Genomic DNA, 121,896 nt, shown 5'->3' with positions numbered 1-121,896 from the left:
GGAGATTAAACCCTTTGTGTAAGCTCCATGTTTATCACTGAAGGAGCTTACACAGGGGAAATACGTTTTTCCCCACCTTGGCCTCCCTAATGGTTGGCCACTGAGTCCTGAGCCCTGCATCCTGGATGGAAAGGGAGAAGGTTATATTCTCCACCATACCCAAAAATATCAGGTATTTCTCAACATTTCTTCAGGTGAACAGAGCAGCACAGGGGTGCAGCAAAAGTCGAGAGGCTAACAAGAGAATCTGTCACTTTGGCCAAAACTGGGGGAAAAAAAAAATGACATCTTCAAGACGAGATCACAGTAGAGAAAACAAGTCAATACTCATTAATGAAGTCATCTGTCTCTTTGGAGTATGTTTGGACCTGCACCCAACATTTTACCTCAGGTGCCTGAGAGTTCTGGTTAAAACATCCATATGTACATCGCTAAGAGATGGCCCACACAGCTGACCTGAAACACGATAGTATGGGACAATAAAGACCTGAGAAAAGCACAGTTCTGGAATGGCCTACATAAATTCTATAATGTTACAAGATAAACAGGCTGCTCTATGTCAGACGTGATGAGCGCGGCAGAGAATTGGAGAGTGGATAAGAGATCGCGAGTCCCGTAAACAATCCACGCTCCGCTCCCTCTTGTCATTTCAGAGTCAGCTCTATCGGAGCGTCTCCCAAATTATTGCTTTTCTCGGAAGGCATATCACCTTCTCTCGTAATTTCTGAGAAACAAAAGTCTGCAGATGACAAGGTAACTTCACCTGGCCTCAGAGACCCCCTGAACCTCACAAAGTGCTTCTTTCTCCTCCTCAGTCCTCTAAATGTCTCTCCTTCATCACATTCCTTTACAGAAGAGTCCTTGGAAAATGTTTTTATGGTATAATCACATTTGCATTTGGCATTCCACCCGCCAGTTTTGGTCCCACTTATAAAAGGGAAAAGCGATTCTGCAGGTAATGCAAAATATAAATCCAGTCACACCCTCAGCACAGAGCCACCTCCTGTTCACAAGGCCGAAGGAACACATTCTGTGAAATGTTATTTGTGCAAGAGGTCCGCTGGAATCACATGGCTGGGAATGTAACTAGGTCAGAACCCAGGGCAGGTCATGTGACTGCTGAGAGGGCACAGGTGCCAAGTTGCAGTGGCCTCAGTTGACCACTGCCGGTTTCAGTAACACAGAACCGGAAGGGATGACCACCCATCCTGGCAGTAGAGAATCTGAGCCCACACCAGGAGAAAGATCTAAAACTCCACCAGGCAGGAGGGAGAGGCCATCTGCTGAACTAAGCCTCACCTTGGACCCTTCAGTCCTCTCAACACTCTCTGAATTTTGGCCTTTAGGCCTCTTCTCACTTTCAGATTTCCCTGATGTTACCAATGAGACCAAAGGTAGGCCGAGACCAGCAGCTGAGTAAGCTTGAGACAGCAGCGAGCCTTTAGCCAGGTTCAGAGGGGCCCCTGCCAGTGTCAACATGGGATTTGGTAACCCTGCCAGTGCTGAGGCGACCCCGCTACAAGCTAGGGAGCTGAGGTCTAAAGGTCCTGGCGTCAGTGGAATTGGCAGTGTCTGGCCTCCAAAGATAGCCGCCGGGTTGGGAATGATGAGTTGGGTACCACTTGCGTAGCTGCTGTCCCCCACAGTTGGCATTTTGGGTGGCTGGTGGATTTTCAGTAACTGGCGCTGTTGGTGTGAGATGAAGTGACCGTGAGCCTTGATGTGCTTCCGGAGAGAGCTGGGATCTGTGTAGCGTTTCTGGCATCCAGGCATCTTGCAGTAGTAGGGCTTATCCACGTAGTGTGTGCGCGTATGCTTGAAGCGATCACTGGAGTTGGAGTAGCGCTTGTTGCAGCCCTCATAGGGACACACGTAGGGTTTTTCTCCTGCAGATGAGAATAAATTGGACCCATGTATGAATATTGCAAATGTGAGAAAAATAAATTACCAACCTACTTTAAAATCATCCTTTCTCTACTAATTAAATCCCCTGCCAATCACTGTGGCTCCATCCTCAGATCTCTTATTCACTACAAGATTCAGAACTTTGCTGAAAACTTCAGCCAAACAGTATAATACCCATGCAGAAGATGTGCCAAAAGAACTATAATGTAATACACATGGTTATCTGATCCAACAACCCCTGTATAGCTACATAGCAAATTGAGAGTGACAATTTTTTTCAGAGCCTGATATTCTGCAGACTCTGTGTTACTGCCCTGCCTACTTTCTGCTACCTGGAGTACTTACTAGACATGTGCTATTCGCTTTGGTCCGAATACAAATTCGGACAAATTTTTAGTTATTCCCAGATTCGGAAGTATCTGAACCTCCAAATTAATTAGTAATAAATAGTAAGGAATTTAGTTGAAATTCTTTAAAATTAATTTTGTTTATTCATTTTCTAACAAATTACAAATTTTCAGAACGATTAGAATTGGTTGAAAAATGATCGATTCAAATTCTGTGTGAAGAATAGCTGTCCCTAATAACCAGTGACTTACCCACTGACATCTGAAACATAAACAAAACAATTCCAGCAACAAAAAATTGGGGAAAAAAATGGATTCTGGAGGAAACCCTTTCCTGGCCTGCCAGGCTGTGTGCTCAGATAAGGGTCTGGTATGGATTTTGTGGGGGACCCCACGCCATTTTTTTTTTTTGGTGTAGGGTTCCCCTTAAAATCCATACCAGGCCCTTTGGTTGGGGGGGACACCACACTATTTTTTTCTTTATTTTTTTTTTACCTAGCAAGGCCAGCAATTGCAACCGCAAGTCAATTTAAATGTGATCTGAACCCCACTTTAAATGATAAAAAAAAAAAAAGAAATTCCTTTTGATATAGTGCCTACAGCCGGACCGGCTATTTAGAGTAAAAAAAAAAAAACGGCGTGGGGTCCTACCACTGACATCATTGGGGGATTCCGCCCCTTAGCTATTTAAGAAATGTCTGGCAGAAGAGCAGGCAGTCCGCGGGGAACGTTCAATGAGGGTTTCAGGTGCAGCGGATGGCATGAGATGGATCTACATTGGGGGACATTGTTTTTTTTATTTTTTAATAAAGGAATTGAATCAAAAACTTATGTACAGACTTTATTTACTAGTTACATATTTTTGGTGAATGTATAGCGGTATTATGTACCCCATACTCATTCACATGGGTGAGTGGGATCTGGGGGTTTCGATAAACCCCCCCGCCCGCAGACCCCCAAAACCACAGCCCAGGGTTGTGGGAAAGAGGCATCAACATGGGGACAAGGTGCTTTGGGGTGGGGAGGGCAGAGCCCCTCTGCCCCAAAGCTCCCCCCCCCCCCCATGTTGAGGGCATGTGGCCTGGTAAGGCTCAGGAGGAGGTGGGGTGCTCGCTCGTCCCCCCCCCCCCTTTCCTGGCCTGCCAGGCTGCATGCTCATTAAAGGGCCTGGTATGGATTTTCCCCCACGCCGTTTTTTTTTTTTTTTAATTATGGCGTGGGATTCCCCTTAGAATCCATACCAGACTCAAAGGGCCTGGTATGGATTCTGGGAAAGGGTCCATGCTGTTTTTTTTTTTTTTCCGATATGTTCTATTGCCAGCATTATTTTGTTTACATTTCAGCTGTCAGTGGGGAAGCCTGCTGACAGCTGATGAGTCAACGGCTGTTAAGGATGTGATTCTAGCCCCCTGCTTAACAACCAGCTATTCTTAACAGAAAATTAAAATTGGTTAATCATTCTTTGACCAATCCAAATTTGAATTGTACCGAAAATTTGGAATTCGTTAGGAAATGAATAAACAAAATGAAATTTATCAAAAACTAAACGAATTCCGAAATTACACTAACCAAATTCCAAAATGAAACAAAATTAGTAACATAACAAATAAATCCGAAATGAACCTAAACAAATGTTTCTGTTCTGCACGTCTAGTACTTACTAGTTAACAATACATATTTTGAGCATGCTTCCCTCACTTGCAAACCCAACTATCTTATTTATTTAAGGATTGTAGGCTAGCGCTGAGGATTATAATTTTTTCTGATACCACTGTATAGTGGGCTGCTGCTGGTATAAAAGGTGGTGTACCTTTGTAAAATATATAGTGCAAAAGTATACCTGCGCTGCTAACTAAACAAATACATAAATAAATCCCAATAAATATGGTGTATAAATAATCTGTGTAAGGTGCTAGTGCTCAACTATAAACACACATTCCTATATCATAACCACAATCAATATATAAAAAACCATAAAAATACAATAAGTACAAATTTTATCACGTGTAAATAAATATCAAAAAAGTCTTTCAATAAAAGACGTGCTTAGATAGTGACAATCTTTGTGCAAAACATAAGTCCAAAGTGCTGCGTGCTCATAAAAGAAGTGCCGGTGCTTTCTCTACACGAGTAGGTGCTCCCCTCCAGGACCCCTACTCACCAGAAGCCAAATAATACACCGCTTTCAGAATATCCTTAGATAGAACGAGCCTTATTGGACCATCAACTCAATCAGCTTTCCTGTAGGTCATATCATCCAGGTATTGCTCAAAAAAATGGAAAGAGATACTGGCATCGTGAAGCATGTAATCACTTTATTCGATGCACACAATACAAGATACACTTACAATGTGGCAAAGGTTAAAACGCCTAAAAAATCATCCCACGGGTTGCCAATCCAAACGGCTATACTCACTCCCCGTGTCACCGTATGTCGGAAGGTGGATGTAGTTTGGCGACGTACGTACTCGGACGAACAGCTTGACGCGTTTCGCTCCGCACACAGAGCGTTTTGATAACGCTCTGTGTGCGGAGCGAAACGCGTCAAGCTGTTCGTCCGAGTACGTACGTCGCCAAACTACATCCACCTTCCGACATACGGTGACACGGGGAGTGAGTATAGCCGTTTGGATTGGCAACCCGTGGGATGATTTTTTAGGCGTTTTAACCTTTGCCACATTGTAAGTGTATCTTGTATTGTGTGCATCGAATAAAGTGATTACATGCTTCACGATGCCAGTATCTCTTTCCATTTTTTTGAGCAATACCTGGATGATATGACCTACAGGAAAGCTGATTGAGTTGATGGTCCAATAAGGCTCGTTCTATCTAAGGATATTCTGAAAGCGGTGTATTATTTGGCTTCTGGTGAGTAGGGGTCCTGGAGGGGAGCACCTACTCGTGTAGAGAAAGCACCGGCACTTCTTTTATGAGCACGCAGCACTTTGGACTTATGTTTTGCACAAAGATTGTCACTATCTAAGCACGTCTTTTATTGAAAGACTTTTTTGATATTTATTTACACGTGATAAAATTTGTACTTATTGTATTTTTATGGTTTTTTATATATTGATTGTGGTTATGATATAGGAATGTGTGTTTATAGTTGAGCACTAGCACCTTACACAGATTATTTATACACCATATTTATTGGGATTTATTTATGTATTTGTTTAGTTAGCAGCGCAGGTATACTTTTGCACTATATCTTATTTATTTGCCTCGTTTTCCTTTTTACAGAAGTTGTGAAAGCAAAGTATGAAAACTCTTTCAGGAGATTGCAAAGAGTTAAAAATGATAGCCAGAGATGTGTTTTTCTCATCAGTGCCCCCATGTGACAAAGGTAACTTGTTAGGGCTGGAGACTGAGGCTGGACAGACTCGATCAGTCACTGGTCATGGGTGGGTGAAGGCGTGGGCGAGCAGGAAGAAGTCCCTTCCAGTGGTTTGTGCCCAGTTTGTGGATGGTGGCAGTGAGCCCTATTGGAACTTGGACTGCTGCCTTTTAATACGATGGTGGACTTAGAAAGGTACGTTGAGAAAAGAGCGTCCGGTGTCAATTAATATGCAAGTTGAAAGGTGAGTTAGAAGGCATTTATTGAAAAATAGAAACAAGTACATCTATCAAACGCGTTTCGGGGGAACAAGGACTCCCCCTTCTTCAGGTCTTTTTCTGCATACTAAAAGATGGGGAATGTTCCCAATCAGTTGTGTTAATAGCAAAGAATCCGAATGATCACATTCAGAGTGGCTTTGGTTGCAGAGGCAGCAGCCACCGCCACCATCCTCAAACTGGGCACATACCACTGGAAGGGATTTCTTCCTGCTTGCCCAAGCTATCACCCACCCATGACCAGGGACTGATTGAGTCAGTCCAGCATGGTCTCTAGCCCTAACAATTTACCTCCCAACCCTTGGTCAGGGGAACACGGACCCACAGAAGGACAGGTCCTCGCAGTCCAAATAGGGACTATCATCAAAATACAGAAATCTGGAGGGCGAGGCTCTACCAATCTACTGAATAACCTACACATTCAGATGAGTTCCAAAATAGGAGAAAATCATGGAAATGTTTAACCAAGTCGAAAGACTCTCCAGTACCGAGATACAAAGCAATGCTGCTTCTGTAACCAAAGCCACTCTGACAGTGATCATTTGGATTATTTGCTATTAATGCACCCGATTGGGAACATTCCCCATCTTTTAGCATGCAGCAACAGCCCTGGAAAGGAGGGAGTCCTTGTTCCCCCAAAACACATTGGCTCAATTTACTTGTTTCTATTCTCAATAAATGCCTTCAAACTCACTCACTATTAATAGACATCGGGTGCTCCTTTCTCCACCAACCCATGTGAGAAAGATCAGGCCTGGGAACAAGGCACTTGAGACCTACTTTGGGGAAGGTGGGAAGAGGCAAGCCTACTTTTTCCATACCCAGGGGCACAGGTTTTCCAGAAAACTTCAGGTATGTTAGCCAAGGCACGAGATGGCAATTATAAAAGTCAAGACAAACACTTTACCATTTGTCTGTACGGTGGTACTGTGGCCACGATAGTATAGTTGTTAGGTTAATTTTTATACATTCACCAATACTGTACCAAGCATGAAACCCACTCATGGGTCAGACCGATTGGTGTAGGACAGCCATTTCCTACCAGGGTTCCTCCAGAGGTTTCCTGAGCTATAGTTGACTAACCTTCCATTTCATGGTGCCTGCATAGTTCCTGGGTCAATGCCACTTGATAGGGCTAGCTGCATGAACTCAATGATCGTTTCAGCTGTCTGTAAGAGTGACATTCTGACCACCACTGGAAGAAAGAACTTAAATCTAGTTTAATCCAGGAGATGTGGAGCAGACGGACTCTAGAGACCAATTTAATTAATTCACTACTGTAGGGGACATTATTCCCACTGACCACTAAGCAAAGGTTCCCAGAGACCTAAATGTTATTTTAAGGGTTACTCTGGGGTAAAAAGTTTAAGAAAGGCAGGTGTAGAAAGTTCCCACAGAGTTTTAACTGGCCCGGGCACACCTGGGGCTCCACCGCGGCCTTTCCTGGTTCCTTATTACAGAGAGCGTAACTGCATTCTTAGGCCCGCAAGCATCCCACCCTCTCAAATGAGCACACGGCGGTGCATCTTTATCCTGACTTCTCAGCGGAATTGCAAAGGGGTCTCAAGACCTTCACAGATGCCAGAAGACAACTTTGTGAACTGGATATTAAATACTCCATGCTCTACCCAAGTCCCCTGCGGGTCCAACATGGTGGATCGGTGAAGTTTTTCGATTCCACTGATGAGAATGTCACCTGGCTCCTTACCCTACAGTAATCCTTGTGCCCAATTTCCAAATTGTGCCCAAGGCAGTTGTTGCTGTTCCATGGTCCCTCATTATTAAGTTCCAAGGTTGCTGAAGATACAACCCTGTTACAAGGTACAGAGCAGTGCTGATCTCCAAAAATGGTGATACGCAGGCGGACTTCTCTATGGCATGTAGATTGGCTCCCTATGGCATGTAGATTGGCCTTCTATATACTGAGCACGGGTAAGGTTGTCCATCCTGCTCCAGCGTGTTCTTCCTTCAATCTGACATTTACAGTTCGAGTTTGCTACCCCCTTTTGTTCGAAACTTTGTGGGGTCATGCCCCCCTTCGCCTGCTGTCCTAGCTCAGACATAACCTGGATCCCAGAATTCTGTAACTCAGTAGACGATTTTGTTTCCTTTTTTTTTTTATGGTTAGGGTTTTAAACTGCCTTGGGTTTGTTGGGGAATGCTAAGCAGTAGGGAGTTCTTTTTTCAGTTCTTATTAACCATACACCCACTCAGGATCTACAATCTGCTTCTCCTGATCTGCTGCCTCCCTTCCAGTTACTTGTAAGTCCTCAGGTGGGCGCGTGTTGGTCTCCTGTCCTCTACTTCCACATTACTGGAGTTCATCCTGTGTGGCTCCCTCCTGGAGCTTCCTGGTCTGTTACAACAACCATGGACATAAAGTTACTTTCCTGGAATATACATGGCCTGAACGACAAAGTGAAGAGGTCCCTGCTTTTTAAATACCTGCAGTCCTGTAAACCACAAGTCTTATTCTTGCAAGAGACTCATTTAACAGGTAGCAAAATTCTGTCTCTTAGAAGAGCGTGGGTCAAGCAGGGGTTCCATGCCACTTACTCCACTTATGCGAGAGGAGTTGCTATCCTCCTATATAAGTGACCAAGTGTTGCTTGGTGGAGCAAGTCATACTGATCCGGAGGGTAGATACCTCACATTGACTCTGCAATTGTATGCACAAAGATGGGCATTGGTTAATGTTCACATGTACATACATGTCCCCCACAACTTTGATTCCACCATCCTATACATGATATATACCAAAAATTAGCACCTCTCAATGTACAGCATCTAATCCTGGGCGGGGACTTCAATACTTTTCTGGATAATACGCTAGACCAGGGATTCCCAAACTGTGGCCCTCCAGTTGTTCAGGAACTACAATTCCCATCATGCCTAGTCATGTATGTGAATGTCAGAGTTTTACAATGCCTCATGGGATGTGTAGTTCTGCAACAGCTGGAGGGCCGTAGTTTGGGAATCCCTGCGCTAGACACATCAAACCCACTCAGAGCTGACCCTCCGGATCTGGCTGTTTGAGCAGATGTTGACAATTTGCAAGAAATTTGGCAGGGGAAACATCCGGAGGTCAAAATTTATTCTCATGTTTCGAGTACCCATAAATCAGGTTCTCATATCAATTTAATGTTTGGATGCCAACTACTATCGGAAATTTATCAGGATTTTTTCCTCTTTGGCCAAACCTATCTCAGATCTGACCAAGAAGGGCAGCGATTCACACAATTGCACGCCTGCTGTTATCCAAGGTTTCAAGGCCCTCAAGTCTGCTTTCGATTCAGCTCCCATTCTTTCTCATCCCAATCCTGCTTTGCCCTTTGTCCTAGAGGTGGATGCGTCTGAGACAGGAGTAGGCGCCCTCCTGTCTCAGTGTCAGAGACCTTATGGACCCTTACTTCCTTGTGGGTTCTACTCCAAGAAACTGTCTCCAGCTAAATGAAATTACGAGACTGGAGACAGAGAGCTCTTAGCTATTACACAGGCTCTCACAGAGTGGAGACACTTGTGCTCGAAGGTTCTATGGTTCCAGTTCTCATTCTTACCGATCATAAGAATCTGATGTATCTCTCGGAGGCCAAGAGGCTCACACCCCGTCAGGCCAGAAAGGCCTTATTCTTGTCTCGTTTTAACTATGTGATCTCCTATTTGCCCGGCTCCAAGTATGTTAAGGCTGATGCCTTGTCTCGCCAGTACTCTGAGTTGTCCAGGGAGGACTCTGTGCCGACACCGGTCATACCTTCAGATCATATCCTGGCTGCCATCCACACAAACTTAACCTCTCACTTTGGGAAACAGGTCTTGGCTGCCCAACCTGATGCTCCCACAGAGAGACCTGCTGGCAAATGTTTTGTACCTGAGGGGTTGCGCATCAGACTGTTTTGCACATACCACAATTCCAAGACTGCCGGTCATCCTGGTAAGAACTAGATGTCCTGGGCTATTTCCTGTCAGTTCTGGTGGCCATCTCTCCACACTGATGTTGCTGCGTATGTGGCTGCTTGTTTGGTCTGTGTCCAGAACAAATTTCCTCTTCACCTTCCCTTTCCCAATGGGGAGCGTCCCTGGTCTCACCTGGCCATGGATTTTATTAGGGAACTTTCCGCGCCTCGAGGTTACACAGTTATCCTTGTGGTTGTCGACCGGTTCTCCAAAATGTGCCACTGTGTTCTGTTTGAACGGCTGCCTACAAATCAGGACCTTGCCTAGGTGTTTGCCAGGGAGGTCTTCTGTTTACACGGGTTGCCTAAGGGGATTGTCTCAGACTGTGGGAGCCAGTTTGTCTCCTGGTTCTGGCGTGCCTTGCTCCCGTTTGTCTCCTGGTTCTGGCGTGCCAGTTGGGTATTCGACTCTCCTTCTCCTCGGCCTACGATCCGCAGTCCAATGGTGCCATTGAGCGTTCAAACCAAGCTGTGGACCTATTTCTCCGCTGCTATATTTCTGACCATCAGGACAATTAGATTGATCTGCTACCCCGGGCGGAGTTTTCCAGGAACTCTATCAACTCATTCTCCAAAATGTCTCCATTTATGGCCAGTTATGGGTTCCAACCCGCTGTGTTGCCACAGGATGTCCTGGCTGTGGAGGATCATCTTCCTGCCCTCCGTTCCTCTTGGGTGCAGATTCAAGAGTCTTTACGGTCTCTGCACAGTGTCAGAAGCTCCAGGCAGACCGGAGACGTTTATCTGCTCCTTCATACCAGGTCAGGGGGAGGGTGTGGTTGGCAACCCGTAATCTCAACCTCAGGGTGCCCACTCCAAAACTGGCACCCTGTTTTATAGGGCCTTTTGGCATCCTCCGTAAGGTGAACCCGGTTGCCTATGCCCTTGGTCTTCCCCCTGGCATGCGTATCTCCAATGTCTTTCACGTGTCACTTTTGAAGCCACTGGTTTGCAATCACTGTACTTTTTCACTTTCTTGCCCTCGTCCCATTCCTGTGGGCAATCATGAGGAGTATGAGGTTAGCAGCATCTTGGGAGCAGCATCTTGGGTTCTCATTCGTTCCTAAGTCAGGTTTAATACTTTATGCACTTGAAGGGTTATGGTCCCGAGGAGTGCTCCTGGGTTCCCTCTGCTGATGTTCATGCTCCCGCCCTTCTCTGCGCTTTCCATGCTCGCTTTCCTTCAGGAACTGCTTTTTGCTCCGCGGAAGAGGGGCCGTTGAGGGGAGGGTACTGTCATAGTCTTACCTTGCCCTCCTGTTGGCAGCCATCTTGGACATGTGCAGACTGCTGCCTCTTATAAACTCTGATTGCATCATCACTTGCCTGCTGCCTGGGTGTCGCACAGTGATGATGCTGCACACCTGACTACATCTCACCTGATGGGATGCAGTCCCTGCCCTTGCGCTCCAAGGTGCATTTCTACTAGCAGTCTTCTATTCTCCATGTTCCTCCATGTATGACCTGGCTTGGCTGACAACTCTCCTGGCTCTCGACCCCGCATCGGCTGACAACCCGGCATCGGTAGACTACCCGATTCTGGATTTGACCCCCGGCTTGGAGGACCACCCGCTTCTGGACTCGACCCACGGCTTGGATGGCTACCCACTTCTGGACTTGACCCTGGCTTGTTCCTGCTCTCACTTCTTCACTCTTGCTGTGGGTTTATTGTTGTTTGCTCCAATAAACTGCTTTGTTTTACCTGCATCCTTGTGTGGTCTGGTTTCCTGGCACCCTGACAAATACATTTCCTGTATTAAGGCCCTGCACTCCGATTTTGCCTCATAGACCACTCAACTGAAACCGTGTGAGTTGGAGGCCTCAGTGGCTTTTGTATAGGATCCGACTCATTCTCAGGCCTGTCGCAGATTAGGAGGGAGCCCAGGCTCCATTACACCTGTCAAGTAATGTGTCAAGTACCTCCCTATCACTCTTGGACATTGAGGCTGCTATCCAATCCTTCCCCAATCATAAATCCCCAGGGCCAGATGGTCTGCTGGGAGAGTGATACAAAGCCCATATGGCCCTATTGGGCCCTAGGTTACAAAAACGTTTTTCTCATTGTTTGGAGGTTGGACATTTACCAGATTGTATCAGGCACAGATTGTGCTATTGCCCAAGTCTGGCAAAGATTTGATGCAATGTTCTTCCTATAGACCTATCTGAACTTCTGAATTACAACCCAAAGATCCTCACTAAAGTCCTAGCCAACAGGATAATGCACGTGTTACCGTTAATTATCAACATTGACCAAACTGGCTTTATGCCTGGCAAATCCACTGATGTTAAACATCCGCAGGGTTTTCACACATCTCCAGCTTCAGCATAAAGCGACTGCCTTGAGAGCCTTGGTAGCCTTTAATATCGAAAAGTCTTTTGGCACAGTCCGATGGGGTTACTTGATGCAGGTGTTAGAGCTCTTTGGTTTCAGCCCGGTCTTTCGGACGTTGATTAAGATATTATACAAAGTCCCTGTAGCTAGCATTAAGCTGCATGGCAAGTTGTCATCTCCCTTTCCGATTCAGAAGGGGACGAGGAAGGGGTGCCCTCTTTCCCCTGCCTTGTTCGCGCTGGCCATGGAACCATTGGCTGAGGAATTGAAGGCATCCCATAAGGTAGCTGGGATTCATGTGGGCTCCATTGTAGACAAGGTAGCGCTCTATGCAGATGATTAAATTTTAAAAAATAGTCATACTCAATAATTTCCAATATAAGGACATGTGTCTTCGTATCCTCAATAACAGGGAGTGGTATAGGCCTATCTCAAAAGGGGCCATTGATAGGTCCAACTTGGAATTCTACACCATGGTGGACCATGCCTATCTTTACAATATCATAGATAAGCCTACATGGGATTTTTTACGGACAAAATTTCCGGCGGTCCCCACCTTTTACAGCCTACCGAAGGTCCACAAACATTCTTCCAAACCCCCAGGGCGCCCGATAGTGTCCGGATGTGGGAGCATATCAGAGAATCTAAGTAAATTCATAGATTCAAAACTACGTCCTTTTGTACAGAGTCTACCCTCATATGTTAGGGACACGATTCACCTACTCCAGGTTTTGGAGTCGATAGTGATTCCATCGGATGCCCTGTTGGTGGCTATCGATGTGGAAGCACTCTACAGTTCGATACCACACCAACAGGGCATCCAGGTAATCCAAAAAATACTGTCCCAATCTGATAGACATCAAAGTGACCTCAATGGGTTTCTCATACAGGGCCTTAGATTTATACTTACCAACAATATCTTTTCATTTGATGGGTCCCACTACCTCCAGGTGCAGGGGGTGGCGATGGGGACTTCGTGTGCCCCATCGTATGCCAACCTGTACCTGGGGGAGTGGGAACGCCAGTTGTTAACTGAGGATTCATCTACAGGCTGGACCAGGCACGTCCTAACCTGGTACCGCTACATTGATGACATTTTAGTTATTTGGAGCGGCTCGATTGAGGAACTCATGGAGGGGGTTACTCATATGAATAACAACAACTTTAATTTGAAGTTTACTATGAACTATGACTTACACTCAATTAACTTCCTTGATATCACCATTATGAAGGACGGCTTAGGAAATATACAAACTACCCTATACCGCAAGCCCACATCCGCGAACACTATCCTGCATGCGTCCAGTTCACACCCGGCACCACTAGTCAGATCTATACCCTTCAGCCAATACCTCCGTATTCGTAGAATTTGCTCAAATGATACACAATTCAATATCGAGGCAAATAACCTGAGGGCACGCCTACGAAAAAGAGGTTATTCGAAAACTTGCCTCAAAAAAGCGTTTAACAGAGCAAACTCATTTACGCGACAAGAACTGCTGTTTAAAAACAAGAATAAAACCAAATCAGGCATTGTGGATGCGAATTTCCCTCGCATCATAATGCAATATTCAGAACAGCACCAACAGGTATTTAAAGCGATCCAAAAATATTGGCATATGTTGAGTTGTGACCCCAATATCAGCCCACATATTACACAGAGACCGGCTATTACGTATCGTAGAACCAAAGCTTTAAAAGACTATCTTACACGGAGTGAATTTGTTGGCAAATATCGTAAAGACCCATGTAAAAGATTCGGAACGTTTACATGTGGGGGGTGTAATTATTGCCAGTATATTAATAGAGACTCCAACATTTGTCTCCCCAATGGAAGGACATTCAAGGCACACCACTTCGTTAATTGCAAAACGGCAGGGGTGGTGTATTTGCTTTCCTGTCCATGTGGGTCCTACTATGTAGGGAAGACCCAACTGCCCTTCCATAAACGCATCTACCGACACGTATTGAGTATGCAAAAACGAGATCCTGATCTACCACTTGGTAGACACGTACGTGATATGCACATAGGTATCCCCCCTGTTCCAAAGTTTCTCGCTCTAGATAGGGTCCACCCCAGTCCCCGTGGTGGGGACTGGAACAAGACCCTTCTACAGCGGGAAACACGTTGGATCCTGGACTTAAATGCCACCACAGCCCCGGGCCTGAACGACGTGATCAGTTTCAGACCATTTTTGGAGGGTTTCTCCTCAGGCGGCTGGGAACAATGATCACGACTATGTCCCCCTCTAAAGGCTGTGTTCTCACTTCCAGTTAAGATGACTAACCACAAACCCCCTATTACTCAGTTCCATTTCCTTCACCACCCAACTTTTATCATCAAATCTCAAATGGACCGCCCAGGTAGATGGTTCTGGGTGTGGCTAAACGAATAGTATCATATAATTCTATGGGGTTAAAGATTAGGTCTATGATATAGTACTCATGTCCAGGACTCTATATTAAGATAGTTTTATACCATTCAAATACTTAGATCGTACATTTCATCTTGGGTGATATAGACCCACTTGAACTTTTTTGTCATATATTTTACATGCATTATAAACATACTTACATAATATGCCATATTTTTTGTGGACGACCATACATGTTCTGCTTTGACCTTAAGCAGGGTTTTGTACAATTTTATCTACGATGGTCTAATGGACCCTTCTGGCTAGTATATGGTGTGGAAATACGGCCTTATTCATCATCACACAGGCTATGTTTATACGATGTATATTGGTTGTAACATGCAATTGAGAGACCAATACTGTGCCACCGCGATGGACAAGTATATATACATATATATCTTGTCCTTTTTTCCCTCCCCTTTTTTCTTCATTTTTGCTTAGTAGGGGTTAATGGAGTCAAATTTGCTTTTTCCTTTATACAATTCTTCATATTAACTTTTTGTCATATTAGCTCCATATACTTTATTCCTTTCGGGGTTCTTTCTCCCTGCTCACCTATTTTCTTCTTTTTTCTTTCTTATTCTCCTTTTCTTTTTCCTTTTTCCCTTCTCTCCTTTTCATCTCCCCCTGTGGCTTTTCCTATATCCTTCCCTTCTCTTTCTATACTTCCGTTTCTTTGGTCGCTCTTCTTTGCTCACCAGCGTCTCGCTGGCTTTACTTTGGCTGCCCTCGATGGCTGCAGGCTCCCCCGGCGCGGGTAGGGGGCGCTAGCTGTGCTGGCTCCCCACTTACTCCAGCTCTCTTCCTGAGTAGCTGGTTTCCCGCGCTGGTGCCCGTGGAGCGCGGACCCGGCCTCTCCTTCCGGGATGGGCGGGGCCCGCGCTCCCCGGGCGGATGACCGGATTGGCTCTCGGGACTGCTCTCATTGACGTCACACGTCCTTGCTGCGCAGGCGCCGGCGTCATACGATGCCTTTTAAAACAGTCTGGGCTTATGGCTATCCGCAGAGGATGCCAAGCCCACGAACACTCAGGGACAGTAAGCTATATAAACTTCTTTGCTGCATGTCATTTTGCCTGTAACTTTGCCCTTCACTTATACGTTCCTACTATATTTCTGCATGTTGATTATTTGCACGATCTGGTATAAGCTCTCTACCACTACTTACCATGCATTCTCTCATTCACCATATAATCTCTCCCCTGCAATTGCCCAACACACCTTCCTCCCCATATTCTTATCTATCTTATGGGCTATCTTCTCACCACTATATAGGTATATGGCACGCCTTATTTGTATGTGGTTATATATGCACACTGCCGAAAAACCAATTCTAAGACTGTCCACGGCGGTCTGGTCACGTTTTTATGGCACACATCAATGTGGACAGTTTCAGTTTTTCTTCTTTTTTTTTTTTTTTTTTTTTCTTCTCTTATTACCTGTAAGTCATGTTAATATGGCATATAGCACATTATTACGCTGTATACTGTGGATTCACATAGGCATGTATGCGTCCATGCCCCCTGCTGTGTGCATGATATATATACCTATACAAAACTAAATTTAATGCACTTTCTCTGCATCTTTTTCACTTGTTTGCATTACTGTGTGTCTTTCATGGATTCCTCGGCTCTTTGCACGGATCTGGGATTTGATCACATCACAAACCCCTCCCCCCCTCTCTTTCTATTTGCACTTTTTTGCAATTTAATGGGGTTGTAACAGCCTCCATAAACCCCCCCCTTAATGTTTTTCAGACAACTATCACAATTATGTCTACGCCAACATAAGACCTGTACCATAGCCACTTCATTTGACCCTCTGCGGTCACATTTACTTCACATACTAAAGGTAAATGTTTTCATGGTCTTAAAGGGATCAGTGACCAATCTACAGGGAATTATTACCCCTGGTCATTTGAACCCTTGTGTTTTATATTTTTATATTTTTTGCATTAGGTATCACAAATGATTATACTCTCTTTTATGTGAGCGGTCCATGCTGAGCCATTACTGACTGGTCATCGTGGTGCCCTGCTGGTCCCTCCGGGCAGCTACTGCTACTATACTTTCCATACTCTCACGGAGTTCTCTTGCCCTGAACGGGCTCTGGGAAACTTGGGCATCCCTCCACACGGTAGCAATACCGTTTTTATTCGACAGACCGATACAATCCACTGGTTGGACACAAAGGGTAGGTTGATTGATATAGAGCGTATGTTAGAAGACAGAGTACACAACTGTCGGCTTGTAAATATACAATTGTACAAATGTCTGTTCTAAAGCATATCGAAACAATTGTTTTCCTAGATATACTAGGCGAAATACAGCCACATAGATATTTGCTTTACAATATATTAAATCGCTTTACTTTTTTAGATACACTAGGCGCTCTACCTGGAACTCTGGGTGACCCCTGAGGAAGGGCTGATTCCATGCCCGAAACGCGTAGGGTCGGTTCCGGTTCCACGATTGCCCTATGTACCTAGCGTCCCCATCCTGGTTCGGTATTCGGTCTGTCAAATGCATGCAATTTTAATGCCCTGTATGTGCAATTGTGTCTTTTTCTATATATTGTTTTTTATGATTTGTTCTATTTTGTATCAATAAAGATTATTTTATGCAGTATACAGTGCTCAGCGGCATTTATAGTCCCATACCACAAGGGGAACTCTTTTTGTATATGCAGATGATTAAATTTTGTTTCTACGGGGCCCTGGCCCCTCACTTTTGGAAGCACTATGGATCCTGGGCTGCTTTGCGGCCCCTTCAGGGCTTCATACTAATTGGGGTAAATCCCTTGTGTTACCGATTGATCAAGGGGCTAAAAGGTTGGCTGACCCCAATTCTCCTTTGCAATGGGCAACAACTAATAAATATTTAGGGATCAATATTTCTCCCCACACTAAGGATTTTAGACATCTTAATTTGTCCCCAGCTCTTCAGTGATGTAAACAGAGATTTAAAGTCTGGTCACATCCCCCTTTATCCCTTATCGGGAGAATTAATTGAATTAAAATGAAAATCCTTCCAGTTCTATTACACAGCCTTTGGCACACCCCAGAGTGGCTACCGAAATCCTTTTTTAAACAATTAGATTCACTTATAGGCTCCTTCTTATGACAACCTCAACCAGCTAGATTTAGCAGCAAAGTTGTATGCAGACCTTGGATGCAAGGGGGCTTGGCTTACCCAGAATTTCATACCTACTATTTGGCTGTCATGCTTACCCACGCTTATAACTAGCTATCTCTGATGACACAAATGCCTCAGTAGTATTAGAAGCTGCCCATTTAGGATCCTATGAGATGCTCCGTAATCTCCTCTACAGGGGTCTGAGAGTCTCTCACCCGCCCCTTACAGCAGTTATGAGGGCAGTTATTAAGGCCTGGCATGCTGTCATTGCTAAACCCAATAGAGTGAGGGGTAAAAGGTCCCCATCAACTCTGCATTGGTTCAATCCACGCTACCAGAATTTAATTCCTTACCAGATCCTGGTCTTTGGGCTGCTAAAGGAATCAGATACCTTTCACATATTTGTGATGGGAATGCATTATTTACGTTTGATAGGTTGAAAGATAAATTTACACTGCCTAATGCGCTCTTCTTCCGATTCCTGCAACTCTGATACGCCTGTGCAGCGCAATTTGGGTCCTCCTTGTTTAGATTGAAGCAGGACGATAAAGATGTTCTCCACTAGGATGACGCTCTCAAAAAAACACTTTCTGTGATCTACAAGTCACTACTTCCCTCCGTTCATGTGGGACTAGATGCCCTGCATGGTGTTCGAAGGAGCAGGACTTGGACAATGAAGATTGGGAAATCTCTGGGATTTGCAATGTAAAATCTTGCACAGAATTTATTTTACACCACAACGATTACATCGTATATACCCTAATTCCTCTTGTTGCTGTTGGAGATGCTCTAGTGACCCTGCTGGATTTGCCCATATCTTTTGGGAGTGCCCTCAGATTAGTAGCTACTGGCGGACAGTGACCCAGTTTATATCCACCCTAATTACTATACAGGTCACTGTAAAAAATGGTGTTTGCCTCCTGGGGTTAGTTGACTCTCTGGCTGTTAGTCGGGCAATGCATACTCTCTTGGGTCTCCTTTTATTTTATGCCAGGGAGTGCTCAAGTGAAAATCAGATGCAGCCCCTAATCTGCCCTTCTGGAAGGGTTTAATCAATAAGGTTGTACCCCTATACAAAGCTACCTCTTTGTCTCGGGGTTGTCCAAGGAAATTTGAGAAGGTCTGGCACTTGTGGACAGCTTTGGAGTGTATAACAGATGATCAGGAGTCCACAGACTGAATTCATTCCCCCCTGATACGGTTTAGTTTATGATATGAACAAAAGTATTCCTCTGCAGGGACTCACATTATATTTGTTCAGGTAAGATTCTAAACACGAGTTAATATTCTTCCAATACATTATCCTGATGGTTGAGAGGGAACAGCGATCTCCTTATAATTCATAAACCCTTGAAATTATTTTATAAGAGAATGACAGAGCGAGGTGTATGGAAGGTGTGTTGTTTCTTCCCCCCCCCCCCTTTTTTTTTTTGTTGGGTTCTATAATAGGAGGTGTTGTTAGTATTTTTTTTTTTTTTTTTAATGAATTACCCGGGGAATGCCCAAAGGCTATGTTTTGTACCTATGCATCTAAATTTTTCAATAAAAAGAAACTTTTAAAAAGAAAGGCTGGTGTAGGAGGACATGCCATCATGGAAGTGGCCATTCCACTGACAGAGTATGGAATGCCATTACATGCAGGTACCCAGACACAGCTGTCAGCATAGCACTGGCCAAATACAAATCAAAAACCAATAAATCATTTTTTTGTTTTAAAATTATTGTTCAGCAAAACAAAAAATTGATCCATGTTGTTAAAATTGACTGGCTTTTTCTTTTGGGTCTAATTTTTTCAGTTCAACGAAAATGATCATTTACTAACCAGTCCCATTTAGTTTAGTTAAACTGATAGAAGATGGGATTCTTTTATCTGAATAATGATTACATACATTGTGTAAGGCCAGCATAAGACACAGAAAGAATAGTAGGATTCATACCTGTGTGTGAGCGGTTGTGTATCTTCAGGTTCTCCAGCCGGGAGAAGCTCTTATGGCAGGTGGGGCAGCAGTGAGGCCTCTCATTCGTGTGTGTTCTAATATGGATCAGCATCTTGTACCTGCAAATCCATCATAGGGGGTAACTCATTTCATATGCTTCACATAATAGGATCCACATGTACATAGATCTGAACCAATTGTGTCACAATTTATGAAGTGTGCCAGTCTCCAGGTTCTACCAGTTCACCACCTTGCCTAGTTGATGTCAACAACAATAATTACACGTCCTGCATCTAAAGGTACCACGTGGGAGGGACCCACAAGGGTTCGATTCTTCGTTCCTGGTAAAATGACTGAAGCATATCTTTAAAAGAGTGTGTAATGTACGGTGTATCATCAACATGGCGTAGAAGATTAGGACTGTTTACTATAGGTGCCAGTGTGTATTTAGGATTTGCTTAATTCAAGCATTCTGATTGTTGCATTTGGTAATGGGCCTAATTTTCTGCAAGATGGGAGACCTATCACCCTGAAAGAGCACAAGATCACATTGATTGTTTTTGGCCGACTATAGGCCTTCTTTAGTGAATGTGCACTATAACCCCTCTCTGAGAAATGCCCACGTAGTGAATCTGCCTGTCTTTATGAGTCAATATCATTTGAACCCTTGAGAAAGTCACTTGTCGGGTGACGCCCCTTCCGGTCAAGGCCAAGACTGGAAGTTCGGATCTGTTAGCGTCCTTTGCTTGAGTGACCCCGCGGTCCTATACACTTGATGTAATTTTAACTGTAAGTCTAAACATTTTTTTAAATAAACCTGTTCAGTACTACTACACCATGTGGATTTTCATATCTCTTTCATGTGTTTGCCGTTTGAGCGTCACTTACATTTAATCACCAACAGCTACGTTCCTAATGGAGATTACTGATGCAATAGAAGCTAGTTACATTGAATCTTAAGGTAAACGGCCATTGCGCACAGTGGTAGTGCACATGGATAAAACATTGGATCGCAAAAAAAATACCAATGTCACTTTATTTGAAGAATTAACACAGCACTTCACCTTACTCTTGAAAGAACTACTGCTTTCACTTTTGTGTGGTTTGTGCAGCACTGGATTTTGGATGCACTACCCAACAGGGCTGATATAAACTGTTTTTCACATCTATATTGATTTATTATTGTTTTAAATATTTTTTCCCTATGTTTATGGTCATATATAGTCACTTTTTTAGCAACTTAATATTATATAATAATATGCTATTAATAGTTTATATAGCTGTTGATGCACATTTGTTGTTTTAGTACCAGGTTCACACTGGTGCGATACGGGAAACCCTGCAAATTAGTGCTGGCTGTTGCATCGCACCAGAATCGCACAGTGGTTCACACTGAGATCTGCAAATTTCTGGGGGTGTCAATTTAAAGTTATTGACACCCCCAGATTGGTTCGCAGATCACAGTGCGAACTGTAAAATGGTGAAAGAATCGGATCGCATAGGTGTGAACACCCATGCGATCCGATTCCAGTGCGAACCAAAAAAAGGGTCCTGTACCATTTTGGTGCGAATGCATGTGATCTGCACAGCAATGCGGTCGAAGCACATGCGATGTCTGGCATCGCACTAGTGTGAACCGGCACTTATGCTGACTACCACAGGGTCATAAAATACATTGGTTGGATTGGATTTAGCACCACACCATTTATTATTTAACATTTTGTGTATGTGGCGACACTATAGGTGCTGGTAGCATTATCTTTTATTAGATAGTCTACTACCTTGGTGTTTTTAACAATTCATTTTTTTTGTTTTGGCACAAACTGTAATTATCAGACCCAGTGTAGTGCACAATTTATTTACAACTTATATAATTTGAACAGTTTCACCTTATCCTTGAATATTGTCGTTTGGGAATCAATCTAATTAAATATAGGGGGGGGGGGGGGGGGAGTGCGCACTGTTATCATATGTGGACATGATAGAGGTCTTGAGAGGTCCTGAGGAAGCAGGGGTTCCCGCGAAACGCGTTGACCCTTTTTCGCCAATCATATCAGCATTCCAATTGGGATGTTTCTGAGATAGGTTAATCTGTTGACCTCCTGCACACTGAATGTAATGTTTTTATAATATTTATGCAACAACCATGTTCTTAACCTTTGTATACAATAAAGAATGATGTTATTTTATCAACGTATATTTACTATTGGAGGTATAAATAAAGTACCACACTTTTGGCTTTTGCTTTGGTTTACACTTCTGGGATTATACCTCCTCTGATCGAAAAGGTCACCACTTATGTGTTTACTCTTTTCTATAGATCTGAATATGTGTCAATGGACCAATGGGCCATGGTCCACCAAAGTTTACAGGCACGATGGTCAAAAATGAAAATACATCAGTCTGTGATATGGTCTTTAACACACACGCTATGTGACTTTGGGGGCTACAAGGCTAAATATGTATGGCACTTGGTCACCCCTAATGCTCTTTGTTGACACCACATGCTACCAACACTTTGTAATTAGTTATCTATGCTCTCCAGGAGATTAGAGCTTAACTAACCAGACACTCCAGCAACTCAATAGCTGATGAAGACATTATTCCTGATGGAAGAAACCCTTTGTATTTAAGATTCTGTAAACATGTACGTAGCAAACACATCCCCCACCCGTGGTCCTATCGCAGAACTATATCAACCTGTGACAGGTCAAATGAAAAATTATATACAAGTTGGAAAGCACTCAAGTAGCATGAGTCACAGTAGAGGTCTGGCGCTCCACAATTTCAAATGCTATAAGATCACCTGGACTGCATATATGGGCCATGGGAGGGATCTGCTGTCCATGCAGATGATGTGCATTAGGAGTTAGGCAGCAATCCTCAGAGAATGCTCAGGCTCTGTAACACATGTGAGAAGAAAGGAGGGGGGAGGCGCCACTAAGTGCAGTATTATAAAACACTTACAAGATGGTAACCTTTGAAGGAGCCATTAGCTCCGAGCGCATAGCCTGCCTGTTTCCACGGATTGAGTGTCCTGGACTCCCGCCCCGCAACGGTGATGTCACTTCCACCTCCGCGTCTCACGCTGGTCAACGTGGAAGCACCACACAGGACTGCCAGCTTTCCATGTTCAGCGATGTTTGGGGTGATACAGTCCCCAGGACCTCAGTGGACAGCCGGATCACATACCATAGACAAGCCCTTTTGATGTTACCATCTTGTAAATGTTTTTAATCCTTTGAAATAAATCAACTTTTATAATACTGCACTTAGTAGACCCTCCCCCCTCATTTCTTCTCACTCAAGTAGCATGCCCCACCTTCCTCCAATCAGAAATGGTTATGAGATTTAAAACAGCCAATTCAAATATTCAAACATTACTGCCTATGAGTGCAGCATGCAAAAATCTAATTTTGTTTTGTGTTTCAAGAATTCTCTATGCACAGAAATCAAACTTCCAGAAATGAAATTACATTATTCAGGATTAACGCCAATTATTTATAGTGGTCAGAGCCAATCGCATTTTGAATGACAATAGTGCGGTCATGCAACACTGTACTCAAATTAAATTATAATTTTTTTAAGGCCCCGTTCACATACAAGCGACGCTACCTCGGAGCGGTCGCCACGGACTTCATAACATTGAAGTCTATGGCGGTCGCCTCCTGGTCGCCCCAAAGAAGCTCCGGACCCTTTTTCTAAGTCGGAGCGACTTGTGTCGCTCCTATTAGAACGGGTCCGCAGCTTCCCTATGGGAGGCGACCTACGGCGACCTGTGAGGCGACCAGGTCGCCTCACAGGTCGCCTTAGTGTGAATGGGGGCTTAGAGAGATAGTGCTTTCTTTTGGTGGTATTTAATAATTTAATATTAATTTGTAAAATTTTGCAAATAAGTAATTTTTCTACTTCAATGATGTGCGCTGATGAGGCTCTACTCATAAGGTGGCACTGATATGCTGCACTGATTGACATTGATTTGCACTAATGGGGCTGCACTGATGATCAGTGCCCTGCACTGCACTGATGTCCCCTGGCACAGCATAACAGGTTATCAGCTTTCCTTTCCTCACACAGTGACAGCGCTGAAGAAACTATGTCCGCTGAGGAAAGCAGCATTTGTTTACATTTGATGAGCTGTGATTGGATACAGCTAATCACATAGTAAAGGGCTGTTGTGTTTGGTCTTTTACCTAGATCTGTGATCAGCTGTTTCCAAAGTACACAGTGATCACAGAGCGTTCCGGAGGATCTGTGAGGATGTCACTAGATGCCCTCCCAGAACTGGAGGACCAAATTGTAGCCGTCTTTCGGCTATAGCGCGGTCGGCAAGTGGTAAATGGACTTCAATAAGCAGATAACAGACAAATCTTCTCCAAGCAGAAAACCAGAGATATTTAGTATCTGCTCGTTATCTTCTCTGAGACCATTTAAAGTATAACTAAAGGTGAAACCTTTTTTTTTTTTTGGGGGGGGGGGGGGGGGGGGTTTGGGATAGAGTGGAGAGGGATTAAAAAATCTATTAGATTTTTATTGCTGTCTGTTTCCCCTTTTAAGAAATTCTCCCCCCTCCATTTGTCCTGTTTACCACTATCATTGAAAATAAAAGTAAAAGAAAACCCTAATTTTGGGTTGTCCCCAGAAAAGTAACAGGGGTAAATCTTCCAATGGGGACACTAGTTCTGGTGACCTGGGGGGCCCTGATTGCCTTAACCACTTTACCGCTGCTCACTAGAGCTCTACTGCGGCAAAGTGGCTCTTGTAGGTCTGACGACGTAGACCTACGTCGGCAGACACTCCACCTTCTCGGCGGCGCGCGCGCGCCTCCGGAGGCTCGCTCCCGCTGTATTCAGTCACAGCGGGAGTCGGGCCAGGGGAGGAGCAGTGGCATTTCGTCTCACTCCCTGTTTTGGCTATGGGACAGGAAGTGATGGGAAATCTCAATAATGGGACAAAGATGACCAAAAAACTGACAGGGGTTATAACCCTCCCTTACTTTATCCAAAATGAGAAAAAAAAACTTTTGCCTATAATTCTACTTTAAGCACAGTTAAAATTCCTGAGCCCTGATTAAGTGGGATTCGATTTGGCCCCCAATACGTGTTGGCTTTTCTCTCCTATGAACCAATTTTATCAATAAAACTTTGAACTTGTGAATATTTGTTTGACACTCTCATTGAACTTTATATATGTGGATTCTCAACTCTGGGTTTCCCCCCCTGTTTATAAGGGGTGTCCCAATTTTATGGAGTGCTTCCAAGCCTGAGCCAGTATGTCCCAGTCATAATTTGATTGACCCATTGAAGATTTGTATCCAGTGTCTCACTTTCCTTGTGTTAACCTTTTATTTATATCTGTGTCCCTGCTGGGGAGAACCGCCCTCTCTATCTGTGCTGGTGGTCATCCACTCTAGGACAGAAATAGAACAGACATTTGACTGGAGTTCCATTTTAGTTTAACACTTATGCATTTTTTAAGGCTCAATGAAGTCACGTAGACAAAGCTATATCCATAATTACCAAAATGGCTATTCTCGCCTCCGTGCCTGCAGTTTTAAGATATTTTTGGGGCATGTCAGATACAAAAATATGGAAACTATTATCCAAAAATGCATTGGCCCTTAGAGGATTTTAACAAAAGAGTATCTCAGAATACTAAAAGAAAAGTATATAAACCCACATTAAAGCGAGAACTCTCTCTGGCATATGGCAGCTGTGCATTACTATCATCTCATCAGCCATTTTGACATTAATTTCTTGCTCCTAGGGTAATCCAATATGATAATCCCCTCTCACCTGGCATTGAATCCTCTCCCACGACGGGCACAGCCCTCCCAGTGGCAGCAGTATCCGGAATCCTTTTCTGGCTTCACATGAAAATCATTAACATGATCCACCAATTCTTGAAGAAGCTCAAACAGGCGGTTGCACTGCAAGGTCAGAGGTCAAAGGTGAGCCGAGCCGAGCCAAGGAATGCAGCAAGAAGACAAGAGGGGGAGTGTGTAGACAATTAGATAAAACAGAAACAGAGAAAGGAATGTGAGACAGAGAACAGGCAGGTGGACATCTAAGGATGAGGCCTGCAGGGGGTGACCCTTACCTTTGCCCACTGACACACCAGTTGTTTCTGTTCAGTGTATTCAAGGGACAGCCGCTTCTCCTTGGGGGGAGTAAGAAACACCGATGGGGGTAGCTGGAGTCCGGAGCTAAGGGGCAGAAAGAACTGGAAGGGACTGGGAGTTGTGTCTCCTCTGCAGCGCAATGATGGCATGTCCTGAGGGATAGAAGAGAGGTCAGGGATGGTTAGGGACATATGACACTTGAAGCAGAAATAAGAAGCACAGAGCATAGTCCATCATTTCAACATTTCTCCAATTCTTTAGAGACAATTGAGTACTGTCTGTGATACTTTTTTTATTTGCACTAACGTACAATTTTTCAGGACAAGCTTTCGGGGTATGTCCCCTTCATCAAGATCCAAGCAGTACTCAAGTACTGCTTGGATCTTGATGAAGGGGACATACCCCGAAAGCTTGTCCTGAAAAATTGTATGTTAGTGCAAATAAAAAAAGTATCACGGACAGTACTCAATTGTCTCTGTCGCAAGTGCACTAATACGGCTACAATGACCTCCAATTCCTTAGAAATACATTGAGGCACAGAAATGTTTTTTTTTTGTAACATATGCAGTAATCTGAGAATCAGCTGCACTTGTAGACCCAATGGACTGTGACAGCTATGTGATGTAATAAGGGACAGCACCATGTCCTTATGTCCTTGAAGCAGAACCATCAGTCTATGATTGAACAGTCTCTACACGATTTCCTTTAGCGTTACATACTAACATCCAAGTAAGAAGGCCTTCACAATACACACCCCTTTGCAACTGCAAAGTAGATTGTACAATCAGATTGTTACATGCGTGAGTGTATGTCCAATTAAACTCTTTATTTTCAATAAAGTGGGGAGTATTAGAACCCTTGAAAGCTCTCATGTCACTTGGCGGGCCACGTTACATAGTTAGTAAGATTGAAGACACCAGTCCATCTAGTTCTTCCTGTGTAGGTGTGTGTTTATATCAATATAATTTCCCATATCCACATCCACTGACGAAAACTATGACGAAGAATAATTCATTTTTCGTTAACGAATTTTTGAGGCAGGGACGTTTACCCTTGTGAACTTCCAGTTTCCATGGAGCTCTGCCTGATTTAGCTCCCAGGAAGCAAGCGACTCAAGTCCGTAGCATGCTTGGCTTAGATGCACTTGCAGCACTGTATATCCAGCATTACAGGCCTCTGAGTCCTCAGACCTCAGACAACCGTCCAGAGCAGCACTCTGCATTACAGGCCTCCCGACGAGAGTCTCACCCCTGAGGACGACCTTCCAGAGCAGAGAGCACTGTGAGTGTGTACATTACAATTACAGGCCTCCTCTCAGATCACCATCCCAGAGCACTGTGCATTACAAGCCTCCCCTCAGACCACCATCTGGAGCACTGTGCAGTAATACAGGCCTCTCATACCACCATTCAGAGCAATGTGCAGCATCACAGCCATCTGTCAAGAGAACTGTGCAGCATTAAAGCCACCGTCCGTCCAGAGCACTGTGCAGCATTACAGTCACTGTCCATCCAGAGCACTGTGCAGCATTACAGTCACCGTCCATCCAGAGCACTGTGCAGCATTACAGGCCTCCTTAGACCACTGTCCAGAGCACTGTGCAGCATTACAGGCCTCCTCAGACCATCCAGAGCAGCTAAATCTGTGACTGTGAGTTTGTTCAAATCCTAATACCATAAATAATAACATAATATTAGTTTTGTTTACTCCAGGAGTATATAATGGGGTTGGAAATTGTAGAGAAATAATGCATCATAAATTTAACTAAACCCATTTGATTTTAGACGACTATAATTAGTTTTAGTCGACTAAAATGTACTGGAGATAGTCAGCTAAATATGACTAAAACTAAAAGAATTGCAGATGACTAAAATGGGTCTAAAGCTAAATGGCATTTTAGTCAAAAGACTAAAACTAAATCAAAATTTGCTGCCAAAATTAACACTTGGAGGGGGGGGGGGGGGTTTAGGTTGAACCGCTTCTCCTCCAAGTGTAATGAGTGACTGCATGTCTTCTTTACCCCCTGATGGTATTCAGTACCAAAAGCGGTAACCCCGAGCCACACTTGGGATTACCCCAGAATGTTACTCACCTTCCCTGCGATCCCCCGCCGTCCTCCCCGGCGTCCTCACACTCTCTCCCCGCTCTATGCACGGCCAATTGCCGGCACTTGCCTTCCGGTTCCCTTCCCTGCGAGCGTTGCGACGCAGGGGGGTGGAACCGGCGGCAAATTCAAAAGTATAAATACACAAATGACATGATACAAAGCTGTGATCCTTACGGATTACACTGTATCATGCCATTTCACCATAGGATTGCACCTGGTGACTTTTCTAGTGCCCTGCCTGTGCTTTTCCAGTGCTTTGTGCCTGGAAAATTTTGAACGACCATGGAGTCCAAAAAAGGTATGGAAAGTGACGACAGCGACAATTCTGATGTCTCTTTCTGGCACATAGCTTGTGGAATTTGGGAAGCATATCAAATGATTCTTCAGAATTTCCAACGGAGCTATATGCCAGAAAGAGACATCAGAATTGTCCCTTTAAATTGCCGCCGGTTCCAACCCCCCTGCATCGCAACGCTCGCAGGGAAGGGAACCGGAAGACAGGTGCCGGCATCGGCCAAGCACACAGCGGGAGGCTGGCGGGGGAGGACGGCGGGGGATCACAGGGGAAGGTGAGTTTTAAAATGTAAAACAACAGATTTCCATACAAAACAATGTATCGCTTTTAGCACAGAAATCTGGACATAATCTGACCGCCAGGGAGGTTAAGCTCCCTAAAACTTAATAGTTTCCTCCTGGAGTCACTATTGAGGTATTTGTATGAGGGGTCTTCAAAAAGTTTCCACAATTTTATATTTTTGTTGGAAACGGCGAGGGCGGGAGGAGTAGTAATTGGTCATCCAAGGACAATCGAACCTCAGCGCTTACTCCAATATTATAAGGCATTTCTAGCGGTGCTGCTGCTCTTCTTAAGTGGGGAAACTTCAAATCACTACGAAGAAAAAAAAAGAAGGAACATCCCATGCAAGTTTCCAGGACATTAGTGCAGAAGGGCGAGCAGTCTGGCATTGGATTTTCACCACCTGGGTCATAGACAATACAGTAGACCAAAGCTTTTGGGGGACATAGTACATACCTGAAGTGTTGAGGGGCTAGAGAGGGAGTCTGGGAGATTTTTAAAATGGGAACTCGTACTTTGAGACTCCATTTTCATCTGCATGTTTTAGGTGTGGCGCAGTTTATGTACATTGCGTGTTTTACATGCATTTCAGTTAATCTGGGCTATCTGCTTAAACCACATAAAAGATGCAGCAAGCAGCAGTTTTTTCTAATGCATAGCACAAAAATCTTCAGATGTGAACAATGCCACATTTGTTCTGGCCAGTGACTCAGGTGGTATTAATACCAAAGCATTTGTACGATAGACAAAAAAATTTAATTTAAACTAGAGATTTGCAATGGCCTGCATATTTCTCTAATGTCAGGAGTAATTTAAAGTAAATCGTGGAACGTTGGCTTTTGCTAAACAGTTTGAGGAATATGAAAATAAAAAAAAACATCTAGAAATGCCTGGAAAGCCTGTCTTTGCTTCATAAACAGAAAAGGTATACTTATTCCTTGAGCATAAAAATGATAATGGTGGTGTTAAATTACTTTGGATTTTTTAAGGCCATTGAGTGACCATATGTGACAATCCAGCTGTAAAATCTCCTGATTTTAGATATTGTATTGCACAGAAAGCTAAAGACAACCTCACTCATACAAATGCCATGAATTCATAACATTTGGATGTGAGTTAAAAGCAAACAATTAGATTATGATTAACCACAACCAATTCAGCATACTGGAATAAACACAAGCCCAATTTGAAAAAACGTGAAGCCCGTGGATACAACAAATTTCGGTAACTAAGAAGAATTGCATGTTTTATTCCCTTCTTCATGTCGTGTTTCCAAGCTGTTCTCTTTCTCATAAACTAGACCTCTCTGCAGCTTTTGATACTGTTGACCATCCCCTTCTTCTCAAAAAAACTCCACTCTCTTGGCCTTCAAGATTTTGCTCTCTCCTGATTCTCCTCCTACTTATCACAGCGCTCCTTCAGTGTTACCTATAACTCTGTCTTCTACTCTCCGCTTCTTCTTTCTGTAGGGGTCCCCCACGGTTCTGTCCTCGGACCCCTCCTCTTCTCCATCTACACCTCCTCCCTTGGTATGACAGACCCAACGGGGACAGGGGCTTTTGGAGGGGACTGCAGGATATCCTCTTGCCTACTGACTATGGGCCCTGGCATTTGAGGCAACTACAAGCATTCACGAAGGTGTCCTTATATGTAATGCAAGATGACATTACCACATTTAACAGTCAAGAAAGCCATGATGACCCCTGCCAACTTTTTTTTGAAAAATTCTTTTTATTGTTTTATAACAAGAAAAAAATACAGACAGTGACAAACACCAGTCCCTAACATGGCGGGACGGCACAACAACCCTACCCAACCCTCCCCCCCACCCTCCCAACCCTGGCAGCTTACCTATAGAACCGAGTAAAACATAGGGGGGGCCGGGGGCGGCCGGGACAGCAGAACCCGTCCAGACCGCCCCCCTCAGGCCCAGGGGTACAGGACAAAAAAATATATATGACAACTGGATCAGAACACAAAGTTACAGGTCAAAAATAGCAGAGGTTTCCTGACTGAAAGAAAAGAACCAGTGAGAGTGCGGGCCCAAATAAACCATAAGATACAGACACTTCCCATTCACAATTAGCCCGCCGTCTCAGTGGATTCCACCCATGCCTTCCACACCTTCTCGAACTTTCGGAGACAACCACGGGACTCGTAAGTGGCCTTATACAAAGGTAAAACAGCGTTCACCAGCCCCTTCCAGAAGGGTATCGAGGGGGGTGACACTTTTCTCCAGTGTAGTAGGATGGCCTTCTTGGCATAAAACAGTAGTATAATCAACAGCGTCCTATGAGCCACCGAGGGGACCACCTCCTCCACCAGGCCCAGGAGACAGACGCTCTGGGTCAGCGGAACCGGAGTCATAAGCACCCTTCCAAGGCAGGAGACGACCTCCGACCAGTAGCGCTGAACCAGAGCACAGTCCCAAAATACATGTCGGGCATCCGCTGGGGCAGCCGAACATCGCCAACACTCAGCGGACACCGACGGAAAGATCCTGGCCAGGCGGGCAGGCGTATAATACACTCTGTGGAGAAATTTAAATTGGATGAACTTATCTCTAGCCGCCACCAGGTGTTTAAAGGGATCTGTCCACAGGTCATCCCAGTCGTCCCCCTGCAAGTCAGGAATATCTTCCGTCCAGCGCTGCTTGCAGCGCACAATCCCCGGAGGGGTGAGGCGGAACAGTTCCTTGTAGACAGTAGACAGTGTTTTACTAAGGTCAGGGTTAGTCAACATCAATTCCAGGTCCGACGGCACTGGCTCGATCCGGAGATCTGCAAACTGACTCTGGAAAGCGTGCCGCAGTTGCAAGAAACGGAAGAAATAAGTCGTGGGTAAGTCATGTCGGGAACGTAAGGTGTCAAAGGGGACTAGTGCACCCTCGGTGGTAACGTCCCCCAACGTCTTTATACCAACAGCAGCCCATACCCCAGGGTCCGGGAGGTGGTAAAAATGGGGAAGTCTGGGATTCATCCACAAGGGGGTAGAAGGTGAGAAACCAAGGTAACTAGGGCACGCCAGCTTCACCGTCTGGCCCCACGCCTTGATCGTAGCCTTCATGGAGTCGGTCAACGGCAGATCGGTGCTCACCCCTCGAAATAATGCCAGGCGTAAACTCTCATAGGACCCCAGGTGTGCAGCCTCCAGAACCGTAGCCGAATCCTCCGCATCCGCCCTCAACCAACGTCTCGCAAATACCATCTGCCCAGCTAGGTAATATTTATGCCAATCAGGAAGAGCAAGCCCACCACTGGCCTTGGGCTCCTGGAGGGCCCGCAGGCCTATCCTAGGGGGCCCAGGAGACCACAAAAAGGATCCGATGATGCCATCCAACTTGCGAAAAAAGGCTCGAGGGACCCAGGTAGGGGAGTGCCACAAAAAATACAATACCACGGGAAGAAACTTCATCTTCAATAAGGCAATACGCCCAAGCAACGAGAGCGGGAGCCTCCTCCACACCTGTACCAGCTGTTGTAGCCTAGGCACAAGCGGGAGGAGATTCAGGGAGTAATAATCCCCCGGGCACCGCGTGACTTTAACCCCCAGGTACGTGAAGGAGTCCACCCAACATAGGGGAGGATCAGCAGAGGAGACCGCCACCGGCGCCCCAGTAAGGGATAGTACGGAAGATTTCCCCCAATTCACCCGGAGCCCGGAGTAGGAGCCGAAAGTGTCCAGGATGCGTAAAACCGCCCGTAGGGAGGGACCCGAGTCTCTAAGGAAGAGCAGCATATCGTCAGCATACAGAGCCACGCATTCCCTAATGGATCCCACCTGGATGGCATCAAAGGCATTGGAAGTCCTGAGAGCGGTGGCCACCGGTTCAATCGTGAGGGCAAACAAAAAGGGAGAGAGGGGGCAACCCTGTCGGGTACCCCGCCCCACCCCAAAGTACTCAGATTTGGCCAGACCCAGCCGAATGGCCGTACGAGGAGAGGAGTATAGTAGTTTAACCCACAGCCGGAACGTAGGGCCGAAGCCCATCAGCTCCAGCACTTTATGCATGTACGACCAGTCGACCGAGTCAAAAGCCTTTTCAATATCAATAGAGACCACAATCCGCTGCGGATAGTCAGCAGCGGGTAGCTGAAGATGGGTAAAGAGGCGTCCGATATTGGTATCCACCGACTTCCCAGGCATAAAACCCGTCTGGTCCGGGTCAACCAATGTATGGATGACCCCCGCCAGCCGGGACGCCAGAATTTTGGAAAGGACCTTCAGGTCTGCATTTAAAAGGGCTATGGGCCTGTAGGAGGAGCACTCCACAGGGTCCTTACCTGGTTTCAGCAACAACACCATGGTGGCATCGAGCATGGAAGGGGGAAGAGCTTTCTCCTCCAAACAATATTGAAATAGACTACTAAGGCGTGGAGCCAGCTGCTCAGCAAATGATTTATAAAAATCTGCGGGGAACCCATCCGGACCCGGGGCCTTATGCGGAGGAAATGCGGCAATAGCCTTTTCCACCTCCAAAGGGGTAATAGGGGCGTCCAGAAGGGCGCTGTCGTCAGCAGTCAGTGTGGGGAGGTCGAGACCTTGAAGGAGCAAGTCCATGGCAGTGTGGTCGTAGTCAGTGGCAGGGGTATACAAGGTCTCAAAGTACCTCCTGAACTCAGCCAGTATGTCCGCGGGGTCCGTCAAGAGGTCACCCCCCGAGCTCCTGAGAAGCGGAACATTAATCGGGGCCTTTTGATCCGCCACCAGCCTCGCCAAAAGCTTGCCGTTCTTGTCCCCCTGCGCAAACACCGAAGCCCGCACATGTGAGGCCTCGGTGTGGGCGAGGTCAGAGAAGTGAAGAGAGAGAGCGCGCCGCGCCTCCATTAAAGAAATGTAAGTGGAATCAGAGGCCGACTCCGCATGTTCTCTCGCCCGCTCTCTCTCCTCCTCCTGTAGGGACACAATCGTACTGTTATGATCCTTCCTAGCAGACTTAATACCGGCTATACATTCACCCCTGGCCACCGCCTTAAATGCCTCCCACACCATCCCAGGTTCCGCAGAACCCTCGTTGCTCTCCCAATACGTCTGGATAACCTTCTCCAACCGGGAGGTAATCTGCTCATTTTGGAGCCATCCAGAGGACAGCCTCCAGCCCCGCTCTCTAGCCTCCACCTGGAGGTGCACTGTCAAGAGAAGCGGGTTATGATCAGACACCCCCCCGGCCAGATAGTCAGCAGTAGAAAGGAGGGATTGCAGACGAGCGTTCCCAAAAGCCAGGTCAATGCGGGCCGCAGAACGATGCGAGGCGGAAAGATGAGAATAACACCGATCATCAGGATGCTTCCAACGCCAGAGTTCCACCAGGCCCAAAGCAGATGCCCAGGCCAAGAGGTCAAGCGAGGCCGGCCGACTGGAGCTGGAAGTATCCAACCCACTATCCAGAATAGCATTAAAATCCCCCATCAAAAGTACTGGCAATGAAACATGATCAGAAAGTTTGTGCATAAGGTCATACAGTAGTTGCACCCGAAAGGGTGGAGGCACATAGACATTAATCAGAAGCAGTTTGAGAGAATATAAAGTAACGACTAAAGCCACATAGCGTCCCTCCGGGTCGGAGACCACCTGGTGGATGGAGCAAGGAATCGCTTTACTAATCAGGATCGAGACCCCCCGTGCATAGGTGGAATGAGTGGCGTGAAACGCCTTTTGTATCCAGGGTTTTCTAAGTGCCCGGACCAAACTACCATCCAGGTGAGTCTCCTGAAGGAGGAACACGTGTGGTCTATGTTGCTTAAGATATTGAAATACAGCAGCCCGCTTATACTTGCTATTAAGCCCCCTCACATTCCATGAGAGGAATCTATAAACATCAGCCATGGGGGGCATGTAGAAAAGGAAAAATAAAAATAAAAATAAAAACAAAAGGGGGATGAAAAAAACAGTCAGGGATGGCCAGGAAGTCCACAATCCAGTTGTCCGAGTCACATTCAGCGCACCACAGAGACCAACAGGCCCCGAGGATCCATACAGTCAGGAGGAGGTAAAGCTGCCCAGAAAAAAACTGCCCAAATGCCCTTGTACCAGCAACATCAAACAAGCCAGGGAATCCTGGCAAAACCCAGCTGGCACGGGCCTGAAGCCCCAAACTTCCCAACATGAGAGTCAGTGAACGCTGTACAGTGCAAACAAAGTTCGACAGGAACCAAATAAGTGTAGTAGAGACTCCAGCGGAGCCCCCGGGCAGTCAGGAGCACATGAGACCAAAAAAGGGATACAAAACGGGGGGGAAAAAAGAAAAAGGGAAAACCTCGCACAAAGGGACATCAGCACTCCAGGAAGCAGGGGACAGATCCGTGAAGAAGAGCAGCCCGCAGCCGGGAATCAGCGAATACCGTCCATCCACTCCGAGACCTCTTGAGGGGATTCAAAAAATTTCACGGAACCGTTAAATTGAACCCGGAGCCTGCTGGGGTACAGCATGCTATATTTAATTTCCTTATCTCGGAGGCGTTTACGGACTTCCGTGAACGACCGGCGTTTCCTCTGGGTTTCAGCCGAAAAGTCAGGGAAGAGCATGATCCGGGTGTTCTCAAAGTGTAGGTCTTGATGCTTCCGGGCCTCGGCCAGGAGCATGTCCCGATCCCGATAGTTCAGGAATTTGACCAGGAAGGGCCGTGGCGGGGCCCCCGGCGGCCTAGCGCCCAGGGGAACTCGATGGGCTCGCTCCACAACATATGTGGGGGGGAGATCCGTGAGGGCGAGCAGATCCTTAAAGAATTGTTCCGCAAATATGGCCGGTTTAGACCCCTCCACCCCTTCAGGGAGCCCCACCACTCTCACATTATTGCGGCGTTGGCGGTCTTCAGCATCGTCCGCACGGTGCTGCAGGGACTTGACCAGGCCCTGAAGTTCCGCAAGTTGGGCGGCATGGGTGGTCGTGCTGTCCTCCACGTTGGAGATGCGGCCCTCCGCAGTAGCAATGCGGCCCCTCACCTTATCGAGGTCGTGGCGTATCAGGGTGCACTCCGAGGCCAGATGGTCGATCCGCACCATGAGGGAGGCCTTGCAGTCATCGATGGCCGCCAGGATCGGAGCTGTAATGGCCCGCCGATCTGCCTCCTGCTGTGTGACAGAGGACTGGGACGTAGCCGGCTGCACCTGAGGAGAACCGTCCGCCCGCTGCTCCGGCTCCATGGTCCCACTCTCCCTCGATGCGCGCTGCGGTGTGTGCAATGGCGCCAAGATGGCGGAGGCGGAGCTCTGTGCCTGGCCGCGAGCGGAGCGGGTCTGGCGTTGATCCTTCCGGGTCTTACCGGGAGTGCCGGAGGCCGATGTAGGCATCCCCAGGATGGGCAGATGTTCCCCCACCGAACAGGAGCGGTTACAAGCCGGGGAAAACGGCCAGGAAGGATTAATGGCAGGATAGAACCAGGAGCTCCGCCGAGACACGTCCTGTCTTGCTCACATCCGGACACGCCGACCCCTGCCAACTTAAAGCTCAGTGAGAAGATGTATGTGAAATGAAAGCTGGTTAATGATATTTTTACAGCCTTGGGTCTTCTTGAATACTGGTGCTGAACTGTCTGGGTGGGCACTTATCTGAGTTACCTAGGCTTGTTCAGGTGACTACCTGTTAATTAGCTTACTGTTTAATTAGATTACTGTTTAATTAGCTTACTGTTTAATTAGATTACTGTTTAATTAGATTACTGTTTAAGTTTGTTTTGGCTGTTCCTTAGATGTGCTAATGATATTTATGTTTACAGTTTTCATTGTTTAGGATAATGTGATCAAGCTCTTATCTGATTTTGTGTGGTATATATTCAGTGTGAGTTTACAATAAAGTCAGTTCCAGTTTGCACCTAAGCTAGTGTGCCTAGTTCTTGGGTGCAATGCTTAGCTATAATACCTGGTTCCTGGTTCCAGAGTGGCAGAAGCACCCAGGCAGGTCACTCTCTCTAGTCTTACCCTCACTCCTTCAGTCTCCTCTCCCATTACTAACTTACTATCAGTGTCTTGATTATCAGTGCAGTCCCAATAGTTCCCACCGTGCTCCCAATCAGTGCCCATTGGTGCTTCCAATCAGTGCCTCATCATCAGTGTCGCCTATCAATGCCGCCTATCAGTGCTCATCAGTACTTCCTATCAGTGCCACCTATCAGTGCCCATCAGTACTGCTTATCAGTGCCCTTCATTGCCACCTTTCTGTGCCGCCTATCAGTGCTGCCTCATCAGTTCCTCCTCATCAGTGAAGCCTATCAGTGCCCATCATTGTCACCTCATCAGTGACCATCAGTGCAGCCTATCAGTGCCCATCAGTGCAGCCTGATCAGCACACATCAGTGAAGGAAAAAAAATCACCTGTTTGCAAAATGAAAACGTTTTTTCTTTTTTTTTTTTCTTCAAAACATTCAGTCTTTTTTCGTTTATAGCGCAAAAAAAAAAAACCCAGTGGTGATTAAATACTATCAAAAGAAGCTCTGTCTCAAAAAATGATAAAAATTTCATTTGGGTACAGAGTTGCATGGCCGCACAACTTCAAAGTGTGACAGCGCTAAAAGCTGAAAATTGGCCTGGGCAGGAAGGGGGTGAAAGTGCCCAGTAAGTAAGTGGTTAACCGGTTGCCGACTGCGCACAGTATATTTACTGCGGCAGTCAGCCCCGGCCAGGCAGAGTGACGTAGATCTACGTCACTCGCCTGTCACTGCTATTAGAGCCAATAGCGGGCGAGCGCGCGCCCGCCTCGGCTCGTTCAGGGAGGAGTGCGGGCGTGTGACCGGCGGACCCGATGTCCGCCGGTCACTCGCCGATCGTGATAGTGTGGGCACTACAGCCACTTTAATGTCCTATGCCTTTATCAAGCGTTTGTTTGTGAGTACCTTTTTTTATACAATATAGCTTTTTACATTGAGGATAATGCACTAGGCCGGTGCGTCCTCTGTTTATTTCTATGTTCTAAAATACTTGGTCGATCCTGCTTGTTCCTGTGTCCCCCTATGTGAACTGACCACAGTAATCATGGCTGCTGATCCATGATACCGTGGTCAGTTTACGTGCTTCTCTCCCTCTCCCCCTCCTTCCCTGTCTGTCAGCTCAGTCTGTGTAGTGAGAGCCAATCTCCTCCCTGCCCCTCCCCTCTCCTCCTGACACTATTTCCGCTGCAATACATAACCCTATTACTTGTAACCTATCTGTTTTATGAAGATCTAAAGATCTTTTTACTTATAATCCTAAATACCTCCTGGTCGGTTGACATAACAGGGAAATCTCAGCCCCTCCTGCTGCTCTCCTTAGATCGGGGAAGGAGAGCAGAGGGGGATTACGTGACCACAGAGCGGCAGCATTAGAGAGGTATTTAGGATTATAATTTGAAAAAAAACTGACACACAGTACTTTAGATCGTCATAAAACAGAGAGAATACAAGTTATAAGGGTTAGGTGACTTAACAAGCACTTTAAGCCTTCAGAGCCACTTTAAAGCCAAATTAAGCTTTTATTCTTTAACAGATAAATATATTCCAGGTGCATCAAATCAAAGGATCTTTAAGGTCTTACTATCTATTTTCTTCAGAAAGAAGCCACAGCCTGAGTAGAAAAACTTGTGTTCTGCCAGCATGTTGCAGAGTGGGACCCTTGCTCTTTGTGAGGAAGCAGTGATCTCTCTGCAGAGGTCTAACATATCTCCTGCGGAGTCAGAGTCAGAGATTTTTAATCATTATGGAGCATGAGCTTTGCTGATTGCAGAGCTATAGGTGAGATCCAGCAAGGGGCATGTTGAACTTTAAAAAGCAGCCATGTCCTGAGAAGAAAACCCCTTGTCCTCCCACCCCTTGTGACCCAGCAGGGGGCAAGTCACATTTTAGAAACTAGCTGCAGCCTAGGCAGAAAAGCCTTTGTCCTGCCACCATTGGTCAGCAATCTATTTGCAGAGGTTTGACATGCCGCCTTCTGTGTCAAAGCCAGAGCTTTGCAATCACAGAGCATAAGCTTTAGGTTTGACTCAGTAGGTGGCATGTCAGACCTCTGTAAAAAGTCCACTACTTCTTCACAGAGAGCAATGGTCCTTCTCTGCAGCATCCTGGCAGGGGACAGGCTTTTCTACCCCCTGTGACTGCTTTAAAAAGTAAACACATTATAGGACATTAAGCTGATTATTATTATTATTATTGTTATTATTGAGCTGATTTAAGCACCTCCTGCCCGCTGTATAGACAAATTAAAATTAAAAAACTGTTTTTAGATGCCCACCTAACCACCTGTTCCCTGGATCCTGTTCCCTCACAACTACTACGGACACCCTCTTACTCTATCCTATGCTCCTTTACTCACATCTTTAATCTCTCCCTCTCTAGTGGCACCTTCCCCTCCCCTCTAAAACATGCGCAGATCACTCCCATACTTAAAAAGCCCTCACTAGACCCCACCAACCTGAACAACTTAAGACCCATTTCACTGCTCCCATTCACTTCTAAACTTCTAGAACGCTTAGTCTACAACCGTCTCAGCTCCTACCTCAGTGAAAATAACCTTCTTGATCCCTTACAGTCTGGCTTTCGCTCGCAGCACTCTACAGAAACTGCCTTACTAAAACTCGCAAACGATCTACTAACTGCTAAAACCAATGGCCACTACTCCATACTTCTATTACTTGACCTTTCTGCGGCCTTTGATACTGTTGACCACCCGCTCCTTCTTAATAAACTCTGTTCCCTTGGCCTCCAAGATTCTGCTCTAGCTTGGTTCTCCTCCTAACTATCACAGCGCTCCGTCAGTGTTACCCACAACTCTACCTCCTCCTCCCCATTGCCCCTTTCTGTGGGGGTTCCCCAAGGCTCTGTTCTTGGACCCCTCCTCTTCTCTATCTACACCGCCTCCCTTGGTCACTTGATAACCGCCCACGGCTTCCAATACCATCTATACGCCAATGACACTCAAATCTATCTGTCTACTCCTTACCTCACTCCTTCAGTCTCCTCTCACATTGCTAACTTACTTACTGACATATCAACATGGATGTCGCACCACTTCCTCAAACTAAATCTCTCTAAAACTGAGCTGGTAATATTCCCTCCAGCCCGTGCCCCCCTCCATGACTTTTTTATCAAAATTCGTTATGCAACCATCAATACCTCCCCTCATGCCAGGGTACTAGGTGTAATCCTGGACTCTGACCTGTCCTTTCAGCCCCAAATCCAATCATTGTCAAAAGCTTGTAGACTTCAACTCCGCAACATCTCTAAAATTCGCCCCTTTTTAACAACTGAAACCACCAAGCTACTCATTAACTCCCTTGTAATTTCTCTCCTCGACTATTGCAACTCCCTTCTCATAGGCCTACCACTTCATAGGCTATCCCCTCTTCAGTCTATCATGAACGCTGCTGCCAGGCTTATCCACCTTACCAACCGCTCAGCGTCTGCCTCCCCTCTCTGCCAATCCCTACACTGGCTCCCGATTGCCCAGCGAATTAAATTCAAAATACTAAACCACAACATACAAAGCCATTCACAACTCTGCCCTGAGCTACATCACCAATCTTGTCTCCAAATATCACCCAAACCGTCCTCTCCCCTCCTCTCAAGACCTCCTACTCTCAAGCTCCCTTGTCTCCTCCTCTCATGCTCGTCTCCAGGATTTCTCCAGGGCCTCTCCCATCCTCTGGAACGCTCTACCTCAACCTGTAGGGCTATCTCCTACTCTAGCTGCTTTCAGGCGATCCCTGAAAATGTATCTCTTCAGGGAAGCCTATCACACCGCCAACTAATCTGCCATCAGCTCATTCCCTACTCTTACAACCTCTTGTAACACCTGCCCCACCCCATTAGATTGTAGGCAGGGTCCTCTTAATCCTCTTGTATTTTATTGTATTGTAAATGTACTGTCTCCCTCTAATATTGTAAAGCGCTGCGTAAACTGTTGGCGCTATAGAAATCTTTATTAATAATAATAATAATAATAATAATGACAGGGTGCTCTCTTGTTCTGGGACAGCATCATTTGACATTGCCTAGGTCTCATAGCGCTTGCGTGCCACCAGGGGCACACAGTGCGGCAATCGCGGTGTGCTGTATTCCTGGGACACTGCTCGACCCTGATTTCAGTAAAGCGCTGATGATAAGGGTCTTTTACCCATGTGATCAGCTGTGTCCAATCACAGCTGATCACATGTAAACAAGGAAATGCCAGTTATTGGCTCTCCTCGCCTCACACTGACAGAGAGCCGACCAGCTGCCATTACTCACAGGGGAGACCTGTACAGATAATCAGGGCACTAATCATCAGTACAGCCCCAACAGGGCCCAGCAGTGATGCCAATCTGTGCCTGTCAGTGATGCTGATCTGCGCCCATAAGTGATGCCAATCTGTACCCATCAGTGATACCAGTCTGTGCCCATCAGTGATGCAAGTCAATGCTGCCTTTCAGTGCTCTTCAGTGTCTACTCATTAGTGCTCATCAGTGCCGCCCATCATTGCCACCTATCCGTTTGGCCTATTATTGCCCATAAGTGCTGCCTATAAGTATCCATCAATGCCACCTATCAGTGCCCATCAGTGCTGCCTATCAGTGCTGTCTATCAGTGCCCATCAGTGCTGCATATTAGTGCCTACTCATCAGTGCCACTTCATCAGTGCCCTCTCATCAGTGCAGCCTATCAGCGCACATCAGCGAAGGAGAAAAGTTACTTATTTAGAAATTTTTTTGACAGAAACTAAGAAAAACTTTTTTTTTTCGGTCTTTTTTTTAATTTTTGTTAGCAAAAAATAAAAACCCACCAATGATTAAATACCACCAAAAGAAAGCTCTATTTGTGCGAAAACAAATTATAAAAATGTCCTTTGGGTACAGCGTTGCATGACTGCGGAATTGTCATTCAAAGTGTGACAGCGCTGAAAGCTGAAAATTGGCCTTGGCAGGAAGAGGGTAAAAGTACCCGGTATTGAAGCAAATTAACTAGGAGTTCAATTGAGCTTTAATATAACTATATATCTACTGATAGGAGCTTATTATTTGCAATGCTGGGAAAGGTATTTAAGCATAAAATCAAGATTGTGAGTGAGGATCAAGATATTTCTGACATTGTCTATATTTGTATGATGTTTTCTATCAAGGTTTGGGAACTTAACAAAAACGTCAATAACAGCATTAAAAGACAAAAAGTGAGTGAAAAATGAATTGCAAACACTGGAACATTTTTGTTACAGCTAATCAGATTGTAAACCTTGGCTACACACAAATTGGGGCCAGTGTCAACAGGCTTTTGTTTGTGTCAGAGACACTTCTAAACCCCTTACAAGTCAATGAAAATGCAAAAGCAGCTTTGAATCAGGTTGATGCAGCTTAGCAGGAAGTCAAATGCAGGTTAGAAGGAGGTCAACTGCAAGTCCAAAACACCTAAAAATAAACTATGAATGATGTGTCTGAAATGGAGGTCCAATGCAAGCAGAATGCATCTAAAAGGGAGCTGAATTTCCCCATCGACACAAGCCCTAAGCCCATTAACAGAGACCCTTAGGCCTTGTTCACACGCGTGTACTCAAACATATACTTGTGCAATGGCCATGCTTGCCTGCATGTGAATGCACAGGTGCTCCATGCATCCCCATGCAGGCTTTCCTATTCATGTCACTTGGGACACAGTGGCTGCACAGACACAGCCACTGCTTCCAATTTGACATCTGTCACATACAAAATGCACACTATCTGCGTGTGCTGTATGGGAATGCATGGAACACCTGTGCATTCCCTTGCGGGCATACATGACCCTCGTAGGGGCATACACTTAAGTATGCCCATGTGAATGCCACTATACACATTGACTATGCAATGACCCTTAGATGTACTAACAACTATATAGATTGTAATGAGTGTAGCCAGATTAAACACTAAACACAAAAACCTTTAAATCTTATCTTTCAACTATTATGATTAGCAGTATATTATATTAAAATATATACTATATTAAGCTATATTTGCACTATAAACTAGCATTTCTGGATGTGCATCTCGCTTATTGGGGAACAAAGTAATGATTTGCATAGCTCTGCCCATTGTCCTGAAAGGAGGTATAATCCTCTTATACTGTATTTGGGATATGTGATGACATGCAAATCTTTACTGTGCTGCTTACAAATTCAGTTGGAGGCCCTTTTGATTCCTTTAGTCCTTTCTCACTATAACTTGCATGGAATTACTGTCTAATCAGTTATGATTGTAAGATATTTTCATCACAAATCATGGCTGACACCAAAGTAAAGAAATTCAATATAATGAAAATCAAGGAAGATTTGTCTGGGATCTTCCTATTCTACAATGTAGGTCTAGCTTTCTACTAAAAAAACAATTGCACAGTGGGACATAATGGAATCACAAATCATGGCTGACACCATAGTAAAGAAATTCAATATAATGAAAATCAAGGAAGATTTGTCTGGGATCCTCCTTTTCTACAATGTAGGTCTAGCTTTCTACTGAAAAAACAATTGCACAATGGGACATAATGGAAATACAGAAGGTTTCCCTCCTATATGACAGCAATGTTATAGACAACAGATATGAGACTGAGACTCACCAGTGGGATATCCACACCCGTCATCCTCTCTGGGGACAAGGATGCACGGCTGGGGGAGTCCATCTCAGAAGGTGGGGAGAGGCTAAGGTCCACCACTGGAGGAGAAGAAAAAGGGGAGCTGTCCCCATCCCGAAAACGAGGCAGGTACCCTGAGAAAATCAAAGCAGAGAGGTATTAGTGGTGTGTGGCAACGGGGGTTCATGAGAACAAAAGTGGGCCTGCAGGTGAAATACTGTAGATAGCTCCAGGATCAAAAAAGGTCAAAGGGCTCAATTATAACTTTCTGTCTGAGCCAGCAGTGCTGCCAAAGCTGCACTGAAATCACAAGCGGCATTGTCAGCCCTACCTTTGTTCTCTCCTCTTTGAGTAAAGAACACCTCCTCCTCTCCACATCTGTTTTGTAGTGCAGTAGAGGAGGATACAGCATGGCTGACAACACTGCTTTGGATCCCAGAGTAGAAGATGCACTGTGTTGTCAGCTCCCTAGGAAACTAGACATAGTTACATAGTTACATAGTAGGTGAGGTTGAATAAAGACAATAGTCCATCCAGTTCAACCTGTGTAGGTGTGTGTGGCTGTAATCATCTCACATACCCCTGAATGTTCTGATCCTTGAGATGTATGTCTAAGAGTCTTTTGAAAGCCACCATACTTCCTGCAGAAACCACCTCTTGGGGTAGAGAATTCCACAATCTTGTAGCTCTAACAGTAAAGAACCCCCCCACGTTGCTTGAGGTTAAAACGCTTCTCCTCTAATCGCAATGTATGCCCTCGAGTCCTCATGCACTCCCTACGACTGAATAGATTTTTTTCTATGCCGAGATCACCATTGAGATATTTATAAATTGCTATCATGTCCCCTCTCAGGCGTCTCTTCTCCAGGGAGAATAAATCAAGCGATTGCAGACGCTCTTCATAATTAAGGTCCTCCAATCCCCCAATTAGTTTAGTTGCCCTTCTCTGGATCCTCTCCAGCTCCAACACATCCCTCCTGAGGACTGGCGACCAGAACTGGACAGAATACTCTGGACCGGAGTTTTATAAAGTGGAAGGATTATAGTCTTATCTCTGGAATACATCCCTTTCTTTATGCATGCTAATATTCTGCTGGCTTTGGCAGCTGCCGCTTGACATTGCATGCTATTGCCTAGTCTATCATCTACCAAGACTCCCAGATCTTTCTCCATTTTTGATTCCCCCAAGGGTTCCCCCCTAATGTGTATTGTGCTTTTATGTTTTTAGTCCCCAAGTGCAAAACCTTACACTTCTCCACATTAAACCTCATTTGCCATGTTGTAGCCCACTCCGTTATTTTGTCCAGGTCATTTTGTAGGATATCTGCTTCATGCTGTGCAGTTATTGCCCTGCCCAATTTTGTGTCATCTGCAAAAACCGATATAGAACTACTGATCCCGTCCTCAATGCTGTTTATTAATAAATTGAACAAGGTTGGTCTCAGGACTGAGCCTTCGGGGACCCCGCTTACCACCTCAGACCAGTCTGAGTATGCGATGTTTATTACCACCCTTTGGACACGCCCTTTTAGCCAATTCCGTATCCAAGAGCAAACCCTGCGGTCGATACCTGCAGACCTTATTTTATAAATTACTTGTGGGGAACTGTATCAAACGCCTTGGCGAAATCCAGGTACACCACATCCACTGGTCTGCCCCTATCTAGCTCACAGCTCACCTCCTCGTAGAATGTTAAGAGATTGGTTTGACAAGAACGCCCATTTGTAAACCCGTGCTGATTACTGCTGATGATGTTGTTGTCTTTAGCAAACTCTACGATATAGTCCCTTATCATCCCCTCCAGAACTTTACATACTATCGATGTCAGACTGACAGGCCTATAATTACCCGGGATATGCCTCTGCCCTTTTTTGAATATCGGTATCACATTAGCTTTCCTCCAATCCCCTGGTACATTTCCTGTCATAATACTGTCAGCAAAGATCAGGAATAGTGGTCTAGATATAACCTTTCTGAGCTCTTTGAGTACTCTCAGATGTACGCCATCCGGGCCTTTGTTTGTGTTAATTTTATCCAGGCTTTCCCTGATTTCACCCTCTGTTAGCCATAGCAGCAAGTCCTGTGTAATACTACTGACCATACAGTCATGGTCAGTGTACCCCTCCTTTTCCTGAGTAAAGACTGATGAGAAAAAGGAGTTCAGCACGGTTGCCTTTTCAGTGTCCTCTGTAACCATCCCCTCATTTTTGTTAATTATGTGTGCAATATGCTCTGCCCTTGCTTTTTTGCTGTTGATATATTTAAAGAATTTCTTTGGGTTCTTTTTACTATCCTCCGCTATTTGTCTCTCAAAGTTGATTTTAGCCATTTTGATTTCGTATTTACTTTTCTTATTTGCCTCCTTGTATTGCACGAAAGCCGATACTGTGCCCTCTGATTTATATTTCTTGAAGGCCATTTTTTTTCCCCTAATAAGTTTTTTAACATTACGGTTTAGCCAGCCAGGTTTGGCCTTGTCTCTTCTAAATTTATTTCCCAAGGATAGACACACACTGGATTTCCTGCTGGACGAGCAGGTACTTTCCTATATTTGCACTGTTTATAAAAAAAGACAAAACTCATGTGCTTGTATGAAAGAGGCAGAAAGGCTTGCTTAGTGTGCTGCAGCAAATCAAAAAGTTTGATATTCAGGTCCTTCCTTCTTTGAGTTCGCCCCATGATCACAACCTGCTCTTTTCATACAGTTTCTGCTGTGTGACAGGCGTAGTGATGTCACTGTTCCAATCTGATAAATCACCAACAGAGGTGGAAGGAACTCTCCACAGCTTGAAGAACTGGTAGGCACATTAACTAGCCTTTGATGAGTCTGCAGAGAAAAGGTGGAGAGTTTCTATCTATGCCAATCCACAACTCAGCCCTGAGCTTTATTGCCAACCTAGTCTTACAATTTAAGCCAAACTGTCCTCTTCATTTCTCCCATGATTTTCTTATCCTAGCCTCCTTCTCACCACCTCCAATACTCACCAGCAGGACTTTTCCAGAACCTCTCCCATGCTCTGGAACTCCGTACCGGAATCTGTACAGCTAACTCCTACTCCGTCTGCCATTAGGCCATTCATGAAAACTCAATTCTTCCATTCTTCGGGGAAGCCTATCCTGCCTTTACCCAACATCTGAACTTTTCACTGTCTGCAGTACTCTACTCGGAATGTGAATACTCCTAAAATACCAGTTTTTTTTTTGTTTTGTTTTTTTTGTTGGAATGGTGTATTAACACAGCAACATTCAGCAGTTGGTGTAAATGGCCATTTGCTGTGTTGCTCTGATTAATATTAAGGTGGATGACTGGCCCCTGAAACATGTTGGAGTTTGTGGTAATTGTATGTTTGGAAAAAATTCAATTTCTGACCTTTTGGTATGTGGAAGCTATCTAGCTACTATCTGGTTGCCCCACAGAGGTTCCATCAGCCTACCATCGTCATTATTATAAATTCAACCTGTCATCCATTCTCACCTCAAGGCTTCAGTGTCATCTATCCATCCCCTAATGCATTTCTTTATTGACCATTATTATTTGTTTTATTTATTGATCATTATGACAAACGTTTTTGTCATATACAGGAAGAGGGTGATATAGGGGTCGTTTGGACGTAAAAATTATTTCAAGGGTTATTTTATAGTAAAAAGGTTGAAAAAGACGGATTTAGACGGATCACTTTGTAGGGGCTGAGGATATAAAGTAATCACCTGATTGAGGCGAGGTTATAGAAGAATCACCATAGGGCTAAGAGTATAGGGGGATCATGTAGTACAAGTGAGGACAAAGAAGGTGGGGCTGAGGATATATTAGGATCATCTGGTAGGGATAAGGATATAGTGGTATCACCTGGAAGGGGTAAAGATATAGTGGGATTAACTACTAGAGATAAGGATGCAGTGTGATAATTTAGTATGAGTGAGGACAAAGAAGGTGGAGATGAAGATATAGTAGGATCATCTGGTAGGGGTAAGGATATGTTTGGACTTGCCTGGCAGGGGTAAGGATATAGTGGGCTCACCTGGTAGAGGTAAGGATATAGTAGGATCATCTGGTAGGGGTAAAGATATAGTGGAATCACCTGGTAGGGGTGAGGGTATAGTAGACTCACCTGGCAGGGGTAAGGATATAGTGGGCTTACCTGGTAGAGGTAAGGATATAGTAGGATCATCTGATAGGGGTAAAGATATAGTGGAATCACCTGGTAGGGGTGAGGGTATAGTAGACTCATCTGGCAGGGATAAGGATATAGTGGGCTTACCTGGTAGAGGTAAGGATATAGTAGGATCATCTGGTAGGGGTAAAGATATAGTGGAATCACCTGGTAGGGGCGAGGGTATAGTAGACTCATCTGGCAGGGGTAAGGATATAGTGGGATCACCTAGTAGGGGTGAGGATATAGTGCGATCACCTGGTAGAAGTAAAAATATAGGGGGCTCACCTGGTAGATGTAAGGATATAGTGGGTACACCTAGTAGAAGTAAAAAGATATAGTGGGCACACCTGGTAGGGATGAGGGTATAGTAGGCTCAACTGGTAGGGGTGAGGGTATAGTGGGATCACCTGGTAGGGGTAAGGATATAGTGGGGTTATCTGGTAAGGGTGAGGGTATAGTGGGATCACCTGGTAGGGGTAAGAATATAGAGGGATCATCTGTTAGGGGTAAATATATAGTGGGCTCACTTGGTAGGGATGAGGGTGTAGTGGGATCATTGTGGGGGTTAGGATAAAGGGGAAGTATTTATGGGGGTGAGGACATGGACAATTTGCCTGACAGGGGTAAGGGTAAAAGGAAATCACCTGGTGGGGGTGAGGAGCAGATGGGAGTAACAACAGTTGTTCCATCATCCCGTATCATCAGCTCATGGTGCACAGTGCGTTTCCTGGGGCTCCCTCCACTCCGATCTCGCTTCTCTCGTGCTGCCCGCAGCTTAGATATACTGAGCTTCAGATCCAGGGGCTCGTCCAGTGAGTGCATGGTCACCAGCTACACCCAGAGCACCCCCAGCTGTCCTTGGAGAGAAGAAGAGAATTAGAAACAGCACAGACAGCTTTACTCACATCAGACATCTGCAGAGCATTGCATCATTAACCTTTTCCTTTCCACATAGCTACAAAGCATCTCCCTGCAGTATCAAGTGCAGTCAGCCCAACAGGAAATCAAGGGTTAAAGATCCTTGTGTGGATCTGTCAGGAAAAGGGTGCTACTAAATGCCACGTGTGGTTTCCTGATGGATAAGGGGTGGGGGGTCTAGGATGCCCCCTCTTTTTGAAATGTGAGATGCCCCCCCCTCTCCTAAGGGAATCTGGAAAAGGGAGGGTCACCCAGTTAGTGCCATGTGGGGATAAAGGCGTGCCCCCCCCCCCCCCTGCGCCACCCCCATCCTGGGCATAGAGCCAGCCACAGCCAGACACTGAGGAATGTTAGAAGGCCTGGGAGCACTGTAGAGTGGAGAGAGAAAAACGGGAGGGTGGAGAGACATGCTGGAGGGGAGGGTGAGAGAGGACACAGAATGGAATGGGGGAAGGACACTGGACTGGAGGGGGAGACATACAAAGACGACTGAGAGGAGAAACAGTGGAAGGAGAGGAAAGGAGGGAAGAGGAAGGAGAGAAAGAGATGGCAATCCATGCAAACGCTAATTAGGTGGCAGGTTGCCAGAGGCTAGGGTAAGCACATGGAAGTGCATAGGAAGTGCATAGAGTAAAAAATAACATAATACCATCATAAAACAACACACTCCACCAAATAGATGAGTTAAAAAAAAAAGACATAACCATCTGTATTAGGAACAGCACTGCCTCCTTGAAACAAAAGGTGATCACATATCAGCACTTTTATTACAAAAAACAAAAATAAGAGGAGGGAAATACATTTAATTGCAGAAATGAAGGACAAGGTTTTAAAATTAGTAGCTGTTGAAATCACCAAACATAATCAGTTTTCACCTCTTTTCTTGAGAGATGCAGAACAATACAGGCCAGAATCTGGCCCCCTCCAATACATCATGGCACACCTTACATGCAGCACCTTACATTGCTGCACCCTGGGATCAGATTGTCATAACCTGGTTGTCACCTGATCAGAAATACTGTGCTGAGGAGGAAGAGTGGTCACACCACAAATTCTGATTACTGCATTTTTGTAAGGGGTTGTGGGTGGTAGGGTGGTGGTTGATTGTCCCGTCCTCCATGTCTCTCCCTCCTCGTAGGGCACCAAGCAGAGGTCACACGAGAGGCCTACCCAGTGTGGGTTCTTCGGGCTACGCTAGGCACCTTGAACAGGGTCACTCTTACTACACACGGGATACCTTTACTTTGTACCATTTTCATCAATGCCCTGGGGCAAGGCTGAGACTGCCATGGAGGAATACTCAACCTTAAGGCAGGCCTTTACTCTCAGAGATGAACATATACCGTGTACACTTGCACTGTAACTGTTCTCCAGTTAACTCTCAGGTCCCTGTGACAATGTACATCTTCCTAGTAACTTGCATTTAGAAGGGACGCGCTGAGCCTTGTCCACATCCACCTGTCCAGCGTTTTCCACTACCATTCCCCAGTAGCGGAGTGGGCCCCGTCATGCACCCTTCGTGGGCTCCACACGTGTACTTAACTCTTGAACTTCCGTCAGGATGGAGACCTCTGTGGCGCAAATCCACTCTCGCTGCTCTGAAGACAGACCGCTGGCAGAAAGACCGCTGACAATATCTCCCTCGTTGCTCCCCCTATAACAGGTAGGCGCTGTCGACAGGCTGCTGTAAAACTTCCGTTATCCTAGGTAACAACTTGTGTCTTTTTTTTTTTTTCAGAGAGAAAAACTTGTGCTTTTACACTGCTCTACTCCACGCCGATATCTTCCTACCCAAATGTTTTTAAGACCCACTCGGTAGACTATGTTGTGCTGCCAGTTACTTGCATTACACCCTTTTAAGCAACTTCAGACCAGGCAAGAACAACATTTCAAACGCTTCACTTAGAAAAGTGCAAAAGATAATTTCAGAGTCCAACATTCACAGACATAATTCTTCCCTAATTCCTTACTCTAACTCAGGCTGTGTGCTGCCCCGGCATACCTGCAAAGGTAGTATTCGTGCAGTACAAAGTCCATCAAAGGCATTCCTCCAGGGCTGGTGTCTTCGGGGCAAACCCCAGGTTCTGATAAATTTACATCCCAATGGTGATAACAAACATCCTTCTCCTCCTCGCAGGTGTCATTTGCTGTCTCTCTCCCTTACAGGCATTAGTCCTAACTCTCCACTAGGCCTTTGTCGGGAACATGTTTTTGGAGGTAACTCAAACCTGAACCGACCCTAGGTGGTTTTCTCAGGGGTTCCCTGTATTGGACAACTGTCCCATATTTATATCACAGGATATGTGGGCTAGACCCAGAGAAGAACCCGCCAAAAAGACCAAAGAACCGGGAAAGGCATTAACTCCTACCGTCCCGCACCTAACTGCCGATTACAACCTGCTTAAAATACCAAACATGTTATACTTACCTCCTCTGTGCAATGGTTTTGCACAGAGCAGCCCAGATCCTCCTTTTCTGGGGTCCCTGGATGGAGCTCCTGGCCCCTCCCTTCTGTTGAGTTCCCCCAAACCAAGCAGTTTGCTATGGGGGCACCTGAGCCGAACAGCAGCTTTGTGTATTTATTCAGACAGGGAGCTGCTATTCGGCCCCCACCCCCTCTCTCTCTCCGGATTGGCTGAGTTTGATTGACAGCATCGGGAGCCAATGGCGCCACTGCTGTGCCTAAGCCAATCAGGAGAGAAAGAGTCCCAGATGGCTGAGGCACTGGTCGACATCGCTGGACAGAGATGGGGATCAGGTAAGTATTAGGGGGCTGCTGCACACAGAAGGATTTTAGATAAAAATATCTTAGATATAGATAAAAAAAACCTTCTGACTTTACAACAGCTTTAATTAGTACTTTAAAACTTAACTGTACATTTGCGTTTTTTTTTACCAGATATGTGCAGTAATCCAGTGTGAAAGTTTACCTCTGTGCAGGAGCTTCTTGTAAAAAAGACCAGTCTTTCATCTTGTGCAGGGTGACTGGTCTGGTTTCCACCCCCTCTAGTAGTTTTCTGCAGGCAGCCTTTAGGGGGTGTAGCTTCTTGGCCCCGCCTACAGCTCTGCTTTCTGCACTGGCTATGTACAGCATAATGATGATAACAACACTACTTGTACAAGTATTATTTGGGTGGTATGGGACAGGAAGTCTTGGCTTAAACCCGCCCCAGCTACATACAGTTTATACCTCACATCCAGCGGCCTCACGTGTTAGTGAGGAACATAGTTAGTTTGGGCCAAGCTGGTAAGTGTAGCAAAAGCTGGAGTTCAGCTTTAATTACAGGAAGCTCCTCCACAGAGGTAAATTTTCACACTGGATCTCTGCATGGATCTGGAAGAAATACACAAAGCACACCAAAATTCATGAAACAATATACATGTTTCTTGTATTCAGATCAGCGGTTCTTAACCCCTGGACCATGGCCCACTGCCAGGCTGCAGCCTCTCTCCTGGACCTCCAGCCATTTGTAGATCCTATCAACCTCTTACAGTGCCATTAGGCCTATTAACACTGAGCCCCCACAGTGCTGCCCAATCTCCCATAGTGCCCCCCAATGCACCCATCACCCCTACAGGTCCTTCCTTTCCTCCCATAGTGCCCCTGCAATGTCCCCAGTCTCCTAAATATACCCCCAGTCCCCTCCAGGAAAACATCCCCCACAGTTGCCCCCTGCTCCCTATCGAACCCTCACAGGGCCACCAAGTCTACCCCACCCCCAGCAATGATACCCAGCCCCATCCAACGCCTTCCAAATTTTTAATACATATTTTGTATTCCCATACTTTTATTGTGTATACATTTATTTTGTGTGTTTCTGTTGGGGAGTGGAATTTGCCAGGCCCTGGCCTCAATAAGGTTGAAAACCCCTGATTTAGACATTGGCTTACATCGCAATTCATCTTTAACTATTAATCTAAATTATGTAATTAATACTCTAATTACCACTATTAACATCTGAATGTAGAGGGTTGCTGTATAAAGAATAAAGAAGCACCTGTTAAGATTTTTCAGTAGCACCCTTTTTTGTTTTTATTTGCTAGTCAGGATAGGATTGTATATACAGGATTGTATTTTTTAATCCCTTTTATTGGTTGAACTAGAACTAGATGGACTTGTGTCTTTTTCCAACCAGGCTATATAACTATATAAGATTACATTGTAGCTCACCAAAGACAGCAGAGAAAGTGTCAATGGGCTCAGAACAATGTCAATGTACATGTCCACATTGGCACTTTTCCACTGCAAGTACCGGCTCGGCTCTACTCGGCCCTGCTTGGCCCGGTTTGCTTTTCCACTGCTGGTACCGCATGGTACGGTGTTGGAACGGTTCGGTACAGTACGGTATGGTTTGCTTTAAAGTACCACTAAAGTAGTACTAAAGTTAAGTGGGTGGGATAACAATGGGGTGGGATTCTCTGACCAATCAGTGGCTAGTAGTGACTGCATGCAAAGGATTGTGGGATATGGTACCGGGTATGGTACCTCTTGGAACCACAATCGAGTAGGTACTGTTTTTGAGAGCCATGCAGTGGAAAAGCGCCGCCGTACCGTACCGAACCGTTCCTACACCTGCGATACCAGCAGTGAAAAAGCACAAAAGCGAGCCGAACCGTTCGGTTCCATGCAGTGGAAAAGCGCCAATATAGAGGCACTAATGCACCCTGGGGCCACTGGTAGACACAGAGTGACGGTGTGTATCCAGCTGTGAAATAGGAGGAGCGAGTGTAAGTAGTGCCAGGACTGATAAGGTAGAACTGGCAGGGGAGCAGGGAACACAGGAGCACAGAACGGCCAGGTGCATCAACATGCGCGGCTAGCGAAATGTGGACGATGGGTGTTTATTTTGAACTCAGTTGATCTGGACAATTGCAATCGAAAAATATGGGTCAAGAAAAGAGCAGTCAAGTTGAAAGGATAGAGATTGCAGACTGCCCATCTTCCTGCTTGCTTCTCACACCCCGATATGAACACATGAAGGTCTTTATACCTTCCATTATACCTAGCCTAAAGCTGGCCTAAATCTGAGGTCTGTAAAATTCACTGCAGTCAGAATCCACATAGATCTTCATATGTGGGGTGGTTGGCTATGCTTTCTGAAACCTTCGCTATGCAAATTTATCTTTTTCTGACTGTCTCCAATGTCCAATCAGATCTCAATCCATTCAATCCAATCTCCAATCAGATTCCAGCTTTGATGTTTTTTGTGAGAAGTTTGTGATGAGCATCTAAAGCTGGCTATAGATGGATCGAAATTCAGACAGTTCAACAGGGACCCACCGAATTTAGATCCATGTGTGGTTACCCCTGCTCAGCAGAAGTCAGTCTAACGGGGTCGTTGGAAATTTTTTCTTGACCAGCGGCTACAGCTAATGATCAGTCTATTCTGATGGTGGAAAGTTCCTGCTGGTTTCTAAGGGCTGCAGTTTGGGCCATCTTGTTATGTTTGTCCAAACTTTTCTGTCCTGATGCCTTTGCTAGTGATTTTTTTTTTCTATTGACCACATCTCATTTGGCCCTGCATGACTCGATACCTTCAAGTCACATAGGACAGTGACTCAGAATAGGTGCATATGACCTCTAGTATTTCAGTTGTCATCGCTGTCTATATAGTGCTTCTGGAAAGTATTCACAGCGCTTCACTTTTTCCACATTTTAATGTTAGAGCCTTGTTCCAAAATGGACATTCATTAATTTCTTTGAAATTCTACAAACAATACCCAATATTGTCAACGTGAAAGAAGTTTGTTTGAAATCTATGCAAATTTATTAAAAATTACAAACGAAAAAAATCACACGTAGACAAATATTCACAGCCTTTGCTGAAGCACCTTTGGCACCAATTACACCCTCAAATCTTTTTGAGTATGATGCTACAAGCTTGGCACACCTATTCTTGGGCAGTTTCTCCCATTCTTCCTTGCAGGACCTTCCAAGCTCCATCAGGTTAGATGGGGAGCATCGGTACACAGCCATTTTCAGATCTTTCCAAAGATGTTCAATCTGTTCAAGTTTTGTCTCTGGCTGGACCACTCAAAGACATTCACAGAGTTGTCCCGTAGCCACTCCTTTGATATCTTAGCTGTGTTCTTAGGGTCGTTGTCCTGTTGGAAGATCAACCTTTGCCCCAGTCTGAGGTCCAGAGCGCTCTGGAGCAGGTTTTCATCAAGGATGTCTCTGTACATTGCTGCATTCATCTTTCCCTCAATACTGACTAGACCCCAGGCCCTGCCGCTTAAAAACATCCCCAAAGCATGATGCTGCCACCCCCATGCTTTACTGTAGTAATAGTATTGGCCAGGTCATGAGCGATGCCTGGTTTCCTCCAGACGTGACGCTTGCCATTAAGGCCAAAGAGTTCAATCTTTGTTTCATTAGACCAGAGAATATTGTTTCTCATGGTCTGAGTCCTTCAGGTGCCTTTTGGCAAACTAGAAGGGCTGTCATGTGCCTCTTACTGAGATGTGGCTTCCATCTGGTCACTCTACCATACAGGTCTGATAGGTGGAGTGCTGCGGAGATGGTTGTTCTTCTGGAAGGTTCTCCTCTCTCCACAAAGAAAGGCTGGAGCTCTGTCAGAGTGACCATAGGATTCTTGGTCACCTTTCTGACTAAGACCCTTCTCCCCTGATTGTTTAGTTTGGCCAGGTGACCCACTCTAGGAAGACTCCTGGTGGTTCCAAACTTCTTCCATTTATGGATGATTGAGGCCAATGTGCTCAGGGGAAATTTCAATGCTGCAGTAATTATTCCCAGATTTGTGCCTTGATACAATCCTTTCTTGGAGGTCTACAGACAATTCCTTGGACTTTATGGCTTGGTTTGTGCTCTGACATGCATTGCTAAATGCGGGACCATTATATAGACAGGTGTGTGCCTTTCCAAATAATATCCAATCAACTGAATTTACCATAGGTGGACTCCAATCAAGTTGTAGAAACAGCTCAAGGATGACCAGTGGAAATGGAATGCACCTGAGCTCAATTTTGAGTGTCATGGCAAAGGCTGTGAATATTTATGTACATGGGATTTTTTCGATTTTTATTTTTAATTAATTTGCAAAGATTTCAAACAAACTTCTTTCACATTGCCATTATGGGGAATTATTTGTAAAATTTTGAGGAAAATAATGAATTTAATCCATTTTTGAATAAGGCTGTAACATAACAAAATGTGGAAAAAGTGAAGCGCTATGAATACTTTCCAGTTGAACTCTATAACTAAATTCCAGCCAAAACTAAGTTTTAAATAGACTGGGGAAGGGTTAGACCTTTTGGAGGGGGATCCAATAAAGCAGTTACAACACTTTTCTAGTGAAATGACCCCCTTAAAATGGACTGCACCTAATTCAGAAAAGCCTAGTGACAGTTTTGGTAGAAGATCCAACATGTGCCCCAGATTCAGGTACTGTAGTTCTTATTTCTGCCGCTGTAGGAATCTGTTGCTATGCTTGCGATAGATTCAAAAAGAATGGAGGCCAGTTTGCACAAAGGCAAATTGGCGGTAAATAGGAACAAAGTTGACATAGAGAGAGTTGGACATTCCGTACTGGGAAGCTTTCATAAATGTGACAGCTTTCCACACAGGACTAGTAGTTGCTAAGACGTCAGCAGCCTTTGGCTTCCTAGTGACCAATTATTCATACCTGACCCTATTTAGCCACGGGATGCTTGCTGATGCCATTACCCAAATATGGCAATGGCTCTATTGGTATTAAAAAAGGAACCTCCTGGCTGACAATTGAATGAAGCCACCGGTGCGTCATTGCTTGCTATATGGTGCTGTTGGCTGCATAGCTGGTGACTTCTCAGGATCCAATGATGCTGTACTACTGGGGATGAACATGCATTGAGGACAGTATTGTCTGGATATGGACACGTCAACCTCAGTGCCGGCCCTCACCATGCCTCCAATAAATTCACATAGCTGTCTCTGATAGGTGCATGAGTTTGTTGCAGGCACCGACATTTAACCACTTAAGCCCTGGAAGATTTTACCCCCTTCCTGACCAGGGCCTATTTTGCGATTCGGCACTGCGTGACTTTAACGGACAATTGCGTGGTCGTGCGAAGCTGTACCTAAACAAATTTTTTCCCACAAACAGAGCTTTCTTTTGGTGGTATTTGATCACCTGTGCGATTTTTTGATCATGCGCTATAAACAAAAAATAGCATAAATTTTGCAAAAATAACAATATTTTTCACATTTTTTTATATGAAATTCCCCCCAAAAAAATGTAAAAATCAAAATTTTTTAACATTTTCGGCCAATTTGTTTTATGCTACATATGTTTGGTAAAAAAAAAATATCGCAAAAAGCGTATTTTGATTGGTTTGCGCAAAAGTTATCGCGTTTACTAACAAAGGGAAAGATTTTTGTCATTTTTGTTGTTTTTTTTTAACGCGTAATGGCGGCGATCTGCGATTTTTTTTGCGGTACTGCGACATTTCGGCGGACAGATCGGACCCTTGACTGACATTTTTGACACTTTTGGGGATACCAGTGACATTACTACAGTAATCAGTGCTATACATATGCACTGTTACTGTAAAATTACACTGGCAGTGAAGGGGTTACCTTTTTTGTGAAAGGGAGGGGCTATGTGTGTCCCTAGGGGCGTGATTCTAACTGTGATTGGCTGTGGCTTGAGGTGTAGGAACAGTGATCAACGGTCCTACATAGTAGAACCGTATGATCACTATTTCTACACAGGGGAGAATGACAGGCGGCTTGTTTACATTAGCCGCCTGCCTTTCTCCCTCTCCACCGACGATCGTGAGTGACCGGCGGCGCGCGCTCGCTCCTGAGACCCTCACAGGCTAGCGACGTAGCACTACGTCGCTCTGCCTGTGAGGGGCTGACCGCCGCAGTAAATAGTCGTGAGGCGGTCGGCAAGCGGTTAACATACTGAGGCACAACAGAATTCAAAAAATTGTTGTAGACACTATTTAAAGTTGAGGAGATTTTTCCTCACTTTCTGTCCAGGTGACCAGTGTCCTACTCTGACACACATGGGGGGAGGGGGATGGTTACTAAATCTGGAGCGTGTAAAATCTGATGCAGCTCTATACAGAAGCCAATCAGCTTCCAGATTTTATTGTCAAAGCATTGTTGCACAAGCTGAAGTTAGAAGCTGACATGCTACCTTGCACAGCTGCACCAGATTCTGAGTTCTCCAGATTATTAGGTAATCTCCCCTATGGTGTCATCAGGACAGTAAGGGGGGAATTTACTAAAACTGGTGCACCCATATTTGGGTGCAGCCGTGCATGGTAGCCAATCAGCTTCTAATTCAGCTTGTTCAAATAAGCTTTGACAATAAAACCTGGAAGCTGGTTGGTTTCTCTGCAGTGCTGCACCAGATTTGACACTCTCCAGTTTTAGTAAATAACCCGCCAAGTGAGAAGAGATCTCCCCAGTTGGGACACAGACAGTAATAAACACATGAGAAATATTCTAACCCTAAAAAAAAACTTTTGGCTATCTTGCTGAACAGAATAAAGAAGCTTCTTATGACAGACAACATAATGTTTCAAAGCTAGAATCATTGATGATCATTTTGAAATAAAAAATAGCTTATCCCTATGTACACAGGGGAGCTCAGGGTCTATTCTGGCAACCGCGGAGCAATGCCTGATGCCAAAGGCTGGTAAAGCCAAATCATGGCTCAGTATACTCTGTTGGTCAGCACATGTCCACACTTGCTGTACGATGCACCGTCGCAGAGATTACAGCCTCTCACAAAGCTGGAGTTAATTTGGATCATCCCGCCAAAATTTCAGAGGAATGCAGGGCCGATGTCACAAGGGCTCATACTTCTACATGCAGACGTTGTGTGTACACACCCAAACATTGGCCACATAAGCATCAATTTTACAACAGTTTTTAGGTTCAATCAGAATTTTCCGCAGTATCTGGAAGCATTTTCTTTCTATGGTGCCACACATACCGTAGTTTCTTTTGTCATTTTTTTTAAACTAGCAAAATATTGATTGCAGCAAAATTCCTTACTTTTATTATGTTCTAAATAGACAAACAAAATGTTTACTTAACCCCACAATATACATGCCCATCATAAACAGCCAAAAAATGCCCAAGCTGTAGAATTATTTATACACATTTATTATAAAAACGCAACACTTTTGTTTTTGCCCCCATTTTTAATGAGCTGAACTCAAAGATCTAAGACCCCTTTCACACGGAGCGGACCGTATTGCGATCCGCTCCGGCACTTTTTTTTTTTTTTACGGACACGGATGACAAAAAACGGAACAGAGCTGAAAGGACGCTAATCGGATGTCAGGGGATGGTCATCCGCTGACATCCGCAATCACATTGACATGCATTATGTCCGTATATCATCCGCAAAAAAATGGGATGATATACGGAAATGCGGAACGCCCGTGTGAAAGAGGCCTAAGACTTTTTTCTATGTACAAAAAAGCCTATTTCTCTCAAATATTGTTCACAAATCTGTCTAAATCTGTGTTAGTGAGCACTTCTCCTTTGCCAAGATAATCCATCCACCTCACAGATGTGGCATATCAAGATGCTGATTAGACAGCATGATTATTGCACAGGTGTGCCTTAGGCTGGCCACAATAAAAGGCCACTCTAAAATGTGCAGTTTCATCACACAGCACAATGCCACAGATGTCGCAAGTTTTGAGGGAGCGTGCAGTTGGCATGCTGACTGCAGGAATGTCCACCAGAGCTGTTGCCTGTTAATTTAATGTTCAGTTCTCTACCATAAGCCGTCTCCAAAGGCGTTTTAGAGAATTTGGCAGTACATCAAACCGGCCTCACAACTGCGGACCATGTGTAACCACACCAGCCCAGGACCTCCACATCCAGCATCTTCACCTCCAAGATTGTCTGAGACCAGCCACCCGGACAGCTGCTGCAACAATCGCTCTCCACATCCAGCATCTTCACCTCCAAGATAGTCTGAGATCAGTCACCCAGACGGCTGCTGCAACAATCGCTTTGCATAACCAAAGAATTTCTGCACAAACTGTCAGAAACCGTCTCAGGGAAGCTCATCTGTGTGCTTGTCGTCCTCATTGGGGTCTCAACCTGACTGCAGTTCGCCGTCGTAACCGAATTGAGTGGGAAAATGCTCACATTCGATGGCCTCTGGCACTTTGGAGAGGTGTTCTCCTCATGGATGAATCTCGGTTTTCACTGTACAGGTCAGATGGCAGACAGCATGTATGGTGTCATGTGGGTGAGCGGTTTGCTGATGTCAACGTTGCGGATCGAGTGGCCCATGGTGGCGGTGGGGTTATGGTATGGGCAGGCTTATGTTATGCACAATGAACACAGGTGCATTTTATTTATGGCATTTTGAATGCACAGAGATACCGTGACGAGATCCAGAGGCCCATTGTTGTGCCATTCATCCACGACCATCACCTCATGTTGCAGCATGATAATGTACGGCCCCATGTTGCAAGGATTTGTACACAATTCCTGGAAGCTGAAAACATCCCAGTTCTTGCATGGCCAGCATACTCACCGGACATGTCAACCATTCAGCATGTTTGGGATGCTCTGGATCGGCATATACATCAGCGTGTTCCAGGTCCTGCCAATATCCAGCAACTTTGCACAGCCATTGAAGAGGAGTGGACCCAACATTCCACAATCAACAACCTGATCAACTCTATGCAAATGAGATGTGTTGCACTGCGTGAGGCAAATGGTGGTCACACCAGATACTGACTGGTTTTCTGACCCCCCCGGACCCTCCTAATACAGTAAAACGGCACATTTTAGAGTGGCCTTTATTGTGGCCAGTCTAGGGTACACCTGTGCAATAATCATGCTTTCTAATCAGCATCTTAATATACCACACCTGTGAGGTGGATGGATTATCTCGGCAAAGGAGAAGTGCTCACTAACATGGATTTAGACAGCTTTGTGAAAAATATTTGAGAGAAATAAGCTTTTGTGTACAACGAAAAAGTCTTAGATCTTTGAGTTCAGCTCATGAAAAATGGGGGCAAAAACAAAAGTGTTGGGTTTATAATTTTGTTCACTGTAATTGCACAAATAAAAAACCCCTGGAATTTCTTATTGTTATATAATTGGGGACCAAAACTTTGGCCTCACCCCTTAAAGAAGGCAACCTCGATAGGCAGCATCTCCCACCATCATCTTCTTCCTCCACCTTCCCTTCATTCCCCGTTTTTCTTCATCTCCACCATCATCTTCTTCCTCCACCTTCCCTTCATTCCCCGTTTTTCTTCATCTCCACCATCATCTTCTTCCTCCACCTTCCCTTCATTCCCTGTTTTTCTTCATCTCCACCATCATCTTCTTCCTCCACCTTCCCTTCATTCCCCATTTTTCTTCATCTCCACGATCATCTTCTTCCTCCACCTTCCCTTCATTCCCCGTTTTTCTTCATCTCCACCATCATCTTCTTCCTCCACCTTCCCTTCATTCCCCGTTTTTCTTCATCTCCACCATCATCTTCTTCCTCCACCTTCCCTTCATTCCCCGTTTTTCTTCATCTCCACCATCATCTTCTTCCTCCACCTTCCCTTCATTCCCTGTTTTTCTTCATCTCCACCATCATCTTCTTCCTCCACCTTCCCTTCATTCCCCATTTTTCTTCATCTCCACCATCATCTTCTTCCTCCACCTTCCCTTCATTCCCTGTTTTTCTTCATCTCCACCATCATCTTCTTCCTCCACCTTCCCTTCATTCCCCATTTTTCTTCATCTCCACCATCATCTTCTTCCTCCACCTTCCCTTCATTCCCCATTTTTCTTCATCTCCACCATCATCTTCTTCCTCCACCTTCCCTTCATTCCCCATTTTTCTTCATCTCCACCATCATCTTCTTCCTCCACCTTCCCTTCATTCCCCGTTTTTTCTCCATGTCCTTTTTCATGTTCTGCTCCCTCTTTATTATTCCATTTCTCTATTCTTCTTTCTTTACCCTCAGCTTATCACTCTTTATAGCTGAACACTGGGCGTCCAGTTTCGAAATCCCCTGTTGTTCCTCAATCTGAAACCCTCAAAGTGGAATCTGAATTTGTGTTATCCTCAAACCATTTTGCAAAACCCTTAAAAATTTGGCGTACCATGTGCCATGAACAGATGTGTCATGCTCTAAACTCAGTTACTGTATTCTGCTGATATTTCCCATCTCTGTAACCTGTTGATGCTCCTCCTATACCTGTATTTTATTTATATATAAAAAAAAAAACTAGAGATTTTTTAGATCTGTTGGAAACAACTGAATTTCCATGGCTGAAAGACGAGTTGATATTATAACTGAGATGAAAATCAAGCAAGAAAAAAAAAACATACTTTGGCTGTGAAGAAGTTAAAAGTTCTCCCAAAAAAAAGAAAAAACACATTTTCTACTGGTTACAGACCAAATCCTAGCGAGTTTAAACATGCCTGCTACATCCATTGAAGAATGTCCCCCCTCCTTTTCCCAGATGCAGTGCAACCACAGCAGACCTGGACCAGCTATGCAGAGACCTGTAGACAAATCTCTGGTGATACCTGCGTGTGCCTGTGCATGTCACCCCATGTATACACATCTGACGATCCCTCACATTTCCCCCTGGAAGTGGAATTTCACTGGAAAGCAGCTGAGTTTTTATTAAAGTAAACTTGAAAGGGCCCTAGCTCGACTCCTGACAACCACATTATTATCCATAGGCTATAGCATTTACTTAAAGAACTATTTGTATCCAACTGGACCACACAACATAATCCATTTTAATAAAAAAAAACGAAACACCAAAGTGTACCAAAAATGTGCATGTGAACACACAGAATAAGGCCCCTTTCACACAGGCGGACCGTTCAGATCCGCCTGTCCATTTTTTTGGCGGATCTGAACGGTCCCCCCCCATGCATCCCTATGGGGCATCGGATGTCAGCGGAGACATGTCCACTGACATCCGATCCGTCAAATCTGGACGGATGGAAACCCTATTTTCCATCCGTCCAGCGGATCGGAACGGATGGGATCGGATGAGAACGGACCGACGGTCCGTTCCCATCCGATTCCCCCATAGAGATATATGGGGAACTGACAGCTGTGTCTCCGCACGCAGTGCAGAGAACAGCTGTCACCCTCCTGCTCAGCGAGGGATCGGCGGATCGATCACCGCTGGGATAAACGTCCAACAGACGGATAGTGTGAAAGAGCCCTAAAAGTACACCAGGGTGTGTCATATGGTCCCTTTCCAAAGAGGTTCTTTCCTGACCCCCTGGGGTGCAAGACACTCAGGACCACCTAGCAAAAAGGCCCTGCTTCTCTTCATCAGCTGAAGCTCACTAATGAGTATTAAGCAGGGGGGGGGGGGGGTTTCTCCTGAAGAGGGACCACCTCAAGGCAGGGGAGGAAGGAACCTGATGACCTCACACCCTCGCTCTAAACTTCAGAGTACGCCTGATCTTGATTGAAAGATGACACAAAAATAAGTGCAGTGACATACAAAGTAAGAAAAAAACAAAAAAATTATGCCATTGTGCAAGAGCTAGGCCATACGGCCTGGTACCAAAAATATCACAGTCTCAGCCTAAAGGCCTTGTTCAGAAAAAAACACAGATAGTGTCATGGTAAAGTGTAATTTCACACAGTGGGTCCCTTATAGTGCTACTGGGAGTGGTGTCCCAGGAGGCACTTGACACCATGGGCCCTCTGCCTTCCCAGCCCTCAGCTAGCACAGCTCAAATCAAGAGGCACTGGGTGCCTCAGAATTCTCCCCACTCAGGAAGTATTGCCAATCCCCACATTACCCAGTGGGCACCTAATTCAGGTTCCTTCTCATGAGGAATATCCCTCAGGGCCCCCCATCATACCAGCAGTAATATTATAGAGCAGGGTTTTTCAAACAGGGTTTTATGGAACCCTAGAATTCCTCCATAGGTTGCTAAGGGTTCCTTGAGCAATGAGCAATTTCTAGCTCTCTGATAAGTTCCCACTGACACCATTGATCTTTTTAGCTTTCTGTAAAGGGGTAATTCTTCCCAATAACCACAAGCAGTGGTGTATTTTGGTTTTGTGCTGCCCTAGGCAAGACTAAAATTGGGCGTCCTCCCCATGTAAATTTTCCCCACTCCTTTTTTAATGGATGTGTCTTCCTCCAAAATTGAAGGACTACAAGTCCCAGCATGAACCCCTGAGATCTCACAAGAGGGGGGTGAGAGGGGGTGGGAGAGAGAGGGGGGTGGGTGAGGGAGGATGAAAGAGAGATAGAGAGGGGTTGGGTGAGGGAGGGAGAGAGAGAGAGAGAGAGAGAGAGGGGTTGGGTGAGGGAGGGAAAGAGAGAGGGGGTGAGAGAGGGGGGATGATAGAGAGAGAGAGGGGGGGATCGAAGAGAGAGAGAGTGGGGGGATGAGCAAGAGAGAGAGAGAGGGGGATGAGCGAGAGAGGGGGGATGAGCAAGAGAGAGAGAGAGGGGGGATGAGAGAGAGAGAGAGAGCAAGAGAGAGTGGGGATGAGCGAGAGAGTGAGAGGGGGGGGTGAGAGAGGGGGATGAGAGATGGAGATGAGAGAGAGAGAGGGGGATGATAGAGAGAGAGGGGGTGAGAAAGAGAGAGAGGTGAGAGGGAGGGATTGAGAGAGGAGGGGTGAGAGAGTGAGAAAGGGGGGTGAGTGAGAGAGAGAGAGGGGGGTGAGAGAGGGGATTCTAGCAACCAGTGGCCAATAGAGTCTCAGGTGGTGGGGGGTGGCTTTTTTGCTGCCCCCCTGCAAAGTGCTGCCCTAGGCCTGGGCCTTGTTGGCCTAGGCCAAAATACAGCACTGACCACAAGTGTAAGGATAATTCTTCCCACTGATCATCACACTACTGCAAGGGTCTTCAAACTATGGCCCTCCAGCTATTCAGGAACTACAATTCCCATCATGCCTAGTCATGTCTGTGTATGTCAGAGTTTTACAATGCCTCATGGGACGTGTAGTTCCATAACAGCTGGAGGGCCGTAGTTTGAGGATCCCTGCACTACTGTATCATGAGTTGTAGATATTGTAATTTTTAGCAGGGTTTCCTTAGAAAGTTTTTCCAAGGGTTCTTCTGTGTTGAAAATGTTGAGAAAGGCTGCTATAGAGCCAGTCATCCCCGCCAGAAGGCCAGAACGACGGTGGAGACACCCTATTGTACACTGATAGGAAAATATTCTAAACTTGATCTTAGCCAAGAGGCTGTGCAACGACACTAATACTGTATATAAAGCCCAAACTTTTGTCCATTTTGGATACAGGAGAGAAGGGGAAAAAAACTGCCAGTTTTTTGCTGTCACCTGTTTGGGAGATTTTTATTTCTATGTCCTGGAAACACAACACGAAGTAAAAGGAAATCTCCCTAAAATGAGAGGAATTGTAACCAGAACAGGTGTCCCCATTCCTTAACCTCTTGTTCTATGACAACTGTAAGCATCTAAGCAATATTTTACACATGTAATTATTATATACGTTAATCCTTTGTCTACCAAGGTATGCTATAAATATCCTGATATTCAAGGGGTTAAAGCAAGCTTCCTTTCCATGACAGTGCTATTGATTTATAGCCTCCTGAAGACTTTTACAGGACCTAAAAGGTGCACACAGCATTAGCTGAGGGGATCCTGTACAGGGGTGACAGTTTCCTGGGAACTGGGACGCAGATGTCAGTAAGTATGCATGTATACATATGCATGCTAGCACCAATTTTACAGAGGAGCCAAATAACCTACCAGCATGTCTTTTTGAGTTAGAAAAACCACACAAGCATGGGGAGAACATGCAAACTTCAAGCATTTATTGTCTTGGCCAGGAATCTAACCAAGGAACCCAATGCTGCAAGGCAGAGGTGTAAACATATAGAGATGGTGAATCTTTTCACACACAACTGTAGGAGAAGTGCTCTGACACAATCTATAGCAAGTTAGGTTGCCCTGATACCACTATAGTGTACTTCTACTAGTGCAAATACTCCAATGCTTAATTCAATACCTCCAGGCTCCAGCAGCGTCACACAAAGAGACGTTGCGAGAGGGAGTTGGAGGCATCACGCGCTCATTCCCAGAGGTCAGTGGGTGGAAAAGACTTGTTAGTTCTTACACCCCATCAGTGCACTTCAGTGCCCCCTCATCAATGCCCATAAGTGCCGCCTATCAGTGCCCATCAGTGCCACCTATCAGTGCCGCCCATTAGTGCCCATCAGTGCCACCTCTCAGTGCTCATCAGTGCTGCATGTCAGTGCCACCTATCAATGCTGCATATTAGTGCCACCCCATCAGTGCCACCTCATTAGTGCCCTTCAGTGCCGCCTCATCAGTGCAACCTATCTGTGCCCATCAGTGCAGCCTCATAAGCGCACATCAGTGAAGGAGAAAAATTACTTATTTACAAAATTGTGCACTGAAAACTGTCACATGACATTAAAAAAGTATCAGCAATCTGTAACAGCCAGTACTTGAAAAAAGGTATCGGTACTTGTACTCGGTCTTAAAAAAGTGGTATCGGTGCAAGCAATTATAAAAAAGGTGAGAAACATAGTTGATCTTTAACTGATTGCTTTGTGTTACTACAGTATATACTGTATACTGTCTCTATATAATATATATATATATATATATATATATATATATATATATATATATATACACACATACATACATATACACACACACACAGTATCTCACAAAAGTGAGTACACCCCTCACATTTTTGTAAATATTTTATTATATCTTTTCATTAATAGACATTAATGGCTGCATGTTGAGTTAATTTGAGGAGACAGAAAATTTACACTGTTATACAAGCTGTGCACTCACTACTTTACATTGTAGCAAAGTGTCATTTCTTCAGTATTGTCACATGAAAAGATAAAATATTTACAAAAATGTGAGGTGTGTACTCACTTTTGTGAGATACTGTCAGGGCTGCTGTTAGAAATCGCAGGGCCCCATACAGACTACCTGGCAGGACCCCCCCAAGAAAATATGAAATATATATTTAGCTAAAATTACAACAAAATCACTATTAGCAGACACAAATATAACATACCTCGCATAATTCCTGCTAAATCTAAAAAAAAATACTACTGTATGTTAAATAAAAAAGATGAGATGAGAAAAATATACAGGCTGGGCAGTTGGAGCTCAGTGATCAGAGAGACAGAGAGAGAAACAAAGTTACAATTTACAAATAAACTCCTGAGCAGAGATAAGTGCTGGGAGGGGGGCCCACACAAGGGAGGGGGATTAGTGAGGGACAACTGTCTCTTTCTCAACATATAAAAGCTGATAGCAGGGAGAGGGACAGATCAGATTGAGGTGCTGGAGGAAGACTTCTGTATTTGTTGTCCATTACTAATCCCCCTCTCTGTGTGGGCCCCCCTGTGTGCTCGGGCCCCCTACAAGAGGGCTGGTGGTCCCCCCCTATCAGCGGCCCTGGATACTGTATATATATCTCTTCTGTCTGTTATTAGAGTAGATTAGATATTTTGTTCCATCACAATATAGCTACAAATTCCAGATGGAATTGCTGATGCTACACCCTTTCCAGCAAACTATACAATGAAAAACAGGGCTATTTAATTCACACACACACACATACATATATATACAGTATATACCTTCCCAGCCACCTTCTGGGCACCCTCCCTCAAGGATTGGATAAAACAACAATTATTCAGGGTGCTGATTTGCCTTTCCAGCACACCACATATTACAATCCTCCAGAAGGCAGGGGGAAACAAATAAATCTGCAACCAGTGGAGCCCAGAACAGCCCAAAGAAACAAATAAAACCACAGTGATTACAGTGGAGGCAGGAAGAACTAAATGTACCTAGCTTTCCTAGCAACTCATCTAGGACGGTGTTTTAGATAAACATATGTAAACATAAAAGCTTTTAAAATGACAGTAAAGCTAAAAAGTTACAATATACATGTAAAAGAACCGATACAGCCTTCACATGGGGTTGCCACTTTGTTATGGCAAATTAAGGGCCAGAGAGTGAAGCAGCCAAATAGTAATTTTTGGGCTGATGGTGATATTTGCACTGGATGAGGATGTCAACCTCTCCTTGGCGCCACAGTGGGGAGCCCCCCCCCCCCCCCCATCACATCAGAGTCCCCTTCACAAGGTATTACTTACTATACTTCAGGTGTTCTGGGTGCCTTCTACATGTGTGGCAGCATGGCAGAGGGCAGGAGGCAGAATCAGTCTAGCACTCAGAGGCATCAAACTGGCGGTCCTCCAGGTGTTGCAGAACTACAAGTCCCACCATGCCTCTGCTTATGGGAGTCATACTTGTAACTGCAAAGCCTCATGGGATTTGTAGTTCCGCAACAGCTGGAGGGCCGCCAGTTTGACACCTGTGCGAGACTCCACATGCAGAGTCCCTTCTATTCTCTTCTGAATGCTGAGGGCAGCCCTGGATCCTAACCAGCCTGGATCAGTATCATGCATTTCCATGGTGCAGGCTGGGTAAATATATGACGCTGTGCGGCACCATTAAAGATTTGTCAAAAAAACTGCATTCTGAATGTAATCAATACAAGACTTACCGTTTTACCTAAGCAGAGCTCCACTCAAAAGGGGGAACTCCGCTTATCTGCACACCCCCCCTCCCCCTCCAGTGTCGCATTTGGCACCTTTCGGGGAGGGTGGCGGATACCTAGTTTTGGAAGTTTGGCCCCCCTCCTCCTCCGCCGCCGGGCCATTCACAAAGCGCAGTGCACTTCGCACATGTGCAGTAGGGAATCAGCTGTGAAGCAGCAAGGACAGGTAAGTGTCTGATTATTACAAGTCAGCAGCTACAGTATTTGTAGCTCCTGACTTTTAATTTTTCCTGAAGGAGGCTGGAGCTCCTCTTTAACTATGTTATACATCATTATACAGGTTGGGAAGGTGACAACCCAGTCACAAACTGTGCATTGTGGTAAAGCACAGCAATGCACTGTATACAGGTCTGTGTGTTGTAGTACCTTGTCATTCATTGCTCATTGCTCCCCATCACATGACGCACCTGCCTTACAGCATTCTACAGGTGTTCAGAACTTGCAGCATGCTGCAAAATGAAAATGCTGCCTAATGCAAGGCACCTCAGCTGTATTGGTGGTAGTGGACTCTTAAAGGACAAGTTCACTTTTTAGAAAGAAAAATAATAAATGCACATTTTTTGCCAGGTAAAAAATGAGGATGTATAATTGCAATTTTTCTTTGGAGCCTGTAAAACATTGCACCAGCGATCAGCAGATCGCCGGTGCCATGCAGGTCTCCTTATGTCAGTATAACTGTGTGCCCGTACATCCCGTACGGGCAAGCAGATACAATCTGAAAGGAAGAATCAATTAACTACCATGGCGCTCCACAGCCGACAATCGCAAAGGATGTTGAGGCTTGTAGTTCGAGGCCACGCTAATTTCAAAAAGTGGCAGCTAGTTTCAGGGAAGGGGGGAGCGGCTGCAGCATTGGGAACATGTTACATGTGCCACCCTAAAAACAGGTAGAAAATGTAACATGTTCCCACAGGTGAACTTATCCTTTAAAGCATAACTCCACTTTGGTTAGGGAAAAAAAACATTCCCCTCCGATTTATCTCTGTAGATTGCAGGGGTTTTAACAAATTTTGTAACAGATTCCTACCTTTGTTATTCTGAAGAAATCCGTTTGTTCCTCTGTGCCCTTGTGCTAGGTCAGTGGTTCTCAACTCCGGTCCTCGGGACCCACCAACAGGCCAGGTTTGCAAGATAACTAAATTACATCACAGGTGATCTCATTTGCTGCTCAGTGATTGTGGTTTTCTAGTCTGCATCCCCCAAGGTAATACTTAAAATCTGGCCTGTTAGTGGGTCCCGAGGACCGGAATTGAGAACCACTGTGCTAGGTGAGTCTAATGGGAGTGGTTTCATAATTATTAATCAGCTGTGCAGCTGCAGAGCAGTAATGAGGAAATCTGCAGGGGATGCCTGATATCTAATGACTTGTATCTTAGTGCAGACTTCTGGGTAAATTTGTGAGCCAATCACACAAGCAGCAAATGATGTCTCTGGGGTGTGGTCAGTATACATTCTGTGTACAGAACACCTCCAGGTAGCCATATTGTATTGCATTTTCAGAAAATTAAAAAAGCTGCAGATTGAAAAGGAAAGGTCATTTTAATAACATTCTATAACAATATGATTTGTGTTGCAATTGTATACGCAATATTATTTTTTCTTTATTTGCTATTTTTTTCCCCCCACGCAAGTGGAGTTACCCTTTAAGCCAATGGAGTAAAGCTGACCACACACACATTACATTTATTAATGGCACGCAAAGCAACATTTTTTGTATTGGCTTTGGATAAACTGGGCAATTGTCAATTTTCTATTTGCTGTGTTTCTCTTTAGGAAGTTCCCCCTCCCTTCTCACCAAGAGAGGATTGGAGGGTCAACCTTCCCAAGGACAATACACACACACACAGCAATAAAGGCCTGACAGCAGAGAGAAGCCTCCCCACCATTACTAAAAAAGCATATTTTGTATTGTTAGCCCCCCTATTTTGTCCTCACTTTCTGCCCCAAGCAAACATAGGAGAAATATCCCCAGTGGGGAGCCAAACAGGAATAAAAACCAGACAGAGGTCCTAACCTTTCCCCACCCCATAGAAACTTGGAAAAAGAGGTTCTGGCTGAAGTTCCATTTTTTTAGGATCCAGAATTAAAATCCAGATTCAGAAGGTCAATCAAGGTCATACACCACCAAGAATCAGTGCATAGCCAAGGCAGGGATCACAGGTGTTTGCGCTCAGCGGCACCCAGGACGCTTGTAAAAATCAATGACAGGCTGACAGGCGCTGAGGCTGTTCACATGGACATCTGACCTGTGATCTCTGCTACAGCTGAACGCTGATTATTGGTGGTGTATGGCCTTGACTGACTGTGTGAATTGTCAATAGGTCTCTGTGCTTCTCTATACAATGTAGGCAAATCATGGCTGGTGGGAGGGGCCCACTGGATGCTGCACATAGTGTCCTAAAAACAGAAAGCAGTGCCCACATGTGCTGCGGAGCCTGCATGGATGAAAGAACTGAAATACAATGAATCAAAGGGGCAGTCCAGGGAGAGTCAGGCTTGAGAGGAAAGAGCTAGATGATGCTGGACACCCTCCAGCCAAGAAATGAGGTGTGCTCTGACTTGCTGCAGCTTCTACTGCACATTGTAAGAAGCTCACAGTGTGCATTGAAATTAAAGTAAGCAGTTTCAGTAGAGGAGAGGAGCCTGTATAACTGTGCAAGACTTAAAGTGCAACTCCACTTTTGTTGAGAAAAAAACATTTCCCTCTGGGTGATCTCTGTACATTGCAGGGATTTTACCAAACTTTGTTGCAGATTCCTACCTTCTGTTATTCTGAAGAAAGCATTGTTTGTTCCTCTGTGCTGAGTGGGTCTAATGGGAGTGGTTTCATAATTATCTATTAGCTGTGGCAGCTGCAGAGCTCTAATGAGGAAAGCTGCTGGGTCTGCATCCCTTTAGACGTGTTCCTATTGGGAGTATCTCACCAAAAATGACATTTTTGTTGCAGGGGATGCTAGAAATCTGACTTGTATCTTAGGCAGACTTCTGGGAAATTTGGTGAGCCAATCACACAAGCAGGAAATGATGTTTCTGGGGTGTGGTCAGTATACATTCTGTATACAGAACACCTCTAGGTAGCCATATTGCATTGCATTTTCAGAAAATTACAACAGCTGCAGATTGAAAAGGAAAGGTCATTTTTAATAACAATCAATTACAATATAATTTGTGTTGTAATTGTATACACTATATTGTTTATTATTTATTTGCTGATTATTTCCCCATGAAATTGGAGTTGCCCTTTAACCACCTCCCACCCGGGCCATTGTACATATACGGCCGGGTGGGAGTCTCGTCCTTCTGATCGGACGTTCCGGAACGTCCTTCAGAAGGAGCGAGATTGCGCCGCCGCGGGCACGCGCAGCGGCGCGATCTCGATGTCAGGGCCGCTGATAGGGGGGGACCACCGGTCCTTCTGTAGGGGGCCCTGGCCCTGTCACTTATCAGGGGGGCCCGGCCGGCAGCTTCAGACTTCATGTAGAATGTGACTGTGTACAGTCAGTTAGTGTACATAATATACTGTTCCCTGCCAGAGTCCTGGGTATTCATATTCCCTGCTGGGCTGTGGGGGGGCCCCATCTGTTCCCCTCTAGAGCAGAGAGATCGCTACAGCCTCTGGGGACTATTTTTTTAATTTCGGGCGTCCCCACGGACTTGCACACACTTTCTTGTAATGTGAGGAAGTCCCGGCTCTGTAAGTCCCCACTGCTGGCCTGCACACTGCCTGACTTCTTTAGCCAGTAAGTGCTGAGGGAATCAGGCAGAAGAGTGCTGGCAGGCTAGGGGCAGCTAGTTGGAGCCTGGAACTGGAAACGATCCGTGCAGGGCAGGCACACAGATGAGTCCTTGTGTGATCTCCACTCAGCAGCTTGTCCAGCAGTGCAGACACAGAGGGATCTGGCATAAGTCACACAGGAAAGGTACAGTCTCATGACATGACACAGCACACACCTTTCCCCATACCCTGGTTTATTGCCTATTTTAATATATATATTATATTATATCATATTATATTATATATATTTATATAGCAGGGAGCAGCCAAATATGGTGATCATTATCATCATGATGACAGTCACACTCACACAGTACAGGTGCTTTGAGCCACAGAGCCTGTACTGTGTGATTATCATGATGATAATGAAGATCATCATTGAAGAAAGAACAGTGAAATGCATATATATATATATATTTTTTTTTTTAAAGGGTATGTTTATTAAACTTTTGTAGACATTGCAGCAACAACAAACACTCAGGCTCGGTTCACACTTGTGCGATGCGGGAAGGCTGCGAATATGCAGCCTGTTCCCGCATCACATCCGCACAAGAGGCAGTTCACACTGCCATATGCGATACGCAGGGGGTGTCAATTAAATGTTAACGACACCCCCAGTTGGATCGCATATCGCAGTGCGATCTGACAGTACGCACAGGATCGGATCGCACAAGTGTGAACCACTGTGTGACCCAATCCTGATGCGGCTGAAAAAAAGGGTCCTGTGCGAGTTTGGTGCGGATACAGTGCGAATTCAGCCATACAAAGTGTATGGCTGAACTTGCATCCGCACAGGAGATCGCATGTAATGAAGGAGCAGTGCGCTCCAAATTACATGCGATCTCCGCAGCCGCAATAATGTGAACCGGGACTTAGTAAGTGGTAAAACAAAACTTGCAAAACAGGGCAGTGCACCGAGGCGCAGCTCAGACAAATACAAACAAAAGAAAGAAAGAAGAGAGATCCATTTATCCATGACAACAATGCTTAATGAAAGACCAAAATGGTCCAGCCGGCCATATATGGTTCGAATCCCGGCAGGTTCAGCAGGAACCAGCCGAGATTCAAACCACCTATGGACAGGCAGATTGTACCCAAGTTGATCCACTTGATAGACTTGCATACAACCAGCCTGTCAGATTTCACATGCAATTATTGCTAGCAGCTAGCAAGTAATCATTGTGTTCTCCTAAAGGGGACCAGGTGGCAGAATCATTGTTTTCTCCTGACTATGGTTGCAGGAAATAAAATCGCATTATCTATGGCCTGCGTTAGGCCCCTATCACATTGGATGGACTCCGCTTTGTTCAGCGGAGGATCTCTCTACTGATCAGAGCAGAGTGGGCAGATGACAGGTCCATGTCCACTCAGTTTATGCAGAGCAGACATGGACAGAGCCCACTCTACTCTATGGCCAGTGGGGTGTAAATGGACTCCATTGTCTATTTACACCCGACCACCTAGATGGAGCAGGACAGACCCCCTTAGGGTTTTTTTATCGGACCAGATCAGAGGTAGGCAAGTTTAAACAGACACAAGTAGGTTTACATCCGCTGCTCCATAGAGGTAAATTGAGGGTCTGATTGGGTCCACCCAGGGCTGCCAATAAAGGGGGTACCATCGGGCCTCCTGTAGAGTTACTTATCAGGGGGGCCTGACCGTCAGCTTCCGACTTTGTTTCGAAGATAACTATCCCTGGAAGACAAAGCTGCATTTTTTAAGGCAGGTGGGCGGGGTCATGGGTGGGGTAAGGGGCGGGCTTTTGGGGGCCCCATCAGATAGACTGTACGGGGCCCCGTGATTTCTAACAGCTGCCCTGCTCGATGTGCCTGTGTCCCTCAGACACAGAGCAACAAGATGCGGCAGGAGGGCCCTGTGATTGGCCCTCCTGATCACATGACGGCTGTGTCCAATCACAGCCGTCATGTAATGTAAATACAGCCGTTGTAACGGCTTCGATCTCTTCCCCTCACTGACAGATCCTGTCAGTGAGGAGGAGAGGATCGGTGCTGCAGCAGGGGGGATCAGTGAGTATTTCTGATTACTCACTGATCACAGGGGGGTCTGTGCTGGTAATCAGAACATTGATTAACAGTGCAGCCCTGGGGGGGGGGGGGTGCCACTAGAGCCACCAGGGATGCCCACCCATGACCACCAGGGATGCCCACCATGGCCACCAGGGATGGCAAACAGGGCTCAGAGAGCCTGCCAGTGGTGCCCCCCTATCAGTGCTGCCCACCAATGCCATCTATCAGTGCTGCCCACCAGTGCCCGTTATTGCCATCTATCAGTGCCGCCCACCAGTGCCCATTATTGCCCACCAGTGCTGCCTATCAGTGCCCATCAGTGCCCCCCATCAGTGCCGATCAGTGCCGCCCATCAGTGCCACCTATCAGTGCCCATCAGTGCCGCCTATCAGTGCCCATCAGTGCCGCCGATCAGTCCCCATCAGTGCTGCCCATCAGTGCCCATCAGCGCTGCCTATCAGTGCCCACCAATGCTGCATATCAGTGCCACATATCAGTGCCCATCAGTGCTGCATATCAGTGCTACCTATCATTGCCCATCAGTGCTGCATATCAGTGCCACCCCATCAGTGCCACCCCATCAGTGCCACCCCATCAGTGCCACCCCATCAGTGCGGCATCATCAGTGCTCATCAGTGCAGAAAAAAACGTATCTATTTACAACATTTTATAACCTAAACAAAAAATTTTTTTTTTTTTTCAAACTTTTCGGTCTTTTTTTATTTGTGCACCAAAAAAAGAAAAAACCTGACGGTGATCAAATACCACCAAAAGAAAGCTCTATTTGTGGGGAAAAAATGACACAGATTTGGTTTAGGTACAGCGTTGCATGACCGCGCAATTGTCATTCAAATTGCAACAGCACTAAAATCTGAAAATTGGTCTGGGAAGGAAGGGGGTTTAGGTGCCCAGTATTGAGGTAGTTAAAGTAAAACTAAGGCTCCTTTTACACGATCGGACCGATCGGGTCCGCCTGCCCATTTTTCAGGCGGACCCGATCGGGCCACCCATTCTCCTCTATGGGGCGGCGCCTAGCATCCCATCTAACAAGATCAGCTGAAAACAGATGTATAGTGATACGTTCGCCATCTGTCCAGCGGGTCGGATCAGATGGAAACGGACAGACAGTTTGTTTTTATCCGATCTCCCCATAGAGGAGAGCAGGGCTGACAGGTTCATCTCTGCACAGTTAGCGGACACAGACCTGTCATCCGCCTGCTCAGTGGGGGTGAGCCGAGCGATCCTCGCTGAGCAAGCGGGGTCCGTCAAAACAGCTCCGCCCCGTGTGAAAGGGGACTAAAGGCAAAACTTTTTTTAAAATTTCGGATAGATTCGAGATGGATTAGAATGCTTGTCTGGTTTTATTGCTGTCTATGGCCCCCTTTTAGGAGATTCATCCTCTCTATTTGTCCTGTTTATCATTATCATTGAAAGTGAAAGTAAAAGAAAATCCCAAATTTTGGGTTGTCCCCAGAAAAGTAATATCAGAGAAATCTTCCAATATGGACACTAGTTCTGGTGATCTGGGGATCCGCAAGGGATTTCCTCTCACTTCCTGTTTGGCTATGGGACAAGAAGTGAAGGGAAATCACTGAAATGGGCCACAGATGGCGAAAAAAACCTTATATAACTCTCCCATACTCTATCCAAAATGAAAAAAAAATTTGGCTATAGTTCTACTTGAAGGTCAGGCTGGTGGTCAGCTTTAGAATGTATAGTTAGCCGTTTGCCTGGAGTTTTGCAAACGTCGGTAATTCAGACTAAGCAAATGAAGTCAGCTGCCTAAGCAGAGGTCACCTTCGGTAAAAGCGACACTGCAAATATTAAATGCAAAGATATAAACTACCGAGCCACCCATCCCTCCCTTCAGCAGCACTGGTGCTCTTCTACTAGCCCCTCAGGCCATCTTATCCAGTTCTCCTGGCTCTCAGGGCTCTCCTGGCTCAGTTCAAGTCTGCAATATGTATATATACGTGACAGCTTTGATGCGGTTTACCAGGGTTATGGCTATCAACCATAACCTGGGTATTTTTATTTTTTTTCAGCCAGCGATTCTCCTTATTAAATCAGTACAAGCGGCTAATTAGCTGCTGGATCGCCTTCCGAAGCAGCAGGAGGGGTCCCCTCCCACTGCTCGCTGGGGTTTCATGGGCTTACTGTTCTTACCGGCAAGTCCGGGAAATGATCCAATAGTTTGCACGGCTGGCTATAGAGCTGAACAGAGACCAGATTTTCATTGCAAACCAAACACATACATTATTATGCATTATATATCGCGCATGCATATGTAAACAGTGTTCGCACCACACATGTGAGGGATCGCTGCAAAAGTTAGAGCGAAAGCAATAATTCTTGCGCTAGACCTCCTCTGTAACTCTAAACAGGTAACCTGTGAAAATTGTTAAAGTGTATCCAAGGAGATTTTTAAATATCGTAGTTTGTGGGCATTCCCAGAGCGTGTGCAAGTTTAAAGTATGACATGTTAGGTATCTATTTACTTGGCGTAACATCACCTTTTATACTTTACCAAAAAGTGGGTTATATATTGTGAGTTTTTGCATTAAAATTCATGAAAGTGTATTTTTTTTATAAAAAAAAGTTGTTTGAAAAAACGCAATGATCACCATTTCATTCTCTAGGGTCTCTGCTAAAAAAGATTATATAATGTTTGGGGGTTTTAAGTAATTTTCTAGCAAAAAATACAGATTTTTACTTGTAAACAAAAAGTGCCAGAAAAGGTCTGGTCTTCAAGTGGTTACAGTACCCTGCTGCATAGTCCCACTCCTAGCCTCTCAATGGGGTATCTCGTGGCACCCCGGGCTGTCTCACTCCTCTGGGACTTACATAGAATATAACAGAATATGTAAAAAGTAAATAAAGGATGCAAAAATTCAAAATGAATGACATATTGCAAAAGTTAATAGCCCAAAAAATATCCCTCTCATAACACTGCCCCCCCCCCCCCGACATACTTCCCAGGTACCCTTTTCCTGTCACACTGACCCCTCTTGTCCAATATCCCCCTGTCATACCGCCCTCTCTTTACACACTGCCCCCCTGTCACACTCCCCCCATCATACTGCCCCTTCTTGTTACACTGCCCCCTTCTTTCACAGTGCCCCCTCTTATCACACTCCCCCTTCCTGTACTACTTCACAGATACCCTTCTCCTGTCACACTGACCCCCCCCCCACCTGTCACCCTGCCCCCCCCCACCTGTCATACTGCCTCGCTCCTGTCACAATACCCCCATCATACTGCCCCCTCCAATCACACTTCCCCCATCATACTGCCCCTGTCACACTGCCCCCTTGTTACACTGCCCCCCTCCTGTCACAATACCCCCCCATCATACTACTTATCCGTCACACCCCCCCCCCCACTGTCATACTGCCCCCCCGTCATACTACCACCTTCTTGTTACTCTAACCCCCTCCTTTCACAGTGCCCTCCCTCTGGCCCCTTTTTTTATGAATGGACACAGTGAGTGATGTACCGCATTCACTGTGTCCATTTATAACTGAAGCATAGTAACTGTTTACTATGCTTCCGTTTGTGAAAGAATGGGAAGCTCTGTACAGAGCTATTCCTGTTCATTCATTCTGTGCAGCTGAGGCTACAGAGATGGAGATTGAGGGCCCCGGACTCGGAGGAAAGGGTCCCTGCCAGGGTCGGGACTTCACAGGTCGCCCCCGAAGTTGGAGCGACCTAGTGTGAACCGGCACTAAAAGTACCATTTCAGTCTTTGCAGATGACACCAAGCTTTGCTGTGGAATAACTTCCTTACAGAATGTCTCCAACTTACATGCTGACCTCAATGTACTGTTTAATTGGGCAACTATGTGGCAAATGAAGTTTAATGTTGATACATGTAAAGTTATGCACTTGAGGGCTAAGAGTATGCATGCATCATACATACTAGGGGGGAGTACAAGTGAGGGAATCCATAGCGGAGAAGGATCTGGGTAGATCCAGTGGCGTACCTACGGGGGGGGGCGGGGGGGCGGGCCGCCCCGGGTGCCACGCACTGGGGGGGTGTCAGGCTGCTCGGAATATGTCAGTGTGAAGGAGCTGCAGTTTCTAAAGTCCGCGCTGCTCGCGGGGGCGGCGGCCGGCGGGAAGAAGGTGAGCACTGAGCAGCCTCCTCCTGTGTGTCTGTGTGACTGTCTGGACTGGAGAGGAGATGGGACAGCTGGATATAGAAGGATTCATCTTTCCGTATTTCTCCTGCTGCCGTTGAATGGCCGATTCTCCTCTCCCTCCTGCAGTCAGTTAGCGGCAGCAGGAGGAATATGTAAAGATCAAATCATCTATATGCAGCTGTCCCATCCCCTCTCCTATACAACTTGCTGGCCCCCTAGTGCTCTCCAGCCCCCCCCCTCCCCTTGCTCTTAACACCCCCTTCTCTTAACACCCCCCCTGCTCTTAACACCCCCCCTGCTCTTAACACCCCTCTGCTCTTAACACCCCCCCTGCTCTTAACACCCCCCTGCTCTTAACACCCCCCCTGCTCTTAATACCCCCCCCTGCTCTAAACACCCCCCCTGTTCTAAACACCCCCCCTGTTCTAAACACCCCCCCCTGCTCTTAACACCCCCCCCCCTGCTCTTAACACCCCCCCTGCTCTTAACACCCCCTGCTCTTAACACCCCCCCTGCTCTTAACACCCCCCCTGCTCTTAACACCCCCCCTGTTCTAAACACCCCCCCTGCTCTAAACACCCCCCTGCTCTAAACACCCCCCTGCTCTTAACACCCCCCTGCTCTTAACACCCCCCTGCTCTTAACACCCCCCTGCTCTTAACACCCCCCTGCTCTTAACACCCCCCCCTGCTCTTAACACCCCCCCTGCTCTTAACACCCCCCCCTGCTCTTAACACCCCCCCTTCTCTTAACACCCCCCCTTCTCTTAACACCCCCTGCTCTAAACACCCCCCTGCTCTAAACACCCCCCTGCTCTAAACACCCCCTTGCTCTTAACACCCCCCTTGCTTTTAACACCCCCCTTGCTTTTAACACCCCCCTTGCTCTTAACACCCCCCTTGCTCTTAACACCCCCCTTGCTCTTAACACCCCCCTTGCTCTTAACACCCTCAGTGCTCTTAACCCCTCAGTGCTCTTGCCCCCCAGCGCTCCTTAGCCCCCCAGTGCTCTTCAGCTCCCCGCAGTGCTTTTCATCTCCCCCCTATGCTCTCTGGCTCCCCCAGTGCTCTCCACCCCCCTGTGCTCCCTGCCTCCCCCCTCAGTGAGTTCCACCCCTGCGCCTTCCAACCCCCCTACAATGCTTTTCAAACCCCTCTTAATTCTCTCCAGTCCCCCCCCCCCGCGCCCTTCAGCTCCTCCAGTGCTCTCTGCTTGCCCTGTGCTCTCCGGCCCCCCTAATGCTCTTCTCAGTCTCTGACCATCTCTTGGATCATGTCCTCAGTCTCTGACCATCTCTTGGATCATGTCCTCAGTCTCTGACCATCTCTTGGATCATGTCCTCAGTCTCTGACCATCTCTTGGATCATGTCCTCAGTCTCTGACCAACCATCTCTTGGATCATGTCCACAGTCTCTGATCATCTCCTGTATCATGTCCTCAGTCTCTGACCATCTCCTGTGTGTTTTCTGCAGTCTCTGACCATCTCTAGTATCCCGTCCGTAGTCTCTGACCATCTCTTGTATCATATCCTCAGTATCAGATTTCTCTTGTATTAGGTCCGTAGTCTCTGACCATCTCTTGTATCATGTCCTCAGTCTCTGACCATCTCTTGTATCATGTCCTCAGTCTCTGACCATCTCTTGTATCATGTCCTCAGTCTCTGACCATCTCTTGTATCATGTCCTCAGTATCTGATTTCTTTTGTTTTAGGTCCGTAGTCTCTTACCATCTCTTGCATCATGTCCTCAGTCTCTGACTATCTCCTTTAGCATGTCTCCAATCTCCTACTCAAACTTAAACACATTGATAATAGTATTAGCTATCTGTCTATGCCAAAGGTAGGGAGGCAGAGAGTGCAAAAGGGGGAACTGTGATTAGAGAGACAGGGGGGGGGGGCAGACTGCAAAGGGCACTGTGATAGGGGGGCTGGGAAATTTGTGCAATAAATATTCTTGGAGACATTACAATTTTTTGCGGGTGTTTTTACATTTTAAAGTGGGGGGGGGGGGTGCCAGATATAGGATCCGCCCCGGGTGCCAAATGCTCTAGGTACGCCACTGGGTAGATCATAAGCTTAATAATAGCATGCAATGCCAAGCTGAGGTTTCCAAAGCGAGCAAAGTCCTTTCTTGTATTGAGAGGTATAGTAAGTTTAGTAAGACCTCAATCTGGAATATGTAGTTCATTTTTGGGCACTGGTTCTCAAAAAGGATATCAGGGAACTGGAGAAAGTGCAGAAAAGGGCAACCAAACTGATAAGAGGCATGGAGGACCTCAGCTATGAGGAAAGATTAGAGGAACTGAATTTATTCTCTCTTGAGTAGAGGAGATTAAGGGGGGATATAAACAACATGTATAAATACATAAGGGGTCCCATAAAGTGAACTTAGTGTTGGGTTATTCACTTTAAGGTCATCACAGAGGACAAGGGGGCACATTTTACATCTAGAGGAAAAGAGATTTTATCTCCAAATACAGAAAGGTTTCTTCACAGTAAGAGCTGTAAAAATGTGGAATAGACTCCCTCTAGAGATGTTCTGGCCAGCTCAATAGATTGCTTTAAAAAAAGGCCTGGATTCTTTCCTAAATGTACATAACATAACATAACTGGATACTAACATTTATAGGTAAAGATGATCCAGAGAAAATCCGATTGCCTCTCGGGGGATCATGAAGGAATTTTTCCCCTGCTGTAGCAAATTGGATCATGCTTTGCTGGGGTTTTTTCACCTTCCTCTGGATCTACTGTGGGTATAGGATTGTATGATTTTTTTTTTTTTTTTAATTGGTTGAAAAAGATGGACTTGCGTCTTTTTTCAACCTCACGAACTATGTAACTATGAGACTAAAGCCCCGTACACACGTAGCTATTGTCGGCCGAACGATCGGCCGTCTTTTGTCCGGTGCTGTCCTGTCGGCTGAAAACTGCAAAAGACTGCACATGAATTTTGTCGGCCAACAACAGCCGACTGCAGAAGTGATGTCATGTGATGGTTAACTTTCCGTGTCTTTTTTCTTTTCTGAGCATGCCCAGTCTTGCTAATCGGCTGTTTGTCGGCCGAATTCTGTACTGACTGGCGAACAATCGGCCATTCTGGTGTTGGCCAACAAAAATTTTTATGCCTGCACACCAGATTCTGTTCAGCCGAAAAGTCGCAGTCGGTTGTCGGAAGCATCATACTAACAAGCCGGCAATCGGCCGAATATTTACGGCCGACAATCGCTACGTGTGTACGGGGCTTTACACTCACTAACTATGTAACTATGAGACTTACAGATTACCTCAGTCCCCTGGACTCACCTTGTCGCCTCCACTCTCCCAGTCATCCAGATTCACCTAACTGTCCTGATTCCCTCAGTCCTGTGGGTAAGGAATCTCTCCTCCAACATGGAGTGCTGTCTCCTGAGTAGAACACTTCTTGTAATGGGAGTAGGCCCGTCTCCTGGATGGAGCACGCGCCTGTCTTCTGAAGGCAGCCCTGAGCTTTGGCCAGACATCACTTATAACAAGTATGCACACCTGCACACCCCACAGCCTGCAAGTCTCTAGTAAGGCCTGGACACAGGATTGGAGGCTTCATGGGATAATAGGCCGGATCTGTCTTACCACTCTAAAGTCTTATAATATAATAAAAAACTCTGAATTGGATCCAGAATTGGATTAAAAATTGGCCGTGGCCGTTTGTTATTGGTTTTAAGCATAAATAAATAAATAATAAAGACTCAAATAATTATCAACACATCCTCAGACAGCCTAGCCATAAAAAGCTCAGGCTGCATCAATAAATATAAAATTGTCTTTATCATTAAAAACAACTCCCAAATCTAACAACACTAGTCCCCCTTTACATAGCTGCAAAGGTGACATACCACATAACAGACAGCCACGACATAAGGGGAGGGGGGGTGGGGGAGACAAACACTAGGACTTCTCTGAGGTGAATGAGCCCCTCAGAGACCACACTGCTCTTTTATAGACTCCTAATACCTTCTAGAACTTTCCCTATAACTAAACTATCACCTGCCAGGATACTCCTAATCCCACCTCCTGGAACTATCTCCAGGCAGGATCCCGCTCTTTCCCTGAGGTAAATTCCTGTCAGACTATCCTGCCTAAATTCTGACTAAAAATTCAAAGCTATTACCCTGCCATTTCTCCCATGAGGAAAAGGGGGCATATAAAATGCCCCTTTTCCTTTCATTCCACTCAAGACTCTTTGAAGCCTCCAGACTCTGGACCCTAATCTGGTATTAGAAAACTGAAAACACAGTCTTCTCTGCTCAGATACAAAACTCTGGAGCCCCGCACTCTGCATTAGTGCAAAGCCTGTGTCAGTTTTCCCTATACTTACACAGTGGCAGGGCATAGCATTGTCACAATGTATAGAGCTGAACCTGTTACTGCCAGCAGAGAATATACAGAAATATTTTACGTGATAGGCCCATTTATAGCCGTGTGCATGGAATCTAAAGATTATATAGTGATATAGTTAGATCATAACATTTACACTGGGTAAACGCCAAGGACCAAATAATGTAACGAGTTTCTGTTGTTTTGAGGAGGTAGGGAATTCTGTAGAAAATATATGGCATTGATAAAATGTCTTGGTGAAAGGAAACCATAAGAAACCATGAAAGCTGCAGATTATTACTGAGGCGTTGAGGTCATGGGGGAACCTAACAAGGTTTACTCCAAAACAACTGTTTAATCAGTAAAAGGAGACCTTCGCCCAAAAATAATCATTTGCAGTCAGTTGGAGGGTGGTGGAGACAGGGTAAAAAAAATGCCCATACCATTATAAAAGGAAATTCACATTTTTGGAAGTTCAGAAGATGTGTAGCTTTGGGAGGATTTTGTCTAGCCAAAACTGTTTTAGATGTCTAGTCTAAAGGCTCGTACACACGATAAGAAAATCTGAAGGGAAATTTCGTCTGACGAGTGATCTGCCGATTTTCGGATTGTTAGTATGGTGCTTTCGACAGCCGACTCCAACTTTTCGGCCGAAAAAATCCTTATGTGCAGGCTATAAAATTTTTATCTCTCGTCAACACAACGTCCGATTTTCGTCTCATTAGTACAGTTTTCGACGGAAAAAAATCTTAAGAGCAAGACTAGGCATGCTCAGAGACGAAGGAACACATACAAAACAATCCAACACATGACATCACTTCTGAAGTAGAATTCTGTCGTACGGGAAAATTCGTATGAAAATAACCTCTTCACTTTCCACATCAGACTAGCATGCCACAAAAAACGGACGACAGATCGTTCGATAATCTGATCGTGTGTACGGGGCTTTAGTCTGTGTCCCCTCTAGGAAGATTCACACTCCCTAACCTGCAGACCAATGTCACTGAATGAAAATTAAGAAATTTTCTGTTCTGGCACTTTTTTTAAAAAATGCTGACCAAAACAGGAATATTGGAAAAATCTTCCAATGGGGACATTTGTTTCATCTCTTTTCCTGCTATGTCAACAAGACAGGAAGTGGATAGAGATACCCCCCCCCCTCCCCCAATGGGTCATAGATTACAAAAACAGTCCAGACAGGTTTTTTAGCCATTTCCTACTCTATCCATACTTAAAAAAAAAAGTTTTTGCTTTAGGGCTCTTTCACACGGCCGCTCCGTGTGAAAGCTCCGCTGCGGGACTTTTTTTTTTTTTTTTTACGGAGCGGATGACATTTGTGTCATCTGTTCCATGAGAATTACCTACCCGTGAGAAAAACCTACCCTCATCACTTCCGGTTCACCCTCAGTGTGTGTAACGCGGCGGGTACATTAAAACAGCTGGGCTACAATATGAGTCATCTCCGCTCCTGTCCCTGTGACTTCCCTCATCTTGGCTAGTAAATATAAAAGCGGCGGCGGGTGTATGAAAACATAATTCACGGACCCGCCAGCCGCTTTTATATTTACTAGCCAAGATGAGGGAAGTCACAGGGACAGGAGCGGAGATGACTTGTATTGTAGCCCAGCTGTTTTAATGTACCCGCCACGTGGGTAGGTTTTTTTCACGGACACCCTCATCAATTCATGCTAGTGCGCATGCGCACTACACAGCTCCTCATCTGTTCCTATAGGTATCTGGGTCTGTGAGCATGCGCACTGCTGCGCTGCTCAGCTGTTCCTGGCCGGAAATGATGAGGGTAGGTTTTTCTCACGGGGTAGGTAATTCTCACGTTACACATCCGCTCCGTATGCTTGCATATCATCCCATCCGTTTGCGGATGATATGCGGACATAATGTAAGTCTATGGGGATTGCGGATGTCAGCGGATGACACAGCTGACATCCGATTTTCCTTCCTTTCCGTTTTTTGAACGGAACAAAAATAGGGTTCTGTTCCGTTCCAAAAAACGGAACAGAACTGACAGGAAGAAAATCGGATGTCAGCGGATGGTATTCCGCTGACATCCGCAATGCCATAGACTTACATTATGTCCGCAAATCATCCGCAAAAAAATAGGATGATTTGCGGACATACGGAGCGCCCGTGTGAAAGGGCCCTTAGATATAAGAATGTTATGTGAAATCATGAAACAGAAATCAATCTATCACATATAGATAACGAGCCTGAGATGTGCCTTGTTTATGTAACATTTAGAGAGTTTGAATGAATTTTGGGGTTAGTCCACACTGATAGCATAATCTATACTGACTGTGAAGATTTTTATTTCAAAGACACCCCTTTTTCAAATGTTCTTTTATGTTTAAAAATGTTGGGTCTTTTACCCATTCAGTATATATTTTACATTGTGGGAGATATGCATTCTTTGCATTCTTTATATTCTTTGATATGCATTTTTGTATTCTTTATTGTGAAATGTTTCAATAAAAATACATTGAAAATGAAAACATTGCAATGTGTTAAACCAGCATTTCTCAACTGGGCTGCTGCGACACCCTGGGGTGCCATTTGGGTTCCTCTGGGGTGCTGCAAACATTGGACGCAGTTTGCCATGGATAAGCATCATAACAACCAATGAATTCCTAGGGCTAGGTTGTCCTGCCTGTACCATGGCAATAAATAACGCTGATCAATGCTGGCTGCCCCCAGCACTCTGGAGAGGACAGGGTGCACCTCCGACCTGCTCTACTTCCAACCTTCTGCTATTCTGCTGGAGAAAGGTAGGGCTCCAATGGGAAGAGGGGACTCTGTGATGGGGGATGCTGAATAGCGGTACTCTGATGTATAGGGGGGACTCTGATGTATAGGGGAAACCTTGATGTATAGGAGTACCCTGATGTATAGGGGGCTTTGATGTATGGGAGGGGGATCTTATTTATGGGAGTACCCTGATGTATGGGGGTATAGTGATGTACAGGGTGGGGCTCTGATGATGACGGTAAGGGTCCATTCATACTAGCGCGACTTGTCAGGCGACTTGGTCGCCTGACAAGTCGCCGTCGGTCGTTCGCCATTGAATAGTACAGGACCCGTTCTAATAGGAGCGACACAAGTCGCTCCGACTTAGAAAAAGGATCCTGTACTACTTTGGGGCGACCTGGAGGCGACTTGCATTGACTTCAATTATATGAAGTCCGTGCAAGTCGCGCCGAGGTCGCGGTGCACACTGTGCACCTCGACTTCACAGGTCGCCCCACAAAATCCTGTCGCGGCAGTGTGAATGGGCTGTAAAGCTTCTCTTAGGAGTACCAGGAGCACCAGGTATTTGCTGCCAATTATAAAAGTTACACAAATAAAAATAATTTGTATGAAAGTTAGCAGAGACAGTGGGATCCATTAACAGATTTTCACTATTAAAGGTTACATATACTTTAAAGTCTTTGTAAATGCAGTGATGCAGTGATACTCTGGGCATCACTTGCTGTAACACTCGCAGGCTGAATGAGAGAAATCACTTGATTCCCCCCCATCCACAGTATACAGTGTGGATGGATGGACAAGTCTGCAGAGCCAGCTATTGCATTCTAATGCCTCGTACACACGTACCGATTGTCGGCCGTAAATATTCGGCCGACGACCGATTGGCCGATTGTAGGCTTGTTAGTATGATGCTTCCGACAGCCGACAGCGCATTTTCGGCCGCACAGAATCTGTCGTGCAAGCATTAAAATTTTTGTTGGCCAACACCAGAACGGCCGATTGTTCGCCAGTCAGTACAGATTTCGGCCGACAGACAGCAGATTTGCAAGACTGGGCATGCTCAGAAAAGAAAAAAGACAAGGAAAGTTAACCATCCCATGACATCACTTCTGCAGTCGGCTGTTGTTGGCCGACAAAATTCGTGTGCAGTCTTTTGCAGTTTTCAACAGACACGACAGCCCTGGACAAAAGACGGCCGATCGTTCGGCCGACGATCAGTACGTGTGTACGGGGCTTGAATGCCAGAACCCGCAGCTGTCAGAATACCCGAACAGTGCCTGTAGCTGATTGGATGCAAGCGACAATGTTCCGCCCAGCTCATTTGACAAAATTTGATAGAGAAATATAATTTTGACAAGCCGAAGTTGGCCAAAATGTGATTAGTGTATGGCCAGCTTAAGGGTTAAAAGAGACAGATAACAAGCTCTTCCAAGCTGCAGGCCAGGATTTTCAATGTGCTGGAAATCTTTGGTGAAGAATGCTAGTTGTTGTCTTTTTTTTTTTCTAGAACAAAGGGAACAATCCCTCCCCTGCAAATACACAGTATGGGTCAAGTCAGAGTGGAAGACCATTTTAAAGCCCAGAAGCTTACAGTTCAAGTGAGGACGGGCAGAGACCTTGCTCGTGTATGGGCTCCTCAAGCAAAGTAACCCTAGTGCTCTCCTGGAATGAGGAATAATCCTCTTATTTTTGGGATATGTGACATGTAAATACCTTCTGTTTTATGGAGGCTTTACTGTTCTACACACTAATTAGATTTGAGGGCTTTTTGATTCCTTAGCCCATTCTCACTATAACCTGTATGGTTACACTGTCTCAATGGGTCTGAAAAGAGAAGTATAGCCAAAGCTATTTTGGCTTTACTTCTTCTTTGGATCACAAGAGTGCACTTCGTTCTGCACTCCTGTGATCCGTATTCAGCAGACAGCGGGCTGAAGCCAGTACAGGCTCTGAAAAGATTCTGATCATATGATTGGGATCCCCCAGAAGCCTGGACTGACAGCTGGCTCAGCCTCTTAGCAATCCACTGAGAGCCTGAGCCAGCCCCTCCCGCCCCCTACACAGCCCAGCGCTCCAGTGAGCGCTAGAGGGGCAGAGCAGAGAGCCGGAGACTGACTACGGCTCTCTGCTCAGAGCGGAGGGGAAAACTGATCAGTGGTCTTTGATCGCCCAATGCAGAGCCAGTGGGGGACAGATTAACTACCGGATTAATGCTGCATCCACCTACGTGAGCAAAAATGTTTCTAAATCCCATACCTCTCTTTGAAGCTTCTACTCCACAGAAGCCATGATTTCCATACACTACACTACACTACACTGATGATGGCCAAGTAGCTGACTGTATGCAGTTTTCTTCATAGTCTTTTGGCTAAGATCAAGTGCAGTATCTGTTCTTATCAGATTGAACCCTGGTTAACACCGTTGCGATTTGTCATGCAATTTGACAGTTACAAATTGTAAAACAAGTCGCACCCCATTGTTGGCAATAGAACCGTTCAAACTGACACTAATCATGTTGCAGCAACTTTGAAAAGGGTTCCTGCTCTACTTTTTTAAATTTCATTGCGACTTGTGTAGATTTCTGTTAAATGAAGGCAAAGTCGTAATGAAATCGAAAGTGCAAATCGCACTGATCTGCAGCTTTGAAATCACATTGAAGTAAACGCGATTTCAAAGCTGCACTGGCGTCAACAAGGGCTCAGAGAAAGTGGCATGTAACCGAGGCAGGTCCTGAGGGATTCTCTCTGTGGGACAAGGAAACTCAAGGGGACTCAATGTATGGAATTGAGGGACTCAGTGAGGTTGATTTACTAAAGTCAAATATATTGTACACTGCAAGTGCACTTCAAGTGTATTTGCTCTAGATCTGAAGGGAAGCTTGGAAATTAGGGAAAGCCTCTGCTGATTTCTGTCATCCAATTATGTACAAGCAAAAATGCTATTTTTTATTTTCATTGCATATGATTGAGTATTCTTCATTTACTAAGCGTTGGAGCAAGTGCACTTACAGTGCAGAGTATATTTGCCTTTAGTAAATCAACCCCAGTGCCTCCTAATTCTAGCACGTCTGCTAAGGTCCAGTCAGGGCCTGGAAAGGCAGAGTGCCCCAACGCATGTGCCTCCAAGGGGGGCGCCAGAGGTATTACTATGGAAGTGGTGAACCCAGTGTAATCCACTGGCATGAGGTAATGGCACCTAAAGCTACTTCCTTCTGCACAATGTCTCCTTGAGCAGACCTTTTGGCTAGCCTGATTTCAGCACTTGGCACCCCAGTACTTAGTGGACTGGTTCTTACTGGGCCCTAAGAGGTGAGATCTGCTGGGGTTTGGGCCTAGGTGGACCAAAGCCCCCTGCCCCTGTCAGAAGCCTTAGCCCCAGGGGGTTCAGACATAATTAGACCCTCTCTCCTCAGAGGAAGGCCAGAGAGCCCTTCTGCATTTTTTTTTAAGTCTTTACCTTACCTTATTTTACCCACAACTACCTTGCTCAATTTACACAGTTCGGGGGGGGGGGGGGGAAGTAGCAGTTTAGAATAAAGGTTTAGTAATAATTAGGCTATATTTGTACTATATATCAGCAGTTCTGGATGTGTGTTGGGAAATTTAGGGCATAAAGCAGTGGTCTGCTATCTTTTCAGGCTGGGTTCACACATGTTGCAGCCATGGCTCACAGCAGGGGGTCCCTGTTCACCAATTAAGGTGCGAATCAGGTCTGAATTTCTGCCTGAATTCACACCTGATTTAGAGTCAAAGACGCACAGGATCTTTTTCAAAATCTGGACCGCGGCCACCCCGAAGGTGTGTGAACCCGGCTCCATCGAGTCATGCGAATTGGATGTGGGAAAATCCGTATCCAATTCGCATAAGTGTAAACCCAACCTCAGTTCGAGGGCCACATTGTATATTTTAAAAATATTTGCAGGCTGAAGAAAACCCACACCAGTGTTCTGCTTACATCAGAGTTCCCTTTACATCAGAGTCCTCTTCAAAGCACCCCCTATATCAGTGTCCCCTGTAAAGTCCCCCTTACATTAAAAGGGGCTAAAGCGGAAACCATAAGCAGCCCCTGCTGACCTTAAGGCCCGGTTCCCACTGGTGCGACATGCGCTCCAACTTTGAGAGCACATATTGTATTACAAGTCACACCCCATTAAAGAGGAAGTAAACCCTCCTCTACAACTTGTACCTATAGGCAAGCCTATGATAAGGCTTACCTATAGGTACTGTAAATATCTCCTAAACATGTACCGTTTAGGAGATATTTACCTTACATGTCGCCAGTGACGTCACTGGCGCATGCGCTCTGAAGGAACGGCCGATCGTGCCGTTCCTTCAGAGCCCCGTGCCGTGACTGTCGGCTCCCGCGCGCGTGCGCGGGAGTGACGTCACCGCGGCTCCGGCCAATCAGATGGCCGGATGCCGCGATCCCGGAAGACGGGCGACTAGACATGTCGCCCGTCATAGAGGTGAGTGAGCGGCACGGCGGGGGCTCGTTCTGAGGTAAGTATTGCATAATGAGCTAATATGCGATGCATACTAGCTCATTATGTCTTTCTTTTGCAGGGTGTAAAAAAAAAAAAAAAAAAATTTATACGAGTTTACAACCTCTTTAAGTGCAATTGAACCGTTCTAATAGGAGTGACTTGAGTCGCTCTGACTTTAGAAAAAGGTTACTGTACTACTTTTTCTCTGACTTCTCTGGCAGGACTTGCATTGACATCTGTTAAAGAAGTCGTATGCAAGTCGTGCCAAAGTCACGCTGGGATGTCCACTTGCGGTATTGTGAACCAGACCTAAAGTGGTATTAAAGCTTTATTGTTAAAACAACAAACATGTTATACCTACCTGCTCTGTGCAGTGGTTTTGCACAGAGCACTCCGATCCACTTCTTTTCGGGTCCCCCATCAGTGCTCCTGGCTCCTCCCCCTTGAGTAGTGCCCCCAGAGAAAGCCGCTTGCCCTGGGGGCACGCAACATGTTCGCTAAAGAACCGCCGCTCTATGAGTCCATAAGACACATAGGAGTTGATTTACTAAAGGTAAATATACTGTGCACTTTGCAAAGTGCAGCTGCAGTCTGCAAGTGCAGTTGAGCCAGAGCTTAGTAAATGAGTTAAAGATTCACTTTGCAAAGAATGGTCAATCACATGCAAGGAAATAAAAAAAAAAACAGCATTTTTTGTTTGAACATGATTGGATGATGGAAGTCAACAGAGCTCTTCTTCATTTACTAAGCTCTGGAGTAATTGCACTTGCAGAGTGCAACTGCACTTTGCAATATGCACAGCCTATTTTCCTTTAGTAAATCAACCCCATAGAGCTGTGGCTAATCCCCCCCCCCCCCGTTCTCTCCTCATTGGCTCACTGACTGTGATTGACAGTAGTAGGAGCCAATGGACTCCCACTGCTGTCACAGCCAATGAGAAGGGACAGCTGTGGCTACCATGAACAACGTGGGATCTCAGGGAGCTCAGGTAAGGGCTGGGTGGAACCGCTGCATACAGATTTTTTAAAAAAAACCTTCAGCCTTTAGAACCACTTTAATCCTCAAAATGAGCCAATTGAAGATACGCCACTCACCCTAGCTGCGGTCCGGATGAAATATTGTGACGGGCCAAGTGTGGCCCGGGGGCCATAGTTTGGAGACTCTTGGCATAAAGGAGTGATTTGCATGGCTCAGCCTCAGCCCACTGTCCTGAAATGGGGACTAACCCTCTGATTTTTGGGATATGTGATGGAACGACACATGTGAATACTTTCTGTTTTAAGAAGGCTTCACTGTGCAAGTACAGTACATAAAGCACACACGCAAGTGTCCTGCTTTACTTTATTGCAAAGCTTTGGAAGTGGCACATTAGAGCTGCTACTAGAGAGGAAAGAATGTCACCTAGCTTAATGGAGACCGCACAGGAGATCAACCAATGGTTGCCATGGCAACAGCTTCAGGAAGGACCCGCACAACTGCTACAGGCCCCATGTGTTTGTAATACAGTTACGGTATAAAATGAAGGCCTTGACAATCTCTAATTAAGCAATATAAGCAATGCCCCTATTTGCCCTAAAAGGAGAAGTATGTCGAAAGTTTTTTTTTTTGGCCATATTTTTCCTATAGATCACAGAAGTGCAATACATTCTGCACTCCTGTGACGCGTTTTCAGTTGACAGCAAAGTAGAAGTAACCCCAATCACCTAAATTCCAAAGAACATTGAATATATTAATGTAATTGCAACAGTTGTTATCAATTTTACATTTGCATGCTACCATTAAAATAATACCTGGTGGTCCTGCTAGGGTTCAGGCACTTTCTTTTGTAGGATGACAACACTATGGACTTGTCAGTCACCCAATTGCTCTCCTGAGTTGTCACCCTGTCACTTGCACTTCCAGTGGCGACTAAAAGCGTCCATTCCAACCCTTTTGGTGCAGGGGTGGTCTGCCATTGTCACCATCAGGACATCAGTCCAGAGCAATGAGGGGCAGCCACAGCTTGAACAAATGCATATAGACAGGAGGATGTGGCTGAAAAAGTCTGGAGGAAAGTGTTGGTTGACTTTAACAGGTGTCTCAGGCGATCCCGGGCCCCTACCTTCGCCCCCCCCCCCTACTTTGTTTTTAAAGCGGTGTTCCGCCCCCCCCTCCCCTTCCAATAATTAAAGGTCAGCAGCTACACATACTGTAGCTGCTGCCTTCTAATATTAGGACACGTACCTGTCGTGGTGTCCAGCAATGTCGGCACCGCAGCCGATGTTTCCATTGGCTGTCGGATGCTACCGCAGCCATTGCCAGTTAGGGTACCCAGCAGTGAAGCCTTGCGGCTTCAAGGGCGGGTGCCTACTGCGCATGCGCAGCGCCCTGCGCTCTCTTACTGGCTTAGAATCAGAGGAGGGAGGAGGAGGGATGCCGAACATCGGGAGCGGGTACCTGCTGAGATATGCAGAAAGCACCTCTTGGTTTCTTGGTTCACCTGTACCTGGGCCAGCACACCAAGAATTAAAAGTACTTGGTGCCCAAAGTCTCTTAGAGGTCACTACCTAGGAAAAAGGTCACGGTATGGAAACAAAGATGACCACTGATGGTGTCAACGTAAGGATGCGCAGCGCCCTGCGTTCTCTTACTGGCTTAGAATCAGAGGAGGGAGGAGGAGGGATGCCGAACATCTGACCTACCTTTGCCGCGGCGAGGTCCAACGGAAGAGGGGACAGGTACCGCCCCCCCTCCCCCCGAAAGGCACCGGAGGGGGCAAGGAGACAGATAAGCCGAAGTTCCACTTTTGAGTGGAACTCCGCTTTAACTTTCTTCCCTGTCTCTGCTTTTTATCTCCTTTCGTTTACTGGGCTCTTTAGCCTCTTTAAATATTTTTTGGCGCCCAGGACTACCTACACAGGGTCACTGACACATGGGTCCTGGCTTCTTTGGCAAAATGTGGGGTTTTCCCTACCAAACACGTATGTTATATTTAGGTCTAATGTGATTGTTTGAAAGGAGGCCTTCCCTCCTTTCGTTTATGTAATGTCTACGTATCTATGTTCTTTATGTCGCCATTCGTAGCCCCTGCATGGGTAGACCAGGTGCTTTCTTTGTATTACTGCAAAAAAAAAAAAAATGATATATGCAATAAAAATGATTGAACTAGTACAAGGCTGGAGGAAATGCAGAAATGCAAAAAAAAAAATGTAAAAACATAGTTTTTTTAAAGAAATAAAAAACGATGACAGTTGTTTATTAAACACAGTGCTTTAGCAAACTAAATAATGTCATCCAGTTTGGGTTTAGATCTCTTTAAAGTAGAACTCAACCTTGCACTGCAAATTTTGTTTTGGATGAGGGGAGAATTTATTTTACAGGCCCATTATTTGCAATGTCCCTTGTGATATACACCATTGCTGCTTGTGTCCCAGCCACTGTCTGCAGATGTTGGCCCCCACCATGTCTTGGGAGGAGTTCTCCGGCACAGCCAAGCCACTGCAGCAGGGGAAGAATTTCACAGCTCTGAATCATCACATCGGGGCTAGAAAAGTATCATTTCATAAAGTACTTTTTACCATCAGAAGAGGTCTACCTTAACATATACCTTTCATTAGAAAATATGCAGGCTGACAGGTTCCTTGACTGTCAGTCTTATTCCCTGACTTCCGTACATTTACTTATCCTGAACAAGGAAAGAGATAAGGAATTCTGATTTTATCCTGACTTTCATTTGCTGTATGATTGTTCTGGATCACATTTAAAATTATTAAAGACAACCAGGCAATTAGCATTTCCTTAAGATAGCCAGCAGAGGCAGCCCTTATATTTATCTCATGGTAGGTGTACTGCTGAGTTGTTTTCCCTGCCAGGGTTTTATTTTTTAATTTTATTTATAGCCATCCAGTCTTGGGATTTACACAGCTCTGTTAGACTTTAGAGCCAGGTTGGTGACCTGATTTGTGTCTACTGCAGTTAAGCAATACAATTAGGTCACCTCCTGCCCCCAAGTTTGTGTCTGAAAAGAGAAGGAGCAGCATCAGATTGATGAGGTCATCCCCCTGCTCACTGTGCTGTCCCTCTTGTCAGTGTGTTCTTGTCAGCACATCTGTATGCAGCACACCTTATTGGCCCTTTTCCCTGTCCCTTCCACTCTCGCTCTCTCCGTCTGAGTGCTGTTGTACATATTAGTACAAATGGCTGATACCAATCACATATAGGTTATCAAATATTTCCCATGATAACTATTGCTAATTTCTTTTTATTGTACAAGTCATTTTAACCTTCTACAAATCCAACTTTATAATAATTGCTTGGATGTGAACAATTTACATAGATTGTGACAGTTTAAAGGGAAAACAGCAATCACAGAATAAGATTATACTTATAATAACCAATGAGTGTTCTGTAATAGGCCTCTATTACATGGACAATTACTTGCATGCCCCGTTATGTATTGCTGGCACAGGGATGCCAAGGTGTTGTGTGCATCCCCGTGTCGGCAGTCCCATAGATGTCTATTGGGACACGCGGCTGCACAGACACATCTATGTGGGTCTAAAAGGAAAAGAATACAGAGGGCGCACCAGCCTAGCGCATTACCTTTTGCAACAATTTATTTTTATAAAAGTATATACATCATACTCACAAAGGAGATGAAATAACAGGCAAAATAAAAGTGTGGGTCCACCAAAAATCTCCACTCAGCATAGTCGGCTAGTACAAACAGTAGTGGAATGTAAACCTCCAAATGGAGCTGACGCGTTTCGAGGGTGTCCCCCCCCTTCTTCAGAGCTAACTTGGGATACATCTATGTGGGTACCAATACATGGCCCCGAACACACCCAGGGTGAGTTTAGGGACACACACCCACATGGATGTCATATTAGGACACAGCAGCTGTGCACAGGGCACAGAGATAAAATTATTACATCAATGAGGCCACTCACCTATATACACTAAGGCTTCACGTGTCAGTATACAGTACATTCACGAGACCTTATACTGCCATAGAAAGGACTTCACACTACCACTAAAACAAGTCTAGGGCTTCTTACTCCCAACTCCACCATATACAGAGGACCTCACATTCTTGGCTCCAGCTTACAGCAGAGTCATTATATTGCTAATTTAACCACACAAGGGCAAGCATTTCCAGGTCTACTTTACAGAAGTGCTCAGGTTCCTAGTTTCACCTTACAAATCCTACCTTCCATTCACAGGGCTTCATGGAGTCGGTCCAATATATACAGGGTCTCAGGGGTTTGGTCCACCAAACACAGGGCTTCATGGGTCCAGTCCAAAACACACAGGCCTCAAGGGTGTGGTCCACTATACACAGGGCCTCAAGGGTCTAGTCCACCAAACACAGGGCCTCAAGAGTACAGTCCACCATACACTGGGCCCCATGTGATCAGTCCACAATGTACAGGGCTTCATGGGTCATATCCACAATATATAGGCCATAAGACTCCAGTCGGGTGTACACAGGGCCTCAGGCGTCCACTGTACCATACGAAAAGCTTCACGTTCCCAGTTCTACCTTACACTGTAAGAGTTACAGGGCCTCAACTATCCAGGACCACCATTCAAGGGATCTCACATAGCCAGATCCACCATACACAGTATCTCACATTTTCCTTTTTCCTCATACAAAATAGTATCACAGACACGCTTGCAAACACTCAGCCGCACCATACAAAGACTCGGAGTGAAAATTTACCCTTTTTTCTGCACATTAGTCAATTTTTACCTTTTGGTAATGTTCTCTTGTTAATGTTTACTGAAGAACAGCAGTTAAAACACAAAGAAGTATCAGTATTCCAACCGACTAAAACTGCCCCATGCATACAGAGTCACATGGTCTTTAGACACAGCCCTGTGTATGGCAAGCTTAGATCCAGTATTTCAGCAACACAGTGGGGTTGATTTACCAAAACCAGAGAGTACAAAATCTGGTGCAGCTCTGCATAGAAACCAATCAGCTTCCAGGTATTTTTGTCTAAGTTTAACTGAACAAGCTGAAGTGGCTACCATGCAGAGCTGCACCAGATTTTGCACTCTCCAGTTTTAGTAAATCCACTCCAGTGTCCCTAGAAAATATTTTATAACGTCTAGAATATTAAAAAAGAGCAAGAAGCTCATTGGCTACAGTGGGGATCCCCTGTTCTTTCCGATTTTTCTGCATGAGGCCTGTTTCTATGAAATCTTTATCAATCTGTTATGTATTGATTGGTTCTAATTAGGAATTTCCCTACCGATCAAATTCAATTTTCAGGATAGGTCTAATGCTGATGGTGGCTGAGAAGAGGTGACTCTAGTTCTTACCAAGAAAGCATTGGAGTTAATTTACTAAAACTTGAAAGAGTGCATCTTCTTCAATTAAGCTTTAATAAAAGAACCTGTATGCTGATTGGTTTCTTTGGAGAGCTGAACCAGATTTTGCACTCTCCAGTTTTAATATATCAACCACTAAGACATATGGGTCTTGTATGAGATCCTCAAATTATTGCACTCTCTCTTTATGGCAGACCACAGAAAAGTTTTGTTATGAGATAAAGGTTGACTTATTTCCCAATGTCAAAGACTTAGCCAAAAAACGTTGCAGATTAAACAGATTCTGAAGTCATCAAAGCAATTCTAGGCAGGAGGGCTAAAATATAAGGAAAGCTCCAAGATGATGAGTAATGCATAAGTTCATAAATATGTACATTATTTTCTATCTGTAACAAGTCTGCTGTGTCCACTATACCTAATGGGGTATACCTTTAGCCATGGCAACCCCATGACTGTTTTGAGGCCAGATAACAAGGACTACTATAACTGATTATATAGGATCCACTCCTCTGGCCAGGCAAGGTTGTTCCATCCCTGGCACCATTTGTCATGCAACCAAAGTACTGCTCATGCTAATTTCTCAGGGATATGACCACCATTCCACGCACTAATCCAAGTAATCAAAGACATCAAGCACCTTCTTTACTTCAACACTGAGATATGCAGAAAGCTCCTCTTGGTTCACCTGTGCCCACCTGCCCGGGCCAGCACACCAAGAATTAAAAGTACTTGGTGCCCAAAGTCTCTTAGAGGTTACTACCTAGGAAAAAGGTCACGTTATGGAAACAAAGATGACCACTGATGGTGTCAACAATCAGGAACAATAAGCCCCCGTTCACACTAAGGCGACCTGTGAGGCGACCTGGTCGCCTCACAGGTCGCCGTAGGTCGCCTCCCATAGGGAAGCTGCGGACCCGTTCTAATAGGAGCGACACAAGTCGCTCCGACTTAGAAAAAGGGTCCGGAGCTTCTTTGGGGCGACCAGGAGGCGACCGCCATAGACTTCAATGTTATGAAGTCCGTGGCGGCCGCTCCGAGGTCGCGGCGCGCTGCTCGCACCGCGACCTCCGAGTAGCATCGCTTGCATGTGAACGGGGGCTAAAGAAACAGAGCAAAAACAAAAAAAAACAAACAAAATGACACAAGAGTGGCAAGAAACATGGTCGGCACAGTGGCTTAGTCATTAGAAGTTCTGCCTTGCAGCAACTGGGGTCATCGGTTAGCCTAGCAGGACACTATCAGCATGGAGTTTGCATGTTCTCCTTGTGCTTGTGTTGGTTTCCCCTGATTACTCTAGTTTCCTCCCATACTCTAAAGACATGAAGGTTAACTGGCTCCTGTTTTTTTTTTTTTTCGTTTTTTTTTTTTTTTAATCAGAAAAGGTTTTTATTAAACCAAAAGAAGCAATAACAATCTGGCGGCAATACAAAAGACGTACAGCAATTCAAAGCATGTCAACATTGAATCATAAAAAATTGCCAATTGTACACAGTTTACTTAAAGCGGAGTTCCACCCTGGTTATACATTTTTTTACAAAAATACCCCCGGGACAGTCAGGGCTAGCACATTCCACAATGGCTAGCCTCTGATCTGTCCCGGGTTGCACTTACCTTTCAGGAGATATACTTACCTTGAAATTGTCTTCTCCAGCGCTGCCATCTCAGGTGTGGGCAGCTTGAAGCCAGCACGATCCTCTTCCGCGTCCTCTTCGGTCCTCTTCCTCCTTCTTCGGTCCCACGATGCACTGCACCGGCCCCGACGTCACTTCCGGGTCGCGCGCGTCATCCCTCCACAGCTTCTGGGCATGCCCAGAAGCTGTTTAGAAGGGGATGACGCGCGCGCCCCGGAACTGACGTCGGGGCCGGTGCAGGCGCAATGATTCCTGGGAGCTATGACGTTCAGCTCCCAGGAATCATTGCAAAAGCCAGGAAGTGACGAATCGCCGTGGCCGCCGAGGGGAGGAAGAAGGAAGTAAGGTGAGTATATTTTCTCTAAAAGGTAAGTGAAAAAAAAAAAAAAATTGCGATTATCCATTTGTTTTTCAGGTGACCGGGAGCGAGAAGATGGAGGTAAGTATAAATTTCGGGTGGAACTCCGCTTTAAGGAATAAATACTAAGACCAAAGGAAAAATAAGATCTAAATACAGACAATACATTTAAATTATCTAAACCATGGGTGTCCAACCTTTTGGCTTCTCTGGGCCACATTGAGTGTAGAGAAATTTTCTCGGGCCGCATATAAAATATATACTATAGTTAAGGTATATAAAGTAATAAAACGCTGCCGCGCCCTTCCAGCACTGCCGCCCCCCCAGCACTAATTTAACACAGCTAGAGGATGATCCCTTCCGAGGCAGCCTCTGCCTACAGTTAGTTGGAAGCCGCTGTGGCCGTGCCCCCGACCCGACTTCCTTCCTCCCCAGCAAAAAAATAAATTGTCAGGGGGCAGTGGGCCGCATTGCCTGTGGTTCCGGGCCGCATGCGGCCCCCGGGCCGCAGGTTGGACATGCCTGATCTAAACGGTTTAGTAGATCCGTTCATGCAGTAATATTGCTGGAGAAACATTGCAGAAGCCTCATTTTAACCAATTCCACAGGACTTAAACCCACCAAGCCAGGGCGCCCAAAGTTTTTTAAATTTACCAGGCAACCTCTATCTTGATATACATATAGATAAAAGAAATCCGACAGCGCGATCTTCCGCAATGAATACATTTATTAATGCAGGTGTGGTACACAATACATTGTTCACGCGTTTTAGCGTGTAGTTCTAGTCATAGCCCATCATGTTGATTTACATACCCTTCAAAAATGAGAGTGTTACCCATACGCATCCCCCATTGTTTAACTGAGGGGGAATCAGGGGAGTTCCAATACAATAATGGCGCTTTTCCACTGCATGGAATCGAACGGTTGGGCTCTCTTTTGTGCTTTTCCACTGCTGGTACCGCATGGTACGGTGTAGGAACGGTTCGGTACGGTAAGGGCTCTTTCACACGGGCTTTCCGTATGTCCGCAAATCATCCTATTTTTTTGCGGATGATTTGCGGACATAATGTAAGTCTATGGCATTGCGGATGTCAGCGGAATACCATCCGCTGACATCCGATTTCCTTCCTTTCAGTTCTGTTCCGTTTTTTCGAACGGAACAGAACCCTATTTTTCCTCCGTTCAAAAAACGGAAAGGAAGGAAAATCGGATGTCAGCGGTGTCATCCGCTGACATCCGCAATCCCCATAGACTTACATTATGTCCGCATATAATCCGCAAACGGATGGGATGATATGCGGACCTACGGAGCGGATGACAGAAATGTCATCTGCTCCGTGAAAAAAAAAAAAAAAAAAAGGACCGCAGCGGAGCTCTCACACGGAAAGCCCGTGTGAAAGAGCCCTTAGTGTTTTGCAGGCCTGGAAGAGGGAGTGGGAGAATGCCACTCTGGCTCCTGTTTAATTAGCCATAGTGTGTGTGTGTGTATGGTATGTATGTGAGGAAGTGCCCTTAGATTGTAAGCTCCTTGAGAGCAGTATGTAAAGCGCTGTGTAATTTGTCATCGATACAGCAGGGAAATATGTACAGAATGAGCCAAGAGAAATAAAAAATAAAAGTATGGAAACATTTAGAAAAGGTGAACTTGAGATGGGGCAAACACAAGAAAATGGAGAGACCTCATAAGGAAGGAGAAGACCACAGCATTGACTATAAAAAAACAAGACGATACAAACTAAAAATGACATAAGAAAGGAGAAATGCAAATGTGGGACCACACAAACTAAGGAGGACACTAAATCAGGGACTGGGATGTCAAATGGTTTGATAAATAGGCCCGTGCTACCGTTGTACTGTACATCTTAAGCCGATCTGTCATAGGAGAGCATCAGAAGAAGATTACACTTAATTCTGTTAGTGTGGTCAATACAATTTTATTTTTCTCTCTAGAGGGGCTCCATCCAACTTTTGCTACAAAGACCTGAGGCTTATAATTATACCCCTTGTTTAAAATACATCTCATTCATATATCTTCTTGGAGGAGCTCAATTTTTCAAATGAGAAGAGTGTTTATTTATGCCATATACCTGGAAGGACCAGGTTATCCTTAGGGCTCCACTAGTGGGGCAGCACAGTAGGCATATGGGAGAAGGTTATTTTATTTTACAAATCAAGGTAATTTACAATGTAATTAACCAGGTGTTTTAATTTAACTGTGGAACCATTATTCCTTCTCTAGTTTATAAATATATTTGTAAGTCCCGGTGCACACTAAGGCGACCTGTGAGGCGACCTGGTCGCCTCACAGGTCGCCGTAGGTCGCCTCCCATAGGGAGGCTGCAGACCCGTTCTAATAGGAGCGACACAAGTCACTCCGACTTAGAAAAAGGGTCCGGAGCTTCTTTGGGGCGACCAGGAGGCGACCGCCATAGACTTCAATGTTATGAAGTCCGTGGTGGCCGCTCCGAGGTCGCGGCGCGCTGCTCGCACCGCGACCTCCGAGTAGCGTCGCCCCTATGTGAACGGGGCCTAAAAGGGGGCAAAAAAATTGGCTCATCAGAGTCTGGTTCCTCCTTAGTGGTGGTGCACAGTGTTTTTGCCCTATTAATCCTCATATCTCACCACACACTTGCAAAACATGATCTGTCTGATTGAAATCCAGTGTTGGTTACCTAAAAAACATGATTTCTCCCCTTCATATCAGCCCCATTGTGTTCTATAGCCAATAGGAAAGCAATAAGAGCAGAAAGGGCACACTACACATAGAGCAGAAAAAGACCTGTACCCCCAATGCTGTGCTTGGTTTTTAAAGAGAGCCTGGCACTAAGCACAGATAAGTGTGTGTAGGCACTGTGGGTGTTGGCATAATCAGATATTGGTCCACTCACCTCCTGGTGAGCTCCATTCTCAGTGTTTCTTAAACCGGTCTGCAGATGGCTATATTGGCACTGGCAAGATCAACAAACGTTGATAGAAAAATCCAAGTAGCCAAGCAAAAAACTGTTGGCCAAACAACGACTGCAGCCAGTCAGCCGCAGTCACTGTTCTGGACTGGTACTCTGACAGCTGTGGGCATCAGCCAGGAGAGATTTGCCCATCCACACTATACAGAATGGATGGGGTAATGGAGTAGCTTCCCTCGTTCAGCCCAGCAGGCCAGAAAAATCTTTAGTCTACACCTGCTTACTAATACACCAACATGACACAGACATTGTGACTTCTACCCTCCTTTTAATACACAGATATCAGGATTAGGGATAAGCTGAAGTGTGTTCGGATTTTAGGCCAAACCCACCGGAGCTATCCCACCAGGAAGCTGTCACTGCATACCGCTAATCATTGGAGGCAGAGGCATTCCCCGCCCTTGTATACTTGCAGCTGCAGGGTAGGGATTGCCTCGGCCACTTATGACTGGTGGTGTGCAATGACAGCTTCCTGGCAGGATAGCTCAGGTGGCTTCAGACTAGGATCCCAACATGCCTGAGCTCATTCCCGATCAGGATACAGCGATTTCCCCTCCTCCTAATACACTGACATCAGGACACAGAGCTCTCCTCTCCTAATACACAGACATCAGGACACAGAGCTCCCCCCTCCTCCTAATACACAGGCATCAGGACCCAGAGTTCTCCTACACAGACATCAGGACACAGAGCTCTCCTCTCCTAATACACAGACATCCGGACACAGAGCTCTCCTCTCCTCCTAATACACAGACATCAGGACACCGAGCTCTCCTCTCCTACTAATACACAGGCATCAGGACCCAGAGTTCTCCTACACAGACATCCGGACACAGAGCTCTCCTCTCCTCCTAATAAACAGACATCAGGACACAGAGCTCTCCTCTCCTCCTAATACACAGACATCAGGACACAGAGCTCTCCTCTCCTCCTAATACACAGACATCCGGACACAGAGCTCTCCTCTCCTCCTAATACACAGACATCAGGACACAGAGCTCTCCTCTCCTCCTAATACACAAACATCAGGACACAGAGCTCTCCTCTCCTCCTAATACACAGATATCAGGACACAGAGCTCTCCTCTCCTCCTAATACACAGACATCAGGACACAGAGCTCTCCTCTCCTCCTAATACACAGACATCAGGACACAGAGCTCTCCTCTCCTCCTAATACACAGACATCAGGAAACAGAGCTCTCCTCTACTTCTAATACACAGACATCAGGACACAGTGCTCTCCTCTCCTCCTAATACACAGATATCAGGACACAGAGCTCTCCTCTCCTCCTAATACACAGACATCAGTACACAGAGCTCTCCTCTCTTCCTAATACACAGACATCAGGACACAGAGCTCTCCTCTCCTCCTAATACACAGACATCAGGACACAGAGCTCTCCTCTCCTCCTAATACACAGACATCAGTACACAGAGCTCTCCTCTCCTCCTAATACACAGATATCAGGACACAGAGCTCTCCTCTTCTCCTAATACACAGACATCAGGACACAGAGCTCTCCTCTCCTCCTAATACACAGACATCAGGACACAGAGCTCTCCTCTCCTCCTAATACAAAGACATCAGGACACAGAGCTCTCCTCTCCTCCTAATACACAGACATCAGTACACAGAGCTCTCCTCTCCTCCTAATACACAGACATCAGTACACAGAGCTCTCCTCTCCTCCTAATACACAGACATCAGGACACAGAGCTCTCCTCTCCTCCTAATACACAGACATCAGGACACAGAGCTCTCCTCTCCTCCTAATACACTGACATCAGTACACAGAGCTCTACTCTCTTCCTAATACACAGACATCAGGACACAGAGCTCTCCTCTCCTCCTAATACACAGACATCAGGACACAGAGCTCTCCTCTCCTTCTAATACACAGACATCAGTACACAGAGCTCCCCTCTCCTCCTAATACACAGATATCAGGACACAGAGCTCTCCTCTTCTCCTAATACACAGACATCAGGACACAGAGCTCTCCTCTCCTCCTAATACACAGACATCAGGACACAGAGCTCTCCTCTCCTCCTAATACAAAGACATCAGGACACAGAGCTCTCCTCTCCTCCTAATACACAGACATCAGTACACAGAGCTCTCCTCTCCTAATACACAGACATCAGTACACAGAGCTCTCCTCTCCTCCTAATACACAGACATCAGTACACAGAGCTCTCCTCTCCTCCTAATACACAGACATCAGTACACAGAGCTCTCCTCTCCTCCTAATACACAGACATCAGTACACAGAGCTCTCCTTTCCTCCTAATACACTGACATCAGTACACAGAGCTCTCCTCTCTTCCTAATACACAGACATCAGGACACAGAGCTCTCCTCTCCTCCTAATACACAGACATCAGGACACAGAGCTCTCCTCTCCTCCTAATACACAGACATCAGTACACAGAGCTCTCCTCTCCTCCTAATACACAGACATCAGGACACAGAGCTCTCCTCTCCTCCTAATACACAGACATCAGGACACAGAGCTCTCCTCTCCTCCTAATACACAGACATCAGTACACAGAGTTCTCCTCTCCTCCTAATACACAGATATCAGGACACAGAGCTCTCCTCTTCTCCTAATAGACTGACATCAGGACACAGAGCTCTCCTCTCCTCCTAATACACAGACATCAGGACACAGAGCTCTCCTCTCCTCCTAATACACAGACATCAGGACACAGAGCTCTCCTCTCCTCCTAATACACAGACATCAGTACACAGAGCTCTCCTCTCCTCCTAATACACAGACATCAGGACACACAGCTCTCCTCTCCTCTTAATACACAGATATCAGGACACAGAGCTCTCCTCTCCTCCTAATACACAGACATCAGTACACAGAGCTCTCCTCTCCTCCTAATACACAGATATCAGTACACAGAGCTCTCCTCTCCTCCTAATACACAGACATCAGGACACAGAACTCTCCTCTCCTCCTAATACACAGACATCAGGACACAGAGCTCTCCTCTCCTCCTAATACACAGACATCAGTACACAGAGCTCTCCTCTCCTCCTAATACACAGACATCAGGACACAGAGCTCTCCTCTCCTCCTAATACACAGACATCAGGACACAGAGCTCTCCTCTCCTCCTAATACACAGACATCAGGACACAGCGCTCTTCTTAAAATAATTCATAACCAATGTTAAAATTTTTACTGCTAGATCTAGTAAATAAAAAAAAAATTACAGAAAAAACTCAGAAAAGGAAAAGAATGGAAAAATGGAACTTGAACCCAAACCCCTGCTGTGCTGTTTTTTTTTATATACTTTATCCCCATACAATCATATTTTTATTGCTCACTACTAATTTATCAGAAAAACTGAACTTTTTATTTTATTTATTGTCACTAAAATGACAGACAGCAAAACGTCACAAACCTACAATTTTCCTTCATACATTACATGTGCCATTCGGTTATTCATTTGCATTTTCCATAAACTTATTTTGCACCTATATAGGAGCGCAGAATACGTTCGCTATTCCAGAGATAGAGTATCATCCATTGGTACAAAGACAAAGTCACAAAAACAAAATACATCTCTTATATAAAATTACAGGCATGACAATTTTTTTTAAAATAAATTAACAGAGCAAATGCAGGAATACAGTAATCCAAAATGTATACAGCTAAAGTAACAATGTATGTTGACCAACATTACCTATAAAGCAATCTTCAGGACATTTAGCTAGGTGACAGTGACAGTGGACTGTCACACTCCCTGCAATGGGGTTCTTCATGTATAGAGAATCCCCCTGGTCTACCCTCCCCCATTATAAAGAAGTGACAGCTCACCCTCCCCCCTATGGTGTATTGGTGTGACAGGTCTCCCCCTTGTACAGCAGATATTCAGGCATAACACACACCGTACCCTGACACCCATCAATACGTTGACCGAACAGCCATCGGTGGGGTGATCAGCCCACCTTCCGCATAATATCACCTTTCCATGACCCCAAATAACCAATCCCCTATACAGTTGGCTCCGACCCATCAAACTATGGAATGCATTCTATAACTGGTTAACAAACAGGTCCTTAAAAAAATACCCCCCTCCCCCAGAACACCCAAATATCCCCCTCCCCAAGAACACCTCTACCCATAGAACACCCAAATACCCCCCTCCCCAAGAACACCTCTACCCATAGAACACCCAAATACCCCCCTCCCCAAGAACACCCCTACCCATAGAACACCCAAATATCCCCCCTCCCCAAGAACATTCCTACCCATAGAACACCCAAATATCCCCCCTCCCCAAGAACATTCCTACCCATAGAACACCCAAATACCCCCCTCCCCAAGAACACCCCTACCCATAGAACACCCAAATACCCCCCTCCCCAAGAACACCTCTACCCATAGAACACCCAAATACCCCCCCTCCCCAAGAACATTCCTACCCATAGAACACCCAAATATCCCCCCTCCCCAAGAACATTCCTACCCATAGAACACCCAAATACCCCCCTCCCCAAGAACACCCCTACCCATAGAACACCCAAATACCCCCCTCCCCAAGAACACCTCTACCCATAGAACACCCAAATACCCCCCTCCCCAAGAACATTCCTACCCATAGAACACCCAAATACCCCCCTCCCCCAGAACACCCCTACCCATTCTCACCTTCTGCAGGTTGCAATGTCTGTAGGATAGACAATTCCTGTCTTCTTTGGTTTTAAAAAAAAAAAATATTGCAAAAAAAATAATAATAATAATAATATTATTATTAGTAATCCAGAAGCCCTTCCAAAAATGTTTTTTTTTTTTTTCAATATTTGTTTTAAAAAATATCAAAATGCTTCCCCACCAGAAAAAAAAAAACAGTCTGGATCAATGTCTAGAGAAGGTTCCTCGAGTCTTCAGGCTTTGGATCCAGATGTGGTCAAGCGGTGTGACCCCCCCTTTTTTATTGGAGGGATCCAGGAGACATAGTGGGGTGTTAAGCTATATACAGAATGGGGTTTTTTCTTTCTATTATGTGGCAGGGCAGAGCCTGCTCAGTCTGCAAGGATAAAGGATGCTCTTAGTGTCAGGGATTGCTAGGATGTAGGGGAGCTTATCAGCAACCCCAATGTTATAGGGGTAAGGATAGGGGACAAGGGGGAGGGGGGAGCTCTGGGTTAGGAAAGCAGGGAGAAGAGGCTGCAAAAGTGAGAGGTGGCAAGCTGATGGGAGGAAGGAAGGAAGGAGAGAGAGAGAGTGAGAGAGAGAGAGAGAGAGAGAGTGTGTGAGAGAGAGAGGGAGGGAGACAGACAGAGGGAGGGAGGGGTGGGAATGTGCAGGGTGATTTATTGCAGCCCTGCAGAACTGTCTGAGAATGACCCTCCAACATCAGTTCTACTCCAGGGCTGAGGCCACTGCGCATGCTCCCGACCAGCCAGACAGGGGCTGCAGGGGAGAGGAGGAGAAGGGGGGCTCCTCACCACACCGCCCCCCTCCACTTCTTCTCCTCCCAGTCTCTGCCCATAGGAGGGGGCTGCTGCAGAGAGCCCTCTCTCCCCCTTCTCTCCCAGCACACAGGGGGAAAGGAGTGGTTTTCAATAATATAAGGGCTTCTCTCACAGCCTGGCTCTCACCCCTACACACATACCACACATACACAACTCCACCCGGACACACATACTGCACACACACTACACAACTCCACATACTGCACACACATGACACTCAGCCCACACAGCCTTATCAATCCACACACAATGAAAGAATAGGGGCTTTGTACCAGCAGACACCATGACAGCCTGACACAATATTATCCCATGACACTCCTGTACACTGCCCTGGGTCTACGCCTGGCTTCCTGCTCATCCATTTCCGTAGGCCTCATTTGGCGTATTGACAACCAATCAATCGAAGGATAGATTCACACTTTAGCTGTGTTTTTTAGGGGGGGTTTTTTTACGCACATTTTTGCAGGTTAATAGAAGGAGGAGGCTGGCGATTAGACCAAGAACGTGTGTTAGGCCCCTTTTCACACCGACTGTGCGATCAGATCCACCGGCGGACATGATCGGACCCTGCATTGTCCTCTATGGAGGGGCGGATGTCAGCTGACACCCTCCGCCATCCGATCCTGTCCCCCAAAAACAGACGAAGGGTGGTCCTATTTTCTATCTGTCTGGTGGATCTGATCGGACCTTGCATTGTCCTCTATGGAGGGGCGGATGTCAGCTGACACCCTCCGCCATCTGATCCGATCCTGTCCCCCAAAAACAGACGAATGGTGGTCCTATTTTCTATCTGTGTGGCGGATCAGATCAGACCTTGCATTGTCCTCTATGGAGGGGCAGATGTCAGCTGACACCCTCCACCATCTGATCCGATCCTGTCCGCCAAAAACAGACGAATGGTGGTCCTATTTTCTATCTGTCTGGTGGATCTGATCGGACCTTGCATTGTGCTCTATGGAGGGGTGGATGTCAGCTGATGCCCTCCACCATCCGATCCGATCCTGTCTGCCAACAACAGACGAAGGGTGGTCCTATTTTCTATCTGGTGGATCTGATCGGACCCTGCATTGTCCTCTATGGAGGGGCAGATGTCAGCTGACACCCTCTGCCATCTGATCCGATCCTGTCTGCCAACAACAGATGAAGGGTGGTCCTATTTTCTACCTATCTGGGCGATCTGATCAGACCCTGTATTGTCCTCTATGGAGGGGCGGGTGTCAGTGGAAACCCTCCGCCATCTGATCCGATCCTGTCCACCAAAAACAGACGAATGGTGGTCCTATTTTCTACCTGTCTGGCGGATCTGATCGGACCCTGCATTGTCTTCTCTGGAGGGGCGAATGTCAGCTGACACCCTCCACCATCTGATTTGATCCTGTCCGGCAAAAACAGACGAATGGTGGTCCTATTTTCTACCTGTCTGGCGGATCTGATTGGACCTTGCATTGTCCTCTATGGAGGGGCGGGTGTCAGTGGAAACCCTCCGCCATCTGATCCCATCCTGTCCGCCAAAAACAGACGAATGCTGGTCCTATTTTCTACATGTCTGGCGGGCATGATCAGACCCTGCATTGTCTTCTCTGGAGGGGCGGATGTCAGCTGACACCCTCTGCCATCTGATCCGATCCTGTCCACTAAAAACAGACGAAGGGTGATCTTATTTTCTATCTGTCTGGTGGATCTGATCGGACCCTGCATTGTCTTCTATGGAGGGGCTGATGTCAGCTGACACCCTCCACCATCTGATCCGATCCTGTCTGCCAAAAACAGACGAAGGGTGGTCTTATTTTCTATCCAACTGGCGGATCAGATCGGATCAAAACGGAAAGACGGTCCATTTCCAGCCTATTGCCCATATAGGAGACACGGGTTGATTTACTTAAGGCAAATAGATTGTGCACTTTGCAAAGTGCAGTTGCCCTCTGCAAGTGCAGTTGCTCCAGATCTTAGTACGTGAGGTAAAGCTTCACTTTGCAAAAAAAGTACCCAATCACAAGGAAAATAAGAAAATAAAAACAGCAATTTTGCTTGCACGTGATTGGATGATGGAAGTCGGCAGAGCTTTTGCTCATTTACTTAGCTCCAGAGCAACTGCACTTGCAGAGTGCAACTTCACTTTGCAAAGTGCACAGTGTATGTGCCTTTAGTAAATCAAGCCCACTGTGTCCCTGTCCGCTCTGTATAGCGAAGCAGACACGAATCTGTAATCAGCCTGTTTAGTGAGGATCAGCAGAGAAATACCCCGCTGGACAAGCAGGTTCGGCTTAGCAGGGGCGCCCTTGTGAAAAGTGCCTAAAATCATTCCAATCTGGCCTGCCTTTAAAGTGGAGTTCCACCCTAAATTTATACTTACCTCCATCTTCTCGCTCCAGGTCACCTGAAAAACAAATGGATAATCGCAATTTTTTATTTTTTTTTACTTACCTCGTAGAGAAAATATACTTACCTTACTTCCTTCTTCCTCCCCTCGGCGGCCACGGCGATTCGTCACTTCCTGGCTTTTGCAATGATTCCTGGGAGCTGAACGTCATCGCTCCCAGGAATCACTGCGCCTGCACCGGCCCCGACGTCAGTTCTGGGGCGCGCGCGTCATTCCCTTCTAAACAGCTTCTGGGCATGCCCAGAAGCTGTGGAGGGATGACGCGCGCACCGGAAGTGACGGCGGGGCCGGTGCAGTGCATCGTGGTACCGAAGAAGAAGGAAGAGGATGCAGAAGAGGATCGCGCTGGCTTCAAGCTGCCCACACCTGAGATGACAGCGCTGGACAATACTTTTTCAAGGTAAGTATTTCTCCTAAAAGGTAAGTGCAACCCGGGACAGATCAGAGGCTAGCCATTGTGGAATGTACTAGCCCTGACTGTCCCGGGTGTATTTTTATTAAAAAATGTATTCCCAGGGTGGAACTCCGCTTTAAGTTTCACTGATGAACCTGATCAGAAGCTCTATGCAGCCCTATGGACAGGTGGATGTAAAAAGACTTGGGACCGGCTACACCCCAACTACCTCTGACTCCATCTGACTGCATCCATTTTTCAAGCCTAAAGTCCCACATACAAGATAAGAATATCATACAAAATATACCACTTTGGAATTGATCGTACGATAAACTGATCATTAGTACACAGCTTTTTTACTGAAATTTTCTGACGGGACAAACTCAACAGTTTTTTCTCGTATGAGAACTGGATCGTACAATTTTTGTTTAATCAGTACAGTTTTCATCTGAAAATACAATACATCACTTCCGAATTTTTATTCTGTCGTACGAGAATTTTCGTACTTTAGTAACCTATTTGTTTTCGATATAGAGACCAGTGACGGCTGGGCTCAAAATCTTTGGTGGGGGGGCGCAAAAAGAAAAATGTAATAGGCATTGCTTTGCGGCAAAAAACGCGGCAAAAAATTGCATGACTTTGAGGTCACAAAAGTGTGAAAGGGGCCTTCAGTAATCAAAGTATGGTGTGCCCCCTTCAATGCAGAGTGACCACAGCGTGCCCCCTTCAATGCAGAGTGACCACAGCATGCCCCCTTCAATGCAGAGTTACCACAGCGTGCCCCCTTCAATGCAGAGTGACCACAGCGTGCCCCCTTCAATGCAGAGTGACCACAGCGTGCCCCCATCAATGTAGAGTGACCACAGCGTGCCCCCTTCAATACAGAGTGACCACAGCGTGCCCCCTTCAATGCAGAGTTACCACAGCGTGCCCCCTTCAATGTAGAGTGACCACAGCGTGCCCCCATCGATGTAGAGTGACCACAGCATGCCCACTTCAATGTAGAGTGACCACAGCGTGCCCCTTTCAATGTAGAGTGACCACAGCGTGCCCCCTTCAATGCAGAGTGACCACAGCGTGCCCCCTTCAATGCAGAGTGACCACAGCATGCCCCCTTCAATGTAGAGTAACCACATCGTGCCCCCTTCAATGTAGAGTGAACACAGCGAGCCCCCATCAATGTAGAGTGACCACAGCGTGCCCCCTTCAATGCAGAGTGACCACAGTGTGCCCCCTTCAATGCAGAGTGACCACAGCGTGCCCCCATCAATGCAGAGTGACCACAGCGTGCCCCCATCAATGCAGAGTGACCACAGCATGCACAGTGACCAGTGCACTTACCTGATGCAGGGGCGGCTTCTCCTCAGTCCTCCGCCTCTCCTGCCTCCTCCTCATTGGCCAATGGCAAATGTTCGCCTTTCGGCCAATCAGGAAATGGGTCTCGGACCCGCTTCCTGATTGGCCGGGAGGAGGGTCCGTGTGACAATAGCAAATATTCATTCGCTATTGTTACACAATGGGTGGGCTCAGGGCGCACTGCTCTGCGCCCCGGGTCCACCCTTTTCTGAAGCCTATTAGAGCCTCTGGCTCTAATCATGTGCGTTTACATCAGGCTGCCCATCGAACTGTCACAGGTCTGCCTGTGTCCACCGGGCACAAACTGAACAGGAATGGATGACATCCGTCATGTTCAGCTCCGATTTAGCGTGGGATCTGCGCTCGGATCCCTTGCTGATCGGTATGGACTCCACTCCGAGTGAAAGGAGCCTTGTACGCGTTTTTTTCGGTGCTCTCTTTAGTCCCGGTGTTCTAAAATTTTGTCGGACCCGTGAAAAAATCGGACCTCGTCACTTCCGGTGACAGAGCGTCACAAAACAGTTGATAGGAGTCGTCCGTGCGCATGCGCAGAAGACATTTTTCGAGGTTTGGCAAAATTATAACAGAGAACGGACAGCTGATTGAGAGAAGGCGGGGCTGAGGTGCGACGGGACGGAGGCACATATGCAGAGCTGGCGGAGAAGGCGGGACGGAGGTGCGGCCGTGTAATATATGCAGGGCTTAAGCGACTCCCTGTTTTATTATCTTTAGTAATTATCGTATTATTTATCCTTCGGATTTCATGACATTTAGTATTTCTATAATGCAAAATAAGAAATACTAAATGTAATGAAATCCTAAGGGTAAATAATACGATAATTAGTAAAGATAATAAAACAGAAGGAGTCGCTAAAGTCCTGCATATATTACACGGCCGCACCTCCGTCCCGCCTCATCTATTCAGCTCTGCAGATGACGCGGCGGTGTCTTCCGTCCCACCTCAGCCCCGCCTCCTCTCATTCAACTGGTCGCTCTGTGTTATAAATTTACCAAACCAAGATAATGTCTGGTGCGCATGCGCACTTGAGACTCCCATAACCGGAAGTGACGAGGTCCGATTTTTTCACGGGTCCGACAAAATTTTACAACACCGGTTCACACTATAGCGATGTCAAACATCGCATGTGATATGCACCGCACTGCTCTGCAAATCACATGTGATGTCTGTGTGATGCAAATTCAGCCATACAGATTTTATGGCCGAATTCGCATCGCATTCGCACCAAAGTCACGCAGGACCCTTTTTTGGTCCGCACCAGAATCAGGTCGCATGGGTGTTCACACCTATGGGATCCGATTCCTGTCCGAATTGACAGTGCGCATTGCGATATACGAACTGACCTGGAGGTGTCATTAACTTTGTGTTGACACTCCCAGCAGTTTGCATATGGCAGTGTAAACTGCCTGCGAGTCGGGTGCGATGTGGGAACTCACAGTGGATTTGCAGGGTAACCGCATCCCACCAGTGTGAACTGGCACTTAAAGCCTAGGAGGTCAAAAATGTGAAAACTTGCAGGAGCATATTTCAAACAGAAAAGTGATGAGCTTGTCTCTCTGTCACTCTGCTCTCTCCTCCTATCAGCATGCTTCCTGTCAGCACGTGATCTGATTGGCTCCTTTTACTTTTTCTTCCTTTCACACTCCAGCACTGCTATACAGGAACTGCAAGAGGAGCTGGCCAAACACTAGTGGATTTTCGAACAAACATTTGTACAAAGAGCCTTGTACAGTACGTGCTTTTCTGGTGCTTCCCTTCTCTAAACTCAAAAATGTGCAATCCTGCAGGAGCGTTCTTGAAGTATTTTATTTTTTACACACAGTTTTGTTTAGGCCACAAGTCTCCAAACTTTTGTTGATTTTACAAATATTTAAGGCTTGTAAAAAGAAATCAGTTTTATAAAGAGTCCCCCCCCCCCCTTACATCCAGGAGAGTCCACCAGAGTCCTCCCTTCCATCCAGGAGAGCCCACCAGAGTCCTCCCTTACATCCAGGAGAGCTCACCAGAGTCCTCCCTTACATCCAGGAGTGCCCACCAGATTCCTCCCTTACATCCAGGAGAGCCCATCAGAGTCCTCCCTTACATCCAGGAGAGCCCACCAGAGTCCTCCCTTACATCCAGGAGTGCCCACAAGAGTCCTCCCTTACATCCAGGAGAGCCCACCAGAGTCCTCCCTTACATCCAGGAGAGCCCACCAGAGTCCTCCCTTACATCCAGAAAAGCCCACCAGAGTCCTCCCTTACATCCAGGAAAGTGCACCAGAGTCCAACTTACATCCAGGAAAGTCCACCAGAGTCCTCCCTTACATCCAGGAAAGCCCACCAGAGTCCTCCTTTACATCCAGGAGAGCCCACCAGAGTCCTCTCTTACATCCAGGAGTGCCCATCAGAGTCCTCCCTTACATCCAGGAAAGCCCACCAGAGTCCTCCTTTACATCCATGAGAGCCCACCAGAGTCCTCTCTTACATCCAGGAGTGCCCATCAGAGTCCTCCCTTACATCCAGGAAAGCCCACCAGAGTCCTCCTTTACATCCAAGTGAGCCCACCAGAGTCCTCTCTTACATCCAGGAGTGGCCATCAGAGTCCTCCCTTACATCCAGGAAAGCCCACCAGAGTCCTCCCTTACATTCAGGAGAGCCCACCAGAGTCCTCCCTTACATCCAGAAAAGCCCACCAGAGTCCTCCTTTACATCCAGAAAAGCCCACCAGAGTCCTCCCTTACATCCACGAAAACCCACCAGAGTCCTCCCTTACATCGAGGAGTGCCCAGAAGCAAACAAGTAAAACTTTGGTGCAATGCACCTGTCCCCTGCGCTCTGAGTGGTGCAATCGTCTATCCACCTCGGCTACAAACTTGCAGATGTTTGAGAACTATTGACACGGCAAATCTGGAAAGCTTCGGCTCCTTTCAAGACCAGGGTAGTCTGGGACCACTAAAAACAACAAACAAACAAACACAAGAGCGTACCGACCTAGGGCATTATCCTTAAAAAGTTTATTAAAATAATGGAATAAAAATACTCACAAACGAGTTCTTGATAAAGGCATATCAGACAAAATATAGAGTCCTCAGCATCGAGATCAGGATTGGATCGTCCCCCGAAGCTGTATAGGCTTACGCATTTCGAGGCATCGCCTCTTCTTCAGAGCCTAGATGAGCAGGCACTGATGGGCACTGACTGGCAGCACTATGGGCACTGATGGCGGGCACTATGGACACTGATGGTAGTCAGTAATTGGCACTTTATTTACATTTTGTGTAATCAGGGCACTGATGATCAGTGCCCTGATTACTTGTCTCCCCTATGAGGAGGAGCCGCTGATCGGCTCTCCTCGCCTACCACACTGACAGTGCGAGGCGAGGAGAGCCGAATAACGGCACTTCCTCATTTAAATGTGATCGGCTGCGATTGGACACAGCCGATCACATGGGTAAAGAGTCATGTCATTGACTCTTCACCGAGATCGGGGTCGCGCCGTGTCCTAGCAACACGGTGCGGTCATGATCGCCGCTCCGCATGCCCCCGGGGGCACGCGAGAGAGGCTTTTCTGGTGCGCCATCATATGACGGCGTCCCAGAACAATAGCTACACCGCTCCGCCGTCATTTGACGCCGGCGGGTAGCAAGTGGTTAAAAAATGTTTGCTTTTTGCATTTGCATGAATGGACTGTACTGAATGAAAAGTCATTCATTCTTAGAAATTTATAACATCCGAGAATTTTTTTCCATTCTGCATGTTCAAATTTTCTTGCCACAAACATCAGATTGACCCAACTAAAAATTATAAAATCGAACGAACGTTCTTTCAAACAAAACTCCACTAGTGTATGGCCAGCTTTACACCAGATCCAATTCAGGTATTTACACTACATAAGGCACTAGTAGCCCCTCCCCCTGAGTGCACACCCCCAACACTGGGATCGGGAGGAGGAGGACTCAAGTGGCAGGGAGAGATCGTGATTGGGGGGATTTTGGATCAGGTAGTGCCTATCCCGTCTGTAGACTCTAGTAGACAGGCAGCTGTGGCCTGTGCGTTTTTGATGGGTTTGTGTCGCGTTAAAAAATGCTTGCCAGGTGCCCCTTCTGGTTTTTTTTGTATTGTGTGGATTTTTGTATTATCATCTTGGTTAGTAACACCATAGGTGCCTTTGTTATGCATTTGCAGCACTTGGCATCAATGAAAATGTTTGGCGAGCCGTAAAGCCTGGCAAACGACACATTGGGTCAATTTAAGCGGCACAACGTTATCGCAACCATATGAACAACAGTGGGCACTGCAACACCGGCAACTTTGACAGCCATTCATGGAGCTTCAAAAACGCTCATGAAACGCCTGCTTTTGAAGCTAGTGTACAGTTACCGCCGGTTCACACTGCTGAGACTTATCATGGGCCTTACAACACATAAAGTCGCATGACAAGTCAAAATACATTCATTTCAATGGGCGCTGTCTTAATTTATGCAACTCAAGTTCCTGCACTACTTTTCTGCAACTTTGGTGTGACCAGGGCTTTTTTTCTCAGAGAATAGGTGCATAGAGAACTCCTCCCTTCTGAGTCACCCCTTAACTCCACCCCCTACCCACCTCTGAGCACCGTTCCTTGGTTCCATCCCTTACCCACCTCCCAGTACCACCCTTTTTAGAGAATACAGAACCAAGTATCATTTTGTGGTGCTAAGTATTTTGAATGGAATGTGTTAATGATAACAAAGGCAGTAAATTAGATCTAGCAACAATAGACACCCCAGCGACAATAGTTCCAGCCCAGCAACAATAGACTCCCAATAGCCAGCATCAATAGACCCTTCAGCAGCCAGCAACATTAGACCCCTCCCTCAATAGTAGATCCCTCTCAGCAACAATTGACCCCCTGCAACGTAAGACCCACCACCAGCAACAATAGATCACCCGCCAATAACAATAGACCTCCCCAGCAACAATTAAACCCCCTGCAAAAAACAGATCCAGTCCAGCAACAATAGATTTCTCAACGGCCAGCAACAAAGACCGCTCCCTCAACAGTAAATCCCTCCAAGCAACAAGTGAACCCCCCAGCAACATAATACGCACCCTGGCAACAATAGATCCCCCAGGATCAACAGAAGACCTTCCCAGAAACAATAGACCTCCTTCCTCTGCAAAAATAGATAGCCTCCAGCAACAATAGATTCCCCAGCAGCCAGCATCAATAGACCCTCCAGCACACCCAAGCACCCCTTGCCATTACACACATTCAGTTCAGCAGGTGCCGGAACTGCGTTCCCCCGCGTTCCCGCTGAAAAAAAGCCCTGGGTGTGACTTGAGTGCCATAGACTGCAATGGTAAATCACAAAAGTTGCAAACAAGTCACACGACTTTGGGGTTGCAGCAGTGTAAACTGGGCCTTAGCCTGAAGAAAAACAATTGTATCTCATGAGTAGTTGTATATAATTTTTTTCCTCTTTGTACTATATATATATTATTATATTATTATATTATATACCTTGCTCAAAAAAATTAAAGGAACACTTTTTAATCAAAGTATAACATCAAGTTAAGTAAAGTCCTGGGATATTGATCTGATCAGTTAACCACTTAACGTCTAGCCACGTAGACCTATGTCGGCTGACTTTGCGTTGTTGTTACCGAAGTGATGCCTCTAGCCAGAGGCATCATACCTGTACCGTTTTTTAGAGCCGGCGGTAGCGACCGATGCGGCTACCCCGTTACCCCGGCGAGCGGGAGCGGACGCCCCCCCCCCTCCCGCGGCTTTACCCGGGTCTCCCGTCCCACCGGGAGACCCGAGCACCCAGCCGTCACGTCCGCTGGCTGGATGGAGTCCCGATCAAAGCCAGAAGCGGCTTTGATCGGGTCTCCGATGACGTAACCCAGAGGCGGCGTCCATGACGTCACGTCCGGGTTACTCTGCTGCTAAAGGCGGCAGATTCAAAATGTGACAGTATTCAAAAATGCCTTTTTCGGCGTTTTGAATACATGGAAGTGTAGTGGAGGGGTCTAGGGTCTTTTAGACCCTCGATCCCTCCATAAAGAGTACCTGTCACTGCATATTTGCTGTCACAAGGGATGTTTACATTGCTTGTGACAGCAATAAAAGTTTGCATTTGTCTAGGGTCAGTGTCACTACTGGTAGCATGAGGTGATACCTGGACCCTATAGAGGTTGCACAGGCAGTCCAACTCCTCCAGGATGGCACATCAATACGTGCCATTGCCAGAAGGTTTGCTGCATCTCCCAGCACAATGTCAGGAGCATGGAGGAGATTCCAGGAGACAGGCAGTTACTCTAGGAGAGCTGGACATGGCAGTAGAAAGTCCTTAACTCATCAGCAGGACCGGTATCTGCTCCTTTGTGCAAGGAGGAACAGCATGAGCACTGCCAGAGCCCTACAAAATTACCTGCAGCAAGCCACTGGTATAAATGTCTTTGACCAAACACTCAGAAACAGACTTTATGAGGGTGGCCTGAAGGCCACACATTCTCTAGTGGGCCCTGTGTTCACTGTCGGCACCATGGAGCTTGATTGGCTTTTGCCATTGAACACCAGAATTGGCAGATCCACCACTGGCGCCCTGTGTTTTTTTACAGATGGGAGCAGGTTCACCCTGAGCACGTGACAGATGTGAAAGGGTCTGGAGAAGCCGTGGAGAACGTTATGCTGCCTGTAACATTGTTCAGCATGACCAGTTTGGTGGTGGGTCAGTGATGGTCTGGGTAAGCATATCCATTGAGGGACACACAGACTTCTACAGGGTAGACAATGGCACCCTGACTGCCATTAGGTATTGGGAGGAAATCCTTGGACCCATTGTCAGACTCTACGCTGGTGAAGTGGATCCTGGGTTCCTCCTGGTGCACGACAATACCCAGCATCATGTGGCGAGAGTATGCAGCCAGTTCCTGAAGGATGAAGGAATTGATACCACTGAATGGGCCCCATGCTCATCTGACCTAAATCCAATAGAACACCTCTGGCCCATCCGACACCGCTAGGGTGCACCTCAGTTTGTTCAGGAGATCAGTGATGCCCTGGTCCAGATCTGGGAGGAAATACCCCAGGACACCATCAGTCGTCTCATCAGGAGCATGTCCCGACGTTGTCAGGCATGCATACAAGCATGTGGGGGCCATACAAAGTACTGAGTACCATTTTGAGTTGCTGCAATGAAATTTCAGAAAATAGACTAGCCTGCTGCATCGTTTTTTCACTTTGATTTTCGGGGTGTCTTTGAATTCAGCCTTCTGTAGGTTGATAATTTTCATTTCCATCAAACCATATGGCATCCTTTCCTTCCTAACACATTGCCCAGTCCATATAAGTATAGATATCCAGCATGATATTTTTCCCCAGTGAGATCTGATGTGTTTTCAAAGTGTTCCTTTAATTTTCTTTAGCAGTATATAAACATATCTAGTTTTCAGAACCATTTTTAGAGCTCCGTAGCACTACTCCCTTGAGGGCTGCTGGATTTCTCACCTTTTCGGGTCCCTCTGGGTTACCAGTAGCAACTGGTACTTAACACTCTACTTTCTGGCTCAGTCAATTAACAGTCTAGGGGTTGTTGTTTTTGTTGTTTTATTTTATATGGGGATGGGAGAAGGGATAAGTGGGATACTCCAAACTTGAACTATTCACAATGCTGAGGAGTTCTATCTGAGAATGCGGCAAGGCCGCAGCTTCACCTTGCCACTTGATGAAACTGAGGTAACGTTCCTGAGTAAGCACTTGCTTAGTACTTAACTTCAGGGTACTCGCCTAGCACTCCACCAGCTGACACCCGTTCTCTGACTACTCTACTCCGGAGTGGCCCCCTTCCTGGTCAGGCCCTTAGACACAATCCCCTGTACTCACGATACTGCTTTTCAGGTTCTCCAGTGTCTCAACTCCTTCTAGTCAGCTCTTCTGGACCTCTGGTTCAGCTCCTCACTTCTGGCTCACCAGGCCGACTGCCTGTGACCATACACCAACTGCTACAGAAGAGGAGGCAGCCGCCTCCTTCCGGGACTCTGCTCATTAGCCAAAGACCCCGAGCACATGTGCCCTTGGCTTTTATACTACACCCCACAACCACAATGCACTCAGACAACCAGTCTGTGCCAATCACTGGGACTGTATCAAAGCCTGTGTACTCATTGGCTAAGTTTCTTCCACTGTCCAATGTGCCTCCCCATTGGACCAGAGGGGACAAACCCCCAGACCACATGAATCACACACTGAGCAGACCTAACTCACAAATCCTGCTCCCTGTTAAGCAGAGAGCAATATAGAATTTACCTGCCGCTCCTCTGACAGGCAGACAGAGCCAAAAACCATACTCACTCTCTAGCACCTACCTAGGAGGGTGCTACAGCTCTTTAATGCTCAAGGAAGGAACCTAACAAGCTCGTACTCTGAGGGTCAGTTCACACCAGAGCACGTTGCAGGAAACCCAAATTCGGTGAGCGTTTCCCGCACCGCAATCAAAACGCACTGGGTGTGTGTTCTGCTGCAGGTGTCAATACATTCCTAATGACACCCCAATCACGCTTTGAAAAGTATCGCATGCACTACTTTTTGTACAATCCAGTGCAAATGAATGGTCTGAAAATCACACCACACCATACCTTCCAACCAAGCCGGATTCCAGGGGACTATCCCGAGATTTCAAGTAAGTCCTGGGGTCCCGCGGATCTGGGCTGGAGTCCCAAGCCCAGCGGCAGAAAAAGTTCCAGCACTGGGCTCCACTCAGTGGTGGTATCCTCAATGGGTGCAATGTGTGTTCTCACACACAGAGCATGCCGGTGTTCTGCCGAAAACTCCAACTCGCCAAAATATCCAACCACGTCACTTCTGGGGACACTACAGCAGGAATAATTAGAGATTTCGATGAGTTGCTGTTTTCACCAACCACCAGGAGCCTGTACACGATGATACACGCTATAATGACTGGACATTGTTCATAACGCCCGCTACTAACCAACAACATGGTCGCCTCCAAAGCCGGTGGTCTGTGAAAACAGCAACTCATCGAAATTCCAATTATTTCTGCTGTAGAGTCACCAGAAGTGATAATAGTGTAAAGGCTGGTTCACACCAGAACGTGGTTCAGGGGAGGCGCGTTACGTGTGCGTTTCCTGCACCGCACTTAATACACACTGCCTTTGCGATCTGCCACGGGTGTCAATGTAATGTTAATGGCACCCCAAACCCAGTGCTCATTCAAATGAATGGGCTGCAAAATCGTACCACACGGGAACATGCATGAATCACACAGGAAGATGTAGTGCATTCCTCTATGATCCTGGTGTGATCTATTCCTAAGGCGATGTTACACTTTAAAGTAACTAACAGCAAAACCTTTTTTTTTTTTTTAGCTTTGGATATAGTCGAGAGGGGTTAAAACAGCCTCTCTGTGTCTTCCTTAGGGAAATTCACCCTATTTGTCCCGTTTACCGTTATCACTGAAAGTAAAAGTGACAGAAAAGTCACAAACTTTGGGTTGTCACTAGAACAAGAATAGAAGGGAAATCTTTCAATAGGGTCACTAGTTCTGTTCAACCATCGATTTCCCTCACTTTGAAGGGATTTTATCTCACTTCCTGTTTTGGTTTTTCAACAGGAAGTGAAGGAAAATCTTCCCAATGGCACACAGATGGCAGATAAAAACTGACAGGGGTTCAAACCCTGCCTTACTCTATCCAAAATACATCTATTTTTTAAAGCTTTTCAGCTCCCTATGACTCTTTTAATGGCTCCGTTTTTTTTTTTTTTTTTTCCTTACCTCATGCAGGGACACTAGAAATTCCTTTTCGTAGCCCCAATGACGTTATTGCAGGTACTCCATTGCTCTTCTTGCTGCTAGGGCCAGGTTCAGGAACTAAAGAAACTGCCTGCATCACCATGTCCGGTCTTCTTCCTCGGTGATGTGAACATCTCTGCGCTGTCAATAATACCACCTTGGGAGGGAGAACAGTAAAAGCTCTCCTCTTCTGCCAGCATGACTGTGCAGCATTTATTTGGGTGACAACACTGCAGTGATTTAATTGCGGAGAAATCTATGTTGGCAGGTTGTTGAAGGAAGTGCCTGGCACTGGCAGGATCACTAGAGAATTGTATAAGGACAGAAAAGACAAATTGCATTTAAAATTACTTATGCGATGTTAACATTTTAGCCAACAAAGGGCAAAACTTTCTGTATTAGCCAATTAATGGCTACCACTGATTTTATATACATACAGTACATATATATACAGTGCCTTGCAAAAGTATTCGGCCCCCTTGAACTTTGCGACCTTTAGCCACATTTCAGGCTTCAAACATAAAGATATAAAACTGTAATTTTTTGTGAAGAATCAACAACAAGTGGGACACAATGATGAAGTGGAACGAAATTTATTGGATATATCAAACTTTGTTGACAAATAAAAAACTGAAAAATTGGGCGTGCAAAATTATTCAGCTCCTTTACTTTCAGTGCAGCAAACTCTCTCCAGAAGTTCAGTGAGGTTCTCTGAATGATCCAATGTTGACCTAAATGACTAATGATGATAAATAGAATCCACCTGTGTGTAATCAAGTCTCCGTATAAATGCACCTGCACTGTGATAGTCTCAGAGGTCCGTTTAAAGCGCAGAGAGCATCATGAAGAACAAGGAACACACCAGGCAGGTCCGAGATACTGCTGTGGAGAAGTTTAAAGCTGGATTTGGATACAAAAAGATTTCCCAAGCTTTAAACATCCCGAAGGAGCACTGTGCAAGCGATAATATTGAAATGGAAGGAGTATCGGAAGGAGTATCAGACCACTGCAAATCTACGAAGACCTGGCCGTCCCTCTAAACTTTCAGCTCATACAAGGAGAAGACTGATCAGAGATGCAGCCAAGAGGCCCATGATCACTCTGGATGAACTGCAGAGATGTACAGCTGAGGTGGGAGACTCTGTCCATAGGACAACAATCAGTCGTATACTGCACAAATCTGGCCTTTATGGAAGAGTGGCAAGAAGAAAGCCATTTCTTAAAGATATCCATAAAAAGTGTTGTTTAAAGTTTGCCACAAGCCACCTGGGAGACGCACCAAATATGTGGAAGAAGGTGCTCTGGTCAGATGAAACCGAAATCAAACTTTTTGGCAACAATGCAAAACGTTATGTTTGGCGTAAAAGCAACACAGCTCATCACCCTGAACACACCATCCCCACTGTCAAACATGGTGGTGGCAGCATCATGGTTTGGGCCTGCTTTTCTTCAGCAGGGACAGGGAAGATGGTTAAAATTGATGGGAAGATGGATGGAGCCAAATACAGGACCATTCTGGAAGAAAACCTGATGGAGTCTGCAAAAGACTTGAGACTCGGATGGAGATTTGTCTTCCAACAAGACAATGATCCAAAACATAAAGCAAAATCTACAATGGAATGGTTCACAAATAAACATATCCAGGTGTTAGAATGGCCAAGTCAAAGTCCAGACCTGAATCCAATCGAGAATCTGTGGAAAGAACTGAAAACTGCTGTTCACAACCGCTCTCCATCCAACCTCACTGAGCTTGAGCTGTTTTGCAAGGAGGAATGGGCAAAAATTTCAGTCTCTCGATGTGCAAAACTGATAGAGACATACCCCAAGCGACTTACAGCTGTAATCGCAGCAAAAGGTGGCGCTACAAAGTATTAACTTAAGGGGGCTGAATAATTTTGCATGCCCAATTTTTCAGTTTTTTATTTGTTAAAAAAGTTTGAAAAATCCAATAAATTTTGTTCCACTTCATGATTGTGTCCCACTTGTTGTTGATTCTTCACAAAAAGTTACAGTTTTATATCTTTATGTTTGAAGCCTGAA

General features: G+C 45.9%; 1 protein-coding gene across 2 annotated transcripts; it reads right to left on the bottom strand.

The window, feature by feature from the left end:
* Positions 1–807: 807 nt before the first annotated feature.
* On the bottom strand, positions 808–105,202 carry GLIS2 (GLIS family zinc finger 2). 2 transcript variants are annotated; one of them, XM_082262257.1, is made up of 7 exons: positions 105,103–105,202; positions 47,772–47,979; positions 42,959–43,107; positions 25,734–25,907; positions 25,430–25,563; positions 19,635–19,753; positions 808–1,886 (listed from the first exon to the last, which is right to left on the bottom strand). In XM_082262257.1, exons 2-7 carry the CDS (start codon positions 47,947–47,949, stop codon positions 1,153–1,155), a joined length of 1,488 nt encoding a protein of 495 aa, XP_082118383.1. In that variant the 5' UTR covers positions 47,950–47,979; positions 105,103–105,202; the 3' UTR covers positions 808–1,152. The 2 variants fall into 2 exon arrangements, with proteins under 2 accessions (XP_082118383.1, XP_082118384.1); XM_082262258.1 differs by having other exon boundaries at positions 47,772–47,984; positions 105,103–105,199.
* Between the last annotated feature and the right edge of the window lie 16,694 nt (positions 105,203–121,896).

The sequence above is a fragment of the Pelophylax lessonae genome, assembly GCF_965119305.1.
Source record: "Pelophylax lessonae genome assembly, chromosome: 6".
Classification (NCBI taxonomy): domain Eukaryota; kingdom Metazoa; phylum Chordata; class Amphibia; order Anura; family Ranidae; genus Pelophylax; species Pelophylax lessonae.
Note: the sequence above shows the minus strand (reverse complement) of the source record. Positions and strands in the feature narration are given on the sequence as shown.

Bases quoted from the DNA above. Each gene is read 5' to 3' on its own strand.
- GLIS2 (XM_082262257.1), bottom strand. From the start codon at position 47,949: ATGCACTCACTGGACGAGCCCCTGGATCTGAAGCTCAGTATATCTAAG. The intron at 25,564-25,733 runs GTAAGGGTCACC...CTGACCTTGCAG, and splicing joins TGGTGTGTCAGTGGGCAAAG to TGCAACCGCCTGTTTGAGCT. The intron at 1,887-19,634 runs GTATGAATCCTA...TCTCATCTGCAG, and splicing joins ACACAACCGCTCACACACAG to GAGAAAAACCCTACGTGTGT.